Source organism: Macrotis lagotis, chromosome 1 (assembly GCF_037893015.1).
Source record: "Macrotis lagotis isolate mMagLag1 chromosome 1, bilby.v1.9.chrom.fasta, whole genome shotgun sequence".
Taxonomy (NCBI): Eukaryota; Metazoa; Chordata; class Mammalia; order Peramelemorphia; family Peramelidae; genus Macrotis; species Macrotis lagotis.
Genome location: NC_133658.1, coordinates 270717802 through 270839697, shown reverse-complemented (window position 1 = coordinate 270839697; position 121896 = coordinate 270717802). Strand labels below are relative to the sequence as shown.

The following is a 121896-nucleotide window of genomic DNA, read 5'->3' as shown; positions in this document are numbered from 1 at the left end:
TGCTTAATGAATACTAGCTAAAATTGACTGATGAGGTTGGGGGACAGGGAACAATATTAAGTCCTGATCCTTCTGTTCTTCTCAAGTGGTTAGCACAGCCGCACTCAGTCCAGAACATTTAATTCTCCATGATTCTTCTTAGGGCTTCCTCCACTTCCTTTTTTCTCCATCCAAGATTGCCCATCACACTATCCTTTGATCTTCCTGTTCAGAAGAACTTTGTATTGGGCTCATGAAACCTTAGATTATTAGTGAATCTGGGATGGCTAGGTGGCACAGTGGATAGAGCACTGGTCCTGGAGTCAGGAATACCTGAGTTCCAATCCAGCCTCAGACTCTTAATAATTACCTAGCTGTGTGGCCTTGGGCCACTTAACCCCATTGCTTTGCAAAATCCTAAAAAAAAAAAAATAGTGAATCTGCAGGAGCATTTGGCCCCTGAATGGTCCTTCAGTAATCTACCAAATGTGAAGAGAGTCAGTGAAGCATGTTTTACTAGGAAAACTGGTCTTGAAATCAAGAAGACCTGGGTTCTTGAATACTTGAATACACACCAAGGCTGCTAAGTGACCATGAGCAAATTATAACCTCTCAGCATATAAATACACCATTTGCCTTAGGGAAAACTTAAAGAGAAGATAAGTTCAAAATTATACCCACTTCTCCTTGCCCCTTTCCTACTCCATGGGAACTGCTACAATTGACATGAAATCAAATCAATTAGTAGGTAACCAATCTGAGTGTCTTTGTGTTGGTTGTTTCTTGTCTTCCATTATCAAAGAAGATCAAAATGACATCACTATGTCAGAGACAAATTATTGTGTGACTGACTGTGACTGATCAGACTAATGTGAGTTCAGAATGCTCTACCATGGGGGGGGGGGGGTGCAGCCAGGTAGCGTAATGGATAGAGCACTGGTCTTGGAATCAGGAAGACCATAGTTCAAATCTGACCTCAGACAATTGGCAGAAGTTGTATGACTTTGGACAAGTCACTTAACCCTGATTGCTTCATATCTGGTCACTGGACTCAGATAGTTCTGTTGGAGAAAGTGAGGTTGGTGACTTAGCACAACACTCCCTCACTTCAGTTCATGTGCTTGTCATGGCATCATTTCCCTGATGTCATGGTCTTTTTTAAGAATGAAGAACAAAACAAGGCCATAAATTGGAGTAGCTCACATTTCCTTTGGGTTGCTTCAATTCTGCCTTGCTCATAGAACACAGCACCCTTTCTGATGAGGGCACACCACAGTATATGATATAACTGTACACATATTACTAACCAACTTGGGGTAGTTCTAACTAACCAATTCTGGATGTAGTTCAAAGAACTGGGTTCCTTTCTCTCACAATTGCTAACTTTGTGGCTTTGAACAAGGCATTTTTACATCTCTGAGCCACAATTTCTTCTCCTTAAAATGATGATATGGTTAAGGTCTGACTGTTATTGTGGAAGTTTATCAAGTCAGGTTCAGGGGCAGCCAAGTGGCCCAGTGGATAGAGCACCAGCCCTGGAGTCAGAACCTGGAGGATCTAAGTTCAAATTCAGCCTCAGACACTTAATAATTGCCTAGCTGTGTGAACTTGGGCAAGTCATTTAAACCCATTGCCTTAAATACATTTTTTTTAATTTAAAAAAGTGTTTGGTTCAAAGACTGGGGGTCCTGTGTTTTTTTTTAACTTTCCCTCTTGGCTTAGGGGAATATCCATTTTCTTTTTGAAAGAGATGAAGGGTTTTAGGGAGAGGATATCTGACAGGACTCTGCAAGAGCATGAGGGAGAGATGGAGAGAGAGAGAGAGAGAGAGAGAGAGAGAGAGAGAGAGAGAGAGAGAGAGAGAGATTTTGACCAAGGAATACCAAGATTAAAAGTTTGGTTCAGGAGAAAGCAAACCGTAAGCAAAACAGACAACGTTATTTTTAAAAATCACTACTTAGTAAGAGCTTTACATTTTACAAAGCACTTTAGGTGCATATTCTAATTTGATCCCCACAACAGGCAGGAAACTGAGGATCGTAGAGATCAACTTCTATGACAACAGTAAATATCATACCAAATGTCAGAAAAGAATTTCAAAGGGAGTACTTTAATTTGAAACTGACTCCAGTTCGAAAACTCTTTCCACTATACTGGGGGATCAGGTGGGAATGAGGGATCGGAGTTTGGATTTTCCTTTGGAGGTAGTTTAAAGGCTTGAGACTTCACCAACAGGAGGCATTGGCATTTGGTTGCATTCATTTCCCAGACGAGAGACAGAGAGAGAGAGAGAGAGAGAGAGAGAGAGAGAGAGAAAGCGTGAACCTTCGAGGCCCATGTCTAACTGTACGGGGATAATCAATCCCTCCCTTCCCCGAGGTGGGGCAGAGATCCCTCTGAGATGTAGAATGGATGATGAACGAAAGGGGCGGCTGGAGGCAGGGGAGATGGATGAAGAAGAGAAGGGAGTGGATGGCACTGCTCCTCAAAGACGATTTAAGTTAAAATCTGGGGGGAAATCAAAGAAAAGAGCTTTTTCCATCTTGGAAATTATTTGGAGGGCAAGGAGAAACAGAAGTTTCGTCCCAATTGAAAAGGGGAAGAAAGGAATCCAAGACTCAAGGCAAGAAACCCTAGCCTGGCTAATAACCGAGTCAACTCCGTCGAACTTGGGTATCACACAGCGCAAATCCCTCCTATAGGGGAATCCGGACCCGCGACCACAAAGCCGTGACTGTCTCTCAATCTCTCTCTCCCTCTTACTCTTCTGGAAGACGGATCCTGGAAGGGTCGATCTCTACCGCCAAACCTTAGAACAGACTTTATTTTATCTAGATAACTGCTGGACTCATAATAACATATCCCAGTGCTGGTGTTTACTGATTGGTACTTGCTTCAATTATCTGTTTACTTTGGCGGTGGAGACAAAAAACAAAATCACATAAATACCTTGTAAACCTTCGAGTTTTCTTTGCCGTGCTTCCCCTCCCCTCCCCTACCACTCCCAAAGTTATTAGTAAACTTAGACTCCAGAGTCCTGAAATCCACTCCATCCCAAACCTGGGCTCTGGCTTCCGCCAAACCCGCACAAAGCGAACGGGAGTACAAGAAGGAGGTGCACATAAGCTTTTCCCTACCCCCCCCCCCAAGTCTCGCCCTCATCTTTGTCTTCATTTTCCACTTTCCCGCGTCCTCTTCTCCAACTCTTGGATCTACAACCTTTTATTGGAGGCGAACTCGAATTACATTCCTAAACGAAAGCCAAGCTGAGGATGATTTCAGTCACAGGAGCATCTTCCCTTAGTTTCCCGCAGAAAGTAATGGAAATCTCGAAGTGGGGCCCAGAGAACCCCAGGCCCCTACCTAATAACTCCGGGCTATTTTAATGCCTGATCCTACTAGCAAACCTGCGTAAACCCCGAGCTTTAGGCATCTTCACCGAGCCAGGTCCTCAGATCTTTCCTGGGACCCACGCCTGAACATCTCTAATCGGACCTGGTCCAAGTACCCATCTTTATTTTCCAACCCTGGCTCCAATCCCTTGAAACAGGCCTGCTCTCTCCATCCTCCACAGGACCTTCTCCCTGCCCCCAGATTTTGTAGATGACTGCGGAGTTCCGAGGCTAGAGGAGACTGGACAGTGGAAACCTGAGGGGTAGGGTTCGAAGAAAGACTGGTGGAGTCCGGATGGGAGGGATAGGACTGGATGGGACTGGATGGGACGGGTCAAGCCCGTCTGCTTACTACACAATAGCCAAAAAAAAAAGTAGTCGAAACAAGTGTCCTCTCCCAAACAGGGCTCCCCTCCGTAGGTAGAAGGAACTGACCCGAAGAACCAGAGAGTGGGAGGAGGTGTGGGGTTAGCCGCTGCTCCCTTTCTCTGACTCCTAAATTTCCCGGACAATCAGTTGGCAGTTGGCCAAAAGTTGGACAAAAAGTTGGCAGACTCCATTTAGAGCGGTGTCCTAAAACTCAGGATGAAACGGTGAATCTGCCGGCCGAATCGCGTTAAATAGGTGTCTAGCCAGCATCGGGGAAAAGAACCCTGGAATCCTGAATAGGAAGACACACACTACTCCATAGGGGAGGAGCAAAATATTAAGATGCTCTTAGGATTCTATCACAAAATATAGTAATACCATGATATTTCATAAGTATATTCTTTCATCAATTTGGAATACTCCCTCCGTCAAAGCATTTCACAATCCTTTTTATCACCTAGATGGTTCTAAAAAGTCTCCCGGACTAAAGAATTTCCTCTCTTTGCAACCAGCCTAGGCACAAGTCTCTCCAAATGTAGCTAGCCTAATGCTTGGGGGCAACAGACTTAACACGCTTTCATTGAGTCATACCAAAAACTATCGGCTGACTGGGAGCTTTAGTCCATAGCCTTTGAGAATCCAGGGTTCTCTCCTTGCCTTGATGAGAACTCAGATTAGTACTTTTCTGGAGGAAGATATAAGGATATGTCGATTTTATATATATATGTGTGTGTGTGTGTGTGTGTGTGTGTGTGTGTGTGTGTATAATCTGTGATTATTTATAATATTATATTTCACATACATGTACATTGCATAGTTTAGCCTCATGATAGCCATACATAGTCATATGTGACAGTCATACATATGATGAGCCATAGATCATCATTCACATGATTGAAATCACAAACACATATGTACAGAGGACAGTCTGAATTGGGAGTTAGCCTTGGAGTCAAAATGATGGGGGACTGTGCCCGACACCCTAGCTGTGATATTTAACAAATCACAACTTCAGTGTAGCCGGTGATGATGAAGATTTTGATGATGATGGTGATGAGAATAGATTTGTGTATTCATATATACACATCCATTTATACAGGTAAACACATATATACACCTATATATGTTGTGTCTTATTGGAATAAGATTGAAATACATAAACACACTGATGGACGTTTGGTGTGAAGAGGCAACTTGGTATAAAACTAATACAGATAAAATAATGGGTTTGGAGTGTTCCTCTCTCACTCCTTCCCATGTGTGACTGTGGTCAAGTCATTTCAATTCTGAGGCTCTTTTTTTTAGTTTATAAACTCTTAATCAGTTGTTGTCTTTTTGTAGGGAAGATATGTAGCTTTTTTAAATTAAAATCAGAGCATCTGATAAAATACTGAATGAAGAACAATGAAATATAGTATAGTAGAATAGCCAACAGTTCTATTAAATAATATATTCTCTAGGGTAAAATATAATAAAATATCATGATTATGTACTATATATTTAAGTATATTTATATATACATATTATATGTATACATAGATAATGCCTTATGTGCATGCTTCATAGATCTGGAGAGCAGGGTTTATTACAAATCATACCAGTTCCCAGAAAAACAAACTATGTTATCCTTACGCATAGCAGTTTACAATTGAGGAATAGTATTATGCTACATACTATATGAATATTCCAGGACACCTGTATATTGCTATGTAGAACTCCTGTCCCGGAGAGTCATGAAGGCTCCATCACTGCTCTTTAAACCAGTTGGTTTCTGGGGAGTCCCAGCTCCAGATGGTTGCCAGGGCAGGGCCGTGAGCTTCACCAAGTTGGACTTTCTCCTCCACCTCCCACACAGTTACAAGAGCCATGTTGCCCCCTTGGGTTTTAGGGTCAATTTATACAGAGTCCTCCGTGCACCAAAGGAAGTTTTTGGCAGTTGAGTCAGGGGCTCTTTTGAGCGGATTTTGAAAAGGGCCTTAGGAAGAACGATAGTAGGAATTAGTTCGGGGTTCAGATCGACTTAAAGGCATTATCTCACAATACAAAGAGCTGAACTTGGAGTTGAAAGAAAACTTTTCGATTCCTGGCTTCCAGTTACTAACTTAACAACAAACTAACTACTGCTACTACTATTACTACTACTTACTAACTTAGCAATCTTGGACCAGACAGTTAACCAGGGCTGTTTTATCGTTTATAAAATGAGGTGGGAGTATGAGAGAGTAATAATTTCACTTACTACCTCACAGGTAGTTCTTCACAGTTGTGAAGCTTTTTGTAAACTTTAAAGTGTTGCTAGTAGCATTAAATTTGGGTCAGCTGCAAGAACCCAAGTGTTGGGTTTCTCCAACAGAGAGGCTGCTATGGGCTTTTGGATCCTCAGTAGCTCATGGATGACGTGGAGACGCAACCGTCAGATCTGACATTTGGTTCCTTTCGTTGACTTTAAAATGTCTTCACTAGCCAGGGTGCGGCCGCTGGACCACTCGAGAAGTTGGGAATTCGAACACCGGAGAGAGACTTCAGGAAACTGGCCAGGCCCTTCTCCAACAGCTGGGTCCCGGCCCTGAGGAACAGCCTGGGGTTTACGGGATAACACTTCTTTGAGATTGTGATCCAGAGCACAAAACTTTTGCCTAGTGCCTGAAGGTCCTACCTTTGTCTTGTACACACAGCATCTGTTTCGATGCCTCCAAAAACCCACCTTTCCAATCCACTCCCACCCTGAGGCTTTTGTTGAGAGCTTTTCCACTTGTTTTATGGTTCAAAAAATTTCTCCCCGGTGTAGACAAGAACACACAGCACATTTCTGTCTTGGGGCACATAATTCCGATTTCCTTGCGCCAGGTGTCCTCAAGCCTTTGAATGTGTGAGTGTTGTTGGGGGAAACAAAATCGGAGTTGGACTCACCCTCAGCGTCTAGCCTCCCCTCCAGGCTTCGGCTGGCTTCCGGGTCAGAGAGGCCGAGGGGTTTCGAGATCCCGCTCTGGTTCTCAAGGCCACGGCTTGACCCACTGAGTGGGCTTGTGTGCGGGGCTGGGAGGCGGACAAGACTCAGAGGGGCACAGGTCTGGTTTGAATTTAGAATAAATAATCAATCAATTCATCTTAGTTGCCCTGTGTTCCAATATTGGGACACTGGGCCAGAGGACCCTGTCCTGGAAAATGAGAGCTTTGCCCACCAGACTATTCAGGCCCCAGCCAAAGAAGCCTGGGATTTCTCCTGCTTCGCTCCAGCCTGAAGCCAAATTCCCAGAGAAAGTCTTGCAGGGTCACGTGGTCCCCTCGGACCAGAGCCCCAGTGCTGACCCGGGCTGGGGGTTTAGGGCAGCCTGGAGCCCCCCAGGAGGGCGCCGGGAGATGGGGCGGGACGAGTCGGGCGGGGCGGACGCTGACCTTTGGAGAAGCTTAGCGGCAGGGGGTGGGTTCGAGGGGAGGGGAGGGGAGGGGCTGGGGCCGGCCCGGCCCTCGGCGGGATTCCCTGCGGCGCTGCCTCTGGCTCCCAGTTGCTCGTCCGCTTCGGCTGCTGCCCCCTCCCCTCCACGCCACAGTGAGTATGATGTCTCTGCCCACCTTTTATCTGCCCGCCCGTCCTTATCTGGTTCACGGGCCGCCCTGCTCCCGTGTGGATGCGGACTCCCGGTGGAAGCTACTCTCCCTGAGGGCCCCCTCCTATCCCAGCCCGGTTCCCGCCTCCCTCTCTCTGCCGGAGCCCTGGGCCCTTCAGGCCGCTGCAGGGGTCTCTGAGTCGCAGCCGGCCCTGCTGATCTATCTCAAGGCAAGACTTTTGTCATCCCGTTAGGCCTGGATGGTGCCAGTCTAGGCACTTCCCCCGGATTAACTCAACTCCGGGACCCTGTTACTCCGTAGGCGAGCCTGGGAGAGCCAGCGATTCCCCTCGCCTCCGGAGTCCTCAAATGCTCTCCTAAAGCAAACTGAGGAATTGGGTCTAATTGATGAACCCAAAGACTACCCTTCACCTTGCCGTTTTTTTCATTTCTCTCTCTTCTTCTCTCCTGGGGAGTCCAACTCCTTGGAGATACTCTCCTCCGCCAGTTCTTCCCTTTTTCTTTCTCCGTTGTGACTTAGTCTTAGGAACTTAGCTTGTAGGAGTCGGCGCAGTGCAGAGAGGTTTCTAAGATTGGAGATGATTTTTTGGTTCAATTTTTCAACAATAAATCCACTTCAGGGTCCCCCCAACTTCGGAAAATCTTAGCTCAACTTTTCTTCTCTGGAGGGAACCGGAGCCCTATAATCTGGGTTGGAGGTGGAGGTAGAAGAGTAATAATCTAAGGTTGATTCTCTCTTGTTATTGCTTCTCGGTCCCCCCTTCCGAAAAACAAAAGTGATGAGAAAAGAACTTGCCTTTGATTTAAGTCATTTGCCGGGTTTTACTTAGAAGCGAGTCGGAAAACGTAATACCCGGGTTACAACAATCACCCAATCAGTGACTCTTGCTTTTCTTGGAAAACGAAGTGCCTAGATAATAAAAAACGGGGAAAGCAGTAAATGAGTTTTGAAAATTAGCTACTTTGAGAACTCTTCTGCCGAGTCTTTCGGACCCCCAAATCACCGATCTTATTTCATGTTTCGAGGGAGCCGGGGATTTTGCCTCTAGTCTCAGACAAGCACTTTGGGAAATGTGAAGGGGATAATTTATCAAACCAGCCGAGCTAAAATGGGAAGTGAATCTTCCACTGATGTTCCAGGTATGGTTAGTTTCTCTGGGATAAAGCAGGATGGCTCTACTAAGAGATTGAGAATGGAAACAGAGAGAAGACTCAGAGGCGGAGGGCAGGTGTCATCTCCAAAACTGGTGGAGCGTTTGGGGAGGAGGGTAATATCGGGGTGCAGAGAAAAGGTCTGCATCCATAAACAAACAAACAAAAGACCAAGTTGATGGTCTTGTTTCTCTTTTTCATCTCCCTCCAGGTAACATCCTTTTCTGGCAACATCTGGAAACCAGCCCCTTAAGTCGATCCAGATAGCCAGACAGATAAGGGAGACCAAGTCAGACACTGGGGGAAAAGTAGAATCGATCTTAAGGCATTTGCTCCTTTGGTTTCGGTACCTGGTTCCAGTTGTGCCCCTCCCGCTGAGCTTCCAGTTTTAATCACACTTCCAATCGCCCCTTTCTGGGACAGGAATTACGAGGCCTACATAGAGATGTACCAAAGTTTAGCCCTCGCTTCGAACCCGGGCCAGGCGCCTTATGCCCATGACTCCAGTAGCTTCCTACATTCGCCAGCGGCCAGTTCCCCAGTATATGTGCCTACGACTCGGGTGCCCTCCATGCTACCCACGATGCCCTACCTGGCGGGCTGTGAGGCTGCCCACCAGAGTCATCCACTGGGCAGTCACCCGAGTTGGGCCCAGGCAAGCGGTGAGGCTTCGGCCTTTAATCCCGGCAGCCCCCACCCGACATCTGGTTTCTCCTACTCTCACAGCCCTCCTGGGGGCAGCGGCGGGGGACGGGATGGAACATACCAAAGCCCCCTGCTCCTGGGTAGTGGCACCAGGGAGCAGTACACCAACTCTTTGGTGCGCTCAGTCAGCGGATCCTATTCTAACGCCTACCCAGCCTATGTAAGCCCGGACATGGCCCCTTCCTGGACTGCAGGCCACTTCGAAAGCAGCGTTCTACACAGCCTACAGAGCCGCCAAGCTGGCCTTCCTGGCCGGAGATCTACCTTTGGTGAGTTCTCCTTCAACCAAACTTCCCCTTCACCATTTTCCCTGTGCCTGGACTTAGTACTCCTTACTAGTCATTCTGTGAGTTCCCCGCCATACCTCCAAGATCCAAGCAGTACATGTCCCTTTTGCTTCCTCGGTGAAGTAGAGAGGGTGGGAAAAGCAAAATGGGAAGGTTGGGATAGTTTTGCTTCTCTTCTTTTAGGAGTAAATTATATATTTTTATTTTTTCTAAGTGGCAAGTCCTGGTCTCCTACTCCCTTTATCTGAATGTCTTACTGACTGAGGTCAGGTTCAGAAGCTCACTATTAAGTCTAGAGGAGTTCCCATCCCCACCCTTTGCCCCCCAGTCTCTAGGGGATTAGGTCTCAAAGTCTTTGAGACAGGTTTCCCTTGAATCTTTGCCCTTCACAAGAGAGAGAGGCTTAGGATAAGGATCATTTCTTTCAGGTACAGGCACTTTACCCTTTCCCTCTTACTCTAATCCTGAAATCTCACAGGTTTCTGACAGGGTGGCACATATTCTCAACTGTTAGCCTGTTCTACAAAAAGGAAGTATGGAGATGTTATTGCAGAGAATTGAAAGGCTCATTATTTGATTATTTAGATCAACTGAAACATTCTCACCCCAATTAAAAAAAAAACTCATGCAAAAATAGCAAAAATATGAGGGTGGCTAGGTGGTGCAGTGGATAGAGCACCGGCCCTGGAGTCAGGAGTACCTGGGTTCAAATTCAGTCTCAGACACTTAATAATTATCTAGCTGTGTGGCCTTGGGCAAGCCACTTAACCCCATTGCCTTGCAAAAAACCTAAAAAATAAAATAGCAAAAATTTTCCCCAAAAAACTCCCTTTCCATCAATAAGAGGAATTTAGGGATTAATTGTTCTTACAATTATTTTGACATCCCTTTATAGCTATCCCAGGTATAACTTCCAAGTCACCAGGTGTAATTTCTAGGCCACCCCACATCCTCTCTGCAGTCTGAGGATTAGGGAATGGATTATAGCCTAGGTGAAGCTCTATCCTACCTAGTTCAGGACTTTTCTGTGTGAGCCCTTCAGCCAAAGCCAACTTCTCCAGGAGCTTTTTCTTTGACCTCACCTGAGCTCAGTGTCCCCTATATGCTGAGCTGAAGGCCCAGTGTTTAATCAAGAGGAGCATATTTACAGGGCTTTAAGTAATTTATGGAGGTAAATTAGTTTATATCTGAACAGACTTTTGGTCTCCTAAATCATCTTCTTCCAAACAATTCCCTAGTTGCCTTATTCTCCCCCTTCCAAGGAGATATTGAAACTCAAACAGGCAGTGGTCAATAAGAACCACTTGAGCTGAGTACCATTTTATCTTATTCTTTAAGCCACCCCTCCACCCTCACCCCCCACACAAACATTTTGCTAGTTGGCCCTTTCCAGGACTGAATTACTTCTTTCTCTGTGATGTTCAAAGCCCTACCAAAGTTCCTCATTCTCCTCTCCCTTCCATTTCTTTTCCTTCTTCCTTTCCTCTTATCTTTTCAGTCATCTCCCTTCCCTTGTTCTCTGTTTCACTTCATTTTCTTTTCTCCTTTTCCTTTTTTTCCTCTTCATACTTAGTATTAATCTCCTCTCCCTCTCTCTCCCTACTTTCTTGCATCTACCTCTCCTTTGCCTTTTTCCTACTCTATATTTACAACTATCCTTTTCCATCTCTCTTTTTTTCTTCACCCCTCCCCTCCACTATCCTGTCTCTTCTAGCCCTTTCCTATATGAAATCCCCAATTCCACCCCCCTCTAAACTTTTTTATGTTTTGTTTTGAAAAGCACTTCAAGTCCTCAGCAGTTATCTCCTTCCCTGCCACCCTCCCCCACCTTCTCCACCCCCCATCAACTCCATTCCTGGGCTCTGGGGGAGCTTATCTCTACAGAGAACAAAGTCACCCAGAGGAGAGGGTGTGAGGCCTCCGCCTTCTCTACCCCTCCTCCCCCACAGTTTCTGGGCTCCCAACCTAAGTTGGGAAAATATCCTGTCCCCTCTCCTCCTGCCAGGTCTTCGCATCTCAATTAAATGGATAATTTAGGTGCATTCAATCACTTCCAAGACCCAAAGGATCATTCAAATAGACAAGGATTGCCTCAAAGCAGGCATTATTTTCCATTTCTCTTCTGGTTTGTGCTGTTGTTAGCTCTTCTAAGGAAACAGGAGTTTGGGGATGAGGGTGCATGACAGTGGAGAAACTTCTGGCTTAAGATACAGAAGGTGAAAAACTGAGCCTTTCTTGATCTTGCACTCAGTAACCGGCACTAGCTTCTCTAGTTCCATAATGGTTCACTTATTTATTTGATCACTTTCCACCACTGATTCCCAGTACCAAGAACTGAAAAGGCTCTCAGTCAGCTAGAGGAGAAAGGCGACAACTGGGCTCCGGAATCCTAATTCTTGTTTATTCGGCGGAAGTATCACTTGGGAACACACGGGACCTAGTCCACTTCTAGACTCCCTGTTTTTGAATGCAAGCTGCCTTACTTATGCAGTCCTAAAGTCTAGATTTGAAAGAGATCTTAGAACATTAAATGTCAAGTGCTGGAATGGACTTAGGAACATAGAATGACAGAATTGGAAGGGATTGTAAAGCCTCTATTGTTGAGAGCTGGGAGAATAAGAAATCTAAAGAAGGGACCTATGATGTCTCAGTCAAAACCCTTCATCATACAGATGGGAAAACGGAGACACAGAGGAAGGGAAGTGACTAGCCCAAAGTCATATCTGTGACCAAAATGTAAGTAGCCAAAATGACCAGAATTGAATGCTACAGCTTACTGTGTTCCTAAATAATTAGGGCATCACTCAAGTTTGAGTTTCTTGGGAACTAGCTATCACCTTCCTTGTGTGGCCTTTACAGGCAAGATTCGGGGAGATGCTTCGGAGCTAGATGACACAAGGGGAGTTCAGAGTTTCGATTTTTCAAAAGGAAATAATCCAGTTCCAATAATTTATGCTCGTGGCCTCTTGCTGCTGCTAGCCAGAAGACAAAATGGAGCAGGCTAACACCCCCCCCCCCCACTCCCACCCCGGGCCTCCTTACTCTCAGCTCTGTCCTGGTCCCAGGTCTAGGTTCTCTGGTCCCGGGTCCAGTCCCGCCTTCACTTCTCCCACACACACATACATACACACACTTCGCCCCCACCCTGGCGCTGCTCCTCGGTCGGTCCGTGGCAGCCCGACCCGAGGTGTGATTGATCCTGCGTCACCTCCCCCTGCTCCCCCCAACAGCCCTAGCGCCCGCGGCCCCCACACACATTCCATCCGACTTGGCCCAGCCTGCGCGTCGCCACCAGTCAAAGCCCCCAAAGGTTTGATGGAAATCAGGGAAGCCCCCGAGTCGGCCCCCAGCCCCTCCCACACCCACCCACTCACCCACCCCCGCCTTTAATCGCCTTACAATAACATCGCTTCTGAGCCCTGTTTAGACAACCCGGCCAGCGGGCCAGTCTGTCCGCCGTGCGGGCCTCAAAGCCCAGCCGGCCCATGGGACGCACGGAGGCCAAGGACTGGTCTTAGCCAGGCCTCGGCCTTGGGTGAAAAAGCAAAAACCACAATATTAACACCCCAAACTGGAGATCGTGGGGATGGGGGGAAGGTACGGCGGCAGAGGGAGGAAGCACTGAAAGGAAAATTGTGGGGAGAGGATGCGTGGGCACAAGGGATAAAATAAACTCAGCTGGAGGACCAGGAAGGCTAAGTAGAAACGAAAGCAGGGAGACCTGGCTAGGCTTTGCTATGCAGATAGGTGCTAACTTCCACTCCTATCCCCCTGCCCCTCCGTAGTGAGGCTCTTGCCGGGAGCCTTCTGGATTTCCCAAGATCTGGACCTACAGGGAGGGACAAGGATGCTTAGCAATTTGCACTGGAGAAGAGAAGAGGAGCCCAGGAAAAAGCAGGGAAAGATCTCGGTCCCAGTAGTTTTTTCCTGCTGTAGACATTCCTTCCCTAAACGACTCCCGGACGAAAGACAGCGGATAAGGAAGATATTTGTCAGGACTTTACAGACCACACAGAACCCGAATTTCTGAGAGTTCCGTCTTCGAAACCCCATTCTGATACTCTGGTTAGCCAAGATGTAATGGTCCTTCTTGAGGTCTCTACTTTCCCAGATTGCAATGCAACAAGACCTCTCAGTTCCTTCTAGTTCCGAATTCTGTACGTTTGGGAAGTTGGCTTGGGATTCCACCAAGAAGAAGGTGGACATGATGGCACTGGATTCTATTGTACACGTCCCTGTTCCTTGTGTTTAAACGTGAAGTCCAAACCTGGAGTCAAAGTTAATAAAACCCTAGGTTTCCGGCCTTTAGGATTAGGGTTCGGTGCGGTGGTGGTTGTTTCCACACAACACATTCAACTCTCTCTTCCTTTCCAATGAGGAACTCAAAAACTTATCATCCCCTATACTCTTCTCTACCTACATCTCCTCCCCCTGAGCCCCCCCCCCCTCCCAAATAACAAATCCAAAGGGCTGGCATTTGGGAAAGTTGTCTATTCCTGGGATCGGGGACATTAACGGTGAGTCGAAAGATAAATCTCATATTGAATCCTGGCTCTCCATCACCTGAGTGATTTAGATGAGTCACTTTAGCCCCCCACCCCCCGTTCGGACTAGACGGACTCTCTAGACTTTTTTAGCCCTAAATACTATGATGTAAAGAGAAGGGCGTCCCTGGCTCTGTACATGCAGTGTTTCCCCTTCCCGCAGTCTGATCCTGAAACCCTTTCTCTTCGCTCAGTTTCAGAATTCCTGGAAGAGTTCCCGGGTGAGGGCCGCGAGTGCGTTAATTGTGGGGCCATGTCCACGCCGCTGTGGAGGCGAGACGGCACCGGTCACTACCTTTGCAACGCCTGTGGCCTCTACCACAAAATGAATGGCATCAACCGGCCACTCATCAAGCCCCAGAAGAGGCTGGTAAGTCAGAGCCTGGGAAGGCGGATACGTCTGGGGTTTGCGACCAGGCAATGTTCTACCTGGGGCTCAATCCTGGGGCTAGGCGCAGAGTGAGGCTAACAAAAGCAACCTTTTCCTATGTCCTTGAAGAACCGGGGAAATTCACTTCAAGGTCTGTTCTGACTTGGAGACCTTGAACATCGAAGCGGAAGGAGAGGTCCCTGAGAAGGAGAGTAGAGAAGGTGGAGGAAGGTCGGGGTGGTGGGAGGGAGGATCCAGGATAGGTGCTGCATCTGGAAAGCAGGGCCAACTGGGTGAACAAATCCACAGAGCCAAAGAAGGAACTGGTGAGCCAGGGCTTACCTTTTGGAATGGAGGAGGTGAACTATACAGTTTGTATTAAGTGTAGCTTTTCCCCTGCCCCCACCACTATCGCCTTGGTAAAACAACTGGGTAGAGGATTATGCTCAAGGGAAATATATCAGAGTTGGAAGAGGTCGTCTAGTATTCCAATTCCCTCATTTTATAATTGAGGAAACTGAGTCATAAGAATATTACATATCTTGTGCGAAGTGATCATAGGCCAGATTTAAACGCAGATCCGCTAACTCCCCTTTCGGCTTCCCAAAGGTTGGTTCCTCCTCAGAGAGAGAGAATGCCTACCCATTTACAGAGCTCCGTAATAAAACCGGAAATTTTTGCTTGACTCTTTCCCACTCAATTTAGGACAACTGGGCTTGTCAGTGCCTCCTCCTCCCTGGATCCCAGAGATTTTCAGTCTAATTTAGAGGAGTCAGGGTTTCTTCCCCCTTTTGACTTCTTGCACTTTCGAATCGACTAGTTCAGAATGAACTGAACCAACAGGATTGTTTTCCGGGACTAGGAGTCCAGGGACTGTGGAGTGTTGTTGAGGTTGAGAGTAACTATGCCCACACCTTGGAGCCTGCCTCAGCCTCTGGGGAATTCGACAACTTTTAGCGAATTTCTCGAGTTGACAGGTTAAGGATTCCTCCACTTTCCCCGTTGGAAAAAGATAATTATAAATAAACGATTTTTAAAATGTTTTCCTAGTCGTATGAAGCTGATCTTTCTGGATTTTGGCCGGGGACCATAAGAATCGGCCTTGTTAGGGAATGTAGTCAAACAAAATTCATAAAGCGTTGGGAGTAAGCTCCCAGCTGCGATTCAAATTTGGTGAGGGGTTTTTAAAAGACCACTATAGGCCTCCTCCGATAGCAAATTTCTGATCACTGCAAGGAGGTTGAGCAACTTGGGGATGTCCTTGCCGGAAAAAACTGTAGACTTTAGGAAATGCTATATCCTCAGTTAGTTAGAAGTTATAGTTGATGTTCAGATTAAGATATTAACATCCATCTTCTCTGCAACTTTACTTCTTGATTTGGAAAAGAACCTAGCTAGAGTGGAAGAAAACAAAAAAATAAAATTGGCAGTTCTTGACACGGTGACAAGTTTTACAACTCTGAGTGTTATAGCTAAAAGTTCCCCAAGGAGCACTTCAGTTTGACTCACACCTGCCAAAAAGCTACTTCTTGGACTTTGCATAAAAATGTAAAATTATTCTTACCAAGAAAGGGGGAAATATTTCATAGAAATAGAACTAAAAATATTACAGCCAAATTAAGAAATCCTCCATTTCCTTCTGCAGAGTTTAAACTAAGGGAAGACTCCAAACTGAAGCCCAAAAGGAGTGCCTTGCTAAATTCTTTAGTAATTAGTCATTTTAATGGTATTGGATCTCTGCTTTTGGTGGGGTGGAGGGGCTAATAATTTAATCTAGTTCTATCATTTAATGTATTCCTGGGGTTATGTACTCTTAAAAAGAAATGGGGGGGGGGGGCAGCTAGGTGGCTCAGTGGCTAGAGCACCGCCTGTGCCTTTCAAACAAGCAACAAAAAAGGAAACCAGGGCAAGTGATTGAATTTTCTTTTCTTAACTTGGAATCAATTATGTTGATTTCAATCTAGGCTTTCCATTTAATTTGAAACTTTTAGCTCCTTGTGGAGGTGTGGAGAGCCCAGTAGATCTCTGGAGAGAAAGAGGAATTGTTCTAAACTTCTGGTTGGTTAATATTGATCAGAAACCTCTGGCTTCAGAAGGATAAGGAAGTTGCTTGACTTTTTGAATTTTCCACCGTCTAGGAGATGTGGTTACCTTTGGAATTGGGCTGGGCTGAGTCTTAAAGTAGTTTCTCTCATGTAGGACTTGGGACTAGATCCTCTTTTTATGGCAGTTTGTGAGTTGACTATATGGTTTGGGAACAGACATATATCTACTTTATCTTAAGAATACATTTTAGAAATTTCCACAATTCAATCAGGTTTGTGTTCACTTTTCCTTACAGAGTGTTTTCAAGTCTTCAGACAAGACCAAACAACTAAGTTTAATGTCTGCTCCCATATATAAAAGTTGAATAGATTTATATTTACATACTTTACATAACTAAATATGGAGGGCAATATAAGAAAATACTTATCTTGGTCTTTATCACTGTATCATGAGGATCAATTGAGAAAATACATGTGAAGTTCTTTGCAAATCTATTTATATCCTAAAATACAAATTTGATCATCATTTCTCTCTTTCTTTCTCTGTGTATCTGTCTGTCTGGCACTCTCTCTCTCTCTCTCTCTCACACACACACATACACACACACACACACACACACACACACACACACATACAAACACAGTGATTTTCTATCAACTTTTATCAAACATGAAATCTTCCTTTGGGTTTCAAAGACTTGGTTCCCTCCTACCATTCTAGTGTTCTTACACTGTGACTTTTCTCTTCCCTGCTACATACTCTGTGATTCAGTGACACAGGTCTTCTTGCTATTTCTCAAGCTAGGTATTCCATCTCCAGACTCTTGACTTTTGCATTGGCTGTCCCCCAGGTTTGGAATTCTCTCCATCCTCATCTCTGTGTCCTAGATTCCTGTCCTTCTTTTAAGTCCCAAGTAAATTAGCAAGTTCTACAAGAAGCCTTTCCTGATCCCCCTTGATTCTAATGTCTTCCCTCTATTGTCTCCAATTTATCCTGTATATATCTTCTTCTTATATACTGTTGGAGTACTGTTTTCTCCCCATTAGACTGTGACCTTCCTGATGGCAAGGCCTGTTTTTCTACAGTGTAGAGAGTTAAACAAGGAGGACCAAAATTTTAGAAGGATACAAGTTATATCAATTGACTCTGCATTTTTTAATACATAAGACAAAGAAAATGGAGATAAGATAAAAATATTTATTTCAAAATAAGATTATAATAAAAATTTTGTGTCAGTTGGTAAGCCCAGTCTTTCTAGTGTTAATAAATACTTGTGGCCTAATTATTAAGTACTTTATATATCAGGCATTGTGTAAAAACTGATGTGTAAAAGCAAGGAAACATAGTACAGGCCCTCAAGGAGTCTTTTCTAATGGAGAAAGATTGAAAACTTGGGATGGGGAGGTACCCTAGAAGTATAGTGCTCAGAAGCAGAGGGAGAGGTGTGATGAAAAATAGATCTGAGTCCCTCCTCAAAGTGGAGATCTTCTTAACAAGGGGACAGAGGTATTTCAGGGTGAGAAGGCCATGAGGGCAAGGGGAAATTCCAAGGTGAAAAGGGAACTGAGTCATATGTCAAAGTCTAGAGTCAGAAGGCAAGCTCTGAGCTGAATGAAGGATTATTATTTAAAAGTATTTCTTTAAACTGAGATTTTAGTAATGATAATACCCCTAAAATTTATCACTTGATTAGTATTAGTGGTAGTGATAGTGGTACTGGTGGTAATGATAATTTACTAATACTTAATGATCTTTAGAGACAATGGTACTTCTGAAACAATAGCAATTGGTTGCAGTGATTTTTAAAGAGACAATTATATCTCCTAAATTATAGAAGGATTGGAATCTCTGCAGGAGGAGGGATTATTTACATTGACTAAATTATATGTCTTTGATGCCTTCATGTACTAATATAGGGTGCCTCCAAAGACTTAATGCCTTAACATTTTAATATTAAACATTAAAACTTAAACTTTAAGAACTTCAAACTGCATTGAGACTTTTGCGACATGCTGTAGGAGAATACTTTTAAATTAATTTGGTTTGATAATTTTTAAGAAACCTGTTTTGGGGCAGCTAGGTGGCGTAGTGGATAAAGCACCAGCCTTGGAGTCAGGAGTACCTGGGTTCAAATCCGGTCTCAGACACTTAATAATTACCTAGCTGTGTGGCCTTGGGCAAGCCACTTAACCCCATTTGCCTTGCAAAAAAACTAAAAAGAAAGAAAAAGAAACCTGTTTTGAATTATTGTCTATTCACCACTGATTTTGTTTGAAAATAATTAAATGGTAAAAATTCAGTTAGCCTTTTTAGGTTTTGTTATTTTTACATTTTTCATTTTGCTTTGGTAATAACAATAAATGACATTTATAACAGTGTGTCCCAAAAGTCTTGATTCTGTTTTCAGTTTTCACAGCTTAATACTGCATTAAGGGAAAGGAATAAGTATTTGTCAATTTTTACTTTGTGCCAGGAACTGTGCTATAAGATCTTTACAAATATTAAATTGTTTTATCCTTGCAACAACTCTTAAAAATAGATATTATTATTATTATTATTATTATTATTCCCACTTTACATTTAAGGAAATTGAGGCAGACAAAGGTTAAGTGACTTGAACAGGGTCGCACAGCTAAGGAATGTTTGAAGCTAAATTGAACTGGTCTTCCAGATTTTGGGTCCAACACTCCATCCACTGTACCAGTGAGCTGTCTCAAGACTTTTGGATTACTTTCCCTATATAGACCTTAAAATTTTTTAAAGCATGTTGATATCATGTTTTCATCAAGTTTTACAAAACCCTTTGAAGACAGCACTGAAGATATTATTCCTACTTTTTAGATGAGGAAACTTGAGCCTCAAAGAAGGCAAATGACTTACCCAAGGATCACTAAGCCAGTAATTCTCTGAACAAGTTACGTTGAACACCAAGCACCACATTTGAAATTAAGACTGCTAGGCAGCTCATCCAAGGAATATTTTCACTCCTTATAACCCTGAAGAAAAATTAATAAGTTTATTGTTCTGTGTCAAGAGCAAGGTGAGAAAATTTAGGATAAGACTAGAAATAGGGAAGCCCAGAGAGGGCTCATCACAGTTAAACTTAGGCACATCATTAAGTGCTTTCAGAGGATACATTCAAGTAATATCCACACAGGGTTTTCAGATTACCCATTTGACTGAATCTGGCTGCCAATTCAGTCTAATAACTCATTTTTAAAAATAAATTCACTGTTCTGGAGTTCTTTAGACTCTACCATTAAAATAATTTCAGGGAATGAGGGAAACTGACTAGGGATTTAGGGGGTGGCTTGATGTAGAGAATAGCTAGCTAAGCATAGGGTCAAGAAGACAGACTTTCTTCCTTTAACCATTGAAAAGAAAGCTGATGGGGCATAGTGGATAGTAGATAGAGTAACAGCCCTGGAGTCAGGAAGACTTGAGTTCAAATCTGACCTCAAGCATTAAATAATTGCCTAGCTGTGTGACCTTGGGCAAGTTAATTAACCCCATTACCTTAAATAATAAATAAAAAAATTGAAAAGTTAGCCAATTAATCTCTATGAGCTTCATTTTCCTCATCTCTTAGGGAAAACAATATCTGTAGTACCTACATCTGATTGGAAATAATTAGATAAAGGATTTTGTAAGATACTCACACCTATATACACAAAAGATGTGTATGTATATAGATTCTACATATATACACACAATATATATATATTCACACATATATGTATGTTTTATATATATATTATATATATACATTAAATATCTGTGTGTATGTGTGTAGATAGATATCAGATACTGCTTATCTAAATCTACTAAAATCCTTCACTAAAGTGGAAGGAAAGGATCATTATCCTGCAGAAAAACTTTTTTTTAAAGTTGTAGTTTGAGAATAAGAATCATAAAGATAAAAAAAATCATTAGAGATCTAATAATGTCATAAGATATTAGAGTTGGGAGAGGTCAAGTAATCTAATTTCATCTTATGGAGAAAGCTGAGGTTCAAAGAGGGCAATGGATATACCTCTCTCTCTCTCTCTCTCTCTCTCTCACACACACACACACACACACACACACACACACACACACACACACACAAACACAGCCTAGAATCTTGCATTTGAATCTTCTGTCAAACCATCTTCAGAGGGAAGAACCCCCCCTTCTACTCCTGGGGGTTTCACTATGTTTGTGCCACAGTTACTGTGAAAACTCAGTCAACTTTAGCTTTACATGATTGACTTTAGTTCAGAACTCCTAAATTCAAGTGATCCATTAGCCTTGACTTTCCCCAGTAGCCAGTATTATAGGCATATGCCACCATGATTTTACCTATTGCTTTTAGATATCATGGAGGTGATGCCATGACAAGCACATGAATTGGATTTGAGTGAGACATCACCAGTTTCACTTTCTCCTCCAGAGTCATCTGGGTCCAGTGACCAGATATGAATCAAAATGAGTGGAGATGGACCTGGATGTGAGATAATAAGGGTTAAGTGACTTGACCAAGATCACAGAGATAGTGTCCAGTGTCTGAGGTCTGATTTGAACTCCCACCCTGTGGACTCCAAGGCCAGTGTTCCATCCACTGCACCACCCTTCCTGTTTTTCATCTCTTCTGGAATATATAGACCTGATGGTGTCATTGCTGGGTCAAAGGATAAGCATGGTTTTATAGCCCTTTGGAAATAATTCCAAATTGTTCTACAAAATTGTTAAATCCTTTCACAACTCCTCCAAGAGTGCATTAACATCTCATTTTTTCTATAACCCCTCCAACATTTGTCATTTTCTCTTTCTGTCCTATTAGCTTCTCCAATGGGTATAAATAAGGTAGTACCTCAGAACTGTTCCAATCCACATTTCTCTTGTCAATAGTGAATTAAGACATTTTTAAAAAAATGTTATAAATAGATAGTGTTGATAACCACATCTGAAAATTCTATATATCTTTTGATCATTTAATAATTGGGGAATGGCTCTTTTTTAATAAATTTTATTCAGTTCTCTATTTGAGAAATCAAGTCTTTATCAGAGAAACTTATTTCAATATTTTTTTCCTACAGTTTCTATTGCATCTTTTCCTCATCTTTCTCATCCCATATAATGCCACCCTTCTAGAGAACAAGAAAAGGGACTCCCCCCTCAACAACATGGTGCCTCCATGTTTCTCTCTTCTTTCTCAGTGTCTTCCCAGTCTTCTTTTCTATAATCATAAGGTCTCATCTATGACCTGTTGTGGAGCAGCAGGAGTTCAACTTGATTTTTCATCTCCATTCTTACATGGCTCTCACTTTAGATCCCAGACTTTGTTGGCTCAGAAACTATAACCTGTAATTAATATGTGGTATCTTCCAATTAGATACTTAATGAGATGATCCTCAACACTAGAACATAAAAATTCATAATTAAAGAGGCAAAGGGAGAGACCATTAATCATAATTAGCATTTCCTAATCAAAAACCATGACAAGTCTCAGAATCTCTCAAACAGGTAGAGGGGTAAATGGAAGCAGGGAAAACAGTAAAGGGTAATTTTTGTGTTATAGTTAGATTTTTATAGTTACATTTAAGATACACCTCAGTGTATCTCAGGGTAAAGAAAGCCACTCAATCCTTTATATGAGGATAGGAACTTTTGGCTCAAATAAGGAATATACTCTCAAGGTTTTGATGAAAACATCCAAAGGATGTTGCTAGAGATAACATTGAAGGCTAAGATGTTTCTTCTTGAGCCCTACTTTTTAAAATATCTCTAAACTTGTGAACCTAATTTGGAAATTTTATAGGTCTGAGTCAGGTACATCCCAATCACATTGCCAAATTTAAAGTCAAGCAAAAACTAGTTTATGTCGATGGTGATGGTGGCTATCAATCAGCCAATCAATAAACATTTATTAAGTGCCTACTATGTGTCAGGCAGTGATGATATCATTAATAATTGTCTTGCCTAATGCAGTTTTTGGAGTCTTCCAGTTCTCAATTTCTCTGGCCTGCCAATCCCAACAACAGTTCCAAAGGCAAGCCACCTGGTGTTCAATTTACTCTTTCCTTCAATCATGCATGTATGCATATTTGAGTTTACTTATCCCCCACCCCATTAAACATTATTCATTCATTTCTTGTTGTATGTAGAGCCCTGAGCTAATGGGGGGGGGGGGCGGGGGGGGGGAGACAAAATTTGAATAAGACAAGGTTTCTTTTCTTATGAAGCTAATTCTCTTGTAGTAGGCTCTGGTACAATTAGCTCTACTATACCCTATTATATGGTAAGTACTATAGAGAGGGGTGAAGTACAAAGTGTTCTAGGAGGTCTGGAGGGGCATAGCATCTCTGACCAGGGCTGTTACATTGAGGTTCTGCAGTGGAACTCCCCAGACTAAGGAACTGTTGATTTCACCTATCAAGGATGTCTTCATATGGGTTTCTGGGATACAACTAACACTTTGTGGAGGGAAATGGGCTCCAGGTTTCTCTGCACTATTTTAACTACACTGGCCATTTTTTTTTTAATGATACACAAGTTCTCCACCCTCTAAGTGAAAGGGGTTGATTTCTATCACTGCTTATAACTGGGATTCTGTTGACTTCTTTGCAAGAAATCTTTGCAAGTGTTGTTAAAAAGAAAAGCAGGGGCAGCTAGGTGGCGAAGTGGATAAAACACTGGCCCTGGAGTCAGGAGTACCTGGGTTCAAATCCGGCCTCAGACACTTAATAATTACCTAGCTGCGTGGCCTTGGGCAAGCCACTTAGCCCCATTTGCCTTGCAAAAACCTAAAAAACAAAAAAACAAAAAACAAGAAAAAGAAAAAGAAAAGCAATCAAAGGTCATAGTCCTCAAAGAGCTGTCCCATTGACTCATAGGGGGCATGTTCACCATTCTATAAACACAAACTATTTTCTCTTCTGTTCCTCAAGAGTATTTCATTGGGGAAAGGCTTAATTTGTTCATTCATGAGGTATCTGTTGGCAGGGCAAAGAGAGCACTGAGCCTAGAGTCAGTAAGACCTGAGTTCAAATCCAAGTTTAGACACTTAATAACTAGGTGACCCAAGGCAAATATCTTAATTGCCCTTTGCCTCAGGGTCCTCATCTGTAAAATGGAGATAATAATAGAACCTACAATCTAGTATTTTTGAGATGATCAAGTGACATATTTATAAAACACTTTGCAAACTTTATAGTGCTATAGAAATGATAACTATTAAAATGGCCATGATACAGGTGTTATTTCTTCTGCTGAGCAATGTGATAAGAAGAGAGTCACAGTAGTTGATGCCAATAAATTAGAAGGTATTAAAGGAAATTGGGACTGGGGTTTATGATCCTCTTAGGCCATTTGAGTTCAGTTTAGGAGAGATCTGTGGCCAATATCTTTGAGCAATTCTGGCACTCAGGGAAAGTAGTACCCCATAGTACTAGACATGGCCTAAAATCATCTTTCATGATGTAAAAACAATACCGGAAGTAATTCAGATACATTCTGTTGAACTGAAGGGGGAATTAAATACTATAGTAGCTCACTGATTGATTTATCAGGTAGCTTCCTTTTTTAATGGTTTGTTTAGTTAGATCTTAAGGTCAAATGTTTTAAGATATATGTTATGTTTAGATGAATGTTATGAGCCCTCTAAATTTTAGAATCAATAGACAAAGTCCCCTTGACCACACCCTAGTTAAGGTTCTGCCCCAGATAAGTGAACTGAGGACCCTGAACCCTCTCATTTCTCCAGGATTATACATGTGCTTTGAGTAATCATGGAAACAGCTTGAATTATAATAGTACCCTATTATATTTAATTGACCAGTTATAGGTCAAGAGACAAAGGGAACATCCATATTCCCCAAATCACAGTGTCCTTGGTAAAAGTCTGTTACAAAAATGGTCAGTTACTCAAACAGCCCATTCTATCTCAAATTTTGTTGGGACTAGACTTGAGAAAATGTCTCTTCTTTATATTGCATCTTCCTATATTGTGAAAGGTTGCCTAAACTGAGCATATCCATGAAATGGAAGAATTAAATAAGATGATTTCTAACATCCTTTCAAACCTCAAATACCAGGATCCTATGCCAACCAACCTGGTGAACTCAGCATTATCCCATTAATCCAACAACTCCACCCCTAACCCCAGCTTCTCTCTCTCAACAAATGAACAACAAAATCCTCTTTGTCCCCTCAATTAAGTTTCCCCTTAATAATGTGACTATTTATATTAATTTGTTATCTCTTCTTACCTTTATGATCATAACTACAGTTCTCTTCCATAGACCTTATAGGGTACTTCTACTTAAAAACTTCCAGCAATATTCTATCATTGAGATCTGATGCCTTGCAAAGAGTGCTAAATTTATGTTTATTAAATGAATAAGTAGTGGGGGGTGAATGGAAAAGGGGGTGATAATAAGTATTTATATCACAATAAATGCCATAGTAGGTACAGTGAGTACAGGAAAATCTGAATTCAAATCTGACCTCAGTAAACTAGCTGTGTGACCCTGGGCAAGTCACTTTAGCCATGTTTGCCTCATTTTCCTCATCTGTAAAATGAACTGGAGGAGGAAATAGCAAATCTAGTCAGTACCTTTGCTAAGAAAACCCCAAATGGGTCTATGAAGAATCTGACATGACTGAAACAACTGAATAACATGTCAGGAACTGTGCTAGACACTTTTTACAAATATTATCTCACTCAATCTTCATAACAACCCCATGAGATAGGTTCTCTTATTGACCCTATTTTACAGTTAAGGAATGTGATATAAACAGAGGTTAAGTAATTTGGCCAAGATCACACATTTAATAAATATCTGAGGCCCTGTTCAAACTTGGATCTTCCTAACTCCAGGCCCAGTTCTTTATCCATTGCTCCACCAGCTGCTGAATGAATTAATGAACAAATGAAGTATTTCCCTAAGGCAACAGCCCATGAAAATCAATGACAAGGTTTATATGAAGCTCTGAATTGTTTGTGAAACTTATATATTCACCATGTATGTGACATAGAAAAGAGAGCTCCAGACTTGGATTTGAGTCCTGGCTCTTCTTTTATCTATAAAGTCTTTGTGGAAGTTTCCTTCATGTCTTTGTGCCTCAGTTTCCTCATCTCTGAAATGAGAATAATTATACCTGCCCTGTCTACCTGTTGTGAGGTTCTAATGAGTTGGTAAATAGACATTTGGAAGATAATTCAGTGCATGTGGAATCGAATAACACTCCTGTGTTACATAGTAATTTGCAGTTCACAATGTGCAATGTCCCAGGCTAGGCACTGGGATTCAAGAGAAATACTCTAATATATAGTCTCTCCTTCCAAAGATTCCCAGCTTATCTCTTGTTCATGATTATGTTGATATCAAAGAAGGGGCTTCCAGAGGAGAGATTTGAGTAGCAGATGTCCAACTACTCTTGCAGTTGGTCTAACTGGAGGTTTTACTTCCAGAATCTCTCTTATCCCAAAGTCTCAAATCCCAGGAATGAAGGAGAGACCTACAATGGCCACAATAGCTGCATTATAGTGATATACCATATGAAGTCCTTGCTAAACAAGGCTCTGATGTGAGACACCGCCCCCCCTCGGTTTCTTTAGTCAAAGATAGAATCTCCTCACTTAATAGCCCTGCCACAAAGTTACATACAGATGTTTTCTGATACCTCAACTCATTGCCTCTCAAGGCAGTTTCACAGAAGATTGCCTCTAGTACTGTACACCCTAAACTTCAATAAGATTTTGGTGGTTTACCAGTTACACTTAGTGCTGGAGGAGGGGTGGGAGAGTGGAGGGGGATGGATACTATCTGATTGCTTGCTACATTTAAAAAAAATAAACAGTTGAATACAATATTGAAAGCAACAGTTTCTTAGACAAGGTCATCATGTGAAAGAGGGGTTCTGAAGGAGGGGCAGTTGGCCCAGGGGCCCTGCTTTGGAGAAAGCTGCTGGTAAATTCAAAATAACATATTAAGCTATTTGTCCTTCAGTGAGCAAAATTGTAGCCTTGGCAGTAGTTCCCGCCTCCCTCTGGATGATGAATCCCAGCAGAGAAAACAAAAATAGGTTGGAACTAGGCCTTTTAGTCCAAGGGTGATGATACCTTCTGGTTGTATTCAGACTCTGAAAATCCATGTTTTGTTACAAGTGAGACTCTAAGATTTTCACTGAATTCAAAGTTGAAGGAACATTTCTCTTTCAATCCTCATGACTGAGAGGATTTCCTTCAGAAATTCTTAACTATTTCAAATGAAAAGAACCAAGAAATGAATTCTTTCAATTTTCAGTCTAATGATTCAGATACAGGTCCATTATGGATTCTAACTTGTTATTTTTTTTTTAATTTTTACTTAGTAACATTCATTGTATCTCTAGTCACAATACACTATGTACTTTACAGCAACAGAATATCATTTCTCTTTTTAAAAAAAATTTCCCCTTACTGGGGCTAAAATATAATAGAAAAACATTCATATTTATTTTTAGTGACCTCCCAAAAGTGTTGTGAAATGATAACATTTATTATTATTATTATTATTATTATTATTATTATTATTATTTTATTTTAGAGAGAATGAATGTGGTATATATTGGAAAGGGAAGAATTTGGTTAAGATTCTAGTTGTATTCCACTATGAACTTTGCCTTTTGGGCAAAATATTCCACTTCCCTATACCTCAGTTTTCTCATCAGTCAAATGGAGAATATAATACCTTCCTCTTCTACCTCAAAGGGTAAGGGAAAGTTGAAGAAAGGGATGAAAAAAATGTAAAGTGCTATGAAAGAGAGTAAGGATAATACATTTATTAATTTACTCTCTTTGAGGAGGAGGGGAAGAGAGAACAAGGATTTATTATACCTATTTTTGTGTACAGGTACTGTGTTAATCCCTTTTTTTATAAATATGATCTCACTTGATCATAAAAAGAACTCTGTGAAATAGGTGTTATTATTATCTCCATTTGCAACTAAGGTAACTGAGAGAAAGGGCAGCTAGGTGGTACAGTAGATAGAGCACTGACTCTGGAGTCAGGAGGATCTGAGTTCAAATCCAGCATCAGACACTTAATAATTGCCCAGCTGTGTGAGCTTGCACAAATCACTTAACCCTATTCCCTTGAATAAATAAAATTTTAAAAAAAGAAACTGAGGCAAACAGAAGTCAAGCATCCAGGATCATACAGTGGCAACTGTCTGAGGCTGGATTTGAACTCAGCTTCCCAATTCCAAGTCCAATATTCTATCCACTATGCCACTTAACTGCTTCTTTGGGATCACCATTCTTGAATCCAAAATAAATTTAGCAACATATCCCTCAAATATTAAAACAAAACAAAACAAAACAAAACTCTCAAACTTTAGGTGTTGGTTTTTTTGTTGTTAATACTGTTAATAACTGTTACCACACACTAAAAGGGAAATATCCCTGAACCAGAAGTTAGGAAGACCTGGTTTCTAGTTCTGTCTCTGTTGTGTCACTAGAAAAGTCACTTCATTCTTTATTCATAAAATGGAGTTACTACTTTCATCACTCTGACCACTACTATTACTACTACTTATGAGGATAATAAGTATTCTCCTTTTCTTGAAATTACTTTGCACAACTTTGTATATGCTATTTATAAATTTGTGCATGTATTGTGTTTTCCTTCCACCAATAGAATGCAATCTCATGGGCCAGAATCTTTTTCTTTTTTATCATTCTGTTCCCAACAACAAGCACAGTATGTTGCACATTATAAGTATTTCAGCAAGGTTTTTTTCATTGCTTAATTTAATTCAATGACTACTGAGAGCATGTACCATCCATGTACATCATGAGGTTGTGGTAAAGATAAAGATAAATACACATAAAGGATGTTTATTGATTTTATTTCAACAAATGTATACTAATGTGCATGATAGCATGGAGTGATGGTTAGTAAGACCTGGGTTCTGATCCTTTCTTGGACTGATTGAATAATCTTGAGCTTGTCTCTGAAGCTTTCAGTGCCCCCAGGTAAGTCTTGAAAAACTATAATTTGCAAATCCTCAGTGGACCAATACTGATGGAAGTAGTTTCTATTCCAAAAATGTCCTATATACTATGCATTGAATCATAGGTGCAGATCCACATACAGGATTAGCTCTGTTCTGGAGTTCTGAGAATTAAAAAAAAAAGACATCATCTCTGCCCTTAGGGAATTTATATTCTTACTAAAATAAACTAAAAGTGCTTTGTAAAGTAAAAAGAACTGTTGAAATGAGATGATATAAGAACCAAAAGCCTTCTATCCAATAGGAGTTAGAAGGGGTTTCCTAAAGCATCATCTGGTCCAACCACTTCATTTTACAGAAAGTTGAAGTCCAGAAACAGGAAGTTACAGAGAGAAGGAACCTCACTTCTGACTCTGCCCAGTAATTCTCTCCTGCTGTACTGGTTTCAGTTTTTGTTGTTATACAAGAAATGAAATTAAAGTCTTCTTCTGAGGAAAATAAATATGTTTCACCTTCCTTTTTTCAAACCTAAACCCAAATCTCAAAGGAATTAAAACCTTCCCTCACTCTCCTTTTCATGTTATATAATATAAAACTGCCCCAGGTACAGTTAATGAGAATGGGACCTTCCATCTTCCTTTGTGAAGTACTCTCATCTTTTCCAGGCTCCTAGCTCTCCTATTTCCTTCCCCTTCAGTCCATTTATCATTTGGCTCTGGGGGCTGGGATGATGTGGCGTCAGTCTGGAAAAGTAAACAGGGATGGAATTCTTATAAGCATGCCTCATTTCTCCCCCAGTCACTGAGATAGGCCTGGGGAGTCCAAGAGGAGGAGGCATTCTGGGATGAGTTTTAGGATTTTATGGATTTTTTTTTTTGGTTAGGACTGAAGAATATCACTCCAACACCTAAGTAGAAAGATAGCTCACACTCTGCAATGTTACTCAGAGATACACGAACACTCATTCCAGGCTCCCATTAACATTGTTCAGATGCCTTTGGTCCCCGGGCATTAATAGGAAACACCTCAAGTGCTGGAGTTGACAGGTGAAGGCTAGAGAAAGAGTTGGCAGTCCCATCAAGGTGGGAATTGGGGGGTGGGTACAGAATATCCCTTCTCTGATGAGAAATTCACTGCAGGACAGACCAAGCAGAATTTTGCTTTTCTTGTTAGAAGTATAAAGGGTCAAAGCTGAAAGAACTTTTAGAGATCAGCTAGTCTCACACTTATTCTAAAAATTAGAAAACTGAGTTCCAGAAAATGGGGCTGACTGGAAGGGTAGAGCAGAAAACAGAACCCAGGCAAAACTTCCTAAAGGATATGCATCTTGAGATAATCCTTGAAAAACAGACCTATTTTGAATGAGGGTTTAGGGAAGAATCTTAAATCCTTGAATTTTTAATTTGTCTTTTGATATCATTCCTAAGTGATTTGGTGGCAGAGGGTCAAAAATGCTTGAGTCTAAATTCTGATTCAGATACTACTAATTGTATAACTTTGGGCATATCACTTAACCTTCCTCAGTTCTCAGTTCTCACTTCTATAAAATGAAGGCAATATAGCACCTGTCTCATGGATTGTTGTGAGAATCAAATACAATAATATAAGTAAAATGCTTTGCAAACCTTAAGGCTAATATGTAAAGATTAGTTATTATTATTATTATTAATTATTATTATTGTTATTAGTTTTGGCATTTTGAAGGGTGGAGGAAGGGCAAATTGTGGAAACTTTAACCGAGAATGAACTCAAGTTCCCTGAGCTCCTGAATACTATATCAGACAGTCTGGTCATGGAAGACAAGTCTGACCAGTCCTGGAGACAACCCACTATAATCAGGCCACATCATCGCGTCACTTGGGCTAGAGTGGAAGATTCCTGCTGAGATTGTCCTCAAGGATGACTGTCAATTCTTGAAATCCTGCCTCTCCATCACCCCCCCCACACACACACACACACATATATATACCCCTTTCTTGGTTATCTACTCAAATGTCTCCAAATCTTTCTGCTAGAAAATTCAGCCCAAATTTCATCCTGGTTCTCTATTTCTACATTCACTAGGAAATCAGCATAGGAACATTTAGAAAGAGAGTGGGATTTGGACCCTAACACTCATTTGAATGTCTCTGGTTCCAGCCAGTTCCAGGCACTTAAGGGCCCTCCCTGTCTCAGACCCTCTCCACCCTTCTTCTCTCCATTATGAAATATGAATGTGACAGCCAGAGCCCATACATTCTCAGGCAGAAAGGCATTAGGAATCTGGCCAGGTTTATCAGCTTTAATGAAAGGACTCTGGGGATGAGGGTGATCTCAGACACAGGCTATGCCTTTCATCGGCCTCTTATCTCTCCCCTGACCCTTTTCCAATATTTTCTTCTCCTAAGAAAGAGTCATGGGGCACTGAAGTCCAATGGGCAATGAAATCCCTCTTGCTGCAATCAAACTCACCCTTTCTATCTTTCTTTCCTTTGTTTAGTCCTCAACTCGCCGGGCTGGACTTTGCTGCACTAATTGCCACACAACCAATACCACCCTGTGGAGGAGAAATGCAGAAGGGGAACCAGTGTGTAATGCCTGTGGGCTCTATATGAAGCTTCATGGGGTGAGTAGCACCTTGGGGCCAGAACTTGATTATGGGTGAGTGTAAAAAGAGTACTGTATACCAGAGAGGTAAGATGAGTATTCCATGCCCTCCTGAGAATTTGGTTCCTATCTAATGACTCTTCAAAACCAACATCCTCTTTAAGACCTTACCACTAATTTCAGAAAGACCATCACAACCTTTAGAGGAGTGAGTGGAAGGATAGTTCTATCACAGTCTGACTATAGGATCTGAACAGGACTTCAGACACCATCTACTCTAGTAGTTTTCTAAGACTAGTCTGAGATTCCCTGGGATAAAAACTATTTTTAACTATAATACCACGTTATTTGCCTATTAAAATTTTCTTCCATTTTTAAGTCTACATATCTATGTGAAGTCAGATAATTTGACATAATTTAACCAAAACAATATATTGAAACAGACTGAATGCATAAGCAGATCAGAGAATCCAACTTCCACTAAATTGTGGAAGAGATTTGAAAAGAAATATGTAGAACAATGCCACTTATCACTAAAATTTTGTTTTGTTTTGAAAATATAGTTATTTTATAAGAATGCTATTTCTTTTAGCATGCATTAGGTTTATTGTAGATTTTATTAATAAATGAATATTTTAAAATTTATCAGTTATAACTAATGATAAATATAGATATGTTCTACATTTTAAAACAATTTCCTTGGGGTTCTTATTAATTTTTAAGAATAGAAGGGGTTCCTGAAACCAAAAAGTTTGATCATATCATCCAACATAGAGGGAAACTGAGACCCAGAAAGGAAAAAATCTTACTTCCCTTCTAATCTTAGCCCATAATAAATCTGTCTGTCATCAACAAATATTTGCCAGCCACATACTGGGTGCCCAGCTGCGGGAGAAACATACCAAAGAGAAAATATAGTTTCATGATAAAATAAGATCTTTTAGAAAAGCCTTGTTGAGGGCAGGGACTTGATATTTAATATGTTTTTGTTTAAAAAGATTTAGTGTATAGACTCAGAAGGCTCATATTTTAAGATTTACATCCTGAGCATCCTATTTCAGGACATAGTGTGTATGACTGAGTGCTGAATTATGTGACTCCAAAGAATAGAGCAACAAGAAAAGAGTGGAAGCATTAGGAGAAGGCTTCTTGGAGAAATGAGAGAGGGGACAAATTCTGAAAAGAGACCTTTGAGGAAGGGGAAATTGAAAGGAACCACCTCAGTTGTAGGAAGACCATATGCTCAAGCCTCAGCTTTCTCCCAACTAGCTTACAGTGACCATGATGGTCTAGGACTGAAAAACTAGATCTGAGGCAAGGAAGTCCCACTAGAGGGTTATAAGAAGAGTGCTGAGGATATCTAAACAAACAAGACTCATTATTATTCCCTAAAAATCCTCTCCATTTTCTCACTTTCCTTTACTTTTGGGGCTGTCACATCCTCCTAGTCACCTAGGTTCAAAGTCATCTTCAACTCCTCACTCTTTCTCACCCCCCCCCAAATGATTGGTTGTCGAATTTTGTCATTTCTACATATGTGCCTCTCCCTGCCTTTTTCACTGACACTGCCCACCACCTTTATTTAGGTTCTCATCACTTCACATCTAGACTATCAAAATAACCTCCTCATTGGTCTTCCTATCTCAAATCTTCCCCTAGGCCAATCTATTTTCTACTCAGAGATCAAACTTATCTACCTAATGTGCAAGTTTGACCGCATGCCACCCTCCATCCCATAGATTCAAATGATTCCCTATCACCTGCAAGATCAAATATCATTTCCTGCATTGACTTTTTTTTTTAGTTTTTGCAAGGCAATGGGGTTAAGTGGCTTGCCCAAGGCCACACAGCTAGGTAATTAAGTGTCTGAGGTCAGATTTGAACTCAGGTACTCCTGACTCCAGGGCTGGTGCTCTCTCCACTGCGCCACCTAACCACCCCCTCCTGCATTGACTTTTAAAGTCAAATCTGACTCCTTCCTACCTTTCCAAAGTCTCCTTTTACAAAACTCTTTTACTCTTCAGTCCAGAGACACTGACATCCTTGTTGTTCCTCAAACACATTCATCTAATGACTCTAGACATTTCATTGGCTATCCCTGATGAGTGAAAATATCTCCCTCCTCATTACTGCCTTCTAACTTTCCTGGCTTCCTTCATGTCTCACCTAAAGTCCCATCTTTTACAAGAAACTTTTCCCAGATCTTAATCTTAGTGCCTTTCCTCTAGTTTAACTCCCCCGCCCACACACACACATACACCCATCCAATTACTCTCACTTAATCTTTTTTGCACCAAGTTGTTTGCACACTGTCTTGCCCATTAGACTGAGCTGTTTGAGAAGAGAAACTGGTTGTTTTTGTTAGTTTTTGGTCATTTCATTTCTTTTTTTTTACTTTTCTTTGATCCAAAAAGTACTTGGCACGGTAGCTGGCACATTGTAGGTGCTCAATAAAGGTTTATTTTCATTGATTATTATTGATGCCTCTTTGTTCCTATTAAGGTGCCTCGTCCCCTTGCCATGAAGAAGGAGAGCATCCAGACACGGAAACGGAAGCCCAAAAACATTGCCAAAGCCAAGAGCTCCACAGGTATTCATAGCTTGAACTACCAATCAGTGGAATTAGGCTGCACCATCTCCAGTACTGTGGAGAATAAGTTTCTTGCACTGGGCATGTGGGAGAGTGAGGGTGGATTGTTACCTAGAGGTGAGAATAGGCTCAATGTATATGGAAAAAATGCTCAGTTCCAGGCCAAATCTCTTCTGCCCTATTTCATATTTGGCTTCGTTAGAATATGTTTTTCCAAATAGGAAGGCACTTCTGTTTAGGCAGAATATGTGACTGCCCACGTGATGGGAGTAGCATCAAGAGCCATGATCCAAAATATTTTTTTTGAATTTCTTTTAGTCCCACCATTAGAGCTTCAGTTTTTCTTTATTTTTGGATCAAGTATTTTTTCTTTCAAAATGCACAAACCCTTGGAAAGGGTAACTCACTTAATTTTAGTAGAAATCCAGAACCAAATACAGAGTCTTGGAACAAAAGACATTTGTCAGTAAAGGTTCCAAAAGGGAAAAAAGTGAGGGGCCCCAATGAAAAGCATCACTATTCTATTCCAGAACAGCAGAAGGGGAAAAGATGGAAGAGAAATGAGGCAAAGTAGAGAGGAGTTGGACAAGGCTTTTGCAATATACAAGAACTTGTAATCTAGTGCTCAGAAAAGACTAAATGAGAGTTAAAAATCTAATAGAAAAAATACAGGATTTACTATGACCTTGGACAAGTCATTAATATCTCTGTGGCCCAATTTATCCTAGAGAAAGAATATTTGCTAGTTAGGCCTTAGATATGTGGGCCCTAATAGAAGTACTTTTACAAATATATATTATATATTATGTTATAGTATAGTATAGTATAGTATAGTATAGTATAGTATAGTATAATATAATACAAAAATATATATATAAATGTATAATGATCTCTTCCCAGGGTCAACAGCCTCAGCCACAAACTCCCCATCTTCCATTACCAACTCTGACAGCACTGCCACTTTAAAGTCTGAGCCAAACCTGACATCTCCTCAGTACCCAGGACAGACAATTGTCTCTCAGGTAAGACCAGGAGGGGACAAAGGGTTCAGAGAGAGCAAACTAGAGCAGTCTGGGTGAAAACTCTCACGATATAGTCAGTTCAGGCAATCTAGGCAACAACTCCCCAAGAGCTCTCTCTTAAGTGCAGTCTAGGGAAAGAGGGCAGGAGGAGCTCTCCAACATGGGCTCTTTATGAGGTTGTTATACCTACTTAGCAGTGGGCAAAAGGAATGACCTAATAATCCTCTTCAGCTACAGGTAGGCTAGTCCAGTATGAGAATAAACTTTAAGTAAAGTAGCTTATGTAATTGTCCAGTCTCAAACCTTGCCCAGGTCATATTCTCCTCGTCCTAATTTTTTCTCAGAGGTGAGAGTGGTTAGTAGTAGACAGGGTAAGGATGGAGTGCAAAGTAGACACATCTCTGAACTCAATATCTCTTTTAACTATTTGTGACTTATCCACAGATTTCTCTCCCATCTATCCCCTTTCAAAGAGGGTGGATTCTAATTTGCTGCCATGATTTTGTAGATTCCTGTGCTCAAATCTCCTGTGCTCAAATCTCTTTAATCTACATGTTTCCAGTTTTAAAATCTCAGACTCAAGTTTGTCCCCACTATGGACCTGTCCTGCTTCACTGAGATGTAAAGCAACTCCAAGAAAATTTGCCTTCATAGGAAATTTATATATAATAGAACCCTTAGCCCAAAGGAATGCAGGAGTCTACCTACCCATTAAGACCTTTTCTTGATCCAACTTTTGAGGTTGATGTTTGATATCAAATTAAAATCCTAGGTGAAAGAAAGTGTAGGCCTATTCTCAGAACCATATTCCTGGACTTCCCATGCACGCTTCTTATCCCCACAGCAGGGTCCCAGCCCAGCAGAAGACCCCCTGGGTCCCAGTCACTCAGAATTCAAGTTTGAGCCTGAAGATTATGCTTTCCCATCCTCCGTGACCTCTCAGTCAGGACTCAGCGTGCCCCTCCGCCAGGACTCATGGTGTGCCCTGGCCTTGGCTTAAATCCCAGGGCTCCCTCAAAACATCCTTTTTGGACCAACCTTCCTGCCTGTCCCTTTGATGGATGACAGAGAGGCCGGATGACAGCCAATGACCTGACAATTTGCTTATGAATCAACCCAGGGAGAGACTAAGACACTCTGGGGATATTTGGCCGATTTCTGCCTTCACTACCCACCCTGCTTGGTTCTATCAACTTTAATTCAGCAGGAGAAAATTGGACATACCTCCTGGGAACAGGAGGGATAGGTTTGTTTTTGAAGACCCCCATATTGTCCCCTCTATTCTGGCACAAAAGTTCCTAAATCATTTATTTGTTCCCGATGATTTCTTCCTCCTCTGACTACTTGGAGTGCAATTTGTCCCACTTCTCAATAAAGACTGATTATGTGACACCACCTAATTTAATGTTTTTGTAAACAGAGTAGCCATCAGTTCATCTAAAAACACAACCTGTTACTTTAAAACTTTACTGTATTATATTGAAAACAATCATCTCTAGAGTTTCAGCTTCTGAAGCATGTATATGCTTACCCTGAAAAGTCACTGGAGATGCAGACATTGCTCTTGCTGCCCTAGTGCCAAAGGATTTTTATAAAAACGATAAGCAACACAGCCAAACACACCTAAAGAAATTGGAGAAATAAAAGCTTTGAAATCCAGTCTTCTTTGCATCATTGAACCATGGAAATTTTCTGGGACAATTTCATCCTTGGGTGCTTCCACAATAAAGAGGTTCATTCATTTTTCCCCTTTGACTCTACCCACCCACCCCCATATTCAGAAAGCATTCCCCAAACAGATTTGATTGTTTCAGTGTAAGTGAACTGCAGTCTAGTTGTGAGGAACAGATAGGGAGAGAGGCATTTATCCAGGCCAGGGTTCTTCTTGAGAAGGTACCAAAGAACAATGAGATAAATCCTTCTCTGGTTCCATGCAATGTTACACTTGACATTAAGGATCAGACCTTGGTGTGCTAGGTGAAGGGACTATTACTGATAAACATAAAAGTGACTGGAATATCATTGACAGAGTTGGAATTCAAGTGCAGTTGAAAGATATAGAACTTGGATGATAGGGAGTTAAAGATAAGGTAGAGGGAGAAATACCAAAGGCTGACTATGCATATGGCTTTTTCATCTCTGAATTTTATGAGTCTGCTAATTACCAAAATGTGTTCCTCCTAACTGTGTCTTCAGAGTGCATTTTATCTCCTTCAATACAACAAATTCAATTCAATTCAATAAACATTTTTGGAGCATTAAAAAAATGTAAAGGGCACTCTGTAGATTCTAGAATTAGGATGCAATAATAATAATAACCGACTTTTATCTAATGTTTTAAGGTTTTCAAGTGACTTAACAAATATTAACTTAGTTTCCACAACATTATTATTATTATTCCCATTTTTCAGATGAGAAAAGCAACTAAGTCAGCAGTATACAACTAGTAACTGTCTGGAACAGGATTTGAACCCAAGTGTTCTTGTTTCTGACTCCAGCACTCCATCTACTAGTCCACCTAGAAAATATTTTTAAAGAATCAGAAGAATTTAAAGACCTTAGGTAACCCTGGGACATAGTAAAGGAAAAGCACTGGTCTGAGAGTCAGGAGACTAGGGTCAGTTCTGTTACCTGCCAAATTTGTAGCCTTGAGTAGTCAATGACCCCTCTTCTAGACATCATTCATTTCTAAAATAAGGGAACTATACTCTCATTCCTTACAGTTTTTTGTTTTTGTTTTTGTTTTTAGGATTTTTCCAAGGCAAATGGGGTTAAGTGGCTTGCCCAAGGCTGGCCACACAGCTAGGTAATTATTAAGTGTCTGAGGCCAGACTTGAACTCAGGTACTCCTGACTCCAGGGCCAGTGCTCTATCCACTGCACCACCTAGCCACCCCACATTCCTTACAGTTTTAATAATCTATAAGTTAAATGGATTTTTGGCAATTATATAGTAATCTAATAAGTTTATTATATTTGTATTGTCCTCTTAGGGATATGCTGGTAAGATGTTTAACAATTAGCTCTCTAGAGGGAGGGGGGAAATGTTCATATGACACATATTTAAAAGTGTTTGGGATTTTTTCCAATTATATTTAAAGACAATTTTTCTCCTCTCTCACACATGATACATTTAAAGGTTTAATTTGCTTTATTAGTAATACATTTTAAGTCCAATAAATCAACAAAACAACAAATTTACCTCTAATCTGCAACTTCTGCAGATTTCTGAGATATTCATCTTCACAATGAACATTTAACATTTGGTTCCAGCACATTCTTGCCTTCTTCACTTCATCTCATACAAAGTCTACCCCACCTCCAAGAATATCCAGTTCAGGTTCTATGAATATCCTTCTCTGTCCAGTTTGAGCCACACTGGGCTCCCCATCCCTGAAATCCTAAAATTCTTATTAACCAGTTCACCATTCTCTAAGTTTGTAATAACATGATGCCCCACCAGTGTACTCTATTTATGTGTATCTTGCCTCCCAAATAGACTGTGAGCTCTTTGAGGATAGGGTGGTTCAATGGAAGAAGCCTTGGATCTTTAGTTAGAGGAGCAGAGTTCTAAGTAATTGCTTACTTTCTGTATGAATTTGGGCAAGTCATTTACCCTTTCTGGAATTACATTTCCACCTCTCTTAAAATAAGGACATCAAAATAAATGGCATCTCAGATTCCTTTCTGCCCTAAATCTATATCTTCTGTGTCTAACTCTTTCCCAGAATCTAGTGTCTTATAAGTACAATTATCCCACCTCATTGTGGGGCTAGGGACAAAGTGCCCCCCCCCATATGGAAAATCTGCATAAAATATGTTTGCCCTCCCTTCATACTAGAGAAGGAGTCTGAATTATGTATGAAAAAGATAAAATGTGTTAATATTATAAAATACTATACATATATGTTATGCATTTCTGAGTTTCTAAACTTTTTCTGGATATATAAGGGGGATTGACATTTGTGTGTCATCTGCTGACCATCATATGTCATCTGCAGCTTCAACAAAATTCCCGAAAATTTTCCATTTAATTTCTTATGCTGACCTTTGATGTATCAAAAACAAATTGTGTTAGGAAAAGTTGGGGTGTGCAAGACTATCTTGTCAGTACAGATAACCAATGCATGTATTTCAGGTTACACAATAATTAAAATATGCACCATTCCCACAACAAGTGTTGCTATTACTCCCAGTGAGTCCAGTTTGGACGCTGCCAGAGGCAACCTAGGATAAAAGCATTTCAAAAGCAACCAAGATGTTTCTCTTCTACTCTATTCCCTATTATTTATTCACTGTGGGAACTTGAGCAAGTCATTTAAATTTTAGATCTTTGTTTCCCTATCTGCAACATGAAGATAATAAATCTATTTGTCTTCCTCACTGGGATAGTAAAAGGGTCAAAGCAGATGGAGCATATGTAAGTACTTTGGAAAGAATAAAATATTCCATGAAATGAAGGATTGTTATTTCAGCTTCGTCTTCAGGATCTGGAACCAGGGAAGAGTATATTCATGATCAATGAACTTTCTAGATAACTTCTAGATAGTTGGTGGTTTGGGGGGAGGGGGAAATCTTTTGTTTTGTTTTTTTCTAACTTTGGAACACACAGACTAAACACTTCAAACAGCTAATAATACTCCTGAGTGTGACCCAAACTAGATTAAAATATATTGGGGCAATATTTAACAAAATAAATAGAAATATAAGAATATGTAACATTTTAACATTACATTAAACTATCACTTTGCTGCCACAGGAATTCTTTTCTAGGGGCTAGTCACCCCCATTTCTATCTGAGTATGAAATCAATGATCTACTCCAACTCTTCATCTCCTGTCCTCATTTCATTAATGAGAGAACAGATCTCAAAAAGGGAAGTGACTTGCTAAAATTCATAAGGTAAAGGTAAAGCCAAGAACAAAACTCAAACTCTCAGATTCCAAGTCCAGAGCTCTTTGTAATTTTGGGATGGATCTTTTCCCCTAAGATGTTATCTTCATTTTCTTGACTTTTTAGTCAAAGCACACTGAATAGAATTAAACTTGTTTTGGATGACTGAATAGTTATAATTATATATATGAATTATCACACTATGTGGCAATGTCCACACAGTCTATTAATGTATACAAATTGCTTTCCCTGACACTAAATATTTCTTGTCTTTTGGCTTTCTAGTTGCTCTGTCTGCTTTTTCTACATTTTCTGTCTCATCCCCTAATTTTTCGTTGTTATTGCCTATTAACCTCCTACTGATTTTCTGCTTCTAATCTGCTGAGAGCAGGTTAACTAGCTAGCTAAGTTCATTTTTTAAAAAAGCATATAAAGAAGGAATAAATCACTTCTTATTTTATCTGTAAAGGAGAGAAGTTTTCTGTGATTAGAGCTTTTGTGCATTTGCTTTGGTTCCTTTGATGTATTCTCTATTTTAAATGAATGTTGATTGAGCAAGGGGTTCCTGTATGATTATGGGATTACAAAATGTTTGAATTGGAAGGAATGTAGAGAAAATCTAATCCAAATTTCTCATTATACTAATAGTTCAGTAATTGTGACTTATTGGGGGTCATAAACCTAGTAAGTGGCAGTGCCAAGATTTGAATCTTGATCCTCTGATCCTAAACTCAATCTTCATACTCTTCCTAAAGTGAAGTTTGGACATATCATTCCCCCTCACATACACAAAAAAAATTCCAATGTTTTCCTACCACTTCAGGATCAAATATAAAACCCACCCTATTTCTGTTCTTTTTAACACCTCCACCCCACTGCTCCCCATATACTCTGTGGTCCAATGACTCTGACTTCTTGTTCTTTGAACATGACATTCCAATCTCAAATCCATCCAGTTATTTTCATAGGCTGAACCCTCAAAACTGGAATGCTCAGTTTCTCATGCCTAATCAGGTTTCCCTGGTTTTCTTCTAAACCAGCTAAAATTCCACCTTTCCCAATCCCCATTAATTCTAGTGCCTTCTCACTGTTGATTATCTGCAATGCATCCTGTAATTAATTTGTTTGCACATAAGTTACTTACATATTGTCTTTTACAACATGCACACAAATAAGACTCTGATCTCCTTGAGTGCAGATACTCCTTGAGTGCAGGTCACTGTCTTTTGCCTTTCCTTGTATCCCCAAATCTTAGTAGTGCTTTACTTGTATTAGCTGCTTAATAAATGTTTAGTGACTGACATACTCAAGAGAAAAAGCATTGTTGGTTTAGGCAAGGTTGGAAAGTTTTACTCTTATTTTCCCTCTCCCTTCCAGCAAGAACCACCAAAGGGAAGACTTCCCATGCTCTGGTCAGCTAGAAAAAGTAGACTAGTAATCACTATCATTTAGATAAACTGTATTGGGGTTCATCTTTATCATAAAGAACCCTAGTTCTTTAATGTTGACTGGCTTACTATTGGCTAACAGGTAATCAGGAAGGCAACTCCTACAATGTGAATAAAAAAAGTTCAATAAAATGCAACAAATATTTTTAAGTAGCTACTTTAAACAAGATTTAAAGTCAAGGGTTTTGTTTATATTTTAAACACATTATCATGTATCATTTTATACTATAGTTATAGCCTTTTATTAAATTATAAACATCATGAGGGAAGGAATTGTGGTTCATTTTAGATTAAAGAAGATACTGTCCCTGCCCTCCTGGAATTTATAACTGACATAGATGTATACACTCTCTTGACCTCTGTTGCCACTATGATAAAATACAATCTCCTCAGTCTGATATTTAAAGTCCTCTACAATCTAGTTCTAGCTATATTTTCAGATTTATCTTATAATATTCTTCTTTAAAAACTCTACATTCCAGAATTTGTGTACCCCACCAAATTAGTCCATAATAAACTGGACTGTTAACTGTTCCCTGAACTCTGAAATCAGCATTCCTTCTATGCTATGGATGAATCAGCTTGCAGGTCACAGTCATTCATAAGTGTGTCTCACAGAAATGCATTAGCTTCCCCCACTTCTACTTCTTGTTTCTTAGAATCCTTAATTTCCTTTAAGGCTCAGATCATAGTCTACTTCCTATAGAAGAGTTTTCTTATCCTTTTTAGACATAAGGTGCTAACTTCTTCTAAAAATTACCTTGTATTTATTGCCATTTTTTATTCCATCCTCCCCCCCAATAGAATGGAAGTTTCTTGAGGTTTGTTTTTAATCTTTAAATTCCTTGCCTGACACATATAAAACACTTAAGATTATGAAATAAAAAAGCAAGCAGCTATAATTTTAAAATAATTAAATTTATTAATTTATTATTTTCTCCTGCCAATAAATGATCTTTCTCCTCTCAGACCTGGCAGAGAATATTGCTGTCACCTCTCTCCTATGTACTTACTTTTATAGTTATGTCTGATCCAAGGTTTGATAACACTTCCATGATGCTCACCCTGGTCATAGATAGTTGGACTTAATTGAAATGTTTGTTGAATCGACTCAGATGGAATGTAATTGAATTAAGAGAATGGACAATTTCCATGCCCTTCAGGAGAGATCATTCACAAAAAAAAAGGATTAATAGTTTATTTGCAAATCATTATTAAGCAGTTTCCTGAGGACTCTGATATAGCCTGAGTATCATTGTATTAGCTTAGTTTGTGTGTAGTTCTTGTGCAGCTCTAAGCTAGTCATCAAATTAGTCTCACCTTTCTCTAACTTAATCCAAATGCATAAGACCCAAACAAGAATCATATCCAGCTTTATCTCACAGGCAAGAGAAGAAAGAAAGAAGGAAATGAACTATAAAAGTGCTTCCTGAGAGTTAGAGTGGGAATCTAAAAGAAAGAGGGTTTAAGAAGGAATATATAGTTTGTGAAGGAGAATATTGTAAGATAAATCAAAAAATGAAGCTAGAACTAGATTGTAGAGGACTTTAAATATCAGGCTGAGGAATATGTATTTTATCATGGAGGATATAGAGACGAGAGTGATTACATCTGCCTTGATCATAAAATTAAATTTTTAAATAGATGATGATAAAAGCTGGAGAGAAGTTATAAAAAAATGTTATGTTAAGTGTGAAAAAGGAAAAATAATCCCCAGTTAGGAGGATTGAGTTTGACTTCAGAGAGGAAGTAGCATTTCAATTAAACTTTGACAGCCTGCTAGGATTTCAGCAAGCAGAAATGGAATAAAGGTTGTAGGAATCTGCAGGAATAGAAAATGGCACCAGAACATTCTGGCAGAAGGGCAAGAAAGTCTGGGATCTATACCAAGGTATAAGTTGATTCGGAGTAATGTATTTGCTTACAATTTTGAAAAGAATAAGGTTCCTTGGGTTGTTTATTTTTAAAATCTTTGCTTTTAGGTTCTGCCACAAAGTCAAAATAGTAACTATTATATTGATTACAAGTAAACTTTTTGATCCTTTGGATTATAATCACCAGTCTAAAAGGCAAAGTTCTTTCTATTTCTTTGCTTTTTGGAAAGAAAACCGCTCAGTAGGGACATATAAGATGAAGTTCAAATGATTAAGAGCTGAAGAGAAACCAAAATGTGTTCCTCCCACCAAGTAATGGACATGTTCAATGTACTTTTCCTGTGGGCACTTTGAGGATTACAGAAGCTCATAGAAGGTAACAGAAGTCCATAGATGTGATATTCATACTAAATTCTAAATGTCAGGGTGTTCCATGATCTCTTCAATATGGTCTCATTCTTTTGACTGATATAGGCATGTCTTATCCTGTGATTCTTTTCCATTTCCATAAATTCCTTTTAAAGTATTCAAATTACATATAACAGTCTTCCTCTGTGTCATGCTTAATATTACAGAGATATTAGTGCAGCACTGGATGCCAAAGTTGCTATATGGTAGAGAGAACAGAGCACTGAACTTGCAACAAGGAAGATCTGACCCTGAGCAAGTTTGCCTCAACCAAAAAAATGGGAATAATAACATCACTTATCTTGAAGGGTTGTTTGAGGATCAAAGGAGATAGTATTTTCAAGTCTTTAGCACATTGTCCAGCAGATAGTAGGTGCTTATCTCCCCATTTTTCTTTTATTGCCCTCCCCCTTCCACTGTATGTCTGTCATCTCTCATTATTGTTACTTGATCATTCCCATGTCCTTTTTTTGATATATACATATCGAAAGAGTCTTTTATAACATTTCTTGTGCATGCCAAAGTTATTGTTGAGAAAAAGCATGGTGCAATTGAGAAGAATCATGCTAGATTTAGAGTCAAAGGATCTCAGTTCAAATTCAATTTTTTAAAATTATGAACTATGTGAGCTTCCTTGGATATTTTGCTTAATCTTTCTGGACTCAGCTTGTCGACTTGATCAGCCAATATTTACCACCTTGATTTGATATTACCTTTGTCTCCTCAGATTTAATTAGCAACACTCTCTTATAACAAATAGTTCATTTTTTTTAGGTTAGAGACAATGAAATAGCCCCTCAGCTTCAAGTAGTCCCGTCCTCTGTTTCTTTATGGAATTTATATTAAACAAAAAGTTAAGAGTACAGTCACCATGGCTCAGTTAGAATGATCCCTAATACTTAGGCTCCAAATAGCTAAACATAAATTCAGATATGTTTGGCTCTCTTCCCTACTACCCCAGCCTCTTTATTGTTTAGACAAAAAACCATATTACCATAAATACCAGAGTAAAGAAATAAATCTAGTATTTTGCTGTGTCAGTTAATGGATAGGTATCAAGAAGGAAAGTTTGAGAAGAGCAGAACTTTTATTGAACTTCCCTTAGTCCTTTAAGAGATGAGTACAACTAGTAGCTTCTGTTGCAGACATCTGCCCCAAGGAACCCTATAGAGTTCTTCATTCTTTCCCTTCACTACTAAAATTCAGCTCTGCTTTTCCCTTCTCTCTTTGCTTATTTTCCCAGTGCTGCCAATTCTTTGTAGCTCATATATAGAGATCTTTCTTCTTCCTTTCAATTTGACTCTCAAAGACTGTGTGTCTCTTAAAGAATTTCAGTGTAACTCCATTTCACCTTCTGATTCAATGAGAGCAATAATTCTTCATTGCTCTAAAGACTGAGACAGAATCACCTGTCATTCTGAAATATAATTCTCAAGATGCCAGTTAGTCCTCAAAACATATTGTATGTAAAATTAATGAATCCCAGAACTAAGTCAAGTGACTCTATGACCAAACATCTTTTCATTGCCCTTTAGGTCATCTACTATCTTGATTCTTCTAAAATAATGAGTGATTTTCAGCCATTGAGCATCACAGGGACAACATTAATGACAAAAACAAAAGAGCTTTTTGGAAGCATTAGAGGCACAATAATATTTCTTGAATGTAATCCAATCCATTCTCCATATCCAGTCCTGAACCCTGTTTGATTAAGGAGTTTAGGTTTCGATTTGCTCCTACAAAAATGGCACTTTCACTCCAAACAAAACTAAAAAGAGTATATAATAAAGTGATTATAAAACAGGTAAAAGTAAATCAGTTTTATAGCAAAAGTAATCAATAAGTCCCAATATAATAAAAAGAAGAGCAAAATCAACTTAAAGATAGATATTAAAAGAAAACATCACCAATCGGGGGAGCACCAACATCTGAATCAACAGCAGCTGGGGAGTCCCGGGGGTACAGCCTTCAGAGTCATGATTGGGAAAATATCCCAAGAAAAGCGTCCTTTCCATGGGCAAAATTCCGAGGGGATGCTCAATGCTAGGGACATTTAAGGGGTCCCAGTCAAAGGTGGCACACTGCCAATAGGCTTATATAAGCTTTTTTGGCACTTAGCCAGGGCATGTGACGAGTACTTGCATGACCATGTGAAGAGTATGTGCATGACCTGAGAAGACTCATGGCCAAGGTTCTGAAATTATTTAAACATTGAACTTCTGGGTGGGTAGCCAACCCTCCCAGGATTCAACCTCCAGGAATGGCTAGTTCTTACAGGGAGTATCTGGCACATGCAAAGAAAACCAAGTTCATACAAACATGATGGGGGACCTTGGGTGGGGGAACCAGCATATGGCCTTGACCAGGATCAGAATGGGTATTAACCCTTCAGACCCATACCATGGTGGACCTTTTAATCCACATTGGACTGGAGAGGAGTTAATGTACTGAAAGAGTGAATTCAATTCATAAATAAGGTGAAAGAAAAAGCAGATCATTTAAAATGACTGGAGAATTGATTGGAGAAGTACTTGGAATTAGAGATTCAGATTAAGAAGGACCTAAGCTTTTTTGAATCCAATATATATATATATATATATATATATATATATATATATTGGGAAAAGGATCTTAGAAAACAACTAATTCAATCCTTCCCCCTCCTTTTATAGGTCCATATGAGTCAAATGGCTGATAATAATAAAGCTAGTAAGTAGAAGAGCTGGAGTTTAAACTCAGAGGCTCTGATATTAAATTCAACACCCTTCAAACTCAGACCTCTGAAATTAAATTCAACACCCTCTTAGACCTCCTCTCTTCTAGATCCCACTTTGACTGAAAGCATTTATATAGTTCCCTTGTCTTCTTTTGGATTTCTCCTGTCGGCAAGATAAAGTTGGCAATGGATGACTCCTGTTCAGTCTTATGCGTTTGTATTAATTTTGGAAAAGATGATAAGAGATATCAGAGGTAATCTAACCTAATCTCTTTATATTACAAATGAGGAAACAGACTCATGCAACTGGTAAATAATGGAAGTAGGATTTAAGAGTTGCACAATACTATTAGAGATGAATAATCTTTCCTTTGAGAACTACACAGAAACTGAGCTAATACAGTAATGTTCAGGTTATGTCAGTATTTTCAGGAAACTGCTTAATAATGATTTGTAAATCAACTATCAGTTCTTTCTTTGTGAATGGTCCCTCCTGAAGGGCATGGAAATTATTCATTCTCTTAATTCAAGTCTATCTGAGTCAATTCAACAAACATTTCTGTTAAGTACAACTGTCTATTAGCACTGTGCACATCAAGGAAGTATTATCAAATCTTGGATTAGACATAACTATAAAAGTTAAGTGCATAAGAGAAGTAAAAGCAAGGTTCTATGCTAGGTCTGAGAGGAGAAAACTCATTTATAGGTGTGACAGGAGAATCAGGGAAGGTTTTCTGGGAGTATTTTGGAGTAGGATATAAGTTTGATTTTAAAGGATGGTTAGGAATTCAACAGGCAGAGAAGGAAGAGACAAAGCACAACTTATGCAGTTATCTCACTCTCCATCTGCTTACAAATGTAATGGAGAAAGTTCCCTCTATTACACATGCTCAGAAGCAAGCTTATTAAGCTATACTGTATCCCTTACAAGGTTCCAATCCATGTGTTTACATAAAGATAAATGTCAGGTCAGCCCTTTACAACATCTTGAAATTACCAATGAGCATGGGCCAACTGCCCTTATTATTAACTGGATGAAGAAGAGACAATTAGAAAGGGGGAGTAGACATTTGGAGATGTAAGTGAATCTTCAGTGAGGTTCCTAGTCTTCATTTCCTCTTTAAAAGCCATGTAAAAAGGAATGGGCTTAACTTGCTACAAGAAGAAGTCAAGATGAACCTTAATTTAATTTAGATATAAGACATCTCTAATATTAGGGAATGACATAGGAAAATAATTTCTTAAGGATTCAAAACTGTTCTAGACCTTATGCAAAAGGAGGAAGGAGGATTTAAAGATGTCTGAATCATAGTCCCTGCCTTTAAGGGACTTACAACTTAGCTAAGAGAAAAGACATATCCATATTTCTAAAAACTGATTATTTAATTTGTGGTGGTAACACTAACATCAATGCAGATCACAGGCCACCCTGCATTAGTAGACTATTTTTAAGTTTCATTTTATATGTATACACACACACACACACACACACACACACACACACACACACACACAAAACCCTCTATTTCAGAGTCTCTCCCAGTTTAGATTGACTGGTCCTTGGACAACCATCAATAGTACTATATCTGAAGTCTCTTCAAACGGGCAGGAATTGTGCCAAACTTGTGCTCCATGTGCCTAACTTTCAAGACCCTAGAGTCACCTTCTTACTATGATGAGGCATCAGAAAAAACTCATAGAAGTAATGTTTTTGTTCTTATAAATGTATTTTGTGAATATCCTTTACTTTTACATCTCAATTTTCTCATTTCCCTCCCCCTACCTTCAACCTTTATAACAATGATTTTTTAAAAAATGCAGAATAGAAAAATCAACAAAACCAATTAGTATTTTGAAGAACTCTGACAGTTCATACAATGGTTCACAACACTCAGGCTCCAACATCTGCAATAAAGTAAGGAGAGATATTATCCTGTATTATCCTATATTATCCTATATTATCCTTTGGTGTCAAACTTGGCCAGTCTAATTTCACAACATTTAGTTTTGATTATTTTATGGCTGTGATTTTTTTATTTACATAGTTATCATTGTGTATATCATGTTCTTGCTTCTTTTTTCCCAATCTTTCCTTGCCTCTCTGCTTCAGGTTTGTCATTTTGTACAACATAGTAACATTCCTTTATATCCATGTACCACAATTTGTTTAGAATAGGGAGCATTAAGTCATAATATAAAACAAAGACCAGAGAAATACAAAAGGCAACTCACTACCAGTACTGTGTGAAAGAAAGACTTTGTAGTACAATAGAATATAAGAGAAAGGGGCTTACAGTAGGTCCCAGAGAGTCAGAGAAAATTTCATGGAGGAAATAAAATTTGAACAGTGTCTCGAAGAATGAGTAAGATCATTTAGGATATTAGATTAATTGGCATATATAAAAGGTGGGAAATCTAAGGCAAGTAAGCAGGACAGTGAAGAAAGTAGACTGACTAAAGTTGTGTTCTTATCTGCTAAATGAGGGGCTTAGACTAAGATCATAGATTTAGAGTTGGAAGAGACTTGGAAGTCATGGTCGAGCTCCATTTTATAGTTGAGTAGACTGAGAGCCAGAGAGAGATCAAATGACCAGTCCAAGTTTTGCAAACATAGTAAAAGGCAGAGTCAGAATTTGAACCAAGGTTCTTTGACCCCAAATCCAGCACTCTTTCCAGGGTTGTTTGCTATTTTTCAGTTTTATCATCTAATCCAAATGGGAAATAGCCAAAAATATTCATTCTTTTCTATTCTTATTTTAGTTTTGAAGAATGTGCCTAACATTGAAACAAGACCTACAGAAATTACCTTTACAGTCACTTTGCAGCTAAATTTAAAGTCTTCTTAATGAATCGACTATTCATGGCCAGGAAACTGTCAAGCAATAGTACCTTAATATAGCGGCCGCAGGGTACCAAGCTTCCTGTAATGCCTCTTCCGCCTGTCAGAGTGAATGCTCTGCCCAGTTTTTATTATAAACAACATGATAAATACAATGACTGGTGAGGTCTGGCAAGAATGAAAAGGGTTCTTATCAGAAGAGGGGAAAGAAGAGGCTTAATCTGAGAGGCATAAAATGGTTTCATCTCATTTTCATATCTTTTTGTTGGGGAGATTTAACAGCTACTCCTAGAAAAGTGACATTACAAAGAAAGTACCATTTTTGTAGTGGAAAGAATACTAATTTGGAATCAAAGGGCCTGGGTTCTGTTCCTGACTTTGACACATTGTGGTATGACTTTGGAAAAATCATTTAACCTCTATGCATCTATTTCCCCTTATATAAAATGGACTGTTAGATTTAAAGTTGGAAGAGATACCAGAAGGGATCTAATATAATCTCCATATATTACAAAGAAGGAAACTGAGACACATACAACTGGCATATAAGTTTTCTAACTCTAAATTCAGCCTTCTTTCTATTGCTAATAGCATCTGCATTAATCACCTCATGCACTTATCAGGAGGTTCAAACAAATAATTCACATAAATACTGTAAATTTCCATCTAAATCAAGTCAATAGGCATGTAAGAAGAACCTACCATGGAGTGGTAAGCATTGGTGCAGGGATACAAACACACAAATTTGAATGTTCCTGATCTCAAGGAATTGATGTTCATCAAGTGCTACATACAAATTAAGTATCAAATCAGTTTATTTGGATTCTTAAGAGACAACCATATAGAACCGACAGGAGCAAATACTTTATTCCCTACCCCCTCAATCAATGGAATCAAGCCACTGCTATTTGTCCTGACTGTGCCACATTGTGAAAAATATGGAAGTGGTTCTTTTCAGAGAGCAATGCAAGATGGGCTAGAATCAAGCTCTGACTGGAAGTTATGGACTATAAGAGCAATGAAAATTCAGAAGAGATCATTTAGACAGGAGAAATCAGGGCAGAATCCATGGAGGAGGTGGGAGCTGAGCTGGGCCTTGAAGGATGGATTAGTATTTGACTACCAAAAAAGTAGAGAAGAAAACATTTTCCTATAATGAACAAAATCAGAGGCATAGATGAGCCTAGAGAATGACCAAATAGTAAAAAGATGGATTTGACTAGGGGGAACATGGTGTCATGGTGGGGACTGAATAAGGAATGAGATAAGTGAGAGATCAAATGGGATAGAAATGTGATGGGCCATTGAATATCAGTCCCTCTCCTTTAGATGCTATTTGAAAGATGGTTTTGCTATCCATATCCTTCTTTGAATTCATGATTTTAAATGTATCCAGTCCTACTGGAAATCCCCTACCCCATCCCATTCTGTTTCTTAATGAATTCAGATATAAGTGTAAAAGCATTATTCCTATGCCTAATCCACTCTGGGCTCTATCCTGGGCATGGGAGAGGAAAAAGCAACATATTGACTACTTGGATCCTTGGCGGTGTGGCCTTGGCAGTGTGTGGTAGAACAATAAGAGAGGCTGCAGATACAGTGGATAAAGCACTGGAGTCAGCAGGACCTCAGCTCAAATTCAGTTTTAGATACTTAGTAGTTACATGACCTTGGGCAAATCAACAACTTCTGTGTCAGTTTTCACATTGTAAAATTAGAATAATGATAATAATAATATAGTACCTGTTTCCTAAGGGTTGTGAGGATTAAATGAGATAATGTTTAGAAAAAGCAATTAGAATAGTAGTGGCTCATAGTAAGTGCTATATAAATTTGCCTTTAGATATAGTGGCCAAAGACTTGGGTTAAAACACTTAACATCAATTGATTGTTTGATATCAGCCTCCATGTGATAAATATAGGAATTCAAGTAATGCCAAGTTGAAGAGCCTTGTGGCCTTCAGCCTGTCCACTAACCCCAACCCCCAAAACCCCACCTTTAACAACATTTCTTTTTTTTTAACTATCTCAGTATTTTTTTTTTGTTTTTGCAAGACTTACTATCTTAGTATTGATTATTTAAGAGGTGAATTACTTATTAATGCATTTCCAAGAATCTTGCTGACTAGTTCAATATATCAAATGCAAAACTGAGTTATTAAAAAATCAAATAAGACTTCTTTCTTTTCACATTTTTCCCTTTTCTGAAATAATAGTTTTGCTCCCCCTGCAATCTAATAGGACCAGTCGAATGCAGCAAGCAAAGTAAATGAATCAGTAATCCATTCACCCCCTCTCCTCTTTCTTACCCAGTTCCCAGACTCATTTTCTACCTCTCAAATTCAGAGACTCCAAAGTAAATAGTTCTGGAGTTTGGTAAATGTGGAGGTCAAGAGAGGAGAGACAATGAGACTCCTGAGGGGGGCAAGGATAGGACCAAAAGAGTTAAAGAATCACAGGCTAGAATGGGCAAAGATTCACTTTAATTTGAAAGTTTCATATTCACATAACTAAGACTCTACAAGTTTTAGATTTATCTGGAAGTACTGGATTTAGAATAATAGGATTTGAATGTGGGGGAAACATTAGACCAGAGATTTTTAACCTTTTTCCATCATGGATTTCTTTGGTAATTTGGTGATATCTTTGGGTCTCTTCTCAGAATAATATTTTGTTGTTTAATTCATAATTATAGAAAGTGCTAAAGTTTAGTGAGATGTTAATGAAGATGAAGAGATAATTTTTTTCCCATTCAGTTCATAGATGCCCTCATCCACATTTGCCCTCATAAGGGGTTTATGGACTCTGGTTAAAATACTATAAATTGGAGTTGGTGACATTGTCTAATGGTCCTTCCATCTCTAAATTTGATCTAGTACAAAGGTGCCAAACATGTGTTTCCTATGACCCACAATATTCCTGAGTACAGTCTAAACAAGATTAAAATTATAATTGGACAATATTTAATAAAATAATAGAAACAATAAATCATAGATATTACATTTTTGAAATAAATAAATGTGTTCCACAGGAATCCTAATATACTATTTTGTGACCACCATTTCTTTTGAGTTTGATACTACTAATCTAATACAATCCTCTCATTTTGCAAATGGAAAACTGAAGCCCAAAGAAGTGAACTCACTAGTCAGAAGTTGCACAAATAACAAATTCCAGTGCTAGGATTTGAATCTATGTCTGTTTGGCCCTAGAAGACAGAAATAGAGCAAAGAAGGATGTTACAAAGGAACCTGAATGTTCTTTCTCATCTGAATGATCTAGGGTAGAAGACAGAAGAGAATAATAATAAATATTATAAATAACTGATACTTGTACAAAACTTGGAGGTTTGCAAAGCACTCTGTATATATTATCTGTTTTATCTCATTTTATTTTCACAACAGTCTTTCAGAGTATGTACTACAGTGGTCATTAACTTCATTTTAGAAATAATGAAACTGAGGCTAATGATTTGTCCAAGGTTACACAGTAAGTGTCAGAGGCAAGATTCAGCTCCAGGTCTTTTCTTTGAGTTCTGCCCCTTTTCTTCAGTATCATGCAAAGCTAGCAGTGGAGAATAGGAAAATGGACTTGTAATTAATGGGGAAATGAGCAAGTAGTAATAATAGTACAATTTCAGGAAAAATCTAGAGGCCTAACACAAATCCACCTTAGGTTCTTGTGCCTTCAGGATACTTCAGTGAGGAGTGAACTTTTTGACTGAGTGAACTTTCTCCAGGCACTATATGGCACAAATTTACTTAACCTCATAGTATGGAAGAAGTATCACATGATTATGGGAATTAAAATTGGAAGGTGATTGATTAAGAAAACATTAAATCATGGGATGACTAGGTGGCACAGTGGATAGAGAACTGGCCCTGGAGTCAGGAGTACCTAAGTTTAAATCTGACCTGACACTTAATAATTACCACCTGTATGGCCTTGGGCAAGCCACTTAACCCCATTTGCCTTGCAAAAACCTAAAAAAAGAAAAAGAAAAGAAAACATTAAATCAAACTCCCTTTTCTGAAAGTCTAGAAAAATTAAGAGATACATTTGCTGAAGGTCACCCAACTAATAAATGGAATTATTTCAAACCCAGGTTTCCATATTCTAAATCAATTTAATCAATTTTGTCCCAGTTTCTCTATTTTTCTGTATCTCTATCTGTTTCTGTCTCTGTCTTTCTGTCTTTCTCTGTCTCTCATTGTCTTTCTCTGTCGCTCTCTGTCTCTCTGTCTCTGTCTTTGTATCTCTGTCTCTCTGCATCTGTCTGTATCTGTCTCTGTCTCTCTGTCTTTATCTCTCTGTATCTCTGTCTCTTTGTCTCTCTCTCTGTCTTTGTCTTTCTCTGTCTCTGTCTCTGTCTATCTCTATGCCTGTCTCTCTGTCTTTATGTTTCTCTGTCTCTCTGTCTCTGTCTATCTCTGTGTCTGTCTGTCTTTATGTCTCTCCGTCTCTCTCTATCTCTCTGTCTCTCTCTCTCTCTTTCTGTCTCTGTCTCCGACTCTCTCTCTCTCCCCTTCTCCCTCTCTCCCTCTCTCTCTTTTGCTTTGTAACTTTGATAAATTCTTTCTCCTCTCTGAGACTCAGTTTCCTCCTCCATAGAGAAAAAAGGTCAAAGGAGGATTTGGTTTCCAAGATAAGTCCCTGGTTTTCCATGTGAATTTAGGTGCAGGAGATCATTTTAAGGCTAGCACTATTTTCCCCAATAAAATCCTAAGCCAGAAATACATATATTTGTATATACATATATGTACATATATATGTCTGCATTTGTGTATATATATAACAAACATGTTTATTGCAAGTGGCAATTTTTAGTATGCAAATAAGCTTAGTTTTTTTTCTATTTGTTACCCCAAATTTTCCTGTATCCTCCCCCCCTCTTCCCTAGGAAAATAAAGATAGAAAGGGATGTTTTGTACTCTCAGGTTCCCTGTACCAGCATTCCTAGATTATAGACTCATAGAATATGAGAATTGGAAGAGACATTAAAGATCATCATATTCATCCTACTCATTTTACAAAAGTTACCCAAAGGAGGGGTGACTTGCCCAAGGTTAAGACACATAGTGTGTGTGGGGGGGTATGGGTATGGATATGTTTGTGTGTGTATATATATGTATTCTTAAACTCATATAAGTATGCATATATCATATCTATATAATTTTAATTTTATAGATGATTTTTTCATTTACAACAATTATTCCCTAAGATATTCTCCTCTTCTACCAATCAACCCTCCTCTGTACCATAGGAAAACAGTCTGAAATTATATACAGCATTCAACATCTGTAATACTTTACCAAAAGAAAGCAAATGTATTTATTGTCTGTTCTACAAGAATTTGATTAGTTATGGGAATTCCCCTGGGTAGGCCTTCCTATAGTCACTGTGTATATTGTTGTTCACTGTATTAGTCTTTTATGTTTTCCAATGTTTTTCTGAATTCCATATATATGTATGCAATGCAAAGATGTAATCTATATATCTAAAACAATTATATATAATATATGTTTTAAGATGTAATCATATTCCATGATGTTCACATACCAAAATTTGTTTAGCCATCCTGCAGTAGGCATCTACTGTGGTTCTAGCTTTTTGTTACTACAGAAAACTCCTGTGAATATTTTGGTGCTATTTATAAGGAACATTTCTTTCTGTCTTTGATCACCTTGGAATAGAAGCATAGTAGTAGGATTGGATATAAACTTTAGTGACTTTTCATATAATACTATAAAATTTTCTATAATTGTACATATTCAAAGCTCTACTCACAGTAAACCTATATTCCAAGAGTTTTTCCAACATCAATTGTACTGATCTTTGATCTTTACCATTGTAAGGAATATGAGATGAAACCTCAGAATTGTTTTCATTTGCATTTCTCTTATAAATGAACAAATAAATTTCTAGTTCATTTCTTTTGCCAGTATATCTTAAGCCCCAAAATGTTCCATGGTTAAATTAATCTGGGAAATACTGGATTCAAGAGCCCTATGAGCTTTTCCAATGTTAACAATCTATGAAGAGACAGGTCAACGGTAGGCAGTTAAGTTATAGAAAGCTAGTAATATAAATGGAATCCTCCCTGGATCTGCTGGTGTTGTGGCCCCCTGAGTTTTCCACCCTCCCTATCCCACAGACCACACAGTTAAGTCCCTCACCTCTGCCAGAAGGTGAACCAGCATCTCTATATTGCAATTATAGCTCAGGCCCCTGCCCTACTCAGAAAAAGGACGTTCATCTCTTGTACTCCAGGCAAAAGGCCAGTCTGCTTCCTAGATGGGCCAAGTATTCATGGGTGACACTGATGTAACAATCATAACAATTGTCCTCTTGTTGGGACCTCATCCTCTCAAAACACTGACAGACATTCTTCTCTATGGCTACTTGCAACACACCTGTGAAGAGGACAAGACCAGGACTCTTGTTCCTAATTGATAAAAGGGATAGAGAGGACAGACCCAAGATCAGACCTCTGATTATGGATGTCTGACACTCAAGAATCTTTCTAATATGACTAGGCAAATGTTAGAGTCCTCTGATTCTCATGAGGCCTGGAAAGGGGGCAGACCTTGAAGAGGGGAGGGGTGATGGTGGTGGCAGCAGAGCCAGGGAAATGCTGGGAAATGGTCAAGCCAGGCAGCTCAAGGCAAGCACTGCCAAGATGTTGACACTGATGGCTCCAGCTGCCTTATTTATTATCTGATTAAGTGCCTTCAGCTAGGCTCCCTTGGACAGCCAGTCTGGCCTTGCTGGGGCCTAGACTGAAAGACCAAGGGATTGAAGGGACCTCCCTCCCATCAACTTGTTAAAAGTTCCCTCACACCTCCTCCCCCTAGTTATGGTGGTGCCTCATTCACTAGCAGGGCTAGGCTTGGAGCTGCAAGACTTTCCTCCAGAGAAGGGACAGATACTCCCAACTTTTTGGCACCTTTCCCATCTTCCCTATTGCCCAGATCTCCCCTTCTTCCTCAGATTAGACCCTCAGTTCCAGCCAGGCACATCTTTTTTCCTGTCTTCTGAACATGTCATATATTTTTCCAGTCCACATCTTTACACAGATATGTATTCCTCCTCCACATTCCTTCCCACCCATCTTCTCCACCTCTCTAAATCTTACCCACCCTAGAGTCCCAGTTCATGTACCACAAGCTTCTCCAGGAAGCCTTGGTGGAGAAAGTGGCTCCAGGCCAGTGACTGTCCTCTAAATGCCTGTACCAATGTCAAGCAAAACGAATTCACTCATTGACTGTATTCAAAAAATATATATCTTATTCTGTACTATGAATCCACTGATTCTCTATTACCAAGTGAAAAGCATGTTTTTATTATCAATCCTCTGAAATCATGAATGGCTGTTACATTGATAGAATGCTTAGAGTATTCAAAGATGGTGTTGTGGATAAATTGCCAGGACTAGAATCAGAAAGACCTGAGTTCAAATCCAGAATCAGACACGTTTTAGCTGTGTGGCCTTGAGCAAGTAACTTCACATCTGTTTGTCTTAGTTTCCTCATCTGTAAAATGAGGATAATAATAGTACTTTCTACCCAGAGTTATTGTGAGAATCAAATGAAATAATAATTGTAAAGTGCTAGCACTATATAAATGCTAACTTATTATTTACAATGTTTTTGTTAATATATAAATTGTTCTTCTGGTTCTGCTTACTTCACTCTACATCAGTCAAACAAGTCTTTCCACATCTCTGAAATAACCTGTTTTCCTTATTTCTTAGAGTACAATAGTATTCCTTTACACTTCTATACCACAATTGATTTAGTCATCCCCCCCAATTATTGGGTATCTCCTTAGTTTCCAGATTTTATTTTTTTCTACCATAAAAAGAACTGCTATAAATATATATATATATATATAAACTTTTTCCCTTTCTTTGATCTCTCCTGGACTTAACAGTGGTACAGATAGGTCAAAGGGCAGTCCCTGTTTAATTATTCTTGATATATAATTCCAAATTTTTTTTCAGAAAAGTAGGGTTGTACCATTCACAGGTCTACAACAATGAATTTTTCTTTTCTTTTACATTTAGTTGGGAAGTGAGAGGGATAAAAAATAGATGTGCTAATTAAAAAATATACTTATTTTTAAAAACTCCTGGAGCATCAATGTCTGTGCATTCACATTAAATTGCAAAGAAGACATCACTAAGTAGAATTTCCTCACCTGAATCCTGTTATTATTAATGAAATGGCAGATCCAGTTCCTGTCTTTCCCATTCATATTGGTGCTGAATCACACAATTCCAAAACTCAAAGATGGAGTCTTAAAACTCATCTGCCTCACCCCTTTCTCATTTTGCAAAAGAAAGAATGTAAGTCCAGAAAAGGGAAAGGATTTTTCCAAGGTCACTTGGGGAAGAAGTCTTGTGTTGATCCTACCAGCCCAGTTAGATTATGAGATGCTCCCATCCTCTCTTCCTCTTATGCCCCCCTCCCACATTCCAAAAGCTTTGCCTCCTGCTCCTCTTACAACTAATTACAAGCAAGGTACCAGATTAAATTTCAGTGAAACTCCACCAGCTTTAAGATCCACTAGAGACAGCCCTATATGTCACTATGGGATCTTGAGGTAGGCCATTTCCCTCTCTGGATCTGATTGTTTTCACAGAACACATACCTAGAAGATACTTTAGAGATAACCAAGTCCAATCACTTCATTTTACAAGTGAGAAAACAGATTTAGATAGAGATAGAATGCCAAGTTTAGGGAATAGTTAGTAGCCAAGTTTGGCCAGAATATAAAGCACATGAAGGTGAACAATATCAAAGAACTCTGGAAAGTGATACTGAAGTCAGCGTTTGGGGGGTTTTAAAGAATAGCATTTTCTTTAAGGGCAACAGGGAACCAATGAAGGTTTGGGAGCAAATGAACTAAGTCTCTTAAAATGATCCAGGAAGAAGTGATGAGGGGGACTGAGCAAAGATGACATGAGTGGAAGGAAGAGAAATATAATGATATGAAAGATGCCATCAATGTAGAATTAACAAGAGTTGGCAACAAGTTGGTTATGGGGTTGAGGGAAAGGGAAAAACATAACTCCAAGCCCAGATCAACATGAAGATTAGTGTTATCCTCCACAAAAGGTAAGACTGGAGGAAGAATAATTCTAGAAAAGAAGATAACCAAACTCTCATAAACAAGAGAGTTTGAAATGTCAGTTGAGATTAAATTAACTAGTTTTATATATATATATATATATATATATATGTATATATATATATATACCTATACATATAGGTATATATATATTTAATATATAATAATTAATAAACTATTAACTAGTAAAGTTAAAAATTTCCTACATATGCATTTCAAGACATTCCTTCTCCTCTCTTCATGTCCACGTACAGACTGTCTTCCATGCCTTATAGAATTCTGGTCTTTTAAGGCTCAATTTAAGGTTCAATTCATGTGACTGGTCTGATCTCCTCTCCACCCTATCCCATTCATAGTTGTTAATGTCCTAGCCCCAGAACTTACTCTGTATTATCTGTATAATGTTGTAGTATTTTCTCCCTAGTTGAATGCAAGTTCTTTGACCTCTGAGGACATGTTTTTGTCCTTGCAAAACTAGTAACCATCATTTTGCCTGGTACGTGGTCAGTGTCTGGTCAGTAACTGAATGAATGAACGTTCCTTTGAGGGAATGAGGTAGCAGACTGGCACTCCCCAAGAGCAGAATAGAAAGCAGAGACGTTGAGGGAAGAAAGCCATGCTAAAATACTATTGGGAGAACTGTGAATTTGTTCAATTACTTTGGAATTAATTTGTAGTTATATTATTAAGAGCACAAAAATGTGCAGTCCCTTGGACCTAGGCATATACTCTAAAGCAAGAATTGGGAACCTTTTTTATGCTAAGGGTCATTTGAATATGACACCATTTGCAGGCCATATAAAATTATCAGCTTAAAAATTAGCCTGCTATATTTGGTCAAGCATTCAATTAATTCACCCCTAATAAGCTCCAAGATTTATTGAATTTTCAGTCCCACCTGCAGTTGCCATGGCAGTATCAGACCAAATGATCTCTCAACCTTTACAGGGTGGAAGTACCCCAAAGTGATAAAAGAAATGTATATATGTATACAAGTATTAATAATAATACTTTTTCTTATAGCAAAGAATTAAAAACTAAGTAGGATGCCCATCAATTGAGGAATACATGAACAAATTATGACATATGAATATAATGAAACATTACATTCATATATCAAGAAATGTTGAAAGAGATGGATTCAGAGAAATCTAAAAAGGTTTGAACAAATTTGGTACAGGTTAAAGTGGACAAAGTCAAGGTAATCATTTTGATAATGACTCTAAAATTGTAAAGAAAAGCAATATTGAAAGACTCAAGAACTCTGATCAATGCAATGACCAAACACAAGTCCAAAAGACCAATAATAATAATAGCTAATGATTGATTTTACAACAATCTTATACAGTAAATACTAATATCTACATTTTACAGATGAGGAAACTGAGACAAATGGGAGATATTTGCACAGGGTCACACAGTTAATAAGTATCTGAGGTCAAATTTGAACACTTGTCTTCCTGACTCCAGGCCCAAAACTTTATCCTTTGTGCCATCCAATTGAGGATCTGAGTTTGAATCATGTATCATTCACTTGCTAGTTGTATGACCTTAGGTGCATCATGTAATTTCTGCTTGACTCCATTTCCTCAACTGTAAAATGAGAATAATAGCCTACCTTCCAGGACTATTTTAAAGATAAAATAAGATAAAGTTTGTAAAGTCCTTAAAAATGAACTTTGCCCATTAATAGGTGCTTAATAAATCTTATTTCCTTCCTTCCTTCTCTGGGGTCTCCAGATCAACAGCCTCTGGAGATGCTTAGCCTGGAGAAGGCTGACAGAGGAGGAGAAAGAGAACATGATAAATCTTAAATTTTTGAAAGACTCATATGGAAGAAAGATTTAATGTGTATGGTTCAACCTGGGTTGGGGGGGGGCGGGGCAGAACTCAGAGTAATAAGGGGAATTTGAAAGGAAACTAAATTAACCTTGGTGTCCAAAAGAAAAACTTCCAAACAATTTTAGCTATCCAAGAATTTAATTGGTTGCCTTGGGAGATAGTAGATAACCCTCCCTGTGTATCTTCCTGCAAAGGCCATTTGTTTGAGTTGTCATGGTAAGGATTCTTTGGGAGAGGTGTGGGAGAGGTGTATTAAACCATATGGCCAAAGAAGGAGAAACCCTAAATAATCACCTAACATATGTGAAGCACAGTGTCACGAATTTTACAAATATTACCTAAGAACAAGGCAAATTTAATTCCAGACTCATACCACTACTAAGTGTCTAAGACTGGATTTGAACTCAAGTCTTCCGGACTCTAGGTCCAGTGCTCTATATATTCTAAAACACTGGTGTTCTGATGGATCTGGCTTCTATTGACTTAGTTCTGTCTTTTAGGGGCCATAACAACAAATTTAATCCCTATAACGAAGGCTTCAAATTTCTAAAGACAATTATTGAGATGTCCTGAATTTCTATTGCTGCTGTGTATCCCCAGTTCCTGCAAGTGACCATCCTCTACTTTGGTTTTGAGCTCCCTGGCCCTCTTGCTCTCCCACCCTTGTGCTCACTTCTTATCAAATTTTTCCATAAGAGGCGGGGTCTACTCCAATTGCTGTCATCTTTCCTGGTGTCCAGCTGTTACAGAAGATGCAGGCTCAAAGATCACTGGGTCAGGTGATTTTATAGCCAGGCACTGCTGCAACAATTCCTCCTGGCCTTCCCTCTACTACCTTGCCCTTTACACCAAAAGTTCAGTCCAGGTCCCCCACCCTCACAAATACCCCCAATCCTGATTTATGGCTCCACTAATGGCAGACTCCAAGTCTGAAGGCCTCCTCAAAGAGATCACAAAGGACAGAAGAGGCAGCAGCTGCCACAGGACCTTTACACTCAGAGACAGCCAATGGGTTGTCAGTTTTATGAAAGAGTGAGACAGACAGGTTGTTGGGCTAAGAAATTATTTGCAAAGGAATAAATCCAAATAAAGCAAGAGATCCTTTCAGGAAGAGGGATCTGGGCAGTCCAGCTTCTAGTATCCTATGGTATACCTTTTTCAGATCCACCTGCCAAAGGTGACACCATCAATTACAGGAATGAGAATAGAATTTTCCCCATCTGAATTGCACCATGTATAGATGCTTCCCTTGGAGAACATGACCCAAACACTCCCTCCTGACTATTCAAGTAATGCCCATCCTTTTAGGTCCAAATTGAGTTCAAATATCAGTTGATTTCCACTCTACTCTACAATCCATCCTCCACACAGCTGCCAAAATCACCCTTCTAAAAACACAGGTTTGACTAAATCACAAAAACCTTCAACAGCTCTACATCACTTCTGGTATTAAAAAACAAACCCTTTAGCCTGACATTTAAGGTTTACCATAATCTATGGCTTTTGAAGGGCGGGTCAAGTTCAAAGTCCTTTCTGTTTGCTCTTGGAAAGACTTAGCTGGTCACAAGGATCCCATGTGCTGGTATTTTTCATAAGTCAATTGGCACCTCTATGCTGTTTCTATGTGACGGAGATCATAGCACAAAAGACACTCTTGGAGCCTAACCACAGAGTTATTCTATGTCTTAGTCTCTCTGTCTCTGTGTCTTGTCTCTGTTTCTCTCTGTCTGTCTATATCTGTCTAGCTCTGTCTGTCTCTGTATGTCTCCATCTCTCTCTCTCCCCTTCTCTGTCTCAGTCTCTCTGTCTCTCTCCATTTCATCTCTCTCCCCTTCTCTGTCTCTGTCTCTCTGTCTCTCTCTGACTCCATCTCCCTCTCTCCCCTTCCCTTTCTCTGTCTCACTTTCTCTCCTCTCTGTGTGTCTTTCTCCCCCTCTTTCTTGATCAATAGCCAGTTACCAATTTGCAGCAGAAGGCATGGATAGGAGGTTATTATTTTTTTGGGGGGTGTCACATTTTTTTAATATTTAACATTTATTTATTCTCATTTTGTACAAATAATGTTTTTATAAATTAATAAAATATTCTTGTTTAAGAGTGAACAAAATACCCCCTCTCCCAAAAAAATAGACTCGCTTGAGCGATAAAGTAAAGGGGAGAGAAAAAAATTAAAATTAAAAAATAATAGTGATAATTTTAGGCATGGACAGGTGGCACAATGGACAGAGCACCAGCCCTGGAGCCAGGAGCACCTGAGCCTATATCTGGCCCCGTACAACCAACAATCACCCAGAAGTGTGGCATGCAAGCCACCCCAACCCCACTGCCCTGCAAAAACCAAAAAAAAGAAAAAAAGACCCAAAATAAAATAAAATAGTAATAATAGTAGGGGTGGCAGGGTGGCAGACAGAGCAATGGCCCTTGAGCCAGGAGCACCTGGGTCCAAATCTGGCCTCAGACACCCAACGATCACCCTGCTATGTGGCCCCAGGCAGGCTACCCAGCCCCATTTGCCCTGCACCCCCCCAAAATAATTAATAATAATAATAATAATAATAATAATAATAAATGTGCTTCAGTCTTTGTTCCAACACCAACAACTCTGTCACGGGTGGATCACATTCTTTATGATAAATCCATCACAAAAGTTACTTCCATATTTTTTCACCGTTGCCATTGCTGATCACAACTCCCTCCTTTCATATTTCTCCACTACCATGTACTATATTTTCTTTCTCCTTTCACTCTGACTCTGCTGTAGGGTAGCTGAGTGGCGCAGCAGACAGATCCCCGGCTCTGGGGCCAAGAGGCCCCGAGCCCCCATACCACCCCTTAGGTCCAGCATCCACCTGGCCCTATGGTCCCGGACAGGCCTTCCAATCCCAGCCCCTTGCAAGAAGTAAAAAAGAAAATGTGTTATATCTGACCACTCTCCCCCCCATGGTCCATCCTCTCCTCCATTGCCTACAACCCCCCCTTCCCCCTGTCCTCCCCTTTCCTTCTTACTCCAGATGCCTATACCCCATTGAGTATATATGCTGTTTCCTCTCCTAGCCACCTCTGATGAGAGCAAATATTCCCTCATTCCCCTTGCCTTCCATATCATTGCAATAGCTCATTGTAATAAAGAAAAATCTTATTATATGAAATATCTTGGCCTATTCCCCCCCCCTCCTTTTTCTTTCTCCCATTACATTTCCCTTTTTTCTATTGACTCCATTTTTACACCATATTTTATCTTCAAATTCAGCTGTTCTTAACTTTGGGGTTAGCACTGCTTTAGGACTTGATTTGGCCTCCCTAGAAATTCACCTAGAAATTGGCTCAGGAGAATAGGAAGTTGGTTTCTTGGTGGTTGGAAGGCAGACCTTAACCTCTCAGTAGATCTAAGATCCATTTTCTGTCCCTGCTTAGTCCCTCCTGTCTCAAGCATCCCAGAATAAAGAATGGGACGGGTAGATTACTGTGCTAGAAATCATTTGCAGAAGAATAAATGCAAATAAAATAAGAGATCCTGTCAGGGAGCATTAGGATTAAATAATGGTCCCTTTTGTTTTTTTCAAACTTCCCTGTGGAAAGACAGAAAAAGCTACCTAACAGAGACTGTGTGGCTCTAAAGGGCAAAGTAAAGACAAATGAGTGAATCTTGTTGGGAGGTAAAAGTTAATGTTATCCCTTTATGGCAGATGAGAAATTGAGTCAGGAGAGGTTAAAGGACTTGCCCAGCTAGGAAGCAACTGAAATTGGATGCAAACTCACGTCTTGACTTTAGGCCCAGCCCTGGCATCCACTGTACCACCTAGTTGCCAGTACAGTCAAAAGGATATCTAAACAGAAGGGTTTCTTCAGGTTTGCAAAAAGATGCAGTCCTTTAGAGACTTCTGCTTAGACAGATCTTTATAATGCTTTGCCAATGAGGCACTAGTCACATTTAATTTCTGATATACCACCATGTTATCTCACTATTTTCCCCACAGGCACAATGAAAGACATTCCCTTAATAAAACTGTAAACTCTTTGAAGTAAGAGATCATATTTTATGCTTTTCTTATGATATCCACTTAGCCAAGTTCAAAAATAAAGTTGTTCAGCAGTTGCTCAGTGAACACTTGGTAAATTGAATTGAGCTGAGGTGGCCTGTGAGAGTCATAGATTCAGAATTTCAGACACATCACAGAAGCCATAGATCTTTCCATCTTATGCAGAAATTCTTATTGCAATCCTAATAGTAAGCTATCTAATCTCTGATTAAATATTTCTGGTGGCAGGATCAAGAAGGTAGAAACTTTATGGTCTTCTCAGGTTCTTTTTCAGTCTGTGATGCAAAGAAGTAACACATGCACTATATCCTTGACTGTTCTAATTGTAAGGTCCAAATGAGATGACAGCTATAAAGCATAAAACTTACCTTTACTTAATAAATTTGTTAGTTCCCTTTATGGACTAGGTTAGGCTAAAAGAAAGTGTACAACACTTAAGAGTTTTTATTTGCCTCCTGAGATCATGAAACCAATTATAGTCTCATTTTGACCATCATCTTATTATTTTCATTCTCTGATGAATGACATCAGAAGATAATTCCATATCTTCCTTTGATATCTCTGCTTTCATATTCATTAATACTTTTATTTCACTAAAGGTCATATCATTTATTTCACTAAAGGTCATATCATCGAATACTCATCAATCAACAAGAATTTATTAGGCCATACACCTATTTTATTCCAATTACTATTCTAAACATTGGGCATACAAAGACAAATGAAATAGTTCCTGTCTTCAGTGATTTTATATACTAACAGGAAGAAAGTATATGTTTATATACATATATGTATATGTTTATGGATATTTATATATTATCTTTATACAAAATAAACATAACTAGAGGCTATTGAGGAGTGAAATATCATTCTGGAAATGAATTTCTTAAGAATTTATAAGTACCTACAGTATATCAATTTTAGTGCTCAATATTGTGGGGAAAATAGATAGTACAACCCATGAATTTGCAAGCTAATTAGGGAGACAAAAAATGCATGTGACAATCATAGAAAGAAAATCAAGCAGATTTGGGTAGCAGTTTTTTGTCTGAAGCCTTCCCTGACTCTCTCATCGCAGCAGTTGCTGCCCTCCTTCCCATAAGTACTTTATGTCATTTTGTATATTATCTCCTTCATTAGAATATGTTTCCGTAGAATAGCAATCATTTCACTTTTTTTCTTTTTACCCCTGGAAATTATATAGTGTCTGATATACAGTAAGAATTTAATAAGTGCTTCTTTTGGAATAGCACTTTAGAGTTAGCAAAATCCTTTACAAGCATTATCTCATTTAGGTCTTAAAACAATCCTCTGAGGTAGTAATATTATTATCTCCAATTTATAAATGATGAAACTGAGGCTTAGAGGTTAAGTGAACTGACTAGATTCATACAATAGAATTCTGTCACATATAGTAGTCTTCAAACCCCAGTCCTACTATTTTAAGTTCAGGATTCTGTCCTTTACAGGACTCAGCTTTTTCATATGCCTTCCATGTGAAAGCTGTATACACCAAACTTTTACAATAGTGCTTTGATAGAAACAGGACAGGATGATCCTATTTTATAGATACCTTCCCAAAGAAAATGGAGGCTCAATGAGTTATGACTTGCCCAAAATCATATGCTTAATATGTGGTAGAGAAGGAACTAGAATGAAGGCTTCCTGATTTCCAATCCAGGATTCTTCCCTACACCACTCAATCTTCTTTTCTCCAAGTTGTATAATTCTAATGCTTACAAAGTCAGTTTAATGCTCACATGGATAGAAATCAAAAGAGAAAACAATGGTTTTAGCATTGCTAGGAAGGCCAGTTTTGTCTAAGAAACCATAGAATAAAAAATAGAAACAAGGCATCTCCAAGAACAATCTAAGTGTGCCCACATCTTGTCTGTGGAATGACCCAGATCAAGATAGAACAAGTTGACTCCCTTTGCAGATATAATCCATTCTGGCCTCCCATGCCTGAGTACAATCTTGCTAAAAGTGGTCTTTGGGGACTGAGCTATTCAAAGTCTCCAGAAGTTTCCTAGGACCTGAATCTGCCTTTATAATCCCCTAAAAACTGAAAATTGAATTCAAATGACTTGAGCAGAGGCATCAACTCTCACAAGGGCTTTCATCCCCAAGCTGGTTACACACAATTTGAATTGGCTTAACTTCTTGGGGGAGAGGATGCCATGAACTGGGAAGAGCAGGAGAGGAAAAGAAGGAAAACTGTCAGAATGTCTGGTCCCCATGAACCATAGTTGTAATTTCTTTCAATTTAACTGGGCTAAAGCCAAAGTGACTCCTCTGACAGCGAACTAAATAGGATTAGTTGGGATAAATGATAATTGGGTGCCTAGTCTCTCCCCAAGAACCCAGTATATTGGGGCCCACACTGACTCCAGCTGAGATTTGGGGTAGGATTGTATCTGGCAACCACTTTGCCAATGCCAGCAGTGTTCCTCAGCTATTCCATTCTGAACTCCAGGATCCTTCTTCTTCTGAAAACTCTTGCTTGCAAGAAGTAAAAGCAAGAAGGAACTCTTTGGTACTTCCTAATAACAACAGTGTTCATTTCTTTTCCATTTTACACCACACACTAAAAATTTCCTGCTTTTTCCAAATAGTAAATGGAATAGCCAAGGGAGAATGATTTCAATCATTCAATTTGGAGGAAAGGGGAGAGCAGGCAGAAGATAATGAGTTTTTCTTTAAGATTATAAACTAAATAGAGAAAACACTTACTTACCAGTGTCTCTTATTTTAACAACAACTTTTATTAGATTGAGTAGTTCCTTCATGATTAATGGATGTTTTCCTTTGAAAGTCTGGGAGCTTTTCCTAGACACTAAGAATCCATGGTCCCCTTCCTTCAACGTCCTGCTTCCTACAGGATTTTCTGGTGAAAGATTTAAGACAATCAAGCCCAAACATGTTAACCTTTCTAACTAAAATGTTGAATCCAACCATTTCCTGGATGTGTATAATTTAAAAGCAGGCACATTCGCAGGTCAAGTTCTCCAAGGCAATTTACCATGCTGCTTGTCCTATGGACTCCTTTAAGAAAACACTGAATGAGTTTACAGCCGCTTTCAGATAAATCAACGATGTTTATTTTATGAATGAAAGAGGAAATTAAATACTCAAATAAAGTTGTACATCTCCTTGCCAGAAGCTTACCAGCCTCTTAAATTTTCTTGTCCTCTTTACAGAAACCCTTAAAGAGAATTTATGGGCAAGAGAAGTAGATCAGTGTATGGCTTCAGCAAAGAGCCCTCCCTATACTCCCTTCCACAATGGTGTTTTTCATATGAGGGTTCCTGCCCCTGAAGATGGGCTAGTTTGGGGGAAAAAATACCCATCTCATGAGATCTCAGAGATATCCTCTGATGGATTGAGAGAACTTAGGCAGAACTCCTCAGTCTTACAGGTAAACCAGCTCAGACTTAGTCATTGGAAGCTTGAATTATGGAAAGGTACCACAGCCTGGCACCACCCTATTTTCTGATATGTTGCATCATACTTTTATCTTCACAACTAAATTAAGAACTTCTGAAATCTCTTGAATCATCACTTCTTCAATAATGAAGATTTGGAATTAGGCAAGTGATATGGTCAGAACACAGAGGCAGCTCAGTGGTAAGAGTATGATTGTAGTATTTAAAGCTAAAAGGATTCCCAAAAATCTCCAAAGGCACCTGATCATCTCCAAAATGAAATTCTCATTCAGGCTCCCCCATCAAAGCTTGACTCCCACATACTTTTTCAATCTTTCTTCCTATTTCTCCCCCTTTTCTATTCTATGCCCCAATCAAATTGAGTTGAAATTTGTTTCCTCTACCTAATATTCCATCTCCAGACCTTGTGACTTTGTTCAACTGATCTGACATGTCTGAAATGGATTTTTCCCTTTTCATTTCCACCTGCCACAATCTCTAACTTCCTTCAAAGCACAGATTCAGGCACTACCTCCTATAGGAGCCCCCCACACACACCTTCCCGGATTCCCAGACCAGTTATTAGCATTTTGTAAAATAGTAAAATTACTTTTTATATGCTTTGCATTTTTTACTTATATGCATTTTGTATCTACCTCTCCACTAAAATATAAGCTCTTTCAAGGTAAAAAAAAGTTTAACCTTGTTATTACCTCTCTAATAGATGCTTAATAAAGCACCATAATCAAGCTTAATAAAGTATGTTAAAATAAGAGAGGTTTAATTAAAACGTTTGTTAAATTGAATTGAATCTTCTAATCCAAATAGATCCTCAATAAGTGTTTGTTGATGGATAGATTGATTGATTCTTCATTCTTCCATCCTTCCTTCCCCTTTTTTCTCTCTCCCACTTCTTCTGTGACTATGTATATCTCGTCTCCCAGTGACCTCCTTAAGCTCCAGAGAGATTGCTGTTCTCTGACTATACAATTTTTAAAAGCCAGTTAGTCTCAAGGGAAACCCTCCAAATTCTCTCTCTCTCTGCTAAAATGAATGAATTCCCTGCCCTTCTAGTTAGCAAAGATGCATTGCTAAGAACATTGTCAGAGCAGACAATAGCCACTAAAAATATCCTGAAGACAGGAATTTACCAGCAACATTTGTAAGTTTTTTGTAGAATCGGAAGTTATAAATACTAAATAATGTTAATGCAGGGTTGTTAGTCATCCGAGGACACAAATGTCCTTTGGTAGGACAAGGGGATGTTTTTCCAGATACCTAATTTATTACTTCTTACAAGTAAATCCAGCTCAAAAAAAAAAAATCTTCCTAAAACACACACACACACACACACACACACACACACACACACAAAGAATTTGCCATTGGAAACCTTGAGCAAAGAATGACTTGGGAAGGTCAGCCTCACATAGAACCAAAAAAGCTGAGTTTGTACCTAGAAGTATACCTAGAAGCAGGTTTCTTCTAATTCAAAGACCATTCAACCACAAGCATTTGTTAAGCACCTACTATGTGCTTAGTACAGTGTGCTTCCAAAGTTTTAGGGCAGTTTAAAGGTTATTAATAGCTAACAACATTTAAAACTGCCCTAAGATTTGGGGGATACCTCATACAGGCTCCATGTTTCATTTGGAAAATACAAAAATAAAAACATAATTATTTTCATCTTTATCAGCTGCATCCTGCTGGAAGAATAAAAAACATACACAATTAAATATAGGTCATAGTAAGGTGAAAGAGAAGATGAGTAATTTTGGTGTGGCAAGTTTGACTCCACTGAGCTTTAAAGAAGATAAGGATGATGACAGGCAGATATGAGGGAGAATGTATCTCAAGGGACTAGGAGTACATAGGGAACAGAGATGAAATATCAAGTTCAGTCCATTTGATTAGAATATAGAGGACTTAAAAAGGAATGGCATGGGGGCAGCTAGGTGGCGTAGTGGATAAAGCATCGGCCTTGGAGTCAGGAGTACCTGGGTTCAAATCCAGTCTCAGACACTTAATAATTACCTAGCTGTGTGGCCTTGGGCAAGCCACTTAACCCTGTTTGCCTTGCAAAAACATAAAAAAAAAGGAATGGCATGAAATAAGGGTGGAAACTTAGATGGGAGCAAGATTATGGAGGCTTTAAATGGCAGACTGAGAAGTGTGATTTTATCACAGTCAATAATGAAGATTTGGAATTAGGCAAGTGATATGGTCAGAACACAGAGGCAGCTCAGTGGCAAAGCAGCCAGAATGCTAGGCCAGGAGTGAGAAAGATTTGAGTTCAAATCTAGCTTTGGACATTTATTAGCTGAATGACTCTAGGCAGGTCACTTAACTTCTATTTGGCTCAATTTCCCCATCTATAAAATGAGGGTAAGAATAGTACCTACCTTCCAGGATAGTTATGAGAATAAATGGCCAAAGAAGACAAACTAGAGGCAGGGAGATGTCACAGTACTTTGGGAGGAGCTGAAGAAACTCCAAACAGGGTGATGGCCATCTAAGGACAGATGTGAGAGATATCTTGGAGGTGGAAATGATAAGACTTGGTAACTGATTGAATATTGAAAGTGAAGGTGAAGGGAATCAAGATGACCCCCAAGTTTATAAATCTAGAACACTGAGTAAATAATGTTCCCTTTAACAGAAATTGAAAATGATGTACAATAAGTAATAAGGGACAGAACTAGGATTTGAACAAGAGGTAATGAGTCAGTTTAAAACATCTAATTGCCTACTTGACTAGCTGACTCTACCTTTATAAGGGGTTCCAGGGGAAAATGATTAAGACATAATTCTTTATTGAGAGTCTGTGTTCCCTGTAAGTTAATTATCCTTTAAGCAATCTGAGTCAGGGTTCAGCAAATTCATAAAGTCACACAATCATAGGTTTTTTTTCATAGACTCCCAGACCTTAAGGTTTTCTAGTACATCCCCAGTTCCACTAAGAAGGAAACTGAAGCACAGAGAGAATATCAGTTCTTTTCTCCATGTCATGGACCAGTCTGGCAAAAACTTATGAATCCCTTTGTACAATGAAGCAAAATACATTAAGGATCTCAGAGGAAACCAATTTTATTGAAATCCAGTAATAATTTTTTAAATCACACCCCCCCATCCCCATTAAGAAGCCCTTCTTTAAAACAATCTTATCATCAGGACACCAGACTTCTAGTTCTGACTCAATCACTGACCTGGGACAAATCATTTAATTTTCCTGGACCTCAGCTTCTGGAATTTTGAAGGATTGTTTTGAGGATCAAATTAGTCCATATATGTGAAGGTACTTTGATAAAATAAATGTTATTATTAATAAGAAATTCCTTTCAAAAAAGAGAAAGTGTTCTATTTTTAAGTCTTGCCCTACTTAGCTTTGGGTGCTGCTGAGGATTCAGGCCCTTATAGGCTTTACAGACAAGGCCCTACTGGGATCTCTGTGGGGTTTAGGGATTGATGCTGATGGAAGCAGAGGAGAAGCTTTGTAGCTCAGTGTTGACTGAGAACCAATCTCCAATACCATATGTCATCATTCATCCTTTATTTTCTTTCTTTTTTTTTTATTTTTTGCAGTGCAATGGGGTTAAGTGACTTGCCCAAAGTCACACAGATAGATGATTATTAAGTATCTGATGTCAGATTTGAATTCAGGTCTTTCTGACTCTAGGGTCAGTGCTCTATCCACTGCGCCACCTAGCTGCCCCTCATCCTTCATTTTCAAAGAGGACCAATGACATCACTCAATGATTGTTCATGAACTGGGTTTAAGTGAGGCCACAAAGATGTCAGCTTCCCTCTCTTTACCAGAGTTATAAATGTATAATGGCAAGACAAAAGTCAAGACTATTAATGATGGTTTGGGATGCAGAAGATGACCCTGGCATCGTTGATGATCTAGCTAAGCTCTAAGTACTCCACAGCACCTACTTCATCAGCAATTATGACCACTGGAACAAGTTGTTTTCATCTGCCCATTCGACCAAGGAAAGTCATTCCATCCAGGGTAGGCAGCCCCTAATCACTGACAGCTTTGAGTTCTATTTGATAGCACTCAACCTGGTTTAGCCCATCTGCCTAGACAATTTACTGGGGTGTGGCTATTGCACATGCTGAAGTTTCTTGGAACCACAGGTGAAAGTTGGGTGAAGGTAGACACCAAAGATGGATGAGCAGCCATGAAAAGTGTTCAACAAGCCCTCACTTCAGAGGTGAAGTCCTCCCTGAATATCCCAAACACTCCTACAAAATGATATATATGATGTTATATATTGCTATATAAAGGTTTGTTGAGTTGGGAATGTTTATAAAGGAAGAATACTGGAGAACAATAATAATGATCTTGAAATATTTTAAAAACTGTGAATTAAAAGAGAGATTAGACTTAATCTGCTCAGTTTCAGAGAGTAAGAATGGGTTTCCAAAGAAGGCAAAAAAAATGACATTGGAAGACTTCAAGTAAAAGCTGAATCATGTGTCTGGTACATTGTGATGAGAATTTTGTTCAGAACTAGGTGACCTGAGAGGTCCCTCCAAACTTTAAAACTCTTTGATTTCTTGAATTTCCATTAGAAGGCTAGCAACTCATGTCTTCAGAAACTATTACTTAGAGGACTTCTTTCATTTTTTTAGGTGAGGAAACTCAATCCCACAATTCTGAATGCTCATGTCCTCTTCTTCACCCTATTAACTCAACCTTCCCAGTATGGTAAAGCAGAAAGAATGCTTACTGGATCTTCAGTCAAAGGACTTAAAATCAAATTTTATTTCTTTCACTCACTCCTCATGTTTAGCCCTAGAAAGACATTTAACTTTCCTAGGCCTCAATTTCTTCATTTGTAAAATGAGGGAGATGGATTTGGAGATCCCTAAGAACTCTTCCAGTTCTAAATCTTTGATCTCTTTTATCTTCCCCCTCTTTTTTATTTTCTCTTCTTCTTTCTTATTCCTTTTCCTTATTTTTCTCTTATGTCTCTCTCTTTATCTGTCCCTTTCTCCTTCTATTGTTTCCTCATGCATCTCTCATCTTTTTGTCTTTTCCTCTCTTTTTTCTTCATCATTTTTCTCTGTTTTCTTTCTCTTTGTTTCATTTTGCTTGAATATATCTTCTCTGTGAGTTCCCCACTCCACTTTCTTTTTCTTGATATCTCTCTGTCTCACTTGAGTCATGAGATAATATTTGGAAAACATTGACCTCAGTATTGGAGAAGGAGGAGGAGGTGGAGGAGGAGGAGGAGGAGGAGGAGAACAACAACAGAAAGAAAGGAGGAAGAGGAGAAGAAAAATATTTAATAAATGCTTAAATCCCCTATCCAACTATGTGCCAGGAACTGGGCAAAGACAAAAATGAAACAATTCCTTCCCTTAGGATGCTTACATCCTATTAAGTGAGACAATATTCTACCAAGTCATTCATAGTCCATGCATGATCTTTTGCCTACTTTGTTGTAACTGTACTTTACATTACTCCCAGTACTAAAGTAATATACTTTAAAATACTTTCACCAATTATATACTACAGAATTAAGTTGGAGAAAAATCATGAAACCAGACTGACTAGGTTCACTACAAATCTTTTATAGTACACAATATCAACTAGGTCTTTCCTGTACCAAAGTAATCCTTTTATACTTTTCTAATCAACTTACTATTCCACTCACCACAGTGCATTTTACAAACCTTTTCATGGCACCTCCAATCTTCCATGGCTGCTCTTCCCTTCCCTTTTCAGCTGAGAAACTTACCTCTTATTTCCCTGAAAAATATTCACCAATAGTTCCTGCTGATCTTCTCCTTATCTCACATCACTCAAATACCCTCCACCACTATCTCTTGCTTGTCTTAGGTGAAAAAGTGATCTTCTTGACAAGGTAAACCCTTCTATGTGTCCATTCTAACCTATCTTCTCCAGTTTTCCTCCTTTATTCTCCCTCTCTCACTAATCTTTCATTTTTCCCTATGTTCTGACTATTTCCCAGTTTCCTAAAAATGTATCCAGCCTCAAAAAAATAAAAAATAAACCCTCACTTGATTCATCTATCCCCACTAGCTATTATTCTCTATGTCTCCTCCTTTTTGTACCTAAACTCCTTGAGAATCAATTTACAATCAATACCTCCACTCCCTTTCCTCTCACTCTCCTAACTCTTCACAGTATGATTTTTAACTTCACCATTCGACTGAAATTACTCTCTCCAAAGTTACCATTGATCTCTTAAACACAAGATCTAATATCCTTTTTCTCATTCACATTCTTCTTGAACTCTGTTGCCTTGGTCATTATCATCTTTGATATTCTCTTCTTTCTAGATTTTTGAGATACTGTTCAGTTCTGGTTCTTATTCTACTTGTCTAACCATTCCCTCTCAGTCCCCTTTATTCAATCTTCATCTAGGTCATAGCTATTAATTGTAGGTGTCCTTTAAGACTCTGACCTAGACTCTTTTTTCCCCTCTATAGTATTTCATTTGATGACCTCCCAGTAGCTTTCATGGATTCAATTATCATCTCTATGTTGAGGATTCTCCAGTCTACTTTCCCAACCTTAGCATCTCTCTCTTAACCTTCAGTCTGGAATTTATAATAGTAGAAATCTGGTTCAGTAGACACTCAGCTGGAAGTCTTCTAGCATCTTAAACTCAGTATAGTCAAAACTAAATTTATTATCTGTAACTTAAGTCTTCCTCCCTTCCTAATTTTTCTATTATTATCAATGATATCACAATTCTTCTAATCACTAAAGCTCACAATCTAGTTATCATCCTTTATTTCTCATATTCTCTCACCTCTCATATCCAATTTATTGTCAAGTCTTGTAGATTCAATATTTTAGATTTTGTACATTCAGAATCTCTGATAAATATCCCTTTCTCTTCTCTGGCATTATGACCATCTGTGGGAAGCCCGCACCACCTCACGTGTGGATCACTGCAATGGTCTTTTGACTGCTTTCTTTACCCCAAGTCTTTTTCTATTCTATTCTACTGTCCACTCAGCTGTCAAATTAATCTTCCTAAAGCATATCACCACCCTCTCCCCCACCAAACAAACTACAATACTCTCATTACTTCCAGGATTAAATTTAAAGGCTTCTATCTGATATTCAAATAATCTCCTAATCTGCCCATCCTCACCGTTTTGGTCTTTTTACACCACACTCTTCCTCCCTTCTTCCCCCAGGTAATCAGTGATGCAGTGATGCTAGCCTCTTTGTTGTTCTTCAAACAAGAAACACTCCATCTCCTCCTAACTTTGGGTAGTTTCTTTTTTTAAAAAAAAAATCAGTTTTATTTTCATTTTCACATTCTCTTCCTCTCATTTCATCTTTGCCCATATTGAAAAAAGCAAGAAAAACAAAACTTGTTATCAATATATAAAGGCAAGCAAAATAATTTCCATATTAGCAATATCCAAAAAGATTTTTTGGATGTAGGTAACATGTTTCATTATGAGTTCTCTGGAATTGTGGTTTGTCATTATGTTGACCAGAGTTCTTAAGTCTTTCAAAGTTGTTTAACTTTAAAATGTTGTTGTTATTGCATATATTTTTCTCCTAACTTTGCATAATTTCATTTTGCATCAGTTCATACAAATCTTTCAGGTTTCTCTGAAACAATCACTTTTATCATTATTTAGATGCATATTCTATCACATCCATATGCCATAGCTTTGTCAGTCATTCTTCAATTGCTGGGCACTCCCTCAGTTTACAGTTCTTTGCCATCAGAAAAAAGAGCTGCAATAAACAGTTTTTGTACATAGAAGGCCATTTTCTTCTTTCTTTTGGTACCACTAAGTATGCATAGCATAATAGCTTTGGAGTTATAGTTTCTTCTTTTAATTTTTAATTTATTTTTAAATAATGGAATAAAGCAAGTATTTATATAACACTGCATGATTTTAAAAGATGATTTCACATGAAATTACAAATCTATTATGTACAACTTGCTATTCCTTTTAAATATATAATAAAGTTAGCATGTGAATTTCTTGGAGGATGGGTGCATAGTTTAAAATTCAAATTGATTTCCAGAATGGCTATACTGGTTCTAAATTCCACAAAGAGTACATTAACAAACTTGTTTTGCCCCTCAGGTCCTCCAGCATTTTCATTTTCCTTTTTTTGCTAACCATAAATCCAATGAGTCTGAGGTGGAACCTCAGTTGTTTTCATTTGCATATCTCTTAACCTTCATTATTTAAAGTCTTTTTTTCATTTGCCTATTGACAGCTTGGATTTCTTCCTCCAAAAGCTACATATTCATATCTATTAACCATTTAGCAATTGGGGAAATTATTCTTATTCTTATTTTTTTAAGTTTGAATCTTAGAAATGAGCCTTACAAAGAAACTTGTTGCAAAGATTTTCCTTCCAATTTACTGATTCTCTTCTAATATTAAATGTTTTATGTATGAACAAACTTTTTAAATTTTATATAATCAAAATTGCCCATTTTACTTTATCTCGTTTGGTCATGAAGTCTTCTCCATCCATAGACCTGACAGTTTTCTTCATGCTCCCCTAATTGGTTTAAGATGTTACCCTTTATGTCTAAAGCCTGTAGTCATTTGAACCTTCTCTGATATATGGTGCTATATACTTAGTTTCTATGCTTAGTTTCTGCCAGATTTTCTCAATAGTTTTTCCTGAATAGTAAATTTTTTCCAATAGTTGGGATCAATAGTTGTTTATCAAACACTGGGCTACTATTCTCATTTATTACTGTACATTATATAGCAAATATCTTCCACTGAGCAACTCTCTACATATTGATCCAATTATTACAATTTTGCAACATGACTTTAAGCTCTAGTGCTGCTTAGACCTCCCTCCTTTCCACTTGTTTTCTTTAATTTTCTTGACATTTTTTGATCTTTTGTTCCTCCAGATGAAGTTTACATTTTTTCTAGTTCTTTAAAGTATTGCTTTGGTAATTTAATTGATATGGCATGGAAAAGATTAATTTAGGTAGTATTGTTACTTTGTTATATTAGATTAACCTAATATTAGCTATTATAATAGCTCAGCAATGAATGTTTAACCATATTTGCATAAGAATGTTTTGTGATGTGCTCATAAAATTTCTGTATATGTTTTGACAGGTAAGTTCCCAAGTATTTGATACTATATGGATTCATATCAAGTAGAATTCCCGTATCACTTCTTGATGGGTTTGGTTGGTAATATAAAGAAATGTTGATTATTTATGTGGGTTTGTTTTACAAAGATCCTGCAATTTTGCTGAAAATGTAGATTCTTTCAATTTTTTCAAGTTTTTAGCAGATTCTCTAGAGTTCTTTAAGTAAATTATCATGCAAAAAGTAACCATTTTGCTTTTCCTTTATACTTATTCCTCAATCTGTTTTTCTTGCTTTAGCTAGAATTTCTACCTATTAAATAGTAGTGGTGATAATGGGACCTTTACTTTACCCCTTTTTTATTAGAAAAGGCTCTAGTTTATACCTAGTACAAGTAATTCTATTTCTGGATGTCAGATAAATATTCTTTATCATACTGAAAAAGTTCCATTTATTCCTATGCTTTCTGGTGTTTTTACTAGGAATCAGTGTTGCAGCTTATCAAAACCTCTTTTTTTGTATCAACTGACATAGTTATATTTTTATTGTTTTTATTATTAATATGGTCAAATATATTTGTAGTTACCTAATATTGACCAATTCTATATTCTCAGTATAAATGCAACCTTATCATAATGTATGGTCTTTGTGTTATGTTGCTATAGTCTTCTTGATAATATTTTACTTAAAATTTTTGCGTCGATATTCATTAGTGATATTAGTTTTTATTTTTTGTTCTCTGTTTTGACTCTCCTTGGTTTAGATAAGAAGAAAGATCATATTTGTGTCAAAGAAATAATTTGGAGGACCTCTTCTTTCCTTATTTTTTCAGATAGTTTATGTAGTGTTGGAATTCATTTTTTTAGGTTTTTTTTCAAGGTAATGGGATTAAGTGGCTTGTCCAAGGCCATACAACTAGGTAATTATTAAGTGTCTGAGGCCGGATTTGAATTCAGGTACTCCTGACTCCAGAGCCAGTACTCTATCCACCGGGTCACCTAGCTGCCCCAGAATTAATTTTTTTTTTAATTTTCAATGGAATTCAAAATTCATATGGTACTTGATTTTTTTATTTGGGAGTTATTTATTGCCTATTCAATTTTTTTCTAATTTTTATTTAAATCTTGTATTTTCTGTTCTGTTTGGCATCAGACATTTTCACTAATTGTTCTCAATGCCTAGAATTCTTTGCCTCTTCATCTCTATCTCCTGACTTCCCTAACTTCCCTCAAATCCCAGTTAAAATCACACAAGGATTCCACAAGATTTCCTTTATTTATCTCCCTTAGTTCTAATTTGTTTCCTTTTCTGATTACTTACAATTTTTCCTCTATATATCTTGTTCATATAGAGATGCTTACATGTTGTTTCTCTCATTAGACTCATTAAGAGAAGGGATTTTTTTCACCTTTCTTTTATCTCAATGCTTAACACAGTGTCTGAGACATAAAAGGTGTTTAATAAATATTTTTTGAATAACTGACATAAGTATATATAAAATAAATGTTATGCTAACATCAGATAAGATAATTAAAAATATAAAGTACAAGTACAAATGAAGAAGAGTTGCTTTGAACGAAAGAGCATTAGCAGCTGGGAGGAATCAGATAAAGTTCTATGTAAAAGGTGACTCAAGCTGGGTTTTGAAGGAAACTAAAAACTATGAGAGGTAGAGATGAGAAGGAATTCATTTCAGACATAAGGCAAAGCCAGTGCAAAGAAAAGGAACCTAAAAATGGAGTGTCACGAGTGCAGAATTGAATGGAGGCCAATGAAACAGAATAATAGCTATCATTTATATAGTACTTTAAGATATGTAAAGCACTTTATAAATATTATCTGGGAAGTGGGTGCTATTATTATTCCCATTTTACAGATAAGAAAACTGAGACATAACAAAAGTTAAGTCACTTGTCTAGGGTCATACAGCTAGTAAATCTGAGGTCAAATTTAAGTTGGGTCTTTTTGACTGTGTCACCTAATTGCCACTATAGGGGGATAACCTATATACATACAGATAGATATATAAATATAAATATAAACCTATACATATATATCTACATACAGATAGATAAAGATATAAATATATAATGTGTGTATGTATGTATATGTATGTGAATATATATATATATATAAATGTATATATATATATATATATATATATATGCATGTGGATATGGAGGTGTGGATGTGGATAAAGCACCAGTCCTGGAGGCAGGAGGACCTGAGTTCAAATCCAAATTCAGATGTTTGACACTTACTAGCTATGGACCTTGGGCAACTTTCTTCACCCTGATTGCATCATGTCCAGAGACATATCCAGTCATCCAGATTCAAATCTAGCCACTAGTCCTAGATGATTCCTGAGGAGAAAGCGAGGCTAGTGACTTAGCACAGTACCTCCTCATTTAAATCCAATTCACATGTTTGTCGTGGCATCACCTCCCTGATATCATGGTCTTCTTCAAGAATGAAGGATAAGGGATGGCTAGGTGGTGAGTGGATAGAGCACCGACCCTGGAGTCAGGAGTACCTGAGTTCAAGTCCAGTCTCAGACACTTAGTAATTACCTAGCTGTGTGGTCTTGGGCAAGCCACTTAACCCCATTTGCCTTTCAAAAAAATAAGAATGAAGGACAAGCATCACGTATATGTGTGTGTATATACATATGCATATATATATATGTATATATATATATATACACATACAAAGAAAACCTACAGAAGTAGGAGGAGCTAGGTCATAAAGAAATTTGGATGCCAAACAGGCATTCATACTTAATTCCAGAAGTAACTAAGAGCCACTGGAATTTATTTGGCAGTGAGGAGAATATCATCTGACCCATACTTTAAGAAAACCATTTGGCAACTCTATGGAGGATATATTGAACTGGGGAGAGATTTGATATAGGGAGACCAAATAAGTGGTTACTGCAGTAGATCAGGTGAGAAGTGATAAAGGTATGAAGCTGGAGGCTTATGTGAGTAAGAGAGAAGAAATGTATCTGAGAAATGTTGTGAAAGTAGAGTATGCAAATTTTTTAATTTATTGGATAAGTAAGGTGAGAGAAATTGAGGAGCCACAGATAATTTTGAGGTTATCATCCTGGAAGGGTAGTTATGCCCTAAATAAAAATAAGTAAGTCAGGAAGAGGAATGGTTTAGTGGAGATGTGGGGAGAGGGAGGGTAACGAATTTATTTTGGACTTACTAAGTTTGAAAAGAATTCATGAAGCAATATCAAGTTGGTACGAAACTGGAACTCAGGAGAGATTATTAATGAATATATAGATCTGGGAATCATCTATATAGAGAAAAATAATTAAATCCATGGAAGCAAAAAGAAAAAGAATGTAGAAAGAAAAGAGCACAGGACAGAGCCTTGAGGTATAATCACCATTAGAGAGTGAGTGTCTGTGTGTGTGCGTGTGTGTGTGTGTGTGTGTGTGTGTTGTGTGTGTGTGTGTGTGTGTGAGAGAGAGAGAGAGAGAGAGAGACAGACCAAAAGGGGGGGGGGGGAGTGAGAGAAAGGGAGAGAGAGAGAGAGAGAAAGAGAGAGAGAGAGAGAGAGAGAGAGAGAGAGAAACCAAGAAGACTAAGAAGCCTCTTTGGTTTAGATCTCCCAATGGATATGGAGATTGTAGAGATAAATGAGAAAATAGGAAAATAGAAGCCCTACCTTCCATGATGAATTAAAACTACATAGATAGACTAGAGAATTCACCTCACAGAATCCATCAAGATGCCAAGTTATACCAGCATCTCTCTCTAGGAACAATTTTATTAAGAATGGTTCTGATTTTATTATCAGTTTCATTAGATTCACCAAAAAACATAGTTCCTACTACAATATGAGAGTCCACCAAAGTTTCCAGTGGATGAAACTCAACTTGGCATGGAAATGACTGTGCATTCTCAAAAGCCCCCTCAACAGAGCACATGTTTCAGCACAAGCAGAATAGATTTTAAGTGAGAGTTTTATGATAATATTATTTGTTACCTAAGGAACAACCTAGCTAAATATATGGAGGCTCATCACCATAGGGTTGGCCACAGAAACTCATAAAGATCAAAATACCAGATCACTGAAATCTTCAATCTAATTCAATCTAATAAACAGTTACTATGCATCTACCAAACACTATGCTAGGTGCTGGGCATAAAATGAAAAATAGTGTCTAGAAGGAGGCTAGGTAGTTAGAACACTGGCCCTGGAGTCAGGAGTACCTGAGTTCAAGTCCAGCCTCAGACACTCAATAATTACCTAGCTGTGTGACCTTGGACAAGCCACTTAACCCCATTTGCCTCACAAAAACCTAAAAAAATAAAATAAAAAATATGGTCTGCCTTAAGGAGCTTATATTCTATTACAGGATCCAACAGGTAAATAGATGAGTATATATTCATGATAATGGAAGGAAGAAAAGGAGAACAAGGAGGAGAAGGAAGAGGAAGAGCAGGAAATGCAAGTGTACTAAAGTCTAAGGGGATGGAAGAATGAGGAAAGATTGCTGAACTTCTGAACCTTGGAGGAAGTTGGTGATTCTAAGAGATGAGAAGGAAGTTTCTTCCAGGAAAGAGAGACAGCCTGTACAAAAGTACAGAGGTAGAGAAGATTCTGGGAACAGCAAGCAGGCCAGTTTGGCTTGAATATTGGTCTGAATGGAGAGAAGTATTGCATATTATCTCAGTTATCAAAGTAAGTTCCCACACTGATATTTTGAAGTTAAAGTATGGGGCCAGCACTGAGCTATGCAATCTGAGGGTTCTTTTTTCTTTTTTTTTTTTAACAATATTCTTCCCCAAATACACATTATATAATAATATTTAAGTGGTTTTTTAAAGTTTTAAGTACCAAATTCTATCCATCCCTCTCCCCCTCCCTTCCTGAGACAGTAAATCATCTGATCTAGTTATACATATGCAATCATGTAAAACATTTCCATATTATTCATTTTGTACAAGAAGACTTGAATTTTAAAAAAGGGAGGAAGGAAGGAAGTTTTGACAAGGTCTCAGCGACATATGACTGAGAAGAAAATGAATTTGTGCAAAATGATGCAAAACCCTGTGCCAGAAGTATACGTAACACAAGAAACTCACAGACACCCCATATCAATAGTTCACATACTGTTCCATCCTTCAGGTCCTTCAGAGGCCTAGCTATTAATTGAATTCAGCTGAATTCAGTTTCACAAACAATTTGATCACTTTGACCTCCATTTCTCCCCAGACTCCAATGGAGACAACAGTCATCAGTCAAAAAACATTTATTAATGTCAACTTCAGACATTGTGTTAAGCACTGGGTATGCAAAGAAAGGCAAAAGGCAGTCCCTGATCTCAAGGAGCTCACATTTTAATGAAGAAAGACAGTATATAAGAAGATACTAAAGAAAGAAAGGAGGAAAGAATCTGGTAACATAATAAAGTCCTGTAGATGGGAATCTGGGGGGAAATAATGTCCATCCTCTACTCTCTCCAACCAGATCCAGAGGTACAAATTCAATTGAATACACAGAAGGTATGAGTTTCAAAATTGATGAGTTTATTCTTGTAGGAGAATTTTTGGAGACCCTGATGAAATCAGGAGAGCAAACAGATTCAAAATTCCAAATCCAAGAGATTTGGTAGCACTGACACTTAGTCTCCCAATCCTGCATCCAACTCAGCATTCACAGCCACCATCTTGGAAAACAATTCCTGTGGGTATGACAGATAAATCAAAGCACCATCATCTCAACCACTACATCCCCTCTCACACCCCAGTGGAGATAGCCCAGGACCCTGAACCCTAGAACCTTGAGGCTAACAATGCTTCTAATAAAAGACTCTCAACCATCATCCCGAGATGCAATGCTTGTGAAGATGTAGCCTGGTCACTGCTTCTGGAGATATTATAGACCTAGTTACTGAAGAAACAGAACAGAAAGTTCTTTTTTTACCCGAGTCATCCAAGTACAAATCCTTAACATTATCAAATGGCTCAACATTAGAAACCGATATGCTCTTATATGTTAAAATAACATTTTAAAAATTGCCATTTGTTTTACTGCTGTACAACTGAAGAGGATCATGGACTTTTCTAGCTAATATGCATCTAAAACTTCCCATATGTGTTGTTTCCCCCATTAGAATATAAGCTCCTAAAGAAAAGGGACTGTCTCACTTTATTATTTGTATCTCTATCACTTAGCACAGTGCTTTGTACATAGTAAGTGTTTAAGAAATATTTCATTCAGTCAGTCAGCACTTTCACAGGCAAAGCCCAATGTCAGTTTGTACTTCAAATCTTGGGTTCATGATTATGGGAGATATTTTATGGTTCATGTGAATTAAACTCCCATACTAATGTGAATCTAAGGTTCTCAAAAATCAAGTATTCTTTAACTATACTTGTCCACACTTTGTCATTAAGCTGTCACTAGAATCTGCCTCTAGCATAAGGTTGGTAGGTTTGGTTTTTGCTTGAGAAATGTCACATTTTTAAAAGTCACAGTAAAAAGTGATTCTATATAAAGAGCTCTAGGCCTTTCCTACCTTTCCCAGATTTGATTGTGCTTTGTCCACACTGTTCCAAGGAGCATTTCATTAGCTTCAGACCTGTCCACATCATCCTAGAGGGTTATTCACAAATATTGTGCTTGTCTCCTCTGTGCCAAGGAGTTTTTGGTAGCCTTAGAACTGTTCACACTGCCCCAGAGGTCTATTCACTAATGTTATATTTGTTCATATTGTTTCAGAGAGCTATTCACTAACACCAAATTTGTCTACATTGTCCCAGGAAACTAGGTGTTTGCTAGCATTTATGAATCAAAACACCAGTCTTATGCTTAGAGTCAATCCAAATTGTTCAGGAGACTTTGACTTACTTCCAAACTTCTAGTTTATCAGTGTAGCTTTTCCACCATAGAAAAGGCTTGAAAAGTGTTTCCAAAGGGTTAATTGCCTCAAGGATGTCTTCAGCTCCACTAGACCTGAAATTAGTAGAGAATGTTGTCCAAAGGTTTTCCAGGAAAAGCCATCACAGACTGTAAACCAAAGTTCAACCCTAAATTGAACTCCTATGCTCAAACAGCAACAAAGATCAATAAATAAACTATATGTCCCAAAGCCCCCTGAACTGAGGAAACAAGGAATGTTAGAGGGACATCTTGATCTGAATTAATTCATTCATTCAATATACATATATATGCACATATGTGTATATATAGAGATATGATATACATGAATTGGATAAATATATATTCATAATAATAAGAATGTGTGATAACATTTAATCTATTTTATAAAATCTATTATATAAAATAGATATTTTGTATTAAAATGATTTTATTTTTACAAATATATGTTTATATCTAGTTTAAACATTTTGAATTTTAAGTTTATTGAGTCTAAGGTTTTGTTCTAGGGTCTAGGAGAAAGACAAAATCAAGCTAAGACATGATACCTTACCTTTGCTGAGTTTATAGCCTAGAAAAGTAACAAACATACTGCCCTGGATCAACTTGTACTCCAAATCTTGGGTTCATGATTATGAGGACTATTCTATGATCCATATGACTCAAACTCCCATACCAATGTAAAACTAGGGTTCTCTAAAGTCAACTTGGACTTAAATAGTCAATTCTTATCATGCTAACAGAAACTTAAGTCAAAAAAGTACAGAATTAGAGGTGTATTTATGTTATCATCACTAAATTTTATTAGAAAAGAAAACAATAAGAAGCATGAGAAGCATTGTCAGCAACCTTTTCCCAACTGGATCCCTAAGAAAGTCACCTTTTTTCTCAGCACTCCTTCAACATTCCATTTGCAAATAGGAAAATGGTGCAACATTTTGGCATCCTTGACCACCCCACCCACTGCTTGGTCTACAACTTCCTGTGGCAACTACCTACTACTGATAGACCCCTAGTAGTTTTTACTAGTTGAAGCTAACTAACCCCACATGGTTCACACAGAAAGATTCTTGACAATTAATTCTCAACTATATTTTCAGCTATATTTTCTCTTGACTTTCTTTCAACCCCCCTTCTTCCTCTTTCTCCTAGTTGTGACAATACTCCCTTGCTACTAAACACAAAAACACAAGGTAATTCTGAGTCTTGACTTCCTGCCATCAGATCAGATTCTTGGAGCCTGAAAACCTCACAGGAAATTTATTTCTTAATCAAAATAGCTGGTGCTTATTGAAAATCACACTAGGAAGAATAGGTTTCCCCTTATTTGCCTCTTTTATAGACACATCCATAGCTACAATATGCAATATTGTATGATAAATACATATGAAGTTACAAAACAAAGTGCTATATGAAATTGGACAGGGGGAAATTACTGTTTAGAAGAATCAGGGAAGATTTTTCTAAAGGAAGTAGTTTTTGAGTTAAGAAAGTGCAACAGATAAAGCAGTGGAGAGGACTTTTCAGATATGTGCACATCAAAGAGAGAGCACTTGGCATATTCACAAAGTTGGGTAGAGGAAAGAGAAGGGGGATTGGAGGCATCACAAGTCAGGATGCATTCCTCCCCATCCCTCCAAGTTCCCATTTGGGACCTCCTTGCCTGCTATTTTTTATTAAGTACCTACTATGGGCCAGGCACAATGGGAATAAGTATTCCAGTTTGGGTGAAGTATAGTCCACATGATGGTATGCAGTATTAGTTGAGGTTAGAAAAGTAGAACTGAAGCTGTTTGAATGCCTAGCAGAGAAGTTTGAACATTATTTGGTTGGTAATACAGACCCAATAAAAAACATTGAGTGTAGTGTCATGCCCAGATTGATGCCCGAGGTAGATTAGTCTGCAAGAAAAGCATAAGAGACTTTAGTACAGGTAAGAGGGAGATTGATCAGTGAAAGCTATTAAGAGACTATTGAGGGGCGGCTAGGTGCATAGAGCAGTGGCCTTGGAGTCAGGAGTACCTGGGTTCAAATCCGATCTCAGACAAGAATTACCTAGCCATGTGGCCTTGGGCAAGCCACTTAATCCCATTGCCTTGAAAAATCTTAAAAAAAAAAAGAGAGACTATTGAAAGTTTAGTGGTAACTGATAATGATAAGCTGAAGTAGAATGACCATGGTGGTCACAGAGGCAAATAGATATAACAGATTTTGTGGAGAACAAAATCCACCTACTATAACAGGACCTACTATTGAGGAAATTGTGGATCAATCTACAGTCATTTATTATTATACCAGGCCCTGGGGAGTTTGTCTTATACAGGAGGAGGGAGTGGGGAAGCATTATAATTTTACAAATTGAGCACAGATCAAAGTACTATTAATTTAACTTTATTATTATTATTTTATTTATTTAAGGCAATGGCTTTAAGTGGTTTGCCCATGGTTACATAGCTAGGCAATTATTAAATGTCCAAGGTCATATTTGAACTCAGGTCTTCCTGACTCCAGGGCCAGTGCTCTATCCACTATGCTACCTAGCTGCCCCTATAAATTTAACTTTTAAAAAAATTTTCTTTCTCATGGGTTTTTCCTTTTGTTTTGATTCTTCTTTCACAGCATGATTAATATAGAAATATATTTAACATGATAGTGCAGATATAACCTATATTAGGCTGCTTTGCTGTCTTGGGAAGGAGGGAGAAAATTTTATAAAAATGAATATTGAAAACAATCTCTACATGGAATAATAAACTAAATAACAAAATAAACTAAAAACTAGTTTCACAGATTAGCAAATATGGGATAAAAACAAATGAATACAATGTATTGAAGGTGTCTCTAGGAATTAAAAGAATCCAGAAAGTTCATGTAGGAAGTGACCAATGGCTTTGAAGAGAGACAGGAGAATATTGGCTTTGGAAAAATGGGTCTTTGTTTTCTGGGAGAATTTAATTGCAATTTCCTGAAGGCAATCCAGCCTATTCTCCTAATTTAATTCTGGGACCTAGTCATTGTCCATTTTTATAGCCTGTCCCAGGACTATATACAGATGTACATGCTCAAAAATGTCCATTCTTCTATAATCTGAAGAAACAATAGCAAAAAATTCAGAGATGAGATGGATGAGAGCTGGGGAGGGGAGGTTAAGGAAGTGGCTACTTTACTACAGAAAACAGAACTGTATGCCCGAGGACTTTGGGCACTGAATCTCCAAGATAAAGACATAGATGTGGAAAATGAAAGTTCAGAGCCAAGTCACTCTGCATGGAATCATATTTCTGACCTTTGGATTCCCATAGCCCATGTTAGGTAGACTTTGTAGAATGTTAATTCCCCAACCCTTCCACCCCCATCTTCACCCTGACCCCACCACACTCAAACTCTTGCTATATTTCAGTTTCACCAAATTTCTCTTAATTTTCACTCAAGCCCCCAAGACACCAAGTTAGTGGTAACTGATAATGCACAGAGCATCCAGGGGCTCAGACCACCAGGCTTCTTCTCCCTACCCCCATAAATGACTCCCAGGTTCTCCCCATCACTCCAAGTTTCTAGATGGGTCTCCTTGCCCTCTCTTCATTCCTAATTTCCATCTCTATGTTCCCAGAAATGGACTCTAAATTAAGATTTTAATAATAATAATAATAATGATCTCTCGCAAGTATATATCACTTTGTACTTTTCAAATTGCTTTCACAACAATTCTCATTTGAACTTCACAACTCAAAAAGGATTTATATCCATCCACCCATTCATTCATTGACTCATTTAATAAATATTTAGCATAGAATCTTAGGAAGATTCCAAATTTAGAGTGGGCAAAGTTGGAGCAATGGTGCTTCCTGATGAAAAAAAATCTATAAACATGGGTAACTATAATTTTAATCCCTTGATAGATACATAGAGAGTGACAAAACAAAATATCAGGTAAGGTGCAAGAGGGAAAACTATTATCAACTGGACAATTTATGGACAAGGTGGCATTTGAGCTGGACTGGTAGGCCAAGCAGAGGAACAGAGAAAGAAAAGGACAAAGATTGCTCTGGAATGGGGGATGAGAGCAAGAAGTAGCTCGTTTTGGAGGAAGCACAGAATATGGGCAAGAGCATTATATGTCATCAGACTGGAAATCCCAGCCCTGACACTACCTTTATGACTTTTGGCAAGTCATTTAACCTATGGCCTCAGTTACTTATGTATATAAAATGAAGAGGTTATTTCTAGTGTCAAAGCTATATTCCCATGAAAGGTAGGACTTGGAGGAAAGGTCAGATGGCAAGGCAATATTGCCAGGCAATATGATTTTAATTTTATTCTATTAGTAATGGGTAGCCAAAGAAGATTCGCTCTGGAATTCCAAGAGGTGGAGGTGAGGGGTGAATGTGCTCCAGGCAAAGAGTTGAAAAGATAGGAGACAGTATAAGTGAATGTGGAACAATCGCTAAAGTAATTTTTCTTTCCCCATCACCCTCCAGCATAGCTAATTCAGTGCCCAACCAACTCTTTTCCAAAGCAGAAAGAGTCAGAGTATGTAGTAATTTCCCAGGTCCCTCCCCTGGCCTGATCTCAGCTATTTCCACCCCCAATTCCCATTGTTCTCAACCCAAAGACAAAGAGTTAAGTAAATGTTTTGAGAAGATAAGGACCTCCCTGTTGACAAGCCACAGGCTCCAGTGACCAGAGTAAGTTCTCTCTCCCAGTGATAAATGGGGTGGCTGGGGGAGCCAGCAGCCACCACGGTACCACAGCCCCGGGGCTTTTGCCAGGGTGGGGAGCTGATTGGCAGGCCTCAGTGCAGCAGGAGGTCGGAGGTGTCTGCTGATCCCACACTCTGGGAGCCCACTATCTGGAAAAGGAAGGCAAGCCAAAGACGGGGTGTCTGGCCAGGAGAAAACATCTCCTGTGGCAGGCCCCAAATGGCAGTGGACTCACATTTTCCATTGTTAATGTGGTAACAGGGCCACTTAAATGCATAGACGTGATAAGGGGATGGTGCCTGCAGCCCTTTAATCCTCTCTCTCTCTGGGTTCTGTTCCTTCTCTTTGAGAAGGAAGAAAAACAACCTCTGGGTGGGAGGGAGGGAGGGAGGAATCCTACCGGAGGAGCCACTTGATGAATCCAGTCTGTTTGTATAATTTCTTCAAGGAGACTAGTGCTGGCCCTAACCTGGTCAGGGATCCTGAAGCCAGGCACCTGAAGCGAGGCTGGCCCAGGAAAGAAAGTCAGAGACTGGGACACTTAGCAACTGATTTCCTCACCACAGTCCCAGAGAAGAGACTCACCTGCAGATTCCAGTCTGGGAGAAATCCAAAGAAAGAACAGAAACAATGCAAATTTATAGGGACTTCCTAACCTCATTCTAGGTTGATACTCCCCTTTCTAGAGAAGTTCCCTGGAGAATTTGGTCTTAGGGGAAATTCCCTTTCCAGGAACAGTATTATTAAATGAGCAAAACATCAAGTGCTAGATGAAAGGTAGAAGAGGAGGTGATCAGTGTACAGGGGGTAGGAATAGAGAAGGGACAATTTCTGTCCGGGTAACCAGTATCATAAACAAGACCTTTACCTTTCTCTGACCTCTTCCTACTATAGGCATATAGGTACTGGTTTGTACCTATAGTGGTGAAGCCCACTCTTCCATATCCTAGTAATGTCATAGAATTCTATGAGAAGAGATGATTCCCGAGGTTTACATGGATGGTCTAAGAATGTTCTGAGTAGGGGCGGCTAGGTGGTGTAGTGGATAAAGCACCTGCCTTGAAGTCAGGGGTACCTGGGTTCAAATCAGGTCTCAGACACTTAATAATTACCTAGCTGTGTGGCCTTGGGCAAGCCACTTAACCCCATTTGCCTTGCAAAAAAAAAACAAACCTAAAAAAAAAGGAATGTTCTGAGTTCTATCCATTCCAGCATCCCCTTCCTTCCTCAGCACCAGTCCTTATCCTTTCAATACCTCATTTTTTCACCTCTTTCCTACCCCACACCCTATGGGGCTTGCCAAACCCTGGGTTTGAAGCATCTGGGCCCTCTTGGCCTCCCTCAGAGCTCTGGCTTAATGAAATCAAGTTTGCTCTAGTCCAAATATATTTCCTCCCTTCTCTCCATCCTTCCCCTCCATGTTCATGTTTCTCCTTTTTTTATATACAAATGCTTGAGTAGTTATAAAGAACATGACCCATCAGTTTTTGTATTCATGCTCATCAAAATCATCAAAATACTTCTTGCTTAGGGATGCATGAGGTTCAAGAAGCCTTCTAAGACTTTTTAATAAGCTTTTCAAAGCCTTTCTCCCTCAAAACAGGAAGTCAGATGATTCCAACAGTAAACAAATTCAAGTACTAGAAGTTTACAACTTTGAGCCTCCCTAGAGGAGAGAAGATTCTAAACTTGGCAGAGTCAGTTCCCCACCCCACACTCTGTCAGTCGCATCTTTTCCTCTGGGCTCTCCCTCCCACTGATCCCCCCACTAATGGCCCCAAAGGAAAGCAAGGCAGGCAGGCTGGCTGCATCCTCCAAGGTCTCTGTTCCAAGGATGAGCTCAGTCTTGAGGGTCGGGGGAGTAAGAACTAGGTCTCTTGAGTGCTCCGAGCAAGCCTGAGCATCCTAGGGACTCAGACCCAGAACACTGCAATCCCTGGGCTGCTGTGCTTTCTTCCAGACACCAGGGCAGCCTATAGGACCTCTTCCTGGGAAGGCAGCCAACAAGGGTTAAAGGTGAGAGCAAGTAGGATTTAGAGATCCAACAGAGAATGCAAAGCACCCTGAGGAATTTTGATTGAAATTTTATAATGTATTGGAAATCTACTGCAGATAAATTGAGCAGAGGAAGGTGGGGGAGGTTAATAAACAGTCTGGAAGATTAAAACAGCAGCCAATCCTAAGGAAGTGGCAACTGAGAGGAGAGCAAGCAGAGGATCTGGAGGGTTCTCAGGCACTCAGCAGAAGGCCGTTCCCAAATATAAACAACAAGAGGAGGGGGGGAAAGAGGCTTTAAAAATAAGCAGAAGCAAGTTAAGAGCATAAATAAAGACACAAATGCAAATAGTGGCCATCATCTTAAAAGATCTGTTTTAGTCAAATAGCAATTAAGAAGCCCAGGAGATTTCTCTGGGAAAAAAAAAAAAGAAAAAGGAAGGTATGTGGAGGTCCTTGGACCTCAGCATCCTATGAATCAGTCCCTTTTCTAAAATGACCAGAAGAACCCTGCCTTCTGGGCTCAGAGCCCCCTTCTTCTTTGTTGTGCTTCCTTCATGTGGAAATCCCTGATTGTGGGTTTGCACTCTTCAAAGCTCCAGTCTGCCAAAAGGGAATAATAATAGCTTACATTTCTCCAGGACTTTCATGTTGAACAAGAACCTTCTCCCCAATAACCTTGTGAGGTAATAGTAAGCAGATATAATCCTCATTTCATAGAAGGAAAAACTGCATGTCTATACACTGAAGTGACTTGCCTGAGATCACAAGTGAAAGTGATAAACCATAGGGGAAAGAGTCCTAAATGTAAAGTAAGAGAGCCTGAGTTCAAATCTGACTGTCATGACCACCATGATCTTGGCCAAGTCACTTGCAACCTCTCTAGGCTTCAGTTTCCTCTTCCATAAAATGGGAAATTTGAATTTGATAACTTCTCTCTTACATGTATCAGGATTAAAATTTCCCCTCATTTCAAGGAGAGAGCTGTCTGCTTCAGAGCACTATATCACAATGCCCCGACCCTGGAACCTGATCTTGCTTTCTTCTCTTTGTCCCTACCACACATTCCAGATGATAAATGTGTTTTTATTTCCAAGAGTATCTATTTACAAGGGGAAAGAGTATTTATAAGGCTATCAATAATAAATTTTATGTGATCACCAGTGTGAAAAAAAGATTACTATCCAGCAATGAGAGTGCAGGGCTATTAATATTGCTAAACAATCCTTCCTGGTAGAATTCCTCCTAAGGTTCCATAGCATTCAGCTCCCACTTGATCCAGAAAGACAACTGAGTTTTTTCTTTATAGAGTAACCCTATACCCAAGAAGACCTAGCCAGATACTCTGGTGCTTTCCTTCAGACTATAATCCTTTTAACTTGACAACCATACCTTCCCACTAAACCACAAACTACCTGAGTAACCATTTTGACCTTTCCCACAGATGAAAAAAATCACATGACCCAGGATATTATTATCGATCCTTCATTCTCTATAGTATTTCAGAAAAAGAAAAGAAGATACTTAATCCCAAAGGTGTAAAGATGCTTCCCAGGCAACTATAAGGATCTTTTCTTTTCATAACAATTGGTAGAAGAGAAGGAAAGTCATTGTTGGATTGAAACAATCAATCAACAAACATTCATTAAGTATCTTCTCTGTTTCAGACATTATGCCAAATTCTAGGAATAAAAAAGTCAAAAATGTGATTGCCCCTGCCCTCCACTTTCTTATTTTCTAAAGCAGAGATGGGAACTTTTTTTCTGCCAAAATTCTTTTGGATATTTATAGCAACATCTGTGGGTCATGCAAAATTATCAACTTAAAAATGAATCTGCTAAAACACTCCTAGATTAATTGAGTTCAAGTCCCACCTGAAGTTGCCTTGGCAGTGCTAGACCAAATGATTTCACAGGTCATATTCAAACATTCCTCATTGCTCTTTTAAAGTTTGATTCTTAAACTGAGGTCTGAGGATCATTAAGATCTCAGCAGGTCCATGAATTTGTAGGGAGAAAACATTGTATATTTACTTCAATATAATTTGTTTCCTTTGTAATTTTACATATTTTATTTTATGCATTTACAAATATGTTGAGAAGGGGTCAATAGGTTTCACTATCCAGCCAATTAAAATTAGACTTTTTTTAAGAATCCAAATTCTCATTAAAAAGCTGACTTTGAGTAGGAAAGGCTTAGTTATTTCTTAAATGTTCTGCTTAGGTTATGCTTTGGATCATGTTGTTTTTCTTTGATTCAACACAACAAGCAACTCTCAGGCCTTTACTATATGGGAGGCATTGTGCCATATTCTGGAGCAAAAACAAATTGAAAAGCAGTCTCTGTCCTCAAGGAATTAACATTTTTCTTGGGGAGGGGAGAAGGTAGGTGACATTTGCAGAGATAGGAAATACAATATAATATGAGATAGCATTGAGCACTGACAACAGTGAGGTTCAGAAGAGTGTTCTGGTCCATGTGACAACTTAAGTGAACCTTAAGGGAATTTAAGTAGTGGGCAGAAAGGAGGGATTTCTTGGCATTTGTAAAAGTTGGTATAAAAACAATGAAGCTGGAGATGCAATTTCAAATTTGGGGAGCAGCAAAACAATTGATTTGGTTGAACTCTAGAGTGCTCAAAGAGGAATAGTATGAAATCAGATTGCAAAAGTAGGTGAAAGTCAGATCATGAGAGATTTAAAAGACAAACTGAGGGTTTTGTATCCCATGTGGCTGGATCAATCTAATTATTCAAAAGTTTTTCCTTAAATCAAATCTAAATTTGCCTCCTTATCACTACATTCCATTTCTTCTAGTTCTAATCTTTTCAGGGTCAAATAGAACAAATCAAATCCCCAATTCATATTACAGCCCTTCAGATACTTGAAGACAACTACCCCTCCCCCCCACCAAGGCTGCTCCAGTATAAATGTCCCTAATTCTTTCAACAGATTCTCATATGGCAAAACCTAGAGATACTCACCATGCTGATTACACCCCATCCACCCCCATATACTCGTCATCTTAACAATCCTTCCTAAAATATGACCTCCAGAATTGAACATAGTACTGCAGATGCTGTCTAACTAGAGTTCAATATAGCAAGACAATCAAACAATATAGAGATTATTATCAATTCCATAGTCTTGGATGCTATTTCTCTCTTTGTGTGACTTAATTTCACATTATCTCTCTAAGGTAGGTTGGGTTCATATAATCATGTTCTTGACTGGTCAGGCAAGGATCCAAACATTGGGTGTTCAAACAAATGTGAGCTCATACAAAAGCTATATTTTCCATTTTGTCTTGTTTAATGAGTAACTTTTGAGCTACTATTTCAGGACTAAGCCCTTCTCCCTATCATATGAATGACATTCAGCTGTGGACAGCTCCAGCCACCTTTGTACTCAAGTATCAGTGCCTTTTCATTATAGGACTTACCTTTTTAAGTCAGAAGGTCTATAGTAGGCTTCAGAGTTAGGAAAACCCTTTTATCCAAGGTGTTGACATAATGGAAGCAGATTAGGGAAGTGTGTCTTGGACATATCTTCTTTTCAAGACACATAATCATAGTACTGAGAGTTCAAAATCTTGGAAATCTTCTAGTAAAATGAGTTTCACTTCATTTTAGAGAAGGAAGCTGAGGCAGAACTGCTACTTACCCTGTTCTATGATCTTGAGCAAATTACTTAGATAGCTTAGGTGCCTCCTTAGCTTGTTCACCCCAATATAGGGGTGATACCATATAGACATCTTCACACAGAATAAGTCATAAACATGATTATACACACACACACACACACACACACACACACACACACACATCCTTGAGTAAGTAAGATCAAGAGAAATAACAATAGTATAACCCTTATAACCTTCCCCAACATGTCCTTTCTTTGAAGAATTGATTCCTAAGGGGGAAATTCCATTGGCATTTGTAAAAGTTGGTATAAAAATAATGAAGCTAGAGATGAAATTTCAAATTTTGGGGAGCAGAAAAACAATTGATATCCCAGACCATTCCTAGTAACTCATGCTCTTGCCTAGACCATTACACTTCAATCCTAAATCAATTTGGAAAAGTTGCAATAGATGAAGAGGGAGATGGATTGACCTGGCAAGACTTCATAGTATGGTTGGAAAAGAAGGGACTTGAAGTCATAAAGCCTTATTTTGAGTCCCAGCTTCAATGTTTACTGTCTGTGTCAACATGAGTCACTTAATTGCAAGATCTCTGAGCCTTGTTTTCCTCCCTATTAAAGACAGATTCTAATATTTGCATCTCCTGCTGGAGAGTCATCCTAGGTGACTCTGTGAATAGAGTGCTAGACCAAGAGTCAAGAAGACCTGAGTTAAAATTTGACCTCAAACACTTACTAATTTTGTGACCCTAAGCAAGTCACTTAAACTCATATACCTCAGTTTCCTCATATGTAAAATGAGGATTATTGTGAGGATAAAATAAGATCATAGTCAGAAAACATTTTATAAAACTTGAAAGCACCATATAAATGCTAATTATTATTATTATTATTATTATTATTATTATTATTATTATTATTATCCATGATTTCATCTAAGCAAATAGTTCCCTTCTAAGAATCAAGCCTTTCAAGAGCCCTAGTAATATACAAATATACACACACATATATATATGTATATGTACCTAAATGTATATGTATTTGCATATATACATACATACCTATTACCCATATAGGTATATGTGTGTGTTAATGCTACATATCTTACCAGTCATTTGGAAATAAGTATCTCTACTTTTAACTTGGTTAGTCTTCAGACATGATTCAGACATGATTCAACTAATGATTCATATAATTATGAACTATTTATTATTACCCTAAGAACACTAACTAAGAAGACACAGTGCACCTTGCAAAATTACAGGCATATCTAGTAGAACAATAGATGAGCTAGAATGGCAGCCCTTTGCCTCTTCTCTGGCCTACTACTTGCCCTTTTGAATCAAATAATTCATAATCTAGTGAAATGTCTTCAGAGCGCTTTTATGACCTGATTATGAAAGAATTTAAGGGCAGGAAGGGGAAACACTGGAGAAAGATTCAAGAAAAGCTCAAGGATGAAAGGTAGGAAAGGGCTGGGTATATCTCCACAACTATTGGTAAAATAATCAAATGACTATCTAGAAGCCACTAACTTAGAATCTTAGCATCCTGGAATATATTGCCAGCATTCTAAATAGAAAAGCATAATATATTTACTCATCAAATTCCATATTTTTGTTCATATGTTCATCTGTGTTCAATTCTTTTTGATCCAAATATGTTCTTTTCTTGACAAAGATCCTGATCACACAGCTAGTGAACGTCTTGGGTCAGATTTTTAACTGGGTCTTCCTGACTCCAGTTCTATCGCTCTCTTCTCTAAGATACCTAGCTGCCAAAATTCTAATTCAAAATCATAAAATTTCAAAAAATTTCAACCCTAAAATTCCAACATAGACTCTTCAGACATTCTAGAATGCATTCCTAATGTACTGAGAGGCAGGCTCCTCTAACTCTAGCAACCACCTCCTCTGAAGTTCTAGATTAGAACCTATAGTTTTAGGGCATGCTAGAGAAATACTAGAACAGTATCCTGTAATACTGGGCTGCATCTTAACATTCCAGAGTTCTATGGTTCTTGTGATTCTAGAGTGTGTACTTAAAATTCTTGAAAATGGCATCATATCATGATGGGAAACAGATCATCTTTTCAAGATTGAAGCCATTTTAACCAAACTTTCCCTTCATAGGAAGGATCCCAAGCTACACTTCCACTCTGAAGGAGAAGAGGAAAGCAGATGAACAGCTGGTGTGTGCATATTTGGACGGCTCTGACAATGCATCCCTTCTCAAGGTGACAGGAACATGCAGCTGCCTAATGGGTACAGAAGTGTCTATTCTTTCCCTGTGACATTTATTGTGAAATATCTGAGTGGGACTGAGAGACATGCAAGGCTTTCTCCCTCCTTATCTAGTGACCCTGGTCAGTGTCCTGCTGTCAAGGACTAGAATAATTTATGTCAGAGCTTCGAGTGTTTACTTATCAGGCTCAAAGACTGGGCTGGCCAAAAAATCAGCCAGACTGGCTCCTTTGGACCCGTCTCCCTCCCTCTCCAGTCTTTTCCTGCCAGTAGGGAAAAATGAGCTCAGGGTGTTGCTTATACTCCACTAGGCAACGACATCAGAAACAGCAACAGAGAAGGTGTAAGGACCACTGCCATATTCTGGGCAGCCTGTGCCCCTCAGCTCAACTCCCACCAATGTAAGAATGCCAAAAATCTTTTGGGAGCATTTCCCATGTAGGCAAAATACCCTAGAGAATGCAGAATGGCTATTCAGTGCCAGCTATATGTGAGACAAACACTCATTTGTCCAAATAAATGGTCTCTCGCTGATATAGAAGTTAGCCACCCTGAGGTGTCCGCTTTATAGACACCAAAGGTCAATGTACTTAATAAATAAATAATAAATAGATGGATAGAGCGGACCTGGAGACAGGAAGACCTGAGTTCAAATCTAACCTCAAATAATTATTAGCTATGTGACTCTGGATAAGTCACTTAACTTCTGTTTGCTTTATTGTACTGGAGAAGAAAATGTCGAACCACTCTTTGTCTTTTTAAGAAAACCTCATGGGCAGTATTGGCATGTTGTGGTCTATAGGATCATGAAGAGTTAGATACAACTGAATGAGCAACTGCAATAATTTAATAAATACTTATAAATTGATTGACAAAACCCTTTTTAGTCTTAATTTGTCAAAACAAAGTTGAACTTTAATAAAAGATTTTACAGAAAAACTAAGAGAAAACAAAACAAATAAAAATATTCACTAAATACTGAGTTCACAGCTTCCATTTCCACAACTTTTATCTTTCTCTACCTTTCTCTTGCCTCCTCTCTTCTCCTTACTTTCTCTCGTTTAGCATCTGCTTTGCTCTCCTCCAAGATGCTTCTCTTAAAACTGCTCCTGGACTTAAAGTTTTATAATCTCAGAGATGAACTTAATCCTAGGATACCTAAGCTAATCTTTCTGAGTAGCAATCTCAGTTATTACACTCCTGAAGAGATGTAACAGTCTTTGCATGAGGCCAGTCCAGTTGTTTGTTGCATGAAGACCTTCAGTATAAGGTAGCCGCTACTTCCCAAGAGAGCTTATTACATTTTGAAATAATCCTAACAGGAAAGAAAGTTCCTTCGACAGACACCAGTTGCCTTGGTCTCTGGTTGACCTTGATGGATCTGCTGCAGGCTCATCTTCCAGCCTCAAGTCATTTTGGCCTAAATCTAATGCATGAGCTCTAGAACTGATGAGGTGAGTATGAGAGGTAGGCACAGAGCCCAGAGAAATCACCACAAGTCTTTCTGGTTAAGCAGTATAAGTGAAATGGAAAGCATTATGGCTTGGGAGTCAAGAGACCTGGGCTCAAATCCCAAATCTGATTCTCAGCAGCTGTGTGACTTCTGTTAAGTAGCTTTACCATTCTGGGCCTCAGTTTCTTCCATTGTAAAATGAAGATAACCTTTGTACTCTGGAGGGAGGAAAATAAAAAAAACTTTTTTAGGATCATGACCTTTTAATAAATGATTATTTTCTCATCTGTTTCTCTTCTGTTTTTTTCTCTTCCTGTCTTTCCTTCCTTCTTCTCCTCCTCCCCTTCCTTCCCTCCCTCCCCTTCCCTCCTCTCCTCTTCTCTTCTCTCTCTCTCTCTCTCTCTCTCTCTCTCTCACACACACACACACACACACATTTTCCTCTCAGCATGGACTCTTCCTCTGGTAATATGTTTCTTTGCTTTGTTTTCAGAAAGTGTGATATAATATAAGGGGCACTAGATTTGGAAATCAAAAGCCCTCAGTTCAAGTGCTGGTTCTGTTCTTTTGGACTCTGTGACCTTGGGTGAGTCACTGATTCTCTGCATCTTTGTTTCTTCATGTGTAAAATGAAAGGGGTAGAAAGAAGTTGGCCTTTAAATCCCGTTTTGCTTTAAATCTTTGATTTTCCAATAGAATAATAGTGAAAAAAATGCTTTGTGGGTCTTAAAATATTAAAAACAAGTGAGCCTCTATTATTCTTATACAATGCCAAGTGTGCTCCCTGCTCCCTGAATTCAACTCTTGAAGAATTTAGCTAATGTTTGCCAGGACTGAAGTCAAACCCAATCCGATCCTTGAATCCCATTTCATTCCCTAAGTTTCCCCAAAAGGATAGATTAAAGTTAAGAGAATTAGACAGTGCTCAAGGATTGGGTGGCAACAATTTAACTTCTTTTCTTCTTTCTCCTCTGTCTCTTGCCCTCTGCCCCTGGTGTGATGGGCATTACTCAGCCTGGCTAGGGGCTAAAAAAGAATTAGTCTAGAGTTACTAGGAAAAATTATTTCTAATCATCTTCCACTTGATATGATCCCTTATATGACCTCTATTAAAATCGTTATCCCCCACTCAGATAGCCTGGGGAGGATTATTGAGGTTGAGTCATGTTAAGTGGAGGGTTATCTTATCTATCACTACATATACATAAAACACACACACACACACACACACACACACACACACACAAACACACACACATCTGCATCCTCTGCTAAGAATGAAAAATAACCTCTTGATGTTTCAGTTGCCTGTTGGTGCAGGGGATTGTGTACTCTTCCCTGGAGGAGTAGCAGTATCAGTTACTTTAACCATTAGATAGACTTTAATTTGGTTTGAGTCTGATACCTGTAGTCCTGATACTAATTCCACCTGTTTGATAAGGATCTGTGGCTATTGCTGTTGGTTTGGTTTGATTACTTTTAGTTTAAAAGTTTCTCTTTGAATAAATCCAACCCATCTTAGCCAGATTAAGAGGAAAAAAGGATACTTTCCATCAATTGCCAAGTATTTGTTAACTATCTAATATATACCAAGCACTGTGCTGGGTGGTAGTAATACAAACACAGAAAAATTACAAATTACTACTAAAGGGAGAGCTGTCAGCTACATATATAAATGCATACAAAATGAACATGAAGAATAAATACACTTAAGTATAAAGTACTTGGGAAGGGATAGCACTGGTAGTTAGTTGGAGGGGGGGAGGGAACAGGAAAAGTTTTATATAGAAAATGGTGTTCAAGCTGGGACAAAGGGAGAGATTTAAGGTGGAGATGAGGAGGGAGTATGATCTAGGCATGGGGAATAGCCAGTCCAAAGGCATAGAGATGGATCATATGTAAAAAACAAAGAGTAAGCCAGTTTTATTAGATTGTAAAGTCCAAGAAGAGAAGTACCTCAAATATCATGGAGGGGACACAGGATGGTCCTAGTCGGATGATATTTCTCTGTATTTATCTTATGCAGTTCCTTACACAAGGCTTTGCACTAGGGGCTTAATAGATCCTTGTTGATTTTAGTGACAGTTTTGAAAAAAAAGGTTCAAAATCTAAAATTTCCAGTCTTTTTTTTCAAGATCAGGAGAGGAAATGGCAAAAGATTACTAAAATGAGTAGACCAGGGACTAACACAGTACATCAAGTATTTACTCAGGATTACAAGAATCTAAACATTGGAAGACACTCAGGGGCATCTAGTCCAACCCAACAAGAAACCCTACCAAACCATTCTCAACCTCAAATTAGAAAAGCCAAGGTCATTCACTGCATCCTGGACCATCACTTGTCATCACGACTTTTGCTCTGTCACTGGACTTTGATGACTGGAGGAAAATGTGAGGTTGAATACTGTACAGCTCTGCTCCCTTAAATCCAATTCAGTCAAAACCTCATCCTTAGATGTCATTAGTTCTCTTTAAGAACAAAGGGTGAACAACAAATGTTCCTTCAGCCTTTGCTTGGAGGAAGAACCAACTAATCCTTGGGGTAGCCTATTCCTTTTTTGGATGGCTCAAAAGGTTAGAAAGTTTTTCTTTATAGCAAGCCTAATCTTCTTCTTTGTCACTTCTAACCACTGTCTTCCAGCCCTACACTTTTGGGTCAAGAAGGAATCTAATTCCTCTTGCTCATGATGGCCAGGGAGCATTCCCTCTGCTAAGTTTTCTCTACTTCATGCTCTCTCTCTATATATATATATCTTCACTTCTTTCAATTTCTCCTTAAAAGACATGATCTGAAAGTCCTTTATCATTACAGTTACTTGTTTCTGGACACTTTCCAACTTATCAGTGTCCTTCCTAAAATGCAGTACCCAAAAGGAAGTAGTTTTACCAGAGTGGAATGCAACTTGACTATTGCCTCCATAGTTTTGTACTATTTACATCTCTCTTAGCCTAATATTTTAAGAATTCTGCAGGGTCTCATGTGGCTTCCAGTCTTCTTTCCTCCCCAATTGTTCCTGTTCCAAGTCATTCCTCTTCTCTCCCCGTCCTTCCCCACTTTTAAAAGCTTCTCTCCTAGAACAGGCATTCTTAACCTGGGGTCCAGGAATTTTTTTAAGTTTTAGTAGCTATATTTCAACATATTTGTTTCCTTAATTATCCAATGTATCTTATTTTATTCATTTTAAAACATCCTGAGAGTGGATCCATAGTATTACCCAGACTACTAAAGGAATCCATGACATACACAAAAAAAGATAATAATCTCTTCCTAAGGAGTCAAACTTTATATGGTATAAAATCCTCTAAAGTCTTCTGGTTCTTTGAGGGAACCTGGGGTCCAAAAGGCAATTCCATTGGAATATAAGCCCTACCAAGGTGGAAAGGCCTCAAGAATGGACCAGTGACAGACTCAGTTGAGCCAATCTTTAAATCATCAACACAGAATGTGGACTAAAAAACTGACCATCAGATGATAAAATTTGTCAGTCCCAGCAATTCATAAGGACTATCAAATAAGACTTGGAAAGATTGGGATCTGCATGAAATAGTTGGTGAAGTAATGGATCCTCAAAGCATTGAAGGGATTTCTAAGGAGAAATGGGCATCAGTATTCTAAAATCATTTTAATGGGAAAAAGAATCAACTAATGTCATTTTGACTTTTCTAGGAAGGTGACACACCATAAATTGAAGGACTTCCAAGAAGTTCTTGGAAGATGCAATATATATTACAAATGGAGAGTTGAGTGAGTGTGTGTGTGTGTGTGTGTGTGTGTTTCCTAAGCTATGAAGGTCAGACCAAGTTACAACATCTGGTTCTGACACTGCATACACATCCTGTAAGTTTGCAACCCCAGTTGACACACTTTCTAAAATGAGCCTTGAGGCCTGGCCAGGGTTTTCATGAGAGAATGAGCAGAGAAATTAGTGTCTCATCCTCAAACAGAGTCTAACCCAGTATTCTTCTTGAAGGAAAGACAAACCCATGGAGGGAAAGGAAGCTCAATTCTGGACACTTTTCCCTTCTCTGGCACCCATATAAGGGAACCAAAATTCCCTTTATTAAATAGAATGGTCATTATCACAACAGTATCAAGTAAGGAAATTTTTGGCCACTGATACAACAGATTAAGTTAATGGGTTATCACTGGGGTATAGTAGTTTAAGTATTTAATTTGGAATCAGTAAGACCTGATTTCAAATTTCACCCTGGACATTTACTCACCACATGATCATGCACATGTTGCTTAATTTTTCCAAGTCTCAGTTTCTCTATCTCTAAAACATGGATGAAAATAGATGTACCTACCTGCCAGGGCTTCTGTGAGATCCAAATAAGCTTATGCATGGACATCACTTCAAACGTTTTAAAGGGTTATGTAAATGTCAGTTATTATTATCCGACCTTGCTCCATCACAGAAGTTATTTTAAGCTCCATTCCTTTCTGAAATAGGATTGGGTGAGTTGGAAGTGGGTGGAAGGATGGGTAGCAGGTAAGAGAACCATTGCACCCTGATATCTTCAAGTTCATACTAACACTCCTGCAACTTTCCTTCATTTATCTATACTGGTATCATTCAGATTGAGATGCATGATACCCAAGAAGAAGATACCAAGCAAATGCACTACTTAGAGGAAAAAGGTTGTGGGAAGCAATCAAATAAAACTGGATCTAATTATTCTGTCATCATTACCTTGAAGCCCAAAATGACTCAATCAATAATTTATTAAGTACCTATTGCTATGCTAGGTACTTTGGTGACATTGCTATTTTTATTTATATCCCATCCTACTGCAAACCCCTCAAGGGCAACAATTGTCTTATTTCAGCTTTATATTCTCACCCTCCCCTCTCCCAATCTAGTCCAGGACTTTGAATATAGTAGATATGAATTAATGTTTATTCAGTGCACCATTGTATCTCAGAGGGAGTAGGCACTTTGGAGGCCATGTAGCTGAGAATGGAGCATTGTGACAATTCCAACAAAGCTTTATTCAGCCTCCACTTTCATAAGAGAAGACTCTGCCTCCTGAGTTGGTTCATCCCACTTCAGTCTATATATATAGCAATGCATTATTAATGACATTTAATATCACAATAATTAATTATTAATTATATTAGCATTATTCTGTATATATCATGGTCTTCATTCCTCTCACCATCATGCTCACTCTTCTCTGCATACATATCAATTTGTCAGTGTCCTTCCTAAGCTATGGTGCCCAGAACCAAATACAAAGTTCCAATTCTGATGTAACCAGGATAGAAGATAGCAGTGTAATTACCTCCCTATGTACATCAATTAAGAGAGATTATGAAAAGAATTTATTCTTTGACTTTCACAAGATGCTGTTATTTTGCTGAATGAATATGAAAGATGTATGTAAAAGGGGTGAGGGACAATCTAGAAAATTATCCCACCTGATTTAGAGTGAATGGTAAGATGTTACCTCCTAATACCTTAACCAGATGAGAACAAATCTCCATTTTTGCCCAGGTGGGAACAAAGCCTGAGCACTTTCATTGAATCAATACATTACATACTTTGAATAAGTTTGAAAAATCTTTGATAAATTCAAAAATTTTTGAAACCCCCTGGATAGTCTGGAGAGATTTTATCCAGGAAGTCTATTTGGATTGCTTAAGGGACTGAAAGTCTTATATAAAACCAACAAGCTGTTTGAAATCGGACATCCAAGCAATAGTAACTTAGGGTAAAAATCTTCCAGCTAAAAGCCTGAGAAGGAAATGCTTGGGCAGAGAGGAAAGGACACTGACTTCAGTCTTGATCTGAGTCATTGTCCAACTTTCTTGGCCAGAGGATCTCATGAAGTTCCAGAAGATTGGTGGATTTGGACTTTTCACTCATTTCTTAGCTGTGTCCCCAGGATGGCATTGGCTGGTGACAATATCTGAATCAGGAGCCACGCTGTCAGTGAGGAAAGATAGATGTAAGACTCTACAAGGAGACAGCAAAAAAGCTATCTTATATCCAGAGGATTCTAGCAGATAATTTTCCAGAAACTATGAATTAACTTTTTGCCATGTGTGTGTGTGTCCTCTAAACTTGGGTTTATTTAAGCTTAGCTTGAGCCCCGGACTCTTTATGTGCTGGTAGAAACATATATCACAGATTTGGGAGGGATGTTTCATTCCAACTGTTCCTACTATACCATCTTAGTAAATACTCCTAACTAAAAGCTAATTAAATTTGTCTAACTATTTGATATCAACTTGTAATCATGTAGGAGTAAAAGTGCACCAGTGGGGGCTTTTGAACAGTAGCATTAGAGAAAACCTTATTTAGAGTTATAATGCAGATTAAACTTTAAAGTGTGTTGAGTATATGCTATTTTTTTTTACTAGAAAGCTAGTTGTTAAACACCAGAATACCCCTGGGGATGATCAATGCAAGCACCTCTAGAACTGAAGTCATAAACATCAAGATGGCCCAACAGGTAGAGTATTAGACTTAAAGCCAGAAAGACCTAAGTTTAAAACTTGCTTTTGATACATTTTAACTATATGACTCTGGGTAAAGCTCTTAAATTTTTTCAGGCTCAGTTATCTCATCTGTAAAAAAGAGGATAATAACAGCATTTAGCTCATAGGACTGAAAATCAGATGAGCTAGCATAAGGTAGAATGCTTTTTATTTCTTAAAATTCTGCATAAATGCTAGCAATTATTATCATTATTAAATAAAGTGGCATTTGAATTGTACCTAAAATTTTCAAATTTAAAAACAGGACAATGGCTTTCCTGAAGACCTTATATCAGAAAAGTCTATTGACAGACAAGCACAAGAACCTGCTGGTAAAAAGAACATTCGTCATGGATAGAGTTAGAGTGATATGGAAATCCTGTCTATGCTACTGAGTGATGGCTCAATGGATAGAACACTAGACCTAGAGTCAGAAAGTTCTGAGTTCAAATTCCACCTCAAACACTTACTAGTGTACTAGCCCCAGGAAAGTGCCCAACCCCTGTCTGCTGCTTCCTCAACTATAAAATGGGAATGATAATGGCACTTATCTCACAAGGTTGTTGTGTGGATCTAATGAGAAAATATTTGCAAAAGTGCTTAGCAAATTGCAGACACCACATAGATGTTTATTCCCTTCCCCATCTGATTTTTGGTTTTGTTTTTTGACTATATCACTTTCCCTCTCTGGGTCTCAGTTTCACCATGTCAAGAGAATAGACTAGCTTTGAATCCAGGACACAGCAGGGCAAATGAGTTTGCTATAACAACTCACACACGGAGCTCTAAAAAGGAACAGATGTCCTTGGGAATAAATGGTGGTCTCCTTGCTAGAAATCTTGAGGCCAGACCTAGATGGCCAGCTGTTGAGAACAATAAATTAGGATTCTTTTTTCAGGTATGATTGAACTAGATGGCCATTGAAGTCCCTTCCAACTCTGAATTCCCATCAATCTTTGACTGGACCGAATAATCTCTATGGAAATAGAACTGGAAAAACTTGGGGGGAGAGCATTCAAGAGAATCTTCTAATTCAATACTCCCATTGTACAGACATGGAACTGAGACCCAAGTCTCAGGAAAGTTAAGTGGTTTATCCAAAGTCCACAGGTAATAAACATCAGAGGCAGGATTTCAATCCATGACCTCTGGCTTCAGAGTTGATTTTCCTTCTGGTAAACCACACTGATTCTAAATTAAAGGAAAAATGAAAAAAATTCCTTTTATTTATAAAAGCCTAACATACTCACAAAGGTATTATTTCTAACTTTTCTCCCAATAAAAGATATGGTACTGAGTCTGAAATATTGCACACTAGAAGTAGTCTTTTCTGCACTTAATATGCAAAATCCAAAGTGCACAAACACTAGAGAATTTACATTGAGGACAAGTACTGTAGAAGGAGAAAGTCCTATAATAGAAGCTCTGGGAACAAGGAGTTTGACTTAGAGAGCAAAGAAAACAGAATATGGCCCTTCTCTAGTCCTTTCACTCATCTAGCAGCTGTTGGACAACTGTTTTATGTTCTCTTAGGAGTTAGCAGGATATGCAACTTCTGCTCTATCACTACTACCTAAAAACTTATTCATTCTTCAAGTTAGAATTCAAAACTATCTCTTTGTGAAAGTCTACTTCAGTTCTCCAAGACAAAAAGCACCTCTCCTTCCAATCTTCAGAGATACATTGTACTTTCAGTCTGTGGATTTTCTTAGATTTTGATTATATTCTGCACTAGGGTTCTTATAAACCATTGCATAATTATATTTCCTCCTGCCAAATTTTAAAATCCAAGAGAACAGGGGTTTTATGTTCACTATCTTTGTATTTCTTCCAGCCCCTATTAGAAGGCTTTGTACCACAGACAATTAACTTGTAGTGTGATTCTGGCACAAATCTCTTAATTCCTCTGAACCTCAATTTCCTCATGAACTTCTGAGATATTTAAGTGGTATAATAAGTGACTAGAGTGTTGGTCTTGGAGTAAGAAAGACCTGAATTTGAATCCTGCCTCAGAAACCAAGTTATATAAGCTTAAGCAAGTAATTTGACTTCTCTCAGTCTCAGTTTCCTCATCTGTAAAATGAGTATAATAATAGTTTATACTTGACAGGATTATTATAAGATTATTTACTTGCTAGACAAGTCAAGTGTCTAGCAAACCTTAAAGGGTAATATAAATGGTGACTGTTATTGTTATTATCTGCAACATCAGGATTACAGTAGCACTTATCTTGTAGGACTATTTTAAAGTTCAAACAAGATAAGTGTAAAGTACTTGGTGAACTTTAAAGTTTTAAATAAATCTGGCATTATCATTATAGTAGGCACTTAATTTGAATCAGTTCAACAAATATTAAGTGCTTATTAAGTGGTAGGTACTGCAGATCTAAGGAGAGAGAGACACACACAGGTATCCCTCTCCATAGGTTTACATTTATATTGAGATAAAAAAAAAGGTAGATAAGAGGCAAGTAGTGAAGCTGTCTATAGGGATAGAATCAAGAATTGCTTACAATAGGGGCGGCTAGGTGGCGCAGTGGATAAAGCTCCGGCCCTGGAGTCAGGAGTACCTGGGTTCAAATCTGGTCTCAGACACTTAATAATTACCTAGCTGTGTGGCCTTGGGCAAGCCACTTAACCCCATTTGCCTTGCAAAAAAACCTAAAAAAAAAAAAAAAAAAGAATTGCTTACAATTGACCTTAGACAGGTACTAGCTGTGTGAGCTTAGGCATGTCATTTAACCCTGATTGCCTCAGTTTCCTCATCTGTAAGATGAGCTAAAAAAGAAAATAACAAACCACTCTTGTATCTCTGCCAAGGAAACCCCAAAGTCAGACACTGTTGAACAACAACATATTACCATTAATACCTAAGAACATGAAGAGGCTGTATATTATGATCGATGAAGAGCTACCCTAAGAAACAGGAAAATCTGAGTTAAAGTCTTGCTTCTGACACATCCTGGCTGTGTGTGGCCTTGAGAAAGTCACTTAAACTCTTAAGTGTTCTAGAAACTTTCTATGGCTTAATTGCAGAGAAGGAACCAACGTGTATTGGTAAAGGGAGTTCCCTAGGAAAGATAATGAGCTCTTATTAAGCTGGTGAGCAGTAGAAACACTTATAAGAAGAGTAAGGATTTCTGCCCTCAATGAGTTTGTAGTCAAATAGCAGAAGAAAACAAACAAAAGAGAAATCAAGGAGGGAGAGAGGAAGAACTACTGTGGGTATGTTAAGAAGGAGTTAACTGGTGGGTCTTCTCCCTAAAATGGAGATCCTGGAGAGGAAATTCACTACTGGAAGAAGGTGACCAGCATGGATAAGGGCTATTCCTGGTTAAGAAGGCTACAAAGGAAGGCAGATGTTTCCAGGATGAGGAGGTCCCAAGTGCTGAAATAAGCAAGGGTAAGATAGCAACTGAGGCATGGTAGAAAAATCTGAAAAATTAGAAGCAGGGGCCAACAGGGTCAAGGAAAGACTTCAGGGTAGAGGTAGCATCTGAATTGGGCCTTAAAGGAAGGAAGAAATCGCAAAAGACGGAATTTCAGCCCCCCCCCCCCACTCTTGGGGGAAAGTGCACACTTAGACATAGACAAGATGAGAATGGCAGGTACAGAAGATGCTAGAGTCAGATTGTGAAAGGTCTGGAATTCCAAAATCAGAAGTAAATATTTTATTCAGTAGACAATGGGGAGCCAGTAAAGGTTTTTGAGCAGAGGAGTGATATCTTCAGAATAATCCAAGACAATTACTCAGGCAACAGTATGGATGATAGATAGGAGAGGGAGAGAGACTAAAGTCAAGAACATTTAGGAGACCACTATAACAATCTAGGCAAGAAGAAGAATCCATTACCTTCTGTGGAATGTTCTTTGATTCACTGTTTTGTTGTTTTGATTTGTTTTGTTTTTTTTAGCAAGAAGGGCCCATAGAGGTTATCTAGCTTGGAGGCTAACCTGTGCCTTGGCCATTTTTCCTTTGTCAGGAACCCTATAGGCAATCTGGGGAAGTGTATTGACCTCCTTTCAGAAAAATGTTTTTAAAGCATTGAAATAAAATACATGGTATTACAACAGAAGTTGATTATGTTGTTATACCGTTATTAAAAGGTCCTCAAAATGGGGACTGGAAAGACTTAACATGAACTAATAATGAGTAAAGTGAGTAGAACTAGAACAACATTATACACATTAACAGCAACATTAGGTAATGATCAACTATGATGGCAGGATCAATTATGATGTTCATTTCAGTAGCACAATAATCAAATACAATTCTAAAAGACTCATGATGAAAAATATCATCTATATCCAGAAAGGAACTGTAGAGTTTAAATGTAGAACAAAGTTTACTGTCTTCAATTTTTAAAAGTTTGTCTTGGGTATTATGTTTTTTTCTATTTTTTTCCATTTTGATTTGATTCATCTTTCACAACATGATTAATTTGGATCTATGTTTAGCATGACTATACAGGCATAGCCTATATTAGATTGCTTTCTGTCAGGGGGAGGAGAGGGAGGGAAAAAAATGTAAAACTCAAAATCTAGCAAAAAATGATTATTGAAAACTACTGTTGCATGTGGTTAGATAAATAAATAAATAATGTGCTCAGAAAAATAAATAAAATAATTTTTAAAGGCCTTCAATACTCAAATATGTAGAGAACTAAGTCAAATTTGTAAGAATACAAGTCATTTCCCAAATGATAAGGGAACAAAAGTATACAAATAAGCAGTTTTCAGAAGAAGAAATCAAAGCTATCTATAGTGGTATGAAAAACTGCTCTAAATAACAATTGATTGGAGAAATGTAAAATAAAACAACTCTTAACACCTCACACCTATCAGATTGTTTAATATGACTGATAAGGAAAATGACAAATATTAAAAGGGACTGGGAAAAATTGGGACATTAATGCACTGTAGGTGGAGTTGTGAACTGATCCAATCATTTTGGAGAACAATTTGGAACTATGCTCAGAAGGTTATAAAATTGAACATATCCTTTATTATTTGGTATAATTATTATCTCATAGTGATCAAAGAAAAAGGAAAAAGTTCTATATATACAAAAAAATTTATCAGCTCTTTTTGTGGTAGTTAAGAATTGAAAATTGAAGGGTTGTCCATCATCTGGAGAGTGACCATACAAGTTGTGTTATATAATTGTGATGGAATATTTTTGTTTTCAAGCAAAATGATTTCAGGAAAACTTGGGAAGACTCACATGAACTGATTCAAAGGGAAGTGAACAGAGTTCAGAGATCATTGTATATATAATAACAGCAATATGGCATGATGATCAAATTGTGAATGACTTAGCTATTCTCAGCAATTCAATGATAGGATGAAAAATGATATCCATCTCCAGAGGAAAAACTGAATGTGTTTGAATGCATATTGAAGCATACTTTTTTTACTTTATTTTATTTTTTGTTTTTGATCTATGCTTTCTTTTGGAACACAGCTAATATGTTTTGTATGTCTGCCTATGTATATTTTATATCAAAGTATTTGCCTTATCAAGAAAGGGAGGAGGGAGGTAATTTGGAACTAAAAACTATTTTTAAAAAGAATGTTAAAATAATTTTATATTCAATTACAAAAAAATAAAAACATTCTTTAAAAATTTTTAATTAGGGGTGGCTAGGTGGTGTAGTGGATAGAGCACCAGCCCTGTAGTCAGGAGTACCTGAGTTCAAATCCAGCCTCAGACACTTAATAATTACCTAGCTGTGTGGCCTTGGGCAAGCCACTTAAACCCATTGCCTTGCAAAAAAATAAAATAAATTTTTTTAAATTAAAAATTGACATTAAAACATTTTTAAATAAGTCCACTTACCTCAGGTTAAGAATACCCAAATCTAATTCAATTGTTTCAGTTTTTATAGATGAAGAAACATCTCAAAGAAGGTAAATGACTTACCTAAGGTCATCTGAGTGCTTGAAAGAGCCAGGACTAGACTCTAGTCTTCCCACTTCTTCTCTGGTGATTATCAGGCTCCATACATATCACCCCACTCCTCAATAGTCTATGGTCGAATCATTGACTCACAACCCCATCATTCCTCCCAAGCTTTGGACAGGAGGTCCCACATTTACACAAGAACAAAAAAAAAATGAGTTTTCTTTTCCTTTTTCTTCTACTTAAAGAGAAAAAAATGAGATGTTTACTCTCGCCTTTGATGTTCCCTAAAAACACTGTGGCTCCTGCTCAGTGTCCTCCATGGCGCTGACAATTGTTTATTAGTTCTAAAATAGCTGAAATTCATGTCAAACATTCCGCATGTTAGAAAAATGTTTATGAAGTGTTATCATCGTTTATTTAACTGTGCATGTTTGGGAAGCCAGAGTAAAATATAATGGACCACACAGGGCTCCCCCGCATTAGCTCACATGGAGGCCCTTCCTGCTGTGCACAACACAAGGAAGTAGGAACTGATGCCAACCTCACCTGAGTCCACAGAGCAGAATCTGGACTTTGGCTGAGTACTAGGGGAGAGTCAGATGGTGCCCAAAAAATGGTAAGAGATCATCATGATATACACCATGTTATGCGAGACCAATTTTTAGTGGAGAGGACACTGGAATAAGAGTCAGGAGAACTGAGTTTGGGCCCCAACTCTGCTACTAATTACTGTATGATGATGGAAAAGTCACCAATGCTCTGCCCAGTATTACAGTAATGATGTGGCTTCTCATTAACATGGAAAAGACCATATCCAAAAGGTCCCCCATTGTATTTAGACCATCACCAGAAGTCCTGTTTCCTAGCAGACTAGGACTATGGGTGAAGACATTTCTGGAAGAGGCAGTGACAAGGATGTCCTTTCACAACACTCTCCTCTCTCTCCTTCGATTATGAAGGATAGTAATCATCACCTCTCCTTTCAATTCCTAGTTCAAAGGAAGTGCATCCTTAATTCCCACATACATAAAAATGAGGATAATTCCCCCAGACTTCTTTGAATTTTGTGATTCTGGTCCAGTAATTTAGATTCTTTTGCCTCAGTTTCTTCATCTGTAAAATGAAAATTAATAATAACACCTACATCTAAGATTTTTTGTGAATGCTTGCTGTTCTATTCTTGTGTTGTTGTTGTTGTTGTTGTTGTTGTCTTTGCTTCTACTACAAAAGATTTCTCCTTAGGTATTGGGACTTCAAATTTAAGCTTCCTGGAATCAGCTGGCCTGAAGTGATGTAAGGATCCCTGACCATTTGTCAGGTACAAAATCTTCCCTGATCCCCATGTCTCCTACCACTAGTCAAATAGCATTTTACTCTCTTTGTAAATTATAGTTGGAAATTGTTATCTGTAATTGTGTCTTATGTCCCCTTTGGTCTGTGAACCCAATGAGGATAGAACTTGTCTTTTAGAAAGTTTGTATCTCCCCCAACATCTGAGTTAGTGATTTATATAGAGAAGGCCTTTAAGAATAGTCAATTGAGGGGAGGCTAGGTAGTGCAGTGGATAGAGCATTGGCCCTGGAGTCAGGAGTACCTGAGTTCAAATCCAGCCTCAGACACTTAATAATTACCTAGCTGTGTGGCCTTGGGCAAGCAACTTAACCCCATTTGCCTTGCAAAAAAAAAAAAAAACCTAAAAAAATAGTCAATTGAATGAAAGAATTATTGAGGGCTTCCTTTTTTTCCAGACTCTTTGGGAAAAATCACTGTCTGTCTTGATGTACTTGATCCAACTAACACTCAGCATATTGCTCTACTGTAATTGGGACTCTAAACCCCCAAAAGATATCCTTTAACTATGGGGCAGCTAGGTGGTGCAGTGGATAAAACACAGGCCCTGGAGTCACAAGTACCTGGGTTCAAATCCAGTCTCAGACACTTAATAATTACCTAGCTGTGTGGCCTTGGGCAAGCCACTTAACCCGTTTGCCTTGCAAAAACCTGAAAAAAAAGATATCCATTAACTCTATTCCCTTCTCCAGTCCATAGTTACACTTCTATTTGCGTAGTACCATTCCCTAGCATAAGTATGTATTCTTAAGTGCCTATCAAGTATTTAATAAATGCTTGCTGATTGATTATTTCTACTGTCTTTCACAGGAAGGAGTTTTTACTGAAACTATAAGAATAACATTCAGAGAACCAATACCTCCCATTTCTACAATACCTTCAGGTTTTATGAAAACCATTTCTTACAACTGGCCTGAAAGGAAAGTTGGACAGGTATTATCTCCATTTTATATGAGGAAACTGAAACTGGCAAAGTGACATACCTAAGGTCATCAAGCTAGTAAAGATCACCAAGCCAGGATCAGAATCCAATTCTGTGTCTAAGTGCAATAGATTACTTTTTCTAGTCTAACATGGAGCCTCTCACAAAAAAAGGAGCATCTTAAAGAATTATCCTCAGCAACTGTACTGTTTCCTAAGCTATCATCCCTTTCCTCTAGGAAGACTTTCACATGACATGTGTAACACTGCACTACAAAGACAGAAAATACATACACTTCCAAAACTGGAGCAATTTTGCCCCTATGGTTTAACAAAATCTCACCACCTGATTCCCCTGACCAAATCATCCCATCTACTTACTAGGATTGTTGATAACAGAGGAGAGAGAGAGAGAGCTTTGCAAACTGAAATGTAAGGTATCCCTCATTGCTGAGAGGGTAGTATATCAATAGAGCCTTGATTTATCCCTGATTGACATCTTAGGTATGAAAACAGGGAGGTGAAAGTTGGTTTGTCAGTTCCTAGAAAAGCCCAGGGTTGATAGGGAAGTCTTCCTCAACTCAGATGTCAACTCCCAGATATTGCTAATGTAAGAGTTCAGGTGCCTCAAGGAAAACTATTATTTGTTGAATGACAATAACATTGGATTGTGAGCCAGAGTACTTAGGTTCAAATCCCAGCTCTATCACTCACTATCTATAAACAAAACTTGGAGTAAATTCTTTAATCTTTTTGGACATCAGTTTTTTCATCTGTAAAATGAAAAATTTGGACTGAACAATCTCCAAGTTCCCTCTCAGTGTTCAGTCTTTGACCCAATAATAATTTATCATTTATAATATGGGGGAAACAGGCATTTTTTAACATACACACACACACACACACACACAAAAACACAAAAGGAACTTCTCTTCTCTAGTAAAAAGGAGCCCTGGAGCATAGTGCAGTAGACTAAGCATTTCCCTTAAAGTCAGGAAGACCTGGATGTTAATACTGCTTCAGTTACTTAGTAGCTTAGTAGTACTGAGTAAGTCATTTTTAATCTCTTTCATTCTCATTTTTCTCATTTATAAAATTTGATTATTAATATATATGTAGCATTTTCTTCACAAGTTTGTTGTGAGAATCAAATAAAATAATGTATGTAAAGCATTTTGCAAAACTTAAGACACTATATAAATGTCATCATTATTAATAGAGCCACAAATTCTTTTCATTCCCCCTTCCCATTCTCCACCCCCACCTCAATTCTTGTGTAAACCCTTAGGGAAATTTTGAATTATCCTTTCTCTAGAATTTCCTAAAGAGAAAGATTTCAGTTTTACAATTCAAATTGCTTTTGTTGTTGTTGTTGTTTTTGTAAGGCAAATGGGGTTAAGTGGCTTGCCCAAGGCCACACAGCTAGGTAATTATTAAGTGTCTGAGACCGGATTTGAACCCAGGTACTCCTGACTCCAGGGCCAGTGCTTTATCCACTGCGCCACCTAGCCGCCCCCAAATTGCTTTTTAAAAATCTATTTTATCCATCTTCATAAAAAGTTAATTCACCACTACTGTATCAGTTGTTTTTGTTTAACTGTTTTTCTTTGTTACATGAAAGGGTTCACTTCCCAGAGATGGTGGGTATCCAGAAATTACTGTGATGGAAAAACAAAAGGCATCAATAAAACTTATTACAAAAAATTAATTCACCAAGATTAATTTTATTACAGTGAAAACTAAGCATGTCAGCATCTAGCAACCACTGACCATTTCTCCCCATGGAATCCACATGTTACAATATAGCCTATTAAAGTCCTCATATTCAAGGTAGTAACTTCTAACAGGGGCCTTCTAATGAATGCACATCCCCTATTTCTTTCCAGTCTTTCCCTTTAAGTCTCCTTTAATTTATTCCAATTGCCCTTATTATAAGATTTTTTGCTGCAGGTAATCCAAGATGATCTATAAAATACAATGTAAAAACCTAGCCTACAGTAAATTACTGTCTAATAAGGCACACACAGTAGCTAGAAAAACTCTCCTGGTGAGAGAAGCATTCCATCAGCTTCTCAAGTTAAACAAGGATAGGATTGATTCATGAAGCACACACATCTTTACTCCAAGACACTGAAGGAAGTACATTCAAGGGTCTTTTTTCCAAAATGTCTTTACTCAACTTTTAGAGGATATTAGTGTGAAAAAGAACCTTAGCAATTACCCATTCCAAACTCCTTGTTTTACACATGGAGAAACTGAGGTTCAGAAAGGGGAAGTGATTTGCCAAAACTTAGGTGCTTTTTCCTCCAGGTAGCAAGTGGCAGTGACTATAGTATTTGGCACATAGTAGGTGCATTCATCCACCTATCCACTTATTCATCTTTACCTCAGTTTGACTTTTGGCCATGGGTACTTAAGCCCATGCCTCACCTCAGTTGATGACACCAACCATAAAGCCTTCCAATTCTTTATAGCTGCTACATATAGCAAAAAGCTTCACTCAGATACTGTGAGACAAACTCCAAGAGGAGACTATGGCTCACTCAGAACACAGAGTTCACAGAGAGGACTGTCTTAAGACATCCAAGTTCATTTAAAATGTACACCCTGCCCCCCCACACTCCCATCTAGTATCTTGGGACCAATTCTTGACAGATATTTTGTTCTCCCTTCCCATAGCCCCATAATTTCATGGTTTTTTTCCAAGATCATAAAATACTTACTTTTAATATTTTCAACTCTTGTTTCCCATAAAACAAAAATATTAGTAGATCTTAAAGACACATAGACCATTAATGGAGCTTTATGATGTGCACGTGATCTGTGGTGTATGGACGATGACTTTTTGACATAGCCTCCTTGTCCACGGGGCATCTATTACAACATCTTATTTTGACACAGTCCTCTCATAAGCTGAATTAAGACATATTTTTATTATCTGTGATGTGCCAATAGACAGCAAAGGCTGAACGCCGCTGAGCAGCTTCTTCAGCTGTGACCTTTTTCCATCACTGGACGCCTCGCTCCCTTCGGCTGCTTCCCGCTCCTTCCCTCCTAAAAACATGGATCAAGTTATCCAGACTGACAGCAATTTACAATTCCCATTAATGGTCGTATAAATTCCAGTAGATCAAGGAAACTTGGGTACATTATATTCAGACGCAGCTAATAGGTCTGGGAGAGCTGCCATCTCTTGTTTCTCTGTGATGACTGTTTATATGTTCAGTACAAGTAAGCAGTGAAACAATTCTTCAGTTTGCTGGAGGAGCTTGCGTGGAGGCCATTAATTGCTTGCTGGGCTTGCTATCAGAGGTCTGGAAGGAAAATCTACTTCCTATACTTAGGAAGAATCAGTTTTGGAAGTTTGGAAGTTTTGGAAGTTTTGGAAGTTTCTCATCTTCCAAAAAGAAGAGGGTTGGTTCAGTTTTAATGAACCCTTCTTCCCACATCCAACCTAAGTCACAAAGAGTAGCCTTGTACAGTAGAAAGCATTGAAGGCACCCACAACAAAAGATCAGGGAGATGATGCGACCTCTGAGAGTAGTTAAAATTTTAGATCCCAATCTAGTTCTACTGACTTGAAAGTTCCAGATCTAAGTGAGGGAGAGGTAAGAATGGAGATTGTCAAGGGTCATGGATATATAAGTCCATTCCCCAGGTGCAGTATCCACTGTGCATACTTTCCATTTGGAATCCTATGCTAATTTTACCCTGCCTTGCAGCATGTGAGAGTCATTCATCCTTGTTGCCTTGGAAAATGTGAAATGCTTTTAACATCAGCCTGAGCTAAACAGAATTAAGAAGATGAGTCTGCACAGAAAATGCTTGCAAGGTATATTTTATAATAATAAAAACTCAAATTTGTATAAAAATTTTCAAAATGTATTTTATTTTTAATTTATGGAATAAAACAAGAATTTCCATACTATAGAATAATAAAAAAGATGATTACACATGAAACTGCAAATCTATCACACACACACACACACATCTTAATATTCTGTCTAAATATACAACAAAGTTCTCATGTTAATTTCTTTTTCCTTTTTTCCTTTTTGTTCTTCCCTCCCACCACCCCCCTCCAGAGATGGCTACCATTAGATACAAATAGGTATATATATATATATGTATATATGTAAAATTATTCTATTCCTACTTTTATCAGTTCTTTCTCTTAATGCAGATAGCATCTTTCTTCATATTTTTATAGTTAATTTCAGTATTTATAATAGTCAAAATGACAGTTCAAAGTCATTCTTAAAACAATATTGCTGTTGTGTACAAGGTTCTCTTGGTTCTATTCTTTTTTCACTCTTCATTATTGAATAACACTTTAAAGTAAAGTACTTAAGGGTAGCTGGTGGTGCAGTAGATAGAGCACAGGTCCTGTAGTCAGGAGGACCTGAGTTCAAACTGACCTCTGACACTTAATAATTGCCTACCTGTGTGACCTTGGGCAAGTCACTTAACCCCATTGCCTTGAAAAAGCCAAAAATAAATAAATAAAGATTTTAAAGTAAAGCATTTAGCTCACATCAATGAGGGAGGGTAAGTAATGTGGTATTATTCCTCTGTCACTTCACAGATGAGAAAACTGAGGATCTAAGAAATTCAGTAAGTTATGTATAACCACCTAGCCTGTAAGTGACTGAGACAGAGTTCAAATCCAGGTCTTCTGATTACAAATTTTCTGTCTCCACTATGAGGCAGCTTTCTTGCATGAAGCCTAAAGTCCAAATAATTCTTGAATCTTCTGTACGATTCCTCCTTTTAATCAAAGCTAGAATCCATTCAAATATAATTGATCATGCATATATACCTTTCACAGTTATGTGTAGGAGATATGTTCTTGACCCTCATAAGAGTTAGAGGTAATTATTAAAAATAAAATAGGCAATTTTATTACATGAAATCAAAAAAGTTCTGCACAAACAAAATGAATATATCCAGGATAAGAAGGAATGCAGTTGAATGAGAAAAAAATCTTTGTATCAAATTTCTAAGGTAAAGTTTTAGTATCTAGGATGTATAGACAACCAACTACACACACACACACACACACACACACACATACACACACACACATGTGTCAATATGTAGATGTATATATAGGTGCACCTATGAATATGCCATATAAATGCATGATTCTCTGACATACTGGAATACTCCTGAAAGATACACAGGGCAACTATTTCATATATTCTTATTGACTGGTTCCATGTAGGAAGAAAGATCAAAAAGAGATGGAGACTGGGTCATCTGGAGGTGAGATTCAGCAATAGTCAAAGCTCATATTCTTACTTAACCTTAGGCCACTTTGTTTACTTAACCTCTCAGTTTGCTCACCTGTGAGATGGGAATGACAGCATTTACCTTTTTTTAACAGAAGTTTGGCTGAAGACTAATTGATGATGCCTACTCCTGAAAATGCTTCATAAGAAGGAGATCAGAATCAGTTGAGAAACTACTAATTACTTCCCAGAGTAATGGGATGAGTGGTTCAGCTAGCCACATTGAGGGAAATGGATCAGATCACAAGAAAACAAATGCATGCTAAATGGACAGAGCCACCTTTATAGAGACATTGCCATCACCCACCTAGAGAGATAAAATTTTCATTATTACAATGATAAAAATGTTTTGCTTTACCAGTAAATATTAGAAAGGAATATATGAGGAACAAAGAGGAAGGGAGAGAATTTGTTTATTGCCTACCATGCACTAGGAACTATGCTAAGCACTTTTTATAAATATTATCCTGTTTGATACTTATAACAGGCCTGAGAGATTAGTGCTGCTATTTTTTTCCATTTTCACAAATGAGAAAACTGAGACAGATTGAAGCTAAGTGACTTACCCAAGATCATACTGTTAATAAATGTCTGAGGTGGGATTTGAATTCAGGTCCTTCTGAGTGCAGGCTCAGCAGCATCAGCAGAAACCAAGCCTCTAGAGCAACATCCACTTTTCAGGGTCTCACGAAGAAGGCAGGCTCTCTCCACAGGAGAGCTGATTTCTCTGCCTCCAGTCCTCCTGGACCACTTCCCTTCTCTGAGACACATATTTGTTTGCACTGGATACCCTTAACATATAATTCTCTCAATCTGGATTGCTTTCTAATTATATCATACAAGCAAATCTTGTCTTTTCAGCCAGGAAATGAGCTGGGAAAGTAGGGACTCTGTCTTTTCTATCTCTTGAATAGTGTCAGAACAGAACCGAGGATTCACATCAACTGAATCCCAGACTTGAAGAATTCCAGATCTGGAAGAGATCTTATTGATTATTTAGTCCAACCACATTCTGCAGATGAGGAAATAGAAGCCCAGAGAAATGATTTAATAACAGCTGGGACTTGTATGGGATTTTAAGAAATTGCAAAGCTTTTGAAATATTTTTTCACATTTAATCCTCCCAGTAGTCCTCTAGCTAGGTACTCTAATTCCTAAGAGGTGGAGAGGAAAGGATGATGATAATGATGTTTTGTCCTTCATCCTCAAAGAAGACCATGATATCAGGAAGGTGATGCCATGACAAGCACATAAACTGGATTTGGGAGGGGGGGTTGCTGTGCTAAGTTGCCACCCCCACTTTCTCCTCCAGAGTCAGCGGGATTCAGTGGGCAGATATGAATCAGGACAACTGGAGATGGTACTGGATGCGGCATAATCAGGGTTAAATGACTTGCCTAAGGTCATACAGCTAGTAAGTATCAAGTGTCTGAGGTTGCATTAGAATTCCCATCCTCCTGGCTCCAAAGCCAGTGCTCTAAGTTGAGGTAGGAGAAGAGAGAAGGAAGGTAGGGGAAAAGATTGCATTCATTATTTCATTGGCCAAATAAAGTGCCCAGTAGATACTGCCCCCACCAATACAGATGGACAACTAGTTTGTTGTAAGTTTGATTAAAACAGTTGCCTGGGTTGCTGAAAGTTAACTGACTTGCCCATAGAGTATGAAAATTTCATCCTCAAGTAGTTTGGAAGTGAGAGGCAGATGGTGACTCTAGTTCTTCTAGACTCCAAAGCTAGCCTTCTATTCACATATCCCCATTTTTCAAACATTTGAGATAAGCTCTGAAAAACTGACATAGTCACACTGTTAATGGGTCTGAAGAAGCAGTCAAATCTAGTCAAGTCAGTCATCTTTCCAATATAACATACTGTCTTTCAGAATGAAGAACAACTTTGGAAGATATTGCCAGGGAAAACCATTCATTGATGGGTTCTGATTAGCAATCTTTTATTTAACAAACCTTTCAACAGAGAACAAGCTCATATGTTTGTCTGCTTTTTGATAAATTATAAAAAAACTATAATTTATATAGTACTTTACAAATATCATTTCAATATGTTCTCATAGCAAGGAGACAGGTGTTATTATCTCAGTTTTACAGATGAGGAAACTGAGACAGACACATGTTAAGTGATTTGTGCAAAGACATACAACTAGTAGGTATCTAAGGCTGAATTTGAATTTGGGTCTAATTCCAGATCTAGTCTTCTACGCACTGTGCCAAACAGTTGCCTGTTTGATGAGTTTAGTCACTTGATTTTCTGATAAACAAGATATTAGAGACCATTTCTGAGAGCCCTTACTTAATGGTCCAGAATTTACATTTGCATTGCTGGATCACCCAGTACCATTGAAAATTAGAGTACCCAAGTTTAGGGGTTTCTCCTAGAGAAAACCTTAAACTCAGATGAGTCAAGTCCTGACTCTGAACCACCAAGGAAATCCCTTAGAGAAATAACATCTTCATTGCACATAGATCTCATTATTTGTGTAGTGCAACGGAGAGAGGGCTGAGTCTGGAATCAGTGAATCCAAAGCAAATCTCATATACTAGTTGTGTGACATTGGGCAAGTCATTTAAATTATGCCTTAATTCGACAAAAATAGCATTAATCTCACAGGGCTGTGAGGATTAAATGAGATGTTTGCAAAAAACACATCATAGCATCCAGCTTTTAGTAAGCATTATACAACTGTTAGTTGTTGTTATTATTATTATTATTATTATTATTATTACTTAAATGTTTCTCAATTAAGATGATGATAACTATCCCAAGACAGTTATATTTGTAAAATACTTTGCACAGGATCTGATACATAGTGTGTACTTTAAATATATTTATTTCCTTCCAAGAAAAGAAATTTTGTCTCCAAAGTTAAAAACTAGGAGAACCCAGAGTTTCTTCTGGCCACAATGAAAAGGAAAGGATGTAACAAGGCCCCAAGTTTCCAGACCTTCCCTTCCCTCTCCAGGGTTTATCATCCCACAGTTGGCAACAAGGACATAAACATACTTCTTGCTGATTGACTCCCTGACATGAGCATATGAGCAAGATACCTCTCTTTTCCCACTGACTCCTCACTTTTTCAAAGACAAGCCAAAAAACACACCCAGCAAGATTTTGTTTGATTTTTATCTCATTTGGGCAAATGAAGCCAGAGGCTTCTCTCTCTCTTTTTTTTTTTAACTTCCTCCCCTCTCACATCTACAAAGCCTTTGTGTACCCCTACTGTTAGCAAAATGGTAGGGCCATTCCAGCTGTAATTGGATTATGGTACAAATAATCTTGACAAGGTTATCAGAGGCTTCTTGGAGAAACAGAAAGCCCTCATTGCCCCCTTCCAAAAGTGGGGAAACCATTGGCTAGCCCCTCTATGAATGAAATTTAAACATTCTATGAAGTGAGAAGAGGAGCCAGGGCAGATTTAAATTCTGCCTAGGTTAATCACGCCTGATTAAATTTGAGAATATCTCCCCTTTCTGGGTCTCATCATGCTCAGCTGCAAAATTAGAGAGTTAGACTAGATGACTGCTAAAGTTCCAGTTCTTAATCCCATGCTCCAAGTCTTTAAGTGCCTACTGTGTGCACACAATTACTAAAACACACCTAATACACAGTAAGTGCTTTAAGAGAGGAGCAAGGAATGTCTGGCCTAAGGGCTGTATAAGGTCGGTTCTACCAAGGCAACCACAAACTGGACTCAAAATTCAATAAATCTAGGAGTTTTTTAGGGAAGAATTACCTAAATGTTTGACCAAATGTAGCAGGCTGATGTTTAAGTTTTGACCCTGGCAGAAAAAAGGTTCCCCACCCTTCTTTTAGAAAACAATCTATCAAAGGTCCCAGGCAGTTTCCACCAGAAAGAATCTATACTATGTAACATGCCCCCAAAAGGCCAGTTCCTGTAGCTGAAAGACCCAGGGTTAGAGTTAGTCCTAGATATTTCCTAGGCCCTCCTCCTTAAATCTCCCCAAGGTTAATCCCTCTATAATCCTCCATTGTTTGAGAAAACATTGTTGTTCACCTATCTTTTCTTTCCCACCCTTTCCCAGCTCTGAGCTTCCCAAGTCCCAAAAGTAACCAAAAGTCAGAGTGAATGATGGATCAAGGCAAGGGGAAAGGAGAGGCCAGCTCATCTCCCAGAAAGAGCCAGAAAGTGTAGTTAATGTTCAGGTCCCTCAAGTAAGAAGACAAACAGAAAGACTTCTTTTTAGTCTTACTGGTCATCCCCCAACATTATACCCCATATTCCATTCCTCTAATTTGAGAAAGGTTTATCTCTAAGAGACGATCAAAAAGAGCACTTTTCTCCCTTTTTTGTAGAGGTGGGGAACTATAGAAACTTAACAATGCATATACTGTAATATTTGGTTTTGCTAAACTTTTTTAAATATCTTCTTTTAATTCTTTATTATTGGGGATGACTCTGGGTAGACAAAGGGAAAGGAACAGACCTGGAAATGAAGCTAAATAGTGGCTTTGATTTTGACTGCTTTCAATAAGACTAGAGTTCATCATCCAACCCTTCTGGAGAGCTATTTGGAACTATGCCCAAAGGGCAACAAAAATGTGCATACCCTTTGACCCAGCAATACCACTACTGGGTCTATACCCTGAAGAGATGATGAAAAAAGAGTAAAAACATTACTTGTACAAAAATATTTATAGCAGCCATGTTTGTGGTGGCAAAGAATGGAAATCAAGTAAATGTCCTTCAA

The 121896-nt window shown here is 38.5% G+C and overlaps 1 protein-coding gene across 4 annotated transcripts; it reads left to right on the top strand.

Moving 5' to 3' along the window:
• Window positions 1–7195: 7195 nt before the first annotated feature.
• On the top strand, window positions 7196–96499 carry GATA5 (GATA binding protein 5). Of its 4 annotated transcripts, none has more exons than XM_074210427.1 (7): window positions 7196–7290; window positions 8673–9435; window positions 14192–14367; window positions 30872–30997; window positions 33481–33568; window positions 34469–34590; window positions 95659–96499. In XM_074210427.1, the coding sequence occupies exons 2-7, from the start codon at window positions 8907–8909 to the stop codon at window positions 95686–95688; spliced, it is 1071 nt and encodes a 356-aa protein (XP_074066528.1). In that variant the 5' UTR covers window positions 7196–7290; window positions 8673–8906; the 3' UTR covers window positions 95689–96499. The 4 variants fall into 4 exon arrangements, with proteins under 4 accessions (XP_074066528.1, XP_074066527.1, XP_074066526.1 ...); XM_074210426.1 differs by lacking the exon at window positions 95659–96499 and adding an exon at window positions 35438–35985; XM_074210425.1 differs by lacking the exon at window positions 95659–96499 and adding an exon at window positions 35435–35985.
• Window positions 96500–121896: the final 25397 nt, after the last annotated feature.

Coding starts and splice junctions, on each gene's coding strand:
- GATA5 (XM_074210424.1), top strand. CDS start 8,907: ATGTACCAAAGTTTAGCCCTCGCTTCGAACCCGGGCCAGGCGCCTTAT. Junction 9,436..14,191: donor TGGCCGGAGATCTACCTTTG/GTGAGTTCTCCT, acceptor CTCTTCGCTCAG/TTTCAGAATTCCTGGAAGAG. Junction 30,998..33,480: donor TCTATATGAAGCTTCATGGG/GTGAGTAGCACC, acceptor GTTCCTATTAAG/GTGCCTCGTCCCCTTGCCAT.